This window comes from Trachurus trachurus (assembly GCF_905171665.1).
Source record: "Trachurus trachurus genome assembly, chromosome: 11".
NCBI lineage: Eukaryota > Metazoa > Chordata > Actinopteri > Carangiformes > Carangidae > Trachurus > Trachurus trachurus.
In genome coordinates this window covers 22,963,967-23,085,862 of record NC_139904.1, presented here as the reverse complement: position 1 = coordinate 23,085,862, position 121,896 = coordinate 22,963,967, and the positions used below count along the sequence as shown (strand labels likewise).

General features: G+C 40.9%; 3 protein-coding genes across 5 annotated transcripts; 2 read left to right on the top strand and 1 right to left on the bottom strand.

The window, feature by feature from the left end:
• Positions 1 to 5,412: 5,412 nt before the first annotated feature.
• On the top strand, positions 5,413 to 24,503 carry kcng2 (potassium voltage-gated channel, subfamily G, member 2; the record flags this gene model as incomplete). The annotated part of the gene is made up of 2 exons (XM_083981704.1): positions 5,413 to 6,204; positions 23,676 to 24,503. 2 exons carry the CDS (start codon positions 5,413 to 5,415, stop codon positions 24,501 to 24,503), a joined length of 1,620 nt encoding a protein of 539 aa, XP_083837830.1.
• Positions 24,504 to 29,827: 5,324 nt separating this feature from the next.
• slc66a2 (solute carrier family 66 member 2) lies at positions 29,828 to 69,969 on the bottom strand. 2 transcript variants are annotated; one of them, XM_083981780.1, is made up of 6 exons: positions 69,716 to 69,969; positions 69,138 to 69,474; positions 67,251 to 67,384; positions 63,836 to 63,886; positions 49,944 to 50,160; positions 29,828 to 33,116 (listed from the first exon to the last, which is right to left on the bottom strand). In XM_083981780.1, exons 2-6 carry the CDS (start codon positions 69,338 to 69,340, stop codon positions 32,906 to 32,908), a joined length of 816 nt encoding a protein of 271 aa, XP_083837906.1. In that variant the 5' UTR covers positions 69,341 to 69,474; positions 69,716 to 69,969; the 3' UTR covers positions 29,828 to 32,905. The 2 variants fall into 2 exon arrangements, with proteins under 2 accessions (XP_083837906.1, XP_083837907.1); XM_083981781.1 differs by lacking the exon at positions 63,836 to 63,886 and having other exon boundaries at positions 69,138 to 69,955.
• Positions 69,970 to 117,638: 47,669 nt separating this feature from the next.
• On the top strand, positions 117,639 to 119,755 carry LOC310993577 (hippocalcin-like protein 4; the record flags this gene model as incomplete). Of its 2 annotated transcripts, XM_083981966.1 has the most annotated exons (3): positions 117,639 to 117,800; positions 119,234 to 119,449; positions 119,558 to 119,755. In XM_083981966.1, the coding sequence occupies 3 exons, from the start codon at positions 117,639 to 117,641 to the stop codon at positions 119,753 to 119,755; spliced, it is 576 nt and encodes a 191-aa protein (XP_083838092.1). The 2 variants fall into 2 exon arrangements, with proteins under 2 accessions (XP_083838092.1, XP_083838093.1); XM_083981967.1 differs by lacking the exon at positions 119,234 to 119,449.
• Between the last annotated feature and the right edge of the window lie 2,141 nt (positions 119,756 to 121,896).

The following is a 121,896-nucleotide window of genomic DNA, read 5'->3' as shown; positions in this document are numbered from 1 at the left end:
CAGACGGCACCCCAGTGTGCCGCGGCACCCACTTTGAGAAAGGCTGAGCTATAACCCACCACTTTGCCTCTTTTTTTTTTTTTTTTTTTAGATAAGATTCAGTTCAAGTTAAACTCACTCACGCATAGAAGACGTGCAAACCTGATTGTCAAGTGGTCATTGACCTTTTGGCCGGGGTTCGAAACTCACCTTGGGCATGCCTGTAACAACACAACGCAGAGAGCCGTTACACTAGCTTTAGCATTAGCTACTGTAGCAGAATCTCAGTCAGAGGTGTGATTCACTCATCATTGTCTCCGTGGTTAATGCAGGAACATTTCATTAATGAACATTTAGAAGAAGCCTGAGATGAAATTAACTAATTTCTCTGTTACACCAGCACAAGACAGCTGACTGAAAGTAATGATGTGTCCACATCCACAGCAGCTGATAACCTTTATTGTCCTTATAGGCCAATAAATGAAGTTGAAGTTTTTTTTTTTTTAGATTTGTAGCTATGTAGTACTGTTAGAGAATGTATTTCAATTGGTCCAGCCTGTGACTGGCTTCACTGCTGGTCCTCAGCGTATTCTGGTAAAGCAGATGACTCAGATCAAATAACTCAGCATTACACAGCTTCAGTTCAGTTTTAAGCTTTTAATGCCTTCTCAATAAGTTAATAATGGGATGTGGGGTATAAAAAGTATTGTCAACTTTGGAACAACCCATTTAACCAGTTTATAATTTATACTGCGGAAAGTGGGTCTTGATGTTTGCCATTTCCGATTACAGACATTGTAAATAATAAATTAAAGTAATAAAGCATCTCTATGGTGACTCAAATCCTGACTTGTCAACAAATCATCAGTTTCTGTGATTCATACTCTAAAAGTTATCTCTTCATCACAGCCTCTAGGACCCTTGTTTGAATGATTTTGTTGTGAGTAGCCCTCTTTCCTTGGTTATTGCAGTTCAAGAGAGACATTTTGCATCATTCAGGATTATGAAATTCACTGATTGCTGCACTGCTTCTTCAGGCAACAAACTTAATTGTCCTATTATTTTTGAGCGCAGACTGTCACTGACAAAGAGTCGCACTGAGGAGATCAATCAGTCGATTTAGCAGCAGGTCAGGTGGTAGTTCAGTGTCAGTCAAGATCCCTGCGTCCCAAAATAGACCTCTGCTTCAGGCCTTTTACAAAGATGAAGACTGAGTGGCTGAGGAAAGGCGGGTGCATCAGTGCATGGGTTACACATTTATGCAAAGAGTCCTGTAAATTGTATTAGCATGAACAACTTGTGGTGAAGGAATAATGCAGAGTTGGCACGTAATGCATCTTTTTCAGGTGCTATTTCTGAAGGAAGAGCACAGATCTATACTCAACATATGACACATGCTACATGTGCTTTCAGTGATAATGCTAGCTTGTTGTTGTTGTTTAGCAGATATAATGAATATAGCCTACCATGTTCACCAGGGAACAGAAGCTACTACTGAGACTGATGGAAATGTCATAAGCGTTGCATGTATGGTCGATGAGGGTCTGACTCAGTGTTGGTAGACTGGATCAGTCTAGAGAAACAGGAAGAGGATCATGAAAGTCACTGAAATGAATGATGGTTCTCCCCAAGGAACCTTGAAAATCTGTTCTAAATGTGATGGTAATCCATGTAATAGTCTCTCTCATACTGAAAGCTGGAAGAAAGGTCAAGGGATAACTGAATGTAGTGCTAGGGTTCATCCTCTGGGACCTAAACGTCACTCCTATAGTGAGATATTTCCATCTGGACCAAAGGCTAATATTACCATTTAGATCCATGCTGCTAGCTGCTAGCAACTCTTTGTTAAACTTATGTGCTTTAACCAAGTTGGTGTTTCTCTTTTGTCACTCTGAACTCCTTAACTATGGGCACACAGATATTTAATTGGGGTCAATTTTAGATAAGATGATATGCACATTTAATCTAAAATCCTTGAACTATTTTACATTTGCACACTTTACACACTTTAAATCACTGCTACAGCATTGGTTTAAAAGAAAGAATCATATATACCAGTATGCAGATCCACCTAAACCTATAACACTGAATCACCTGTCCCTCCTGCATTGGTGTTTTGTTCACACCTTCATTACTCTTATTGGCAAGCTGAGTTTGGTGCCTTCATCTTCATCGCCCGATAGATGAGTTATTACACTAATGTTAAGACCCACAATGGGCTCAAATTCAATTTTCTTTCTGGTCATGGCACAGTCCACCTGGTGAAGAGGTGCAACCTAGCTGTGCCTTTAAACTGCAACTGTCATTTTTGGTCTTTGTGTGGCTTTTTATATGGAACACTGAAACTGTGAGGTGTCATCTAGTGAACTTTAGAGGTGCTGGTGGGTGTATTTAGTTACTTTTGGACTGAGCCAGGCTGTCCACTTCCCTCTTGCTCCCAGACTCTGTGCTCAGCTAAGCTAAACTGTCTTCCAGCTCGATGGTGTTCATCAGTCAGTCTTAAATCATTCCTGACTTAACGTACTGAACCAAACATTTTACTTTACAAAATGCTTTAAATGTACTGTATTTAGCTTACTCTAACAGTAGGATTTCCTCGACTCAACAAGCCTTATCAGAGATGTGACTCCTGTGTGGTTTTAGCTTCTCCTGTTAGCTTGAATTCATTCTCTGTGCTCCTGAAGCCACCCCTGGGTGCAGTGTCATGCTCAATAAACTGCTCCTGTCAGAAGCACTTTGCTGAGTCGCTGTGGAGGTGCCGCTCTCTGACCCCCTTCACCCACTTCCCTGGAGACAGCGGCCTGTTTCAAAATGATTGGCCTCACAATAGAGGAGGCAGCTCCGAGGATAGCTGGAGGGGGCCCACTCTTAATTTGTTGTGATGATGTGCCCAGTCTCCCTGCATCAGCCCCACAGCCTCTGGCCCACCACAGCCATCCTTATCTGGATTGTGTATCCAGATGCCCGTGTTGATTAAACAAAAAATGTCTCAGCTTGTTTTAACAGCAGGACTTCAGAGATGTGTAATTGGATCTAAAGAGCTTGTTGTTGAAGATGTGAAAGGATCCAAAGAGCACAGACTGACACTGTGTACTGTTTGATCAGGGAGGGATGATGCTGGTTTCATTCAGAAAACAGACAAGAAGACATCACATTCAAAAACTGCAAAACCTGTAGCGATATTTTTTTTTGCTTAGTTATCGATTGTTCCACTTTAAAGACTCAGATAGCCTATATTTTATTGCTACAGAGGCTTCCACAGCTTTTATACAAACACAACTGAAAATCATGTTGTTATACAAGATAAAGGAATACATAAATTGTTCCACCATCTGACTTCACCATTTGCGTCAAAGGGGAAAACATTTTTCATTTTTTTGGTGAAGTTTCTTGTTCCTTTTTGTACTATTATTTTCTTCTTCTCACAAATTGTTGTGGCTGAGAGATTTTTCACAACCAGCAAAGAAAAGAACTGCTCACAAAACACTTCAAACCAATCTTTTTTCATCACCAATACCAACTGTAATAACGGTGCAGATGTGAGTTGTGCTGTAGGGCTTTTATTTTGAAGTCTGGTCTTTGAAAGATAATTTCCATACAGGCAGAAATGCCTACTAGCTGCTGTCCTTTTCTTCTTCTGAATATAGGCTATTTTTCATGTGGACAAGACAATCTTGTTTTGAATAATACATTGTTTCAGTAGCTGTTTGTTCATATGAAATGAAAAATGAATAAACCATCAGCATATACATGAAACACTGAACATATGTTAACGTCACAGTGTATGTTTTTAAACAGGAGTTTTCTACACTGCTAAACCCCCTATATTCATATGGGTTTCGGTGCATTACAATGAGTCTGTTATTGACTTTGTGATTTCCCACAGTTTGTTAAACAGTGCTTTAAATCGTCTCGTTCCGCAGCTTGGTGATGCTGTAAATAGAAAAACAACATTATTAATTTCTCAGCGTGGGTTCAGACCACAACTTGACACAGGGTTATTCTCTTTGTGCTTCCATCGCAATTAAACTCGAGCAAAGTGGTTTTTGACATTTTCCTCAAAAGCGCAGACTGTGTTGACTCATGGGTCTTCTCCTACAGACCATTCATCTCTGTTTTCAGAACTGTAGTTAAAAATCATTGACTTTGGGTTTGTGTGGATCACATCAATCCAGTGGAGATCACTGGATCACAAGTTCTTTCTGTGTTCAAACAAGTTTCTTTGTAAGTGCACGTCATTGGCCAGGTGGCTGTTCACATGGACTGACCCTCTACTTCCTACGTGTTCTCATTGGATCAAAGAGGTTATGCAATATGTCCAATATAGCTGAGAGAAGATAAGGTGCTCTGAAATTGCAGATCAAGTGGAAGCAGAGAGTGTGATTCCTGTAATTACATTTCTCCCCTTTGGCATCATCATAAATTACTTTTATTAAGGGCCTCTGGACACAGTGTTCCTTTGTGAAATGTGCAGACAAAGACAAAAGAAAATGCAACTTGAACAAACCCAAACTTGAAAATAACTACAATTCAAAAATATATTTAGATAAGGTCAGACTTAAGCACAAACTCTCTAACTCACAATGTATAAAGAACACAACCAAAAACAAAATAGCTACAAATCAAACCTGCTGGTCCTGCATAGAACTGCAGATCCACGGTTCCACAAGCTTGATGGTGTGGTGACCACTTGCACTTCAAACAGGGACAGTGGTGCACCTGTTGGACAAAGTTGTGTGTTTGTACTTGTTTGTACAACAGTGGTAAAACAATTGTGTGGAGAACATCATTAAGGTGCTTGAGAAGGTTTGGTATTGAGAAAAAACCTTTTGAAGCAACATTCTCCAACAAGAATCTTCAGCACTCCTTTACTGCACGTTCACACCAAAAGCTTCCAAAGAGGCCTATTTTAGCCGCTTTCATCGCTCTTCACCTGACCGACGTCAAAGTTCAACCGCGCTGGTCATTTAAAGGACCCGAAGGACACCACTATTCTGACTGGTTGCCGCCGAACCGCGTCACAGCTAATTACCATAAAGTTAACCGAGACTCAACTTCTCATCTGGTGATGCTTTGGGAGCTTTGGAAGCTTTGGAAGCGTGGCTGACGGCAGTTGACGCTTTGGTCGCTCAGGTCGCCGGGCTCTCATTGAAAATGAATGACTTCCGGCGTTTTTGAAGCTTTGGAAGCTTTTGGTGTGAACGCACAGTTAGACTGAGGGACTATTCTGAGGTGTTTGGAGAACAAAGATTGAGCTTTGTCAAAGTGTGTACAGACATTCGAAAAAAGTAATCACTGACTTGTTGTTTCTTGTCCTACAGAGACATACTGTGTTGCTGAATGGGTGACCAGCTCCCAGTCACCTTGCAGACCCTGTGAAGCCCCCCTCCCTTCGCATCCTACAGGACAGGGTCCCCCAGCAGAGCGGCAGGGATGTACCAGGAGGTGGCTTTCCTAGCAGGCAGCACTGAGCACCAGTTCACCACCTTCCACTTCAACCCTGTGGAGAACCCACAGGAGGTCACCGCCAAGAAGGGTGTGTATTACAAGCGGGCTCAGCTCCTGCTCCACCCTCAGCCCCGCCAACAGGACGGAGATGAGATCGGCCTGGCTGATGGAGCGGCTATTATCAATGTGGGGGGCATCAAGTACCGCATCCCCTGGTCAACGCTGGAGGAGTTCCCCTTATCAAGGCTGGGAAAGCTGCGCAGCTGCAGCAACGAGGCGGAGATCATGGACCTGTGCGACGACTACGACGGCAGCAGCAATGAGTATTTCTTCGACCGGAGCCCTTCGGCTTTCCGCACCATCGTCTCTTTCTTGGCGGCAGGTAAGCTGCGTCTTCTGAGGGAGATGTGCGCCATGTCCTTCCAGGAGGAGCTGCTGTACTGGGGCGTGGAGGAGGATAACCTGGACTGGTGCTGCCTCAGGAAGCTGCGCCTCAGGCAGGAGGAGTACAAGGAGCAGCAGAGGTTGGAGGAAGAGGAGGCCGAGCTCACGTCGCCGCAGTCCTGCGAGGAGAGCCAGCAGACTGCTGCTGGGACGGGGTCGCAGGAGGAGACCCGCATGGGGGGTTGCATGCGGAGACTGAGGGACATGGTGGAGAACCCCCAATCCGGCCTACCAGGGAAGATCTTCGCCTGTCTGTCGGTGATATTTGTGGCCATCACTGCTGTGACGTTGTGTGTCAGCACCATGCCTGACCTCAGGGAGGAGGAGGAGAGGGTGAGTTCTCCTCTTCACTTCACTAATAACAGTTTTCTGAACTTTTCTTATCTGTAGATTGGATATAAATTATCAAAGTAGTCCAGACTTATTTCTATCACAGTTAATTTCTGGAACATCTTTTGAGTTATTGGATTTTTACGCAGCGGTACTGAATACTGAGCCTCACAATCATTTCATAACCACAGTTAAACAAAGAAGCATAAAAGCATGTCTGACGTTTAAAATATGAGACAGGATCAAATTTTAGAAAAACATTAAAGCAGAGAAATATAGTTTAATATCATGGATTATAGTACAAGTCAAAGGGAAATGTAAAAATGTAAAAAATTGTATTCAAGAAATCCAACATTGGATCTTATAAACAGTCTCATTTGTGTGTAACTGTAGAACAAATATTAAAACCTCCATGTGCTGAACAGCTTTTTATGAAAAACACCATAGTTACGATTTCATACAACATCATTATGAAGGGAAGAAACCCCCAGTCTCAGGATTCCTGTTTTTCTTCTTTTTTTTTGTACCACAGCCTAAGGGATGTGTGTGCTTTACAGCTGCTACAGTCAAATTCAGATTATGTTGATGCAGCAGCCCACATACCGAGTCTTCCTGAGCTTTATTGTAAATCATTGTGACACAGACACAGAGGCGACGGCTCAGGGACAACCAGGCTTCCTTTCGGTTCGCTTGAATACCAGATTATTATGTAGCTCCCCTCACTGCGGCAGGAGCACACATTCCTTCATAGCAACATGAGATCCATACTCCTCCATGTATGCGATAATTGACAGCGCATGCGGAACATGAAAAGCCCATGCAGTCACATACCTTTAAATGAATGAATAGTGTTTGGATTTCGGGCTTCGGTTCCGTATTTTCAAAATCCCACAGATGTTTCTCCCGCAAAGTTGGTTTTTACTTGACCTGCTTCCAAAAACGAATATGAAATAAGCTTAAATGAATGTGAAATAAGCTCATTATAGTTATGTAACACAATGATTATGCAAATTGTAGCCATGAAATCTTAATCCGTATAGTTAAAGGCTTGTTTACCCAAACCTTATCTAGACCTGCTGACCACTGAGCAAAAAGGGGGCTGTAAATGGAGAATGTGCTTATTTACAGTGCACCATGTCGCGTTCCCTTTTGATGCTTAATTTAAACAGACAGATTTTAACTGCTCTGCTGTGCACGGCTTTTTATGATGCACTTTTGATGTCGCAGTCCAAAGATTCTGTGCATCTCACTATGAAGAACAAAACAAAACTCATTTCTTCTGTAGGGGAAAGACTCCATAAATCTGTTCTTTATGACCTAATAAAGATTGAACATGAGCATGGTTAGCTAAGCTTAGATGACAGACTAGTTGGTGGTCAAACAGTGGGAGTATCCAGGTCAAAACAAGTGTGGTTGGATGCATATGATAAATTGCGTGAAACTGTTGCTAAAGTTAAAAACTGTTGTAGAACTGCAGTGAACACATGACATCACAGTGTCATATTTATATTCAGCTAGTGTCAGTCCTCCATCTGTTCCTTATGCTCACATTTGCAGTGTTTACTACCCAATGAAACTCTTCTCATTTACATGTTTTTTTGTCTTTCTGTTGTTGAAAAATGGAACAACTTTGAACCAGTAACTGCAAAGTGGCTCTTTTATATTACCACAATGTTACCTTACCAGCCATATCTAAGCTGTTGCTCTGCTATTAAAATCCTTATTTTATAATGGCAACTCTGACAAAATGACATGAATACAACACATAATACACATGATCAATCGATCAATTTTGAAACACAACAACAGACTGTCCTGCGATTTCACACTTGTGTATAAAATCATCACTGAGAGTGAAGGTAAGCAGCAACAGAATACAGGTATCTTTGTTATGCAGTCTCTGCCTGGTTAACAAAGTGCTGCTCTGCCTCACTGCCACTCAATTAACAGAGTAGATACAGACTCCAAGGCTTGTCTAAAAAGTTTGAGTTTGAATTGTTGCTAAAATCTCTCAGTCAGTCAGTCAGTCAGTCAGTCAGTCAGTCAGTCAGTCAGTCAGTCAGTCAGTCAGTCAGTCAGTTAGTCAGTCAGTCACTCAAAAAAATACCAGTCAGCCACTTCCAATGAACCACCAGCTGATTCATTATTTCCACATCATATGGATGGCGAATAGTGTTGAGGTAAAACAAGGAAAACAGTCAGAAATAGAGAGAATGTAAATGGAAAAATCAAGTCAATTTTGTGATTTTAACATGAGATTCATGCTATTTGAATTTTATGGTAATAGTTGTAATGAATAATGTGTGCAGCAAGTGTTGTAAACTATTTTCAATGAAAAGTAGCAAAGGCCTACTAAGAAAGTTGCCTTGAGGCTTATGAATGCATAATATCATCATGCAGTGATTTGCATAACCGTATGAGATTGTATTTTTAAAATGTGATTTAATGTGATCAACATTAATCTAATTATACCAATGAAATTCACCAACGTTTTATGTAGGATACAGTGCAGAACAATAAATTAACTTTTTTGAACTTGTAAATAAAAAAGCAGAGGATTTCCTCTGGCTAATAGAGGATTAATGATTAATGGTTGTGTGGAACATAGATTACATTCACAGCTCATTTCAGGATGTTTTTTTGCTCAGTCATGGAAGAGCTTCAAGGGCCAGTAGCTAATGTCCATCCAAGAAATTAATAAATGTGTTGGTTTCACGGTTTGCTTCCATTGTCCTGACAAGAACCAAAACCTGGACACACAGTATCTGGCAGCACACAGTGTATGTCCTGCACAGAGGTTCCGTCTATGTATGCACAGTATGTGATAAAAGTAGGTGTGTCAAGTTGATATTTGAACATCAAGGGGGGGCATATGTTTTCACTTTATAGAGCAACAGGTTCAATGTTGTTATTGTTACCAGTTTGTGATCTAATGCTATACTTATTCTGGTTTCCTAAAATGTTTTCACCACATTACAGAAATAATTTATATTTTATAATGTCATGTTCTGTCCTGTCCCAGCAACTATTATCCAGCCCGATATAAAAACATTATCATTACATCATACATCACTCATAGGCAATTGTCATTGGCTATGACACTGTTAGCTTCCTCCTTCCTTCATGAGGGACCTGTAAACAAAAAAGCTGTCTCCATGGCATGCATGTTTTCAAGAGGTATGCTGGATGGGTAGTCCTGGTTTGGGTTTTGAACATAATGGACTCTCATGTCCGTTCTTTATGCACAGAGTCCATAAAGTCTCTCATTTCCTTTTTGCAAAGCACAAGAAGTAAGCTGCTTCCCCGAAAAAGCTGAATTGTTCTTTCAACTGCATTATACCCCAAAGACTATATAATTATATGAGGTACAGTGTTCACAATTTAAACAAAACATGCACAGAGCTGCTACAAATTATGATACTCATAACTCACAGTCTCAGGTCTCTAATTAGGGCTGAAAGTGAGAGAAGAGAACATCCACTTGTTGCTGTATTTAGCTTTCATCTCACAGGAAGAGGAGTATTGCAACCTCAGGCTTTTGTTCGTACTTTTATTTTTTTGCTACGTGACAAGTAGGGAGAAAAAGCATATTAAAGCTGACAATGTCTTATCCTTGATCCTTTTCATGTCTGCATCTGCCCTGGAGACCTCACAAAACCTCGGAGATCTTGGATCCAGATTGGGATAATTCAGCTCTTGAATGACATCAGCAGACCAGAGAATGAGTGGGGGGGCCCTGAAGCTTCTCCCTCTGTCAGAGATGCTGTATGTCTTCATCAGCAGGCTGGGAGGGGGTTGTTAGTATAAAGTGAGTGAGCTTCAAAGGGGAAATCAATCAGGAAAACAAGGCGAATGAAAGCTGAACCGAGATACAGTAGGTTTTAGAAACATTAGTCTCACCTCCAATTAAGTGTCATCTGTCATTACATGCCTGTATGAATCTGCTGGTTTAATTATCATCAGGAGAGCAACAGGTATGATTAATGACGCTCCGTATTTCAAACTCTGGACAGCTGAAAACAGCCATCGTGGCACCAATTAACCACCAAGAGATGCCTGAGTGTTGCTCCTCCTCCAAGAGTGGTGGTTCAATTAGGAGTGAGAAACCCAATATGAACCAACGTTCAAACGCAAGGGTTTATGGGTATAATGAGGTGGTTGTGTCATTCTTGGGAAACCTAGAATAACAAAATGACGGGAGGCAAACCGCAGTCTGTCATTTCCTCATGTAGTGGCATGGCTGAAAAACCAAAGTCCTTTCATGTGGCTTAAACTTTGCTCAGAAAGTATTGTGGCTGCACTTTTGGCTTTGACGACAAACACAGCAAAGACAAAAGTAAACTCACACACAATGCCCTATGATTTCCTCCTGTTATGTTCCCAGAAGTGATGGTGTGCACTGAGGTGTCAGAGCTGTGGACTCTCTCCCCATCACCATGTTAGGAGAGGAGCCTGTGTGGGCATTGCTTCCTGCATTGTTGTCATTCACGCTAATGTCAAGCGAGGTATTTATGTCGCTGAGCACTTAGACGGAAACTGGCTCAACTTGGTGAATTGCTTTTGCTAATTACCACGTCACTCCCACTCCTCTATTACAAAGAATCCTAATATCCATTAACTTTGATCACTTTCATGATCATTTTATTAGATACCAATTTCCAGATGATATGATAGATAATATGATATTTTGTATATTTTTCATGGATATGTTTTGGAAACTTCAGTGTTTGAGATATGAAAGACGCAGCAAGGCACTCCATATTAGAAAATAATGCTAACCTGCCAAGCCCAGTTGTTACATGATAGCACATTTAGGCCGCATTCAGACTGCAGGCGAATCTGATTCAAATCAGATTCCTTCTCAAATCAGATTTCTAGGGCTGACTGTCCACACTGTTTTCAGCAAGTGACCAAATCGGATTTGGCTCTGTTCAGACTGGGCAACATTTTTGACTGACCTGACATGTTGCTGTAGCAACAACGTCGGAGCGTTGTGTGACATCATATAATTGCGACAGCAACAAGAACAATTGAGCCATCCATGACCCATCTCCCCCAAGATTAATGATGCATTTTGTTTCGTCCTCTGTCCAAGGATGTTTTCGACGTCTTCCATTGACTGCTCCATTCCATTGATATCGCTCCGCAACTCGAAATAGGCGGGCGATCAGAGTGCGGTCTGGCGCGGCGTAGAGTGACGTCACGGACAGTTAAAACCGATCTGAGTGTTTGGAGCTGTTCAGACTGAGACGCATCTGTCCAAACGCGATTTGTGACTGTTCAGACTTCAAAAGAGCCATCCAGTTCCAATCTGGATTGGCTAAAAATCAGATTTTGAATTCTGAATGCAGCTTCACTATACTGTGACTGGACCAGTACTGAACACTGAAATGAATTGAAGTCATTTTAATCTAAACCTGGTTTCATGTAAACAAGCTGTGGAGACATATTTCTTGTATTGTGTAGTGGATACATTTAGCAAACACTTTGCATGAATTTAACAAATCCAAAGCAAAATTCCCTTCAGTCAACTCCCAGAGATATAGTTACTTTGCAGCTAAGGAACTATCTTGACAGTTAGTTTTTACTGTTGCTGGGCTAAGGGTGTGTACTGTATCAAACAGTTAGCCATCTTGTTGCAAGTAACACATGTGGAAACATGTTACTGTATGGTTCACATGATGTGAATTCACATGTGAATCACATAAAATTGGGCCAAAACCACATGTGAAAAATCACTCCTTCAACAAACAATAACCATGACATATAGAAACAATGATTTCAGCCTATCTTTATTTACTCTATTGGGAATACTTGACAAAAATAAGATGCACAAAGCATCTCAACATTTTTATTTGCCAAGTCCTGCCATGAAGCTGCTACAAATGTTGATTCTATTATGAATCAAATTGCGCTGTGAGGAACCAGTGCAATGCAACCTAAACCCAGGGAGCGGCCTCTTAAATGCACTTGGTCACTTGAGCCGGAGGAGAGAGTTCAGGCAGAAACCAGAAGTTTTTAAGGAGCTGCCCGCGATGGAAAGCACTTAGCCTGTCTGTCTAACATAATGTGGCTCTTAGAGAAGCATACAGTGGCTGAGAGAGCTTCATTTCTCTCTCTCTCTCTCTCTCTCTCTCTCTCTCTCTCTCTCTCTCTCTCTCTCTCTCTCTCTCTCTCTCTCTCTCTTTCACTCTCTCAACCACACAAGCAAAAAAAAAAACCAAATAAATCAAAGGAAGCTATATTGCATTTCACATTTTATGGTCCCTCGTCCTCACTCTCTGGATGAATAGGGGATTAAACATCTCAAGTGTTTTGTCGATTTCTTCCCTCAGAATTGCTTACTCTGTTCACATAAGCATCTTTGGAAACTGTGTTCTTGTCCCATTTATCTCCTGCTAGAGCCCCAGCTATGGATCTAACCTTTCAGTGACTCTGCTCATGCCTCACAGCCCCAAACACTCCATTTTGATGTAAATCCCAGCCACTGTAAAGTACACCCCTACCACGGCCATATATCATCACAAGGGACTGGGGAGCCAGAGCTCAGAGGGCGTGGACTGATGCAAGAGAAATATGTGCAAATATAAGAAAATAGAGATAATTTTGTCTTAGTCTGTGCTGAAAATAGGGCGCACAGTCATCCCTCCTGACTGTGAGTTAGACAAACGGCTGCTCATGCTCAGAGAAACGTGCGATCCATCATGGCAGTGATAATTTGTTCTTCTCGTCCAGTGTTTGGTGAATAATTCTGAGTGATTTCTTATCTACAGTATAACTGTAAACCCCCAGTGGAGTAATACTGTCTCTAATGCATGAACTCTATAGAAAACTCTCAGCCTTGTCAACTTCATTAATTATGTAATGTATTAGAAATGTAAATAAACATCTAGGACTTTACAAACCCATAAACTAATGTAATGATCTGTATAGATTTGCATAGAAAATGCATGCAAAATAAAAACATGCAAATATATGTATAAAAGCCTATCACAAATTGAAACAATTACATACAATGATGTATACTATTATGTCTAGTCAAAGTACTAAGATGTTTGTTTATGCTTATATTTTAGACATATGAATATCTATCTCAAAGCCTGTATCAGTGTTTTTCAACCTTGGGGTTGGGACCCACGTGAGGTCGCCTGGAATTCAAATAGGGTCGCCTGAAATGTCTAATTGATTAAAAAAAATCCTGATAAAAGCATTTTTTCATCTAATTATTATTATTTTTTAGATTATGATTAAAAACACCACACACAATCTCAAACAACTGTATTCTATACTGTCACTTTCTCAAATATACATAAAATTCAAATAAAATGCAGCTTATAAGCTAGCGCATCTTGATTGACAGGGTCGCCAGAAATTTGTGATGTCATAATGGGGTCATGAGCCAAAAAAAGGTTGGCAACCACTGCTGTATGTTGATATTGAAGGTCCAAAAGCCTGAGAACAGCTTGTCACATTTGAAGGTATAGATATATTATATAAAGAAAAAAAAATCAATCTTCTCCATATTCCTTCACTATGGACCCCTATAATGCATTGGCCCCGGTGCGATTTCACTGTCTGTTCCGATGCCCCTGGTGATGTGTTAAAAGGTCAACGTGAGTGATAGAAAAGTTGTGTAACCCCTCCCTACCAGGTCAGATTGGTCCCTCAAGAGTCAGCAACGTGTTTCTGAGTTTCTTAGTGACAGAAAATATTTAATGCCGGAGTATGTACTTCTCCATTGATTTACTGCCATACACCAACAGTCCACGTGAAGCTTTGTCTTGGTTGTGAATACTTTAAAACCATTGCTCTGATTTCTGCACCACTGCCTTTAAATTCAAACTCTGGTTTTACCAACAGCTGTGGCTAGATCCAAGCTTTAACCACCACAGTTACTGAGCTTTCCTCCACAGTACTTACTGTAGCAGGCTGGTGCACTGCCATTTGGAACCAAGATTAATTGAGGAACTACAAAAACTGAGGGCGAAAGAGGTTAAATTATGTCTTTCCTCTGCCTTTTCGATACTTACTGCAAACAGGAAAACGCTCCAGTTGTGCCTACACTAATTGCTCCTCCCTGCGGGGCTGCAGGCACACCCAGCTGAACAGCCTCTCAACACATGAAGAGGGATTGACTTCTAGGAAATGCCTCTCTGGTTACCACTGAAACATTTGCATTAGTAAACATTTTCAGCTAAAGTAGCTCACCATTAACTGAAACAATGTCCAGTAATGCCCAGTATTTTTTAAAAATTCCCAACATAACCACAAAGGAAGCACTTTGCCGTGTGGAATAGATGAAGGATATTGACCGATGATTCTCCGGGGACATGAGGGTACAGTGGTGCCAAAATCTAATCAGAACATGAGGAGAGGAGTTCAGGCCCAAGAGACTGAGCTTGCAAACACACAGTCCAAACACTCTGCTGTGGTGGAATATTGCCTGAAATGTGTTTTTTATTATTATTATTATTACAGCCATTCCTTTTAGACAGTTCAGTTGCATTACTCTCGCTCATAAATGCTAATGCAAATAAAGTTTGTCTAATTGCAACAGTGGTAAAAGAGTCTTGCTAAATCACCCGGTGCAACCATATAAAGACATAAAGAATCAAACCTCTGTGCTGACACCAGATCACTGCTACTCATTAGATGTGCTGTCTTCATTTGCATTGCTTCCTGCTCCATCAGTCATAGCAGTGTATTTTAACATAGAGGGGGGAGCAGAGAGAGTGTGAGCGCACAGTTGTCAGACAACAGACGTCAATATCGATGGCACTTAAGATTAGGTTAGATTAGATGGAACTGTAACGACTCCCAAGGGGGATTGGGGTTGTCACAGCAGCAGACAGCAGGATATAAATAACAGTGTATGTGCATACAGTGTACAGTAGACAGTTTTTGTACTGTAGGTTGAAGCGGACGGCCGGCTATTCAGGTTTACTATTATCAGGCAAACAGATGGAACACTGCATTATGTGCATAAGTGCAAATACACAGTGCAAGCTATTCGCAAAACAATTTTGTAAAGCTCGCATGTACCTTTTAAGGCTGAATGTGTGTTATTTCACAGAGGGAAAGGCACACACTGTATATGATGGAGAAGGATTATAGGTTTAAAGAAATAAAAATATTTCTTATCCACCAAAGTGGTGAAGCCAAAGACCGTAAAGTTCTCTTGCTCTCCCCTAAGAACTGTCTGTAATAAATACTTATTGACAAGCAGCAAATCTGCCTGGGTTGACGCCAGCGCTGTGTGTGAGTTATGGCAGTTTACAGACTATTGAAAATGAATAAATTTCCTAAATGATTAAAGAGTTTCATCAGTCTCTGTGACTCCAATGTGGCTCAGACTTCTTTTTCTTCAAAGATGATGTTTATTAAATCGTTTAAGAAGTTCCAGACAAAGTTTTAATGATTACATAATTAATGAATCTGGGTTTGAGTGGAATAGTTTGTGTGTAAATCAAGATTCAGCTGATTAATACACAAAGCTTGGGCATCCTGTTTTTTTTTTTTTTTTTTACTAATAAGTTATTGTTTGTTCTTTTTGAGATATGATTAGACTGACTTCAGGTCACTACTGTACACTGTTGACTTAGAGGGGAACATTGCTTTTATTTGTGTATAATTTGTGTGAAATTGCTTCTATCTGGCCCCATTTCTTGCTTCGATGGGTTCCTCTGAATCATCCTGCCCCTCAGATTTGCTGTTTTGCTCCACTTTCTCTGGCATCTTGGTTTACTTGCAATCATCTCAAAGCCGGTGTTCAGCGTCACAGATTTGAAATTGAATGAATTACATTTTCAGGTTGTAGGTGGCCTATAAGGTCTGTCAGTGTTCAAATGTGCGGAAGAAGACGGCATGAGGCCATGTGCTGATGGGTTAAGCAAGCACTGATGGATATTGAATATGTTGTTAACTGTGGGGAGCAGGAGCATTTCCCATCATGCACTGGGTCAGTGGCAGGGTGTACTGTACCAGGGAAAGGTCGCCAGTCTGCCACAGGGCTAAAAATAGACAGTAATTCCTATGGGCTATTTTCCAATGGGCCTAAACTGCAGTGGGTCCATCAATGACCACAACTGTGTCTGTGGTCATTCAGTCATGTTGTTGTGTTGCTTCCTTAGCAACCAGATGTTCATTAAGTGTTTCTTTTAGCTGTGGAGAATCACTATCTTTCATACCATGATTATGTTGATCCGTAACCCACTGACAGAGAAATACCCGTGATCCAGAGAACAAAACTCTTTAACACGGATGGGGAAGTATGCTTAGATATTGCCATGCCAACACACTCAATTAAAATGATGACCATTGACCATATTCACGGCGTCGCCATCTTACCATACGTCATCACTTGGGGTGGGTGATTTGAATTACGTTAGCTGGCGTTAGCTGCAACTGCTAGCTAACGGTAACGTCAATGTTGATATACCCTTGCTGATGTAATGTAAGATAGGAAAACAGTAAAACTGTGGATAGTCAACGCACAACCAAGATACATTTCACGTTATTCAAACCTGGAAGACGCTAACAAGCTTGTATTTTTAGCCGATATGTTGTGGTGAACGTTAAATAGCTCGACGATTATGTGACGGCATTGAGTCTTCCCACCCCGAGTGATGAGGTTTAGCAAAGATGCTGACGCTGTGAATATAGCTAGTGATGAACATGCTAAGATTCAGTAGGCCTATTTCATTATTGTCATGGTTGTGTTTGGCCCACAGTTATGCTGTGACTGGTAGCTACATCCCACGTCTCATCCACTGTGTGGGAGACAGCCACGCACACTTCCTGAGGAAGAGCTCTGGGAAGGTGTGTGTGTGTGTGTGTGTGTGTGTGTGTGCGTGTGTGTGTGTGTGTGTGTGTGTGTGTGTGTGTGTGTGTTTCAGTTTACTGGAGGTGGGGCAGATAACCAGAGGTGCATTTGCCAAACAAGCCAGTTAGTCATCATTGAAGTCTTCTCTCTTGTAAAACTAAGACATAACACACTCATTTAAAAGGTATAAATCTCCATAATTCTCAGCTCTTTCTGTGAGTTGTTGAGTTGTTGAGTTTGTTTTTAAATGTGAATTTGCCCTTGCCCCTTGTCACTGCCTGGGGGGGGGGGGGGGGGGATAACACCCACAACAGCTGCAGTTATGATCAGGGAACAAAATTAGATAAGGACTTGGCGGACCACAAAGACGTGAACGCTCTCGACTCATAGGTCTTTATTTAAACTGTTTGGGGACACTTGCCATTGTTTATAATGATGTCAAGTAAAATACCACAATAAATAAATAATGTAAGCTGATGTAAAGTAAAGAATCAACTCAAGGGGGACCAACAAACTATTTCAGTTAATTAATGAAAGTGCTTTGTGACAGTCTCAGGTTGATGGTCCCAAAGTTGTTTTTCCAAGCTCAGTGTGCAGTCCTTGTTTAATGTGGTCCAGTTGACCAAACTAACATGGATGTAAGGTATGCTGGCCGTTTTTTAAAGAAGGGCTTTGTGAGTAATTACTGTAATATGGAAACCAACCATCAGAGAGAGAGAGATCGGACCACTGGGTTTTAGCTTGTGTACAGATCCATAATACTAATGAAAAGTTTTGTTGTTGTTTGTCCTGATTTACTCACCAAGGTATTTGGGTTAGTGTTGGCAACTTGGCACCTCTTTTAGTGGTTATGAGGAGATTATTTAAAGCCCCAGTGTGTAACTTCTCTTGTTGTCTATTCACAAAAATAAATAATTTTTTGTACAAAAGTACATGTTCATTAATTAGTCATTACCACCTAACAAACTGACGTGTTCTGGTAAGCTTGGAATTTGCCATTCATACAGGCTAATAGCTAACTATTTTTATATGCTGCATTTTATTTTAACTTGATTTATATTTGAGAAAGTGAAAGTATATAGTTGTTTAAGATCGTATGTGGTGTTTTTAATCATAATGTTAAAAACAATAATGATAAGTTTAAAAAATATCTTTATCAGAATTTTTTTAATCAATTACTAGACATTTCAGGCAACCCCATTTGAAATCCAGGTGACCCAACGTGGGGTCCCAACCTCAAGGTTGAATAACACTGCTTTAAACTGCTATTTGTGGCTGAGAAAAGCATATCTTGAGATTTGTCTGCATTTAAAGCTGAATTTTGGTTATTGGGATAAACATCTAGATCAGTAAAACAGAGCTGGAGAGATACTATGTCACACTATAAGGGATCTGCAGTGCAATATACAATAGTGTCATCTGCATAACGTTTGATATTACATCCAGTTACAGAATAAAAAAAAACAATATGGAAAGAGTAAAAAGAGCAGGTGTGAGACTGTTTGTCAGGATGTGAGAGATAAAACCTGCAGGTCCCTGCTCTGCCATTATAAATACATAGGTGAGGTGATTATCAGTGTGTTTTGGAAGGATGCAGAAGAAGTGTTTGGAACAAGGGTACACAGACTAGTGAGAGAAAACAGACTAAAATAAGTGATACAACGGTGACAGTTTTGCTTGTTCAGATGTGTTTTCAAACTTTCCTCAGGCTTCGGGATCAAGTGTGTCTATCAACTTCCACACATCTGAAATCTGGTGGTAGCACAGAGAAGACAGGAGTAAGACAAGCTATATGCCTTTACTTCAGCAGTAGCAAGCACAAGATGTTTGTAATAGAGGCCCTTTCATACCTTACCCTTCTGATTCCAGTCTGTTTAAATATTTACTGAACACAACTTGCCTCCAGCAGCTCATCGCTTCATGTGCAAGGAGAACATCCAATTACATCAGCGACAGAAAAAGGCTTTCTACTTCTTTTACTGTTTTAGTTAAACATTTATACACAGGTGCTGAGGCTGAAACCTTGACTTAGTGGTTATAGAATACTCCATCTGCCATTTAATGGTGCGATCGGTACTGTTCATGCTTGAAGAGGCTTCATACACAGTCGTGTTATTGTTCTGTAAGAGTCTTGTTGTGTGCATTAATGTGGTTTCTGAAATATGACAACAGACACCAAGTGGAGCTCAAGTGATGTGCACAAATAAGAGGGGGTAAGTAAATCAATTAAAAACCTTGGTGTTTTCCAAAACAAACCCACGTCTGCCTGTTGGTTGAATCACACCCACTCCGACTTATACGCGGGCATCAGAGGTGAGGCCGTCGCTTCCTGCATTGTTTGCTTTACACGCCTGTCTTCAGCTGTGACAGGGTCAGAGTCCCCCTGTTCGCTGAGACGGATAATTGTGTATTTTTAATTTGATTCTGCGTTGTTCTGTGCACATCAGAGGCTGGACGGGGCGGGAGGGAAGAAAGCACTCAGCTAGAAAACCTCTGACAGAACAACGCAAGTCAAATGCGGGGAAAAAAGGGACGGTGCGAGATGCAAACGTGTCTCAGGCAGACAGCATCCCCTGTGGATGCAGAGGAGCAGCATGACAGAGGATGTGTGAAACATAGTGGTTTGCATGTTAAAATAAGGGCGTTCCTTAAGGATTTGTACAGTAGCTTTTACATCTTGGTGTGGATGTGAAATGACAGCGCTCGGCTGGAGGTTGGATCTCATCTCACACTGAAACACTGGGCTGCAACAGCAGGTCGAGTTCAGGATGGCTTCATGCTGTGGTGGTCTATGGAAAATTGGTAGAAGAAAAATGACTTGTGTAGTTACCAAAAAGTTTGCCACAGAGCATAGATGGAGAAAGAACAGAAGCACCTTTGATTGGCACAGTTACAGCTGAATAATATCAGATGCAAAACAAAAAAAACAAAACAAGAAAAAAAGAGTGAGATGGATAGAGAAAGAGACAGAGAGAGAGAAAATATTATACCGATATTATACCGATGAAATGACATGTCGATTATCCAAATGTCGGAGGTGTTCTAAAAAGCTTTTGTTTCAGGTCCAAATTGGCTGAAAATCATGTAAAACTGAAGCTGGTTCTGCTCTTCACCTCACAGTTACTGTATTATTTCACACTGGAAAACGAAGAGCATGAAGGCAGACTCTCTGGTTGGCAGCAGCTGGCCAGGGTCCTATGGAGCTGCGTTGAGGCAGAGAGCTGACTCCCCGTTGTTTGCTTTAATTTAACTGGATTTCAGCCAATGCACATTTTTCTGATGTGACTGTGTCTAACAGGGAAAAACATATGTGTGCTCTGTTTCCACTGCTCAGAGAGGAGGTGTTTTATAGGGTTTATTAATTATGGATCAAGTATCGGAAATGAGAGATATTATCAATATTAGTTCACCTGTAAGTTGATTTTGTGAGAAGCTGCTGCACCTGTTGCAACATGATCCCCATGCAACATTTTTCCAATTTTATATTCATGATTTAAGGATGAGACTTTCCTGATACCCATAAAACACTGTAAGTCATATCCTTAAAGTCATATTACATTCTGTCAGCTGAATATTTTAAAGGTTAGGAAAATGACAAATATGAAGACTGCTTTTAGCGATTAAAGAGTAGTTTAATAGGATTTAGAGTTTATGCTCAGGTGGGCAGTTTGTGTGTGGATAAACAGTAAATAAGACAGATTCAGTGCAGATTCAGTGAAGAAATTATGATTTACAGAAATAACGTGACTTAAATGTCACTCAAGCTTATGCGCACTGAGAGACGGAAATAGCAGCAGACGAAAATATCAGTCATGTGTGTGGACCATTGAGGAGAATACATGAAGCCAACAGAAATGTCACATTTACATGAACACAAACACCTACTACATAATCCACCTCGCCTGTAAGATTATTGATGTTGGAGTGATAAGATGAAAGGCAGTGAGTATGTTGTGGGTGTTGAGTTATCCTATTGCTGAAGCAGACATTAAAGTGGACCAAGTTAGACGGATGAAGTTGGTAGGTTAATACAGTAAGAATTAAAGGGATAGTTCAACATTTTGGCAAATTGGGCCATTGCCATAATCCCTATAGTTTTAGGAGTAGGTTCGTTACCTTTAATTGTCGGTGCAAGCTATTTTTAGGACGGTTGAGTTGTTTTTGGGGTAAATTCATGCAAAACCGCTGATATGCGTTCCCGTCGGGGGCAGTTTGTCGGCAAGCACTCTCTGCATTTGCCTCGAAAACAACTCTGCCTCATAGCGTGGTCAATGTGCAGGTCACAACTTGTCCACGAGAGCATTCTGGAGTTGTTGGATTGTGTATTTGATGAGTTTTATGAGGGAAACTAAGAAATTGTGTAGCTTGTGTAGCTCTGAGCAGCTCGCGGCTCTGCTCCGCCGTTCTAAAAATAGCTTGCACCGACAATTAAAGGTAACGATTAATGTACCTATTCCTAAAACTATAGGAATTATGGCAATGGGCCAATTTGCCAAAATGTTGAACTATCCCTTTAAGGTCAATGCTAAGAACAGCTTTACAAAACTATCTCTGGATAAGTCTCGTGGCCTAAAAGTTCACTTTTCAATTTAGCATGCTGTTTTTTTTTCTCATTTTATTTTATTTTATTAAATTAGTAGAACATTTGGATGAGGAGTTTGAGGGTTTTCAATTAAAAGATAAGAAGTTAGTTGAGTAAGAATACATTACTGTAACATCCAGTTTGTGGAGGTGGGATAGGATTTTAGCCTGCATCAGAACCACTAGCGTTAAACACCAACACATCCACTAAAAGCTGTATGCACTTGAAAGAAAGCACCTTCATCTGTGACAGTGAGTGATTTTCAACAGTGATCAACCCAAACATCTCTGCTGTCACAGCCAATGAACACTGGTACTGGTGGCGCTGCTAAATTGATTGGCAGACTTGTCAGCTATACTCTTCAAGTCTCTGCTGTCACAAATTTCTATCATTTCATTTGTGAGCTCTCCCTTAAGCAGCTTATTGTTGCTGCTGTGTGAAGAACTGCGACCCCGGCTTTTGCCGATCAGTGATTTCACATGGTCTGTAATGGGTTTAGCAAGTTTGACGTCCCGAGGGTAAAAACTGTGCTATATGCAAAACTAAGTGTATGTGCTTAAAAATGCATGAGACTGAATCTCAGAGGACTTCTTTTTCCTGTGCGGGCAGTCAGTTGGAATGATGTCTCCATGGAGCAGAGCTGTTGACTGAGCAAATACAAAGGAAAAACAAATAGTTTGTTCATATATTCACAGTTGTGCATATTCACACCTGCAGACAATCTTTACCAGCAGGCTGCTTTGAATCCCCTGATTCACCACTGTCGTCATGTTGTTGCATTATGTATGAGACACACACAACCATTAATCTAAGTCTTTCTCTCTCACTGTAGTGCATGACATTACTGAGAAGACTTTTTAAATGCTCCATATTGTGTTATCTTATTTCATTGTTGAACAGGTATAGCGTCTATTGATAATATGAAAGTATCAAAGCATCAGTCCAGAAATGCCTTAATACCAACTGTCAGGACTTCTGTAACTTTGTGATGTCACAGAAAAGCAGCCACCTCTCTTAGCTTAGCTTAGTTGCAGGAGTTTTTTTTTTTTAACCTGATATCTGTTTTTATTTCTTTTTTCTTTTTCTTTTTTTTTTAACACAGATAACACAGACAACAGGTAACCAATCAGAAGATACACATTCAGAAGCCACCACGTTTCTGATTGGCTCATTGACCTGTTGTTACAGAGAGAAACCTGAGAGAGATAAAACACTATGATTTTTCTAGTACTTAAAATAACAAATAAATCTTCCTATGGATCAGTTAAAATAAAACACAGTAAAAGTGTATAAGGCAAGAAAGTCAAGGAGTTTTTTTATTGCTTAATTATCCCCTCCCCCTCCCATATTTTAATAAGTCCACACATAATTATCTGACATAAAGCAAAGATTATTTGTCACTCGTTAATAACACTAAGTAAATGATGTAACCTGAAAAGCATACTCACACGCTCCTTTAATAGTCTCCTCCAGGGGTGACTTTGACTTAATAACCAAGTAATCTCTTATAATTATATTTTCAAATATTTATGAATGCTATTTCAGCAGTCTTGAAAAAATAGATCATCATGAAAAGATTAAAGGAGAGAATAATTCAGCTTCTGTGGCTTTAACAAGCCGCGGCGCTGGCCTCCTTTGCCTCGGTGAAGACAGTTAATGTAAGATCATCTGCTCCTGGGCACCTCGTACAGCTGTCACCTCTTCGTCTCTCAGGTTTGATCTGTGAGTGAAGTTCAGTAGATGAGCTAATCAAAGCCTTTGTTTTTATGCCTCATCAATCTTGCAGCAACTCCTCTGTTGTGTTTTGCTCTGTGAAAGACAAGACTCACCTTATTGTTGCGTGATCAAACGCACCGACCTCTTCTGTCAATGTTCGAACCCACAAATCAAACCGGCTTTGAAACCCGTTCTTAATTAGTGACTCTGTGCTGTGTCTTCACTCCGCCTCTATCTGAGTGAATGAATCGCTTCTGGAGTTCACGCACCCCACTCTCTGAACGCCGCCGTAGCTGCTGCATTATGTAACACAACCCTTAATGTCTGTCTTTATGTGCTTTTCATTCTCCACAGGGTGAGTGCTCCCAGAGGTGCTATAACATCTTCGTGCTGGAGACGGTGTGCGTCGCCTGGTTCTCCCTGGAGTTCCTGCTACGATTCATTCAGACGCAGAGCAAGTGTATGTTCCTGCGCACGCCTCTGAACGTCATCGACGTGGTCGCCATCCTCCCCTACTACATCACCCTCATCGTGGACTCTATGTCGGTGGGGGGGAAGCAGCTGGGCTCAGGGAACAACTACCTGGAGAAGGTTGGGTTGGTCCTCCGAGTCCTACGAGCCCTGCGGATCTTTTACGTGATGAGGTTGGCCCGGCACTCCTTAGGCTTGCAGACGCTGGGCCTGACGGTGAGGAGGTGTACGCGAGAGTTTGGCCTGTTGCTGCTGTTCCTGTGCGTGGCCATGGCGCTTTTCTCCCCGCTGGTGTTCCTAGCTGAGAGCGAAATGGGCGCCAAGCAGGAATTCACCAGCATCCCCGGGAGCTACTGGTGGGCGGTCATCTCCATGACTACGGTCGGCTACGGAGACATGGTGCCCAGGAGCATCCCGGGCCAGGTGGTGGCCCTCAGCAGCATCCTGAGCGGCATCCTCCTCATGGCCTTCCCCGTCACGTCCATCTTTCACACCTTCTCTCGCTCCTACGTGGAGCTGAAGGAGGAGCAGAACCGGGCGCTGAGGCAGAAGCCGGACTCGCAGGACAGCACCAAGTCCCAGAACAGCGAGGACTCTCAGGAGACGGACAGCTACCACGGCATGACGGACGCCGCGGCCTCGGCATTGCAGCGGAGGAAGACGTTGGCTGCTCAGAGGGCTGCTGAGATTAGAGCATCCATGCAAACTTAGCTGCCCTGACTGACTGTCTATCAGTGTTATAGTTGGAGGCCATGATACCCAGTGCTGGACTTTAAAGAGGACAGCAGCAGGACTGTCAACTGGGAGATTTTTCTTCAATGGAGTTTGAGGTCTCGGATTTGATCATGTGAACAGTTTGTCTTGGTTTGGGTAAAGATAAGATATAATGATTGAACAACTCAAGTCTAATGAGATTGAAAAAGTGATAAAGACAGCACTCTCACTGACTGCGATTCAGACTTGAGGGAAGTCTGTACAAAAGGGAAATCTAATGTCGTCGTTCAGACTAAACTGGTGTTGCTCATGTAGCTGCATTTGAGAGGATTATCTTGAATAAAGGCCAGGTGTCAGACTCTCATTCTCATCTCCATTCACTCTGTATTGCATTTGGACAAACCAAATAACTCATTGTGGGTGGGACAATGTTATATAAATGTCAGTACACAATGATGTCATCATCTTTATTTGCAATAATGCAGAGCTAATTAATCACCGATATATAATAACATATATAATAACACAAAAGCGATGTATCCGTCAAAGGGCTATACAGTGTGTTGGGGAGTGTTAGAGAGGTGATACTGCTCTCATCTGTCTGCCATGTGTTGATACTTTAAAAAGAAGAGTTCGATGTTTGTTTTGCTAAGAGTTAGGTGAGAGGTTTGGAACCACTCTCGAAAATGAAGCTTAGCTTAGCATAAAGTCTCCACTGGTTGTCTGGCAACTGCACAATAAGGGCAGCACTCAAGCACATAAAAACACCAGTTGTCAATATTTGTACAGTTTAAACAAACATTGTACATTATGGGTTAAGCTAAGCTAGCTGCTATCCCTTGATTTCCCTTGAGTCTTCATTCTAAGCAAAGCTAGAGTAACATTTGAGAATGGTAACAATCTACTGGTGTAATTCTTGGTAAGAAAGTATAATTTTACTGAAAATGTCCATCCATACCATCAGAAACAAAATATACTTTATTATCCCAGCAGGGAAATTAATTTTGGACCTACTGCACATTGTAAATGATCTTATGCAACTATAACAATGTAGAGATAACCATCTCAGAGTTTTGATTGATGTTCAGTGTGATCATTGACAACTAACTCAAGGACCACTTACTGGATTTTTCCAGAGCTTGTGACCACGTTTCGCAGTAGTCAACAACTCATAGACCTTACTCAGCTGTTGGCTCAACTGTTATCACATAAATCAGGCAAAGTAAAGGTGTTGAAGACAGAGCCTATAAAAACTAGATGAAGGTGGATGTGTCGTTGTCAAGTCCATTGGAAGTCAATTTGCTGATGAAAGCCATTAGATGCAGTTGAGATATCTGGAATAAAATCAATTAAGTGGTCCTTGATTAAAGAGTTTATTGGGGTTTGCCCCCCCTCCCCCCCAACAACAACAACAACAAAAAACATACGGAGTTGGTTTGTTTGTCCATTATAACTGCAGGGTAAGAAATCTGAATTTTCTAGAAATTATGTTGTGATCACTTACCATATTTGATGACAATGAATGAGCACAGGTGGTGTTCTCAGTGTGACAAATGGAGATTGCAGTTGGCTGTAGTGATGACTGAAAAAATCTTTAATCTACATGAAACAAGCCAGTGAAACTCTCGCTGAAAGGTTTCGTCAAAGAGGCTGACTGATGATTGTGGTAAATATTATGGATTTCACCTCCAGGCTGTGAGAACAGGAGACATGAAATGCTAAAGTCTAAACACATTTCAGGTGTTGCAAATAAGTTTCACAGTCTTACGTGATTTCCTCTTATAATTGCAAATACTGAACTTCATTTTCTTTGGCTTGAGGGCCTTGTACTTTGAAGTGACACATTAAAAAACCATTTCCCCAAATTGTTGTCATGTTGGAACCAATCAATGCAGTGTAAGTGCTCAAGAGTGCAAATTAGGTTGAGATATTTTTAATATGCCACACAGACAGTAAGGATCGGTTTGGTCTGCCAACTCTGAATCGCAGTCACTGTATTAACTGAATCATTAAAAAGCATGAAAATATCACACTGAACACTTTAAAAACTATTATATCTACAATATATGAAACGATTGTTTTGAAGAGGAGCGGATGTTGCAATGGGACTTCATTTGAATAGAAACCCAATTTGAATGGATTTGTGCTTTGCCTCATCCAAATCCATAGCCTGAGGAACAGCTTCTTTTGAAAAAATGTAATAAAGATTATAATGAACACAGTCCCATGTGAAGAGGCTTTGATTTAACAATTTATTACACACAAGGATGCTCTCAAATTTGCGAGACAGTGCGTGCTGTACCTCTGCACTAAGAACACTTAGAATCGGTTGGTCTGTGGCTTGGTACCATGTTTTTTTTTTTCCCCACATACGTTATTAATAATAAATTAATTCAGTTTGCAGGAGTGATTTTGGCTCCGTGCTCTGTAAATGCTGACAGTAGCCTACTTCACTGAAGTGTTCAACTTAGATTCATTCTGTTTACAGGGTCCTGTTAACGCTGCAAGGTCGAGCTCAGGCTCAGCTTGCTGAGGGAAAAAAGAAAATCGACCCTGAACTGAATTCACCTCACAGTTGTTATGCTCAGCCATTCATTTCAGACTGCCTGACTTACAGTTTGTAAAGCCACAACTATGAATAACAAGTTTGTGATTATTGTGATGTAAGATCCTCCCAAGGTAACTGTCCAAGGATAGTTGTTAGCATTGATGTGGGCTGTTATTTATCAGTCAATTTGTTATTTAGTTGTTTTGTTAGTCATGTTTCTTGTCAACCTCTGGGTGTAAGTTCACTATCCACCACTCTTGGTCTCCATCAACCACATTATCTGGCTTTTCAACAGTTTAATACATTATTTAGCTTACTTACTTCTACACTCAAAAGTAATGTGAGGCTCCTCAATGGACAATATTTACTGCCTTTAAAAAAACAAAAACTGAAAATAAAGTTTGTTCATCTACTTAAACATCAGCTACAAAAGTTAGCATGTGCTACTTGTAAGACTGCATCAATACTGCTTTGTTTTAATATGCAATCTGCTGTAAACAGCAGACAACAACAGATTGTCGACTCTGCAGATGATTAGTTGCAGAAAATACCGGAACAGCAGGAGCAGCACACGGGGTTGAGCTGTTTAACTTCACAGCAGCTGTTAGAAAAGAAGATATAGTCCTCAACAATTTTGATTTATTGTTGCATTCACTTCACTTGAGGCTGATAAGACTCAATCAGGGAGGGACCATGGGTGTCTGTGTCATTGTTTCCAAATGTCTTAGATTTTGATGCAACAGAATTGCACTTTTTGAACATCATACTGTAGGCTACTTACTTTAACATCATACTCTCACTCTATTATGCACATACCTTTGGTAAATGGTTAATGGACTTGCACTTATATAGTGCTTTTCTATTCTCTTTACACTGTCACAATGTCACATTCACCCTTTCACACACAGATTCATTCACGCCTAATGCACGGATTGGGGAGCAAGTGTGGGTTCAGTGCCCAAGGACACTTTGACATGCCAACTAGAGGAGCCAGGAATCCAACCTCGACCTTCCGGTTAGTAAAAGACCTGCTCTACCTTCTGCCGCCCATATGCTGTAGTACACATTCACTCGCTTGCGTTCTGTTTCAATTAAACTATTTAATACAACAATTCTTACACATTCATATCTTTCTCATACAGTCACTATCATGTTACATACACATTGATCACATGTACAGTTTATTTCCCTGACATGTACAGATGAAAGTATATTTATGTAGTGAGAGTTAATTGAACTGTATCTCTCAAATTGCCACTCATAGGAAACATGCAAAAACATGTGCTACATTGAATGCATAATCCTAACTGAGGCCTATGTGTGACCCTTGATACCATGTCATTTTCACTATTTGTTCCTGTCTTTCTCACCTTTAATTATTTGACTAAATCAAATCAAGTCAAGTAAGTCAACAATAACTAGAAAACAGCAATGAATGCACTTTATTCAATGATTTTAACTTCAATAGTCAGAATTTGGTGTTGAACAAGTCCAAACCAGGTTCCTCACTTTAGTGTAACCCATGGAAACACTTCTGTTGTGTTGTGTGAATTTGAAGTGCATGTGTTGTTTTAATTTCTAGCATGGTTATGTGATTTTGTAGGTTGTTTTTGAGCCCTAAGGGTGACTGCCATTTTTAGTCTTTACCACTTTCTTGGGAAAATCTCTTAAGTTGTTCGCTAAATGCTCCAATGTGTTCATCAGCTAACTAACTGTGTCTATCTGTGTTTTATCTTATTTTATGGCTGAATATGTACCCTTTGAAAGAGTGAAACAAAACATTTAGGAGTCATTAAAAAGGACAGTTAAAAGCCCCATAAAGCTAAACTGCAAATTCAGGTGATAATTCTGGTATCACATACCCACTTTAGGTCTCCGAGCTCAAACATCTGAGCAGCTCTCAAGCGTTGGATACACCAAGTTAAATATATAACGCTCTTCAAAGTATTTTACCTCAGAGAGGTGTATCAGTAACAGTTCTATCATCACATCAGGTTTGATGCAGTGATGCATTTTGAGGAGGTTTGAGGTGACTGCACTAATACATGCTCAGTCCAGGCCCCTGCAGGATATTCACAAGTCTGTTTTTTTCTTTTACAGTATTTATCATGCAGAAGATTTCTCACACCCACTCAAACTCCTGAGGAATTGAGCACAACTTTATCTCCATGATTTCTGAGTCCAAATTAAAGACATACTTTTGACACATTTGTGTCAATGAGGGCCCATGTGGTTCTGTTTATACATAATATCTGTCTTACACTGTATGTAAGACTTCCATAGCATTTGTTTGGTAAAGACTTTCCTCATTATTTCATGATTTTATTTAGCTGATCATGACAGCAAAATAACTTACATAAATAAGCGAAACCAATGCAGAAATGTTATTCAAGCCTAATTTAAAAGAGACAGACACGTCTGAGGTTAATGGCACATTGAAAGAAATAGAAGGGAACATTATGAATCTGGATCTGCTTTTAGAAAATGCCTTTTCATATCCATCCTTTTACCCTTTTTGGCTGGTACATCTATTATTTGTGTTGCGTCTCCAGTGTGTATCAGTGGAGAGTGCTTGATACGAAAGCCCGACACATTACAATTTATGTGCTTATTATTGCTTCAAATGGCATATACCCAAAGCCCAAAGAAGGACCATGGCTGGTGGGCTCATGCTTCCTTTGACAGCTGACGTCTGCCAGAGCTGCACGGCTGAAGGGAGCAGCGGTGGATGTCTGCACAACTGACACACATCACACAAAACAAGATGCACAAGTCTGTTCCTGTCCTCTTTATTGGGTGACAATGCAAAGATTCTCAACAATACTTTTGTGTTTGAACAGTCTCAAGTGTTGATAGATGTAACTTGTCGAGCTGGGCTGCTCGCAATGTAATAGAAAAAACAAAAACACAACTAAACACATATAACATAGTAAAAATAGCATAAAAAAACATCACTGTAATGAATTTTTTGGTACATCAAGAAACTATGTGTGGGTATCACAGACAGGATAATGCAAAACTTGGCAGTTTTTATGGGAAAATAACTTCACGTGATAAAATAAATGAATCAAATGATACAAAACAAGGTAAAAAAAACATTAAATCAGGTACAATGAATGAAAAAAGTGAAAAAAGGTAAAACTCTGAGGTCATTTTGATCCTGTCGTGAACATTATCTCACATTAACCATACAAAACAGTCACCCTCACCACAGTCTGTATAAACAACAGGCATACCCGGTAACTCACACTTATATTTGGGATTATAAAAAAAAAAAAACGGTAACAAAATAAATAGGGTGGCTAAACACAAAAAGTGCACTTCCACTACTAAGATACAGAGGAATCGTCCACCTGGTCTTTTTTTAATATTTAAGAGAAGAGAAAGAAATATTCATGGCAAACTTCTGCGGCGTCCCAGTGGAACAGGAGGGAAGTTTCTATTTCGTGAGGCTTAGAGGAGGAGGACAGAATCAGGTCTGCTCTGGTACACAGTTCACTGAAGGGCTGACAGTCATACACCTCCTGGTTTGGCATTTCTTCCTCTCTCCCCGGAGAAACATTACAAAGCAACATCAATAAGAAAAGAAAGAAAAAAAGTTTGGACTGTGGGCTAAGACATGTGGCTTCTTCTTCCTTCTGAAAGAGGAAATTCATTTCTTGTGACAAAATGATGGGATGAGTACAACATGCCCAAAAGAGGCGCGCAGAGCAAGTGGAGTCATGAGCATGGATATCAGGGGATATTGGATTTGCAATATGAATAATGAACCAGCTAGTCAGTGTTAGCCACTGGCAGTATGAGGGTGGTGAAGATATGGCATAATCAGAAGTAACAGGCTGTAAAAAGGAAACCACTCTTGAACATTAACTCTTCTTTACAACTTGGGTCTTCTATTATCATTTTTATTGGCAACTCCAAAAATAATTGCCATGACTGCAGGACATCTTTTGTCCATATATCCTGGATCTCAGCCATTAATGATAATGTTATCACTACTGATACTGATTGTTATTTCTCCCTCATATTGTTCAGTTAGAAATGTTGGACAGCTCTGAATTCCCCCCTCAGTTGGTGAAAAAAGAAACTACAGACGTGGTGACAAACTGGCCACAAAGCACTGGCAGTTACTTCAGAATTAAACCCAGTATTAATTAACTCAGCTCACATTAGATTCAGCAGATACACACTTTGTTTGTATCTCAGTCTTGTGTTAATTAACCACTAGCAAAAGTGGATAATGAATCGGACGACTCCGCTTTTCCCACCGTCAACGTTACATAGTATACCCATTAGCTATAATAAACCATAGTTATCTTATAACCTTTGATTGACATGTAATGACAGTTCCTGTGGTGTGAAAATTGCTTATTCTAGTGTGAAAGTGTGTTCAGACTGAATGATAGACTCATCTTCACCAGCGCTGATTTGTGTTTTTTTTGCGCTTCCTCTTTATTCGCCCCGCCCAAGCAGACACATAGAAAACGGACATTACAGACATAAGCTGTATAGCTATAGCTAGAAGCACCTACACAGCGAGAGAGTGTGTTGTGTTTTATTGTGGCGGCTCACACTCTGATGTCAGCGGGAGCTCCGGCTCCGTTAACCACTTCCACAGCTAAAAGCACGGTTCGGCTGAAAATTGGCTTAAATGTCTCTGACTCATTATAAACCCAGCATCCTCATCCACGGCCTTCACGGGTTTCACTTACTGTGTGTATGCAACTGTGCTTTGTCTTAAGTTCACTTTGTGTTGAGTCTGAAATGTACTTTAATGATGATTGGATCCTGGAGTTTAACAGATTCCTGGGTGGGGTTTTCTCTTTTTTCTTTTTTAGAACTTGTCGCGTGAACATGATGCAAATAATCTACAAAATACCATCAACAGCTTCAGTACAAAAATGCTGGCATTTGCTTTTTGAAAACCCATCCAGGTCAAACACTGATGATGATGGTGATGATGATGATGAATGTTAACATGATGTTTTCTATGACTCAAACTTCCAGGGATACTGGCATCTGTGTGTCGGCCTGACAACGACCACTAATGTTTATGGAAAATCAATTTTGAGAAGCCAATGCAGTGCACCACCAAACCATTGGGATTGTTTTCTATTGGTCAAATTTGATTGCTCCTAAGTTCTTTGTGTGTCCCAGCATGTGGTGACCATCTGTCCAACAAGTGGTAGACTGACCAGCATTTCTCCACTGTGTTGGAGAAAACAACTAAATTTTAAATGCCTTTTATACATTCAGTCATGTTGTATATCAAGACTTTTTTTTTTGATTGATTCATACATTTATATTGCTGGTACTGCAGCAAAACATATCTGAATGTGTGTGTGTGTGTGTTTTAAGGCAGAGGGTCCATGCAACAATCATCAAAGTGCGCGGACAAAAGGAAACTGGTCCACGTTTTCAGCGCGTACATCTGCAGTTTATACGTTACGCTGTATATTCACACGTGTGCATAATTATTCTCCACATGCACAGGCTGATTGGAGGATATATTTCTTCGTGAAGTCTGCATTCCAAGACACGAGCACACCGTCGTCGCGTTGGGAAGAAGTCGAGGCGGGTAATAAATAAAACAAAAAGGTCGAGCTTGCGTGTAACAAGTGTCCTTCAGGTATCGCTGCAGACACCGCCGTCACCGAGTGTCTGTGTATGTTCGTGCCTTATTTATGGGTCTGTATGTTTTCTTTATGTATACTTAGAGGTGACAGTGAGCCGCCTGCATCGTCTCAAGTTTGCTTTGGTACTCATGTATGTTTATACATGTCCACAGCTTCCTTGACAAAAAGGGCCTTCGTCGGTGACGGCCCTTTAAGAAGAGTCAGCGGGGGGGATCTCACAGGGCTTTGGCACTGGTGGTGTGGGAGACGGTGTGCGAGATGGGTTTCTGCGGGTAGCGGCTGTAGTAGTAAACCTGGAACAGGATGGCCACGTCCACCACCACCTGCAGCAGGCCGCAGGTCCAGAACTGCACAGGAGCCTGGGTGAGCAGGAAGTAGCCCGTTTTAAAGGTGTCGCCGCTGGTCCACATCAGCACCATCTTGATACTGGAAGGAAAGAGTGAAAAAAAGAGACAATGATTAAAGGAGACTGATTATATAATTTTTATAATAAAAGCTTGCTTGAAAATGAAAGTTTTTTATATATATATATATATATATATATATATATATATATATATATATATATATTTTTTTTTTTTTTTTTTTTGCGGGTGTGTGTGTATATATATATATATATATATATATATATATATATATATATATATATATATATATATATATATATATATATATATATATATATATATATACACACACACACACACACACACACACACACACACACACACACAAAAAAAAAATTAAAAAACCTTCATTAAAGTGGTACTGCTAACGGTCACTGCCCGTGTCTACTGTGTTTAGTCCACTACATGTCACATGGCTCTCTGAATCAAGCAAGCTGAACAACTGTCACCCATTAGTGGCCCTCCTGTTAACCGGAGCAAGACGAGTCAAAGTTCTTGAAACCATCAAATTAATTAAGAGATCAAAACCACAGCAAGCCTTTTATTTAGCTTAACAAGGAGCCACGATATGCTACCTATCTATCTAGACCGCTAATTAGCTGGGCAGAGTTGAGATCATAGATTGTCTCTCAGCCTCATAGTGGAGAGCTAATGTTAGCAGCCTCAACTTGCACCTCTTAGCTCGAGTGCACACAGAGACGCGCTGTTCCTTTGTTTTATTGAAGGACATGTGGAGAATGAAAACAAAATACTGCTGTGAACACTGACTCTCCAAAAGCCTTGCTGTGGTAGATAGCAGGTTATGTATTGTAAAGCATCACATTATTGTTACTCGCTAAAAAGCACCTGAACTGCCTTTACATTTAAAGGGATAGTTCAACATTTTGGCAAATTGGACCATTGCCATAATCCCTACAGTTTTAGCAGTAGGTTCATTACCTTTAATTGTCGGTGCAAGCTATTTTTAGAACGGCGGAGCAGAGCCACGAGCTGTGTAGAGCTACGCTACAGAGGCTAATGGGATTTCTTGTTTCCCTCATAAAACTCATCAAATAGACAATCTAACAACTCCAAAACGCTCTGGTGGACAAGTTGTGACCTATAGGGATACTAAACTACGAAACTATAGGGATTATGACTAATAACATTTTATTGGTGATACCAATAAAACCCAGCATTTAATACGACTGTGGGAATATAATTTTATAGTCATGAGTTAAACTCTACTGAATTATATTGCATATTCTGAAAGATATAATTACTTATTCAATAGAACATTTTCTGTACATTTCCCCTTGGTATTAGCATCTCTCTCCAGACATTGTTTGATCTGTATCTTGGAAACATTTCCTCCTGGTTTATATATATATATATATATATATAGCTCAGCATTCAATTTGATCACTGGCAGTGGTTGTTAATAACAGAAAAGGGGGTCAGAGAAATGCAGTATCAACCCATGCAAGAGGGGAATAGCAAATTTGCCACAATAACAACCATTGCAACTTGTAATAATGAATCTTCTCAGGGTGCAGGCTTCTCATCAACTCCACATCCTGTGGCACATTTCTAACTACACAACTCATGAGCGTTTCTGGCACGCACTGAGCTGGCTGTTTATAGGATGGGCTCATGAGACAATCCAGGCTATGAGTTGTACAGTAACATAAAAGAGTTATTGTTTTGGAAGCGAGTGGAGAAAAGCGCCCATGTGATTTGTGATGGCACAGTTCCTTTAAGCATAATCTCTGTCCTCTCGTTGGCACCGAGAAACACTGTGAACTCAACTAATGAGATGGAAAAGGAAGTCTAACAAGAGACGAAGAAACATAGGAAAAGCACCAAGCCCCGAGGTCAACACACACAACTTTGTATACCATGAAGACAGACAAAGACACAGTGTCCTGCTGCACACAGGAAATACAACAACATATCCACTAAAAGTCCTCTAAACTTCTGCTGCTGGAAGTGCTGGTTATTAGCTTTCATGGCATCCACACCTCAACTTTTGCAAAACTCACTTGTGTTTGAGTCTTTTATTAATAACAATTTTGCTCCAGGCAGAGAAACATGTAGGCAATGCTGACAAAGAAAGGACTGAGCCAGCACTGTGTTTACAATGTACCTGTGTGTGCACACACACACACACACTCACATACACAGGACTCCTCAGATGTGCTTCTTAAAGCAACCTGACCACAACAAAAACCAACACATGCTGAGATATTTGAAATCATTTCACTCAGGCATGTTGGTTTGATTGGTCAGCACTTTCCTGAAGGGGAGTTGTTCCTCTCCACTGTCGCCAAGCGCTTAGTCATTATGGGAACTGTTGGGTTTCTCTAATATCATCACGCCTTGACCTCACACTGAAAAAGTTGAGATAATGTTATATTAGCACTATCCATATTAAGTTGAATTACATTGAACCATTTCATTAAGATTTGCAGGACATTTTTTTATCTGTTCTAAATTAATCTGTATTCATAGTGTTGAATATCACTTTGTTTCTTATTTGTTCAGGTTTTGAGACATTTGTTTCTGGCATTTTTGCATCCAACGCAATACCGGACACCGTCTGCCCTCTGAACTGGTAATAAATGTGATAAATGTACCTAATTAGTCAAGGTAATAAAGCTTGATAGAGCTGAAAAAAATGTTACGTTACAATGACAACCACCATTGTACACTGTTGTTCAAAACTGCTAATAATTTGTTTTGAATGCAGCGATTAATTAATTGTTATTAATAAATAATAAATTGTTAATAAAGTTAGATTTAATGTGGTTTATGTAAAAGAAATTGTTCCATTATGTGATAACATTAACACTAAACAGTTATGGCAGTCTTCTGGACTCTGCTGTGGGTGCCAATGATTTACCAATGGATAATTTAATAATAATAAATAAAACAGAACTCTACAGTGGCTTGAGAAGGTGTTCAGATCCCTTTCAACACATTTTTGTGTGCAGATTTCATTTTAAATCGATAAAACTGCGATGACCATCATTAAATGATCTTAGAAAATAGCAAATTTATGCAAAATCAAAAAGAAATCTCTTGTTTATAAAAGTAGTAAGACCCTGAGTGCATATGGCAGCTATGACTTTAAATGTAAGACCCTTTATTCTCAACAGTTGTGTGCTTGGCGTTTGATTGATATGTGTTCACAACATATTTTGTTCGTATTCAATCTAATATTCCCCTGCTGCGATCATCAGTCAAAGCTCTAATCTCATAACAGGGTTGTAAACATTAATCCACGTCAGGGTCAAGTATTATCTGTAAGTATATAACTGAATTTTCTCACGTGAGCCGACCCTTCTGATGGAACAAACTCAAATAAATGTGTCTGAAAACAAAGCTTTGCTTCCTGCGGCAGGTGCAATGTGGTGGTTCCACAATGAGGGAGGCAGGGTGAGTCTTTGTGTTAGCAGATTCACTGCCTTTCTATAAGCCTCTTAACACATGTAAAGAATGGATGAGAGGTAATCTAGCGCCCCCTCCCACTCCACCGGGCTTGTACTGTATCTCCAGCCGTCTGTTTTTTAGCCTCTTTGGGGGCAAAGCCTTTCAGCCCAGTCTCCTCCTGCATTATTCATGCCTCCACCAGCTTCACCTTTTCATTTGTAAGGCCAACTTGCTGCTTTCTCTTTTTTCACCTCCTACTTTTCTTTCGCCAGCATTTTCCCTGCAGCCTCTCTGAATGTCCCTTCTGCCTCCATTTCCACACTTTTTTTCTTTTCTTTTTGTTTTGCATAAGCGCACTCTCTGCAATACTTCTCCTCTTCTCCTCATCAATTCTTCTTTCCACCGTCTCCCCGTCTCTCTATACCTGCGTGTTTGTGTTTGCCTCCCCCTTGCCTGCCATCCTCACACTCCTCTCTCAGTAAGGAGCTTGTTAGCTCTGTGGAAAGAGACCCTCCTCTCCTCTCCCTCCTCCTCCTCCTCCTCCTCGCCGCCCCTCGGTGGCTCGCTGTCTTAGAGTTATGACGATGTGTACTGTACCTGCAGGTAATGATGAGAGAGGCAGGATTCGTGTTTGATCAATTCCTCTGCTGGTTCCCCTAATAAGAGGTATCTCAGGAAGGACCGGGCAACAGGGCATGAACATGTCTGGCTACTTATTTGTCACTTTCTCTGAGACGTATATAGAGGAGGAGGAGGAGGAGGGGGGAGAGAGAGGAGGCCCATTGTGCTCTGGGCACAAAAGACAGTGGTGGAGAAGTGGAGCTGGACTAGACAATGGGCTGCTGATGCATTCTATAGCAGCGTTGGCTTTGTATTATTGCTTTGAATGTAAAAAAGACACACTAAAGGTGGACAGGGACACATATCAAAAGGTTTTTTTCAGCTAAGATAAATGTGAGGAAAGGTAGGAGCTGAACTGAGCATATATACTGTATACTATGCTGGTTTTACAGCTATAACTAATCTGACCTAGTGACACAGAAGCTATTCAGCCTTTCGGGCGTAAAAGCTACTGAGCTAAATCCTTAAAAATCCGGTGTATTAATATTTCATTTAATAAGGAGTTATTACTTCCTAAACACGCTTAGTGAAGTCTGCAGCTATTCGTTTTCCTCAGCTTATCATCCTTCTCCAGCTGGTAAGCGGTTCAGTGTAAATGTCTCTCAGGATTCAGCCGGGGTTTCTGCTTCGCTTCCAAACTGCTCTGATGCAGCTACGGTCACCTGGTGGAGGGTCAGAGAGACTCCACCCCGGAGCCATCATGCACCTATTAGAGGTTTTGGAACAGGGGAGTATTACCAGGGCTGAGATTAGTGAGGTAAGAGGGAAATTATCTAAGAGGAATAAAAGTTATCTATTCACACAATTTTAAAGCCAACAACGTTTTTAAACTGTTCAATCTCCTTTTTATCCACAGGCTGGGCCAGTCAAGCTTTAATTATGAATTCTAATGCCAATCCCAAAGTGTCCTAATACCTAACCATAAGTAGAGGGCTTTGAAAAGACTTCCCAAAAAGATTAACTCTGACACTAGTGTCTCACATCTAAAGACAATGTGTATTAAATCACAGAACTTAAATTCTCACACTGTGAGATTCTGTTAAAACAAAAGGTCTCACAGGGTCACTGAAAAATTATTTCCAATCATACAACAGGTGGACTTTTACAGGAAGAAAAACTTGTTCCTCCAGACTTTCTTGCTCATTGGAATTCTACATGATGATGATTATGATTATGATTATGATTATTATTATTATCGTTAATGTAGTAATTCTGCACTGTCATGACCTGCCTCTCATATAAACTCAATTTTGTTTTTCCACCAAACCTTTTGGTTTTGAAATCTGATGGATGCCCGGGCCAGTATCAGATGGATGGAGAGTGTTAGTGTGAACTAATATAAATTACATGTAAAAGCAAAGTAAAAGGAAACTTAAAATGGAATTACATTGACTTTAAGTGGGAGTGTTGTTGGTCTCCCTTTTTTGCCAGTGCATCAAAGTTAGCCATCTTTGGACAATGTACCAGTAGTTGACGGGGCTGGATTAAAAAACCCAACTGGCCGCAAACGGCCCACAGGACCTTAGTTTGCTCATGGCTGCCAAACAGCCCACAGTCTTCTCTTCTCTGTCCTCATCATCAAATCAGTCTGCTTCTTCCTTTTTAGTGCTGGAGAAGTTGACAGTCATTAAATGTAAATTTCTGAACATTAAGATGAAAGAAAAAACAAAGGCTGACCTCAGACAACTTGAATGATCACTCAAGAGGATGGGAGCACGCCAGACCTGATTTTATTCTGACATAGGAAGTCTGTAAAATTGAAATTGGGATATGCACCCAATATATCCAATTAGGGTGATGTGCATCCATTAATGCAATGGTGCAGCTATGAAGAACATTGAGCTTGAACAACACCAGCTACAGTGTGCAACACAGTGTAGGTGATGGTGGTCAGATCCACAGCTCTGACATTTTTTGAGAAGGAATCCCTGTGCCTCCACTGTGGGCAGGAGAACCTATTCCAGGACTCTTTAATGTGCATGGGAGTGTGAGTATTGTTTTGAGACAGACTTGAGAAATGTGCACCTATTCTGTTGCAAGACATCTAAGTGGAGAACTGGATTTTGGATGGTAAACCTGATATTCTAGCTCAACTTTACACAGTTCTATGCAGAAAACTGTGTATCAAATACTGTATGTGCTGTCGGCCTGGTACCATCTGAGGTTTGAAACCCATTTTCTTCAAATATAAATGTTCTGGGCTGTGAGACCATTCATTATTTTGTACATGAAGCACTGTAGGGCCTACTTGCTTTGAGTTCTTCCTCAAACAAGGAACCTACTTCATCTTTTAGGTTCTATTTTTAGTGCTTGAATTGTTTTCTGAAACTCTGTGCCACTGTTTTGAAATTCGTTTTGCAGGTCTTTGTCAGTCTTTGACTGCTGTTGCTGCAAAATTTGGTTTAATTTGCTTTGTTGAGAAAAAAACACTATTCACAAAGCAACTGCATTCCCTCACAGAACTGGACTTGGTTCTTTCTCCTTAAAGGGATAATTCAACATTTTGGCAAATTGGCCCATTGCCATAATTTTCAGAGTAGATTCGTTACCTTTAATTGTCGGTGCAAGCTATTCCTAGAACGGGCGGAGCAGAGCTGCAAGCTGCTCAGAGCTACGCTACGGAGGCTAATGGGATTTCTTGGTTTCCCTCATCAAACTAATCAAATACACAATCCAGCAACTCCAAAACGCTCTGGTGGACAAGTTGTGACCTGCACATTCACCATACTATGAAATAATAACGGAACGTTTCGAGTTAAATTCATGCAAAACCGTTGATATGCGTTCCCGTTGGGGGCAGTTTTTCGGCAAGCAATCTCTGCATTTCTCTATGCGTTATTATCTCATAGCGTGGTGAATGTGCAGATCACAACTTGTCCACCAGAGCGTTTTGGAGTTGTTGGATTGTGAATATGATGAGTTTGATGAGGGAAACCAAGAAATTCCATTAGCCTCCGTAGCGTAGCTCTGAGCAGCTCACGGCTCTGCTCCGCCATTCTAAAAATAGCTTGCATCGACAATTTAAGGTAACGAACCTACTCCTAAAACTATAGGGATTATGGCAATGGGCCAATTTGCCAAAATGTTGATCTATCCCTTTAAATCTCCACGGGGGTTCCGCCCCCAAAGGAACAGAAACAAATGGATTCGGTTTCATCTACTGCAAGAGAAAGAAAAGCCGAGCGATGAGAGCAGATGGCGGCTGGAGCGGTGGGACAGATGGTCTGGAAGGTTCTCCAGCTGCGGAGGTTTGCTTCAGGGAGCTGATGCTGCTCTCCTCCACTGTCCTGCTACACGCAGCAGCGCCGTGCGCACAGCCACAGGGGTGACGGCCCAGAACCATCAGTATAGTCAATACACATCCATGCCAGCACGTGGCTCTATGAGTGTGGGTGTGTGTGTGTGTGTGTGTGTGTGTGTGACAGCGGCCTGTAGGCTAAATAAGGCTCTGGCACTCTTATCTAGCATACTGGGATGCAGCTCAACACCACCAGCCTTATAAGGCTGCGAGTTGGCCGTCTGGATTGTCACATCACCCTGTTTTGTGTTTGTCTGTGCGCGTGCATGTGTGTGTTTTCTGTCTGTGTTGTTGTAGTTTATTTGTTTTATGGCAGGCTGGTCAGTGTCGGTATGTACCTCAGGCTCAGGATCAGCTAATAATAGCAGTGGCCTGAAAACTATTAACACAAAACCTTCATCACACACACACACACAGACTAACACACACCTACTTAGTGTGTCCCTCATGCAGTATCTGTCTTCACATATTTTTTCAGTTGTTTTGGCTCAGATAGTTTCCTCTGGTTCCAAATTGAGTTTCAACTAGTTCAGGGATTCATGAAAATTTCTAAATTATGTTGAGAAAAAAATGAAAATAACAGAATTAAAATGATTAAAAAAAAAACTGGCCATAATAAAACACAGAGATTCAATTTTCTCTCACTTTAAAAAAAAGTGTTGCTATAAAAGCTTATCAAAAAATTACTGTTTGAAGGAAATTATGACTAATTAAGTCATGATTATGATTCTCCACTGAAGCTGCTGAACTGCCTTTTCATCACCAATATCTTTCTATTCTTATTAATTGTTTGATATCTCTGTTCAAGTAATTTAGACTGTCTCTCTCTTATCCTGAGTGACTTATCCTGTCACTTTCACCTCTCTTCCTTAAGGGTGGATGAGCTGTGAAATGAGCAGTGTTTGGCTAGTTGGGCTTGCCGACTACAAAGGAGTGCAGAGTGCTAAAGGGCAAGGCCCGGGGGCGTACGTGTGAGACACAAAGGTAAACATTAGATTTCAAGGCTCAGAGGTATAAGATCAGTGGGTGAGGTCAGGACAAGGCCGGGGTCTGGGAAACAGGCTGCACGTCTCCTAGGAGCTGTCCTGAGCCTTTAAATCAGCCCATCCATTCCCATCCATTAGCTAAACCACACAGCTGGAGTCAGACACAACAAAGTCAAGAGGCAGGGTACGGCCAGGACAGGTCTCCGGTCTATCACTGATATAAAGACACAAACAACACGCATTCACACGTATGGGCTCTCCAATCAGACACTCCAATAGCAGAGTGAACGTTCTCATGTGGTTTTGCAGCGATGCGTTTTGGTTCACTTGAATGTTTTTCTCTGTGTGAAGGTGCCAAGGCCGACCGAGGGGAAAAATACTTCAAGTTTCAAAACTGAACAGAACCAGAGAAAATTTACTTTAGGAGTAAAAGTGTGTTAACTTTCAATTGTGGGAGGAAGCATCAGAAGAACATGTTAACTCCACAAATGACCCGCTCACTGACAACATACAGTATATCACTGTTTAACAATGCAGATGACTGACAATGATGGAGATAGAGGTCTAAATTAGGGCTGTCAATCTTCCCTCCAAATCAAATTCGAATTTCTAACGCTTCTTATGTTAAATATTTAAATTATATTCAAATTTTCAATGGTGTTTTTTTTTAGCTCATTTATACAACTACCAGCTTATTATTATGTCCCACGTCCACTAAAGGGCATTCCAACCAAATCTGTTATGTAACATTTGCAACACACTTAAGTTTTACCAACTCATTATAAAACTTCAAGAAGGGAAATTGAAATATTATAAGTAGCGGTGAAACAGATCACAGTTGATCCGTGATCCGTTCAGATCGCTCTCCACGAATCAGCACGCAAGTGGTCCGCAGATCGATCGATAAAAGAAGAAGGTGTGTGTGTAGTGTGAGAACACGTAGGCGCATCGCCCCAGCTGAATAAACGGGCAACAAAAAAAACGTAAAACTAGTAAATTTGAAGCTGCAGCTCTACGTCGCGCACAACAGCAAAATTGCTTGTTATATCAACATGTTTGCTACCCCGAACGACGCAACACACAACGTTAATTTGCGTCATTGTTGAAGGCACATGCTCGAACGTCAGTTTCCACCTTGGAATGTTCTGATTTTTAAAATAATTTGAATTCTGTTCGAATAGCGAAGTCCATCCTGACAGCCCTCGTCTAAATTGTTCTGTAAAACTCTATCCCAGACAGTGAACAGTCTCTCCACATGCTGCAGTGTTGTGTGGAGCTGTGTTTGGGCAGGTGGGTGATTTGGGCGGCTGAGTCAGCCAGTGAGTGGATTACTAGGGGAAAAAAAGAGAAAAAGAAGTCTTCACTTCCGTTGCTGCCGGCCCGGTTGCAGTTTTGAGTGGGATTGATTGGAACTGTAGACAAGAGACCAAGCAGACACATTAAGGTGAGTGCATGGCTGGGACGTCCACCGCTGGCGTGTGTGGGGAAATGATGGTGGAAATATGCTTCGCCTGGACAGCGAGTCTGGATACAAAGCCATCAAGCTGCTTATCTGAGTCCAGGCGGTGGATATCATCCCTTTCACTGTTAGTGAGCTCGTCTGCAGTCCACACACAGAGAGACACAACTATAATGATAGCAGGTTTTCAGCCCCAGAGGAATTCATTAAATCGGCACGACTGATACAACGGAACCTAAAACAGCAAGGTAAAAAGTAAACTTATGACTGAGAGCTCAAAAGATCAGCGGAGTGGTCAAAAACAAAACACTAGTAAGACTCTTAATTAACTGAGACTGAGGGGAAATAAATCTCACTTTCTACAATTTGGGAACTTTAACAGAAGAGGGTGAATGAACATCGGATGAATGTCAACAACATCCTCCTGGGACAAAAACATCTAAACCCCTCTCTCTCTCTGAATAATGCAATATTAAAAACTGTGTTGCTGCTGCCTGTCGACAGAGTGTCACACTGCAGTTCTGGTGTGTGTGTGTGCAAAACGGAGGACGTCAAAATATGATTCACTGCACTGGCAATGCTGGTGCTGCTCCAACTCCGTCTCCGACTCCGTCCCCCGGGCGGATGAGGTGCTGAGGCTTCCTACTGAGAGCCTGAGTATACGGTACACACTGGGAAGGAGTCTGGCACTTCAAATGTTGCCCTGGTGTGAGCGGTGGCACAGAGGCCGGGACATTAATTAGGCGGAAGTCAGTGTGATGTTTTTTTCCACACTGATGTGCTGCATGAGATCTGATATATTACTTTTTTGTGTTAACCCTTTATAGTAAGTACACACTATTAAGCATTGGTTAAGCATTAATACTGAATTCTTCATTTATAACGCATGGATACTCATTAGTATGTAGTTTATAAATACAGTTAGAGCTTATCAGTGATGAGTTAAACATTTTAACTGTTTACTACATACTACATACTGTACATACTAATGGGTATTCGTGCGTTATAAATAACGAATTCAGTATTTCATGCTTAACTAATGCTTAAAGGGATAGCTCACCCAAAATTCAAATTTCTGTGTGTCGGTGTGTCTTTTTGGACGAAGAAAAGTGGGGTCCGTTCGCAACCGTCACATGGACATGCAGTGCTGCACGGAGCCCCGCTGTAACTCAGAGAAGGCACGGAGGACTCTGAAACTTCTCCCAGCCCTTAGTCGACATGAGGGTGAGTAGATAATGAGTGAAATTTTAATTTTGGGTGAACTATCCCTTTAATAGTGTGTACTTATTATAAAGTTTTACCCTTTTTGTTGTTGTTGTTGTTCCAGGCACTAACAGGAAAAGGGCACTCTGCTTTACCTCTCCCGTCCGTCTGTGTTTGTCTCTGCAAAATGAACACTGCACCCTTTTCATTCACACACACACATTCATTTATTCCCCTCAGCCTTACTGTATCTCTCACTTCTCTGTAGCTAAAAATAGCCTCAGCCAAAAAAGCCAAGCTGATCGTAACCCTGCACACAAGCTCTAACCTTAAAAAATGCACTCTGAAAGCAAAACAGCCTCATTTTACAGGATTTGGCTTCCTGTGCACACACACGCACTGTCTCATACCACAGTCTATGTCTCATACACACACACAGACACACTTTGAATGAAGTGCAGAGGTAAAGTAACCTAGCAACAGCTTGCCACACTCAACAGGTTGTGCACAGAGGGAGGACACAAACAATCAACAGAACTGGAAATGACAATGTCGTCTGCCGTCTACGGAGGCTCTCACAGTCGTCACATGATCTGCCCCGGCTGATGGAGGAATATGACAAAAGAGCTGACAAACAGGACCGACATGAAGCTTCATGTTTCATACCGGCTGGATATTATAATACCTTAGACTTGACATTACACTAAACACACATTAATATAAGGAAAATGATGTTTTTACTTCACTGTAGCTGGGCACTGAAACCTCAGATATTTTTAATAACGTGGAGGTTTGACCATCTAACACAGTAATGCAGTAAAGCTGGAAAGCACATAACATTAAACCACTATTTCACACCACTGTAATAGATCCAGTATATTGCAGCATTTTGACAGTTCTCAAAAGGAACTACATTTCTTTCTTTCTTTTTGCCCTTTTTCCTATCGACATGCCAACGTTTGAAATAAATACGAGTGATGATGACATCATTAGCAATTACACTGCAGCGCTCGTCACCAAGGTGATTTTGTTAATCTCAGCCTGCAAGCACATGTTACAGTACATAGACCGACTGAGTGCTCTTTAATAAGGAGCGGACGTGAGGCTGTATTCTCACAGCTGGCCAGTGGCCACAAGATTGAGTGTTAAGAGCATGTCTCATGTTGGCAATAGCCTGACTGTGCCAATCTGTACTGTGTGTCATTCCCCTAGGCTCTCTCCTGACTTTCCTGTCAATTAAAGGCAAAAATGACCCAAACATATCTTTAAAAAAAGGAATCCTTAGAGATTATAGGTACAACTTTTTCATCAAAACGATTAATTTTTCAAAAATAATACATCCACAGAACATCGAGAGGGATGCAGAATAAAAGTATTGATTTTACTTTTTTTTTTAATAGGATGTAAATAATTGTTTAATAAATTTTGACGGGTCCAAATTTTATAAATATTTACATCTGGTTATGTTGGCAACGTCAACATGAAATGATCTCTGCGTCAACAGCATTAGTAGCCTAGATGTCATGTGAGGCGGAGCTCAGGGGCCAGATCGTGATAGCTCTTTGGAGAGAATGGCATCGTGCTAATGCTAATGCTAACTAACGGTCACCCGGTAATGTAACGTTTCCGGTGCAGGCGTGATGCTGCGGGTTTGTCGGGTTCGTCTGCTTGTGAGTTAGTGTGAAAGGATTCAGATGTGGTTCCAGTCCGCTGTCAACACCGGAGCTGCTGCTCGTTAATACGGTTAGCGTTAGTTTAGCTTTCCACTCCCTATGGCAACCAGTACAATGGCCTTCATGCACAGCTCCACTACTTCCTGAACTTTAGCCAGCTCCTTTATTTCCTGTCTTACATTATTGGACAAACTGATTAATCCAGGTGTGTCTGACCTCACAACAATGGTCAGACACACCTGGATTAATCAGTTTGTCCAATAATGTAAGACAGGAAATAAAGGAGCTGGCTTAAGATCAGGAAGTAGTGGAGCTGTGCATAAAGCCAATGGAAGGTTGGAGCGAGAGCGGGTGAGTGTGAGTGTGACACCTATTGGACAGGAGGAATTAAACTTGTAGCTAACACCTTTAAATCGTCTAATCCAGTTTCTGACACCATTCATATCATTTTCTATTGCAATTATTAACCAATTTAGGTTCTGTTATTCTCTCTCAATACAGTAGTTATCATTGTTTGTCCACAGTTCCCGAGCTGCATTCAGGTTGTCTACCCCGGCATGAGGGATTCAAAGAAAATGATGCATAAACATTATCTCACTGATATCAACCTCACTATTTACAGTTCACTCTCTTCGTGGGCTGTATCACAGATGTGCATATGAAGTCGCTGCGAATGAAAACTGAACAATGGCCGACCCTTAGTGTTTGTTTGGCTCAACTATAAACAGAGCAGGTTTCTTCTTCTACTGTGCAAGCTGCTGAAATCAATTGCCCTCTGGTGGGATTAATAAAGTGGTTTGAGTTGAGTTGAGTTCTGTTGTATTTCTGCAAATTATCATATTAAACCGCACTCACTGTTACCACAGAAACCACGGGTGTCGCCAAATTAACCAACCATCTTTTCCAACAGAGTCACACATTAGTTTTGTCTCTTTTCATGAGGGCATGGCACACTGAGAATTTGTTGAGAGAACTGGGCCAAAGCAACTGTGAAATACTATAAAGCTTCTTTGGCGATGATCGACAAAAACACTGTTTGTGAGAAACAGTTATTAACATTGCCTTTAATTTTATCAACTGATGAGCAGTTTACTCCCTTCAAAAACCCACTACATATAAAGTTTACCATTCTGAACCAATGTCCGAATGTGAGAGTTATTATATTTTATAAAGTGACTCCTAATATCCCACAATTCTCTAGCTCTTCACCACAGTCATTTCATACACCACCCATGATGTAATGGCTCTGCTGCCGCTGAGTTTGACTACACAGAAAACTGTTGGCCTATTTCCGAAACATCAATGGCTATCATTAGCTTTTGTTCAAAATAAAAAGTGAAACTACTTCTCCTAGAGGCCTCAACAACCATATGATGAAAAAATCCATCCGCTGCAGCCAGTGTGAAAGAAAAGGTAAAGAGGCAAATCCCTTCCACGAGCACATCCAGTAGACGGCTTTGAGGTCAATGTGAGTGGTGGTAAACAAAGTGTTGGGTGGGTAGGAGGCAGCGAAAAACAAAAAAACAAAAAAATCAAAAATAAATAAGGCATGGGACAGAGAGGGTATGGAAAGGCCCAGCGTGGGAGCTGTCATGGCCGTTTAAGTGGACAGGCAGCCCTGCTGGAGCTCTGTTATCTGTCTGCTCCAGAAAGCCAACCAACAGGAGGGGGGCGGGGGGAGTGGGGGGCACACACTGCTCTGAGGCGGGACACACACTGCGAGAAAGCTTTTTTATCTGGCCTGTGTGGTCGGTGGACAATCTCAAACTCACACTTAATCTAATCACTACATCATCAGTTTAATCTCTTCAATTACTTAACAACAACTTACACATTCAACTTGATCATATTTCTTTTCTGTTGAATCTGTTTGCAATCACGTTAATGTGCTGTCAAATCTGTTTATTAGGGCTGTTAGATAACATCAGTACACTTTATTATCGCAATATTTTACAACGTTATTGTACTTTTTTTTATTTTGAAGCGCTGTATAAACACTTTATCAATAAATCACATGGTAACAGTGGTTTTGTGTTGCTGATGCAATTTTTAGTGTTGTTGAATGTTGCAGCGACCATGAACTTTAATGAAACAACACATTTCTTTTGTTTTTGTGATCAACTGTTTTTATTTGACAAATTTTATTTCCTAATAATGGTTTTCTTGCTGTTCCTGTGCGCACATTTTTACTGACTGAGGCAGATGTTAATTCCTGTGTACATACTGTATCCCCTTCAGGATATCAGTATGTATGGTATTTCCAGATTCTTGCCATTCTATTTATGTGTCCTCAGTACTTTTCGACTAAAATGTTGTATACTATTAAAAGCGGTTTATTTTACTGGCCACAGCTTGGAAAACTACCAGCATTGATTTTGAAACTGTGTATGCTTTCAAAAATCAATTTCACTTCAAAGCCTCTAATTACAGCCTGTGACTTGATGCAAATCAACATTAATGAGCCAAAATGATACATTAGCGACAGATACAGCCAGACAGAAACCTCATTACCATATTGATTCCCAGACAAACTTCAGAGGGCCAATTGTCATGTTCGCATAATAAATAAATGTCAGGAGCCCCGTCCTTACTTCCTGCTCAACAGGTGCCTTCATAATACTTAATAAACACGTGTCAGTGTTAATGATGCCGTGTGAGACAATATAATCTGGAGACATTACTTACAAGTGTGTGCCACAGTAACACACCCTCAGAGCTGCTTGTGATGGAAGTGGTACTCATAAATAAAACAGCACTCATCAGCAGAGAGACGTTGTCATTAATCACGGACACAACAAGCTTTGCTTTGATTTCCATCTGAATGAGTCCTGGTAAAATGATACTCGTGGCTCAAATATTTGAGAGAAACAGGGCCAGTAGATAACTTCTCTGCATGGTTGGAGAGAGAACACAATCCCACAGACACTGTCCATCACTTCACGCATCAAGTAACAAGTTGTAAACAGACTTTTTTGAGATTGCGATCTGACTGTGACAAGGTCGACAAAAGAGAAATGTGGTAAAATCTGTGTTCACCACACCCAGTAACGCAGGCCCTGCATCGCTCCTCCACTGACGGTTGATAGGAGCTCAGCTGACAAATCAAAGTTCTGGCAGGATCAAATGGTGATGTATTAACTACTGCTACTGTACGACTCAAACCTACATACCAACCAATCAGAAAACATAAAATGATGGCAAACACTGGCTGGTTTGATATTGGGTAAACGCTAGGGATGCACGATAATTATTGGCCCGATATCAGGAAATTATGACATCATTCCGATAGCATAACGAATAGCCCTGATGAGATATACTGTACTTTCCGGACTATAGAGCGCACCTGAATATAAGCTGCACCAGCTAAATTTTAAAAGAAAATACATATACATATAGGCTGCACTTGAATATAAGCAGCAGGTTTTCATGTTATAACATGAGATAATTACACAGAAAGACAGTAGGGAACTGTGCAAGTCCCTAACCCTAATAAATGGAGCGACTTTGTTTGTGTAGTCTTAACCATCATAAACAAAAGATTACGGGTTACGGAGCGTGTTTGTGTGCGGTGTGCAGAGAGTGTGACTGAGTCTAGTCTTCATTCTCATTTCTACATTTAAATTATCTTTCTATGCAGGTTAGTGATTTCGTTCTGTATAAGAAATGATCTCCATCCATGAAAAAAAAAGAGAAAACAATCACATGGCAGCAAAGGAAGCTGTCGAGTCATAAAATGCAGAATTTAACTGCACAGCATTTGCTGACAAAGACGACCAGGTTGCAATAATCACTGGTAGTTGTGACATGTCAAGAACCAGTCAAGGAGCAAACAGTGTTTGAGTCATCATTTCCAAAGGTCTCCATTTTTTTCCCATCCAGACTAAAATGCAACCCCAGAGTCCAGCAGCGTTTCTAAAAGTTTTTGTTTTAGCAGCTCAGTCACCAGTTGCAGACAAAGCAAAAAATTTAAACATATTAAACATTTTAAATTGAGAAATATTAGTGTGAAAGTAGACTAAGAATTTGATAGACACGCCAATATCCATTTTGAGCTAAGCTGTTAACTGTCCAAAACCTCGCCCATGGCTCTTATATTTGTTTCTATTGTGACTTCCACAGGCTAAAAGCCAAACTAGATGCAATTCTCTGAGAATATGAATAGAATAAATTGGAATATTCAGGATTAAATCCATACCTCATGCCCTCAGTGGATTTATTTTGATAGTTGCAGTAGAGCTGCGGTGTGCCCAGCATTGCCTCAGAGAAGACGGCCAGGAAGCCCAGAGTCTCCACAAACAGCGCAGAGTCCAGGAGGAGGTAGGTGATGTAGGCCGCCACCAGCGTGAAGGCCAGCACGCACTGCACGTAGTCCACGAAGCGACTCCACGACCAGAAGTAGCCCCAGTCGAAGTCTGAAGGTGCACAACATGGGGGAGACCACAAGTGAGTCCACAGAAATGAATATGACAACTGGAGGTTTTAGGGTGAGGACAGATGGTCAGTATGAGATGAGTGACAGAAACATTACAATAAAGTAGGTAAAGCAAAGTGCAATCAAGTAACTGTAAGAGACTTGTGGTTGTTCTTGGTTTGATTACTTTTTAGACACACCACAGAGCATTTGATGAAAAATCCCAATCCCAAACCATCAAAAGCTTGCATGGAAATGGTTTTGCTTTGTGTTAAACACAAAAAACACAAGGTCCACCAGTGTATCATGAGGGGTAACAGTCAGTCTGTGGCCATGATGATCACCTGAGTCATTTAAATGATACAATCTGAGAAAACTGGAGTAGGGGACTGGAGTTTGAAAGATGTGAGTGGGTGTACAGAAAGAAAAGACAGCAAAATTACCGATGCTACTGGTTGCATCATGGGAGATCCAGAGCTTTTGGCACTTGACACAAATAGTCTGTCGGGATCATAATGCTTTAATAATGTGAAATATGCAATTACAGGAAAAAAAAATTGGAAACTCAGTTCACCCCCTGGGGAGCATGAACATACCCAGTACATTTCTGATGACAGTAATTGTTTATTATTATTAAAATAGTGGCTCCTAAATTAAAAGTCTAAACAGAAAGTACTCCATCAGTGCCAGAACTTGGTATGCTGATGCTTCCGTCCTTCTTTCCAAGAGTTGAAGTTTGCTACTAAATAAAACTCCTCTACTTAGTGGTTGGAACTTCAGGTCAGTCAGTGGGCTGTGGGACACCTCTGGATACTTCTTTGTGCATGAAATTAAATTTCCTCCTTCTCCTCATGTCTCCTTCTCCATCACCCGAGGAAACAATTATCTACTAATCCCCTCTGTTCTTTTTGAAGTCTTATCTCGTTAATGAAAGGAAGCAAAAACACCATTATTGTGAACATTCTTTAACTAACTTCACACTCAGACTGTGAGTTTTCACGCAACTACCACAATGCAGTTCTTATATTCAGAAAAAAGATCTATATATGTTGCAGCTACAAATAGGCCATTCACACTGCACACGGCATGGGAAGTGGTCTCATTCAGATTCTTGCAGAACACGAGCTTGTAAATCCAGGGTCATGAGAGGGGGTGAGGGAGTGAGGGTGATGAAAAGCCCTGAGGGAGAGTGACAGTAAGTTGAGGTTATAGTATTTTCAACCCTGTGGTAATGGGCTGGATGGAAATCTGGACACTGATGAATCATTTAAACCTGCTTTTATGCCCCAGCACCTCTCATGGACTCTCTTTACGCTGAGGAAATTATGGGATAAGGATTCTGAGCACAACATCACTGACTTCCTGTAATAAGCAACAGAGCCAATACTAATCATACTACGATAATATCTCAGTGCTGCAAAGCCTTGAATGCCTCAGGTACTCATTTAAAAAGGGAATAAGCACAAAAGGCAATGCTTTAAAAGCTTTCCAAGTAATTTATATGATACTTAAACATTCAACGTATCTTTAGGGTACAAAGGCTGTGGAAACAGCACATCTGTGGCAGCTGGTTTGATGTGAGAGCAGAGGACATTGAAAGAGTTCATCATTACAATCGAATTGTGGCCGAGAATGAGATGTTGCTGCACTGATGTATCTTAAATGGGATTTCCACAAACCTCAAATGCAATAGAAACAATTCATTTAATCATGTTTAAATGATACACTCCTTATCTCCTTAATTGGCACCTAAACGCTCTGTGTGGTCAAATCTAGAGACCTCCAGAAAGTGCCCCATGCAAGCAGATAACCCAGATTAAAAGACTCATTGTTAAGATGACGTTCACCATTAAATAGGCTACTTTGCCTGAATTGAACAACCCTGCTGTTCTTCGAAAATGTTTTCATAAGCATAAATGACATTTGAGTGTATGATTGAATTAAATATTGTTTCATTAGAGAATTAACTGCCCCATTGTGACATTTAGATGACATTTCTAAATGAATATGCATGACAGGCACGTTTGTGTGCAAAGTAACCTTGTAATAGTCCTACTGGACCAATCCTTTCTGACAGACAAGTTAAACAAATCCCATGAATGAAACAGAATAAATATGAAAGAGCAGTTCAAACAAGGCCACAGCAGTCCAGCAACTCAAGTTTTACCACAGCAAACTCTAAAAACCATATCTATTTAGCTTCCAGCATGGTGAACAAAAGATAAACAAAGAGATTTTAAAAAGGTATAACAGGTAGACTTTCTGTCCCAGTATAATGAACACTGAGAATATCATTTGAATGATGTTTGTTTACTGTAAAGCAGCATTTGTTCTGTAGGAACAGTGGCTGCAGATGCCTGATGTGACTGTGGTGCCTTGCTGGCTGGCAGCAGAGCCAGAGGACCAGGTATGTGGGCCAGCTAGCATCAGGCTGGTGCCTGGTGATAACAGCCAAACACAGGGGGAAGCCATCGAGGGCAATAGAGCAGCGTTTAGCGCCAAACTGGCGGCTAAAGACCTGCAGCTTCACACTAAACACAAAACCGAGCATGATACGTGTAATGTATCACTTTGAGTGATGATACAACTGAGCATGTGCATAGGATTTAAATGCAGCAGTAGCATCTGGCAGTAGCATTAACATTTACAGTTTTACCAAAGAGGGTATTGGTTTTACCGACCTACTGGCTAGCTAGCCAGACAGCTAACAGCGTGTCTGACCAAGGTAATCTAAGAGAGACCAAGTTTTCAAATAAAAACTGTCAAGTCCTGACAACATGTAGGCTATTTATCAAGTGGCCAGCACACAGCATTGAATTGATGCTAATGTTGCTCTCTGACCTGCTGAATATTTAAATAAACTTAACTGTTAGCCAAATTCACCGTGTGTTTGTTAGCTTGTAAATGAAGCTAACTACAACAGAAAATAGCACCATTCACATTTTGTACATTAGCAAATACAATAAAAGTACCAAATTATAACAACACAATTCATTCTGAATGAATTGATAATTAGCTAACTAAAATTTTAGCTTCAGTTTGAGGTTACCATAACCTAGCACCAGTGAGGTATGAAATATAATTAGGATGCATTTGTGTGAAGAATTTGCACTGAATTTGAAAAAAAGGGGTATGTATGACGTAATGAATACTACTTCCTGCACAGTGACATCCTTTCAATTAAAAGAGGAAAATAACTTCCTTTTAATAGGCTACAATTGCATTACCTTGGTACACACAAAACCAGTTAGTGATCATGTCTGTCCTAAGCGTTTGGAGTGGAGGTGGTTTCCTCTGTATTTTGTACCTTCCTACATTTTATTTTACAACACATCACCATTAATGTCAGACATGCCTTTGGGTCATTAAGTTAACTTTCCCCCAGTCTCCAGGGCTGCAAAGGGATTTCAGTCTGAAGGAAAAATGATATGATACATGAAATTCCTGTGTTGAAGCATTTTTTTTCCCCATCTTGCAACTTAATTTGGTGGTCAGGGAATGAACATCTTTGCCTCTAACAAGAAAGGCCACATTGTGATTATGACATGTGCAGTCTCACTCTCAGCCTCATGTTTGAATAATTACACTCCTTCGTGCCAGTGCTGAACTGTCACCATCTCTTAATCTTGTATAGCTGTCTCTCCAAAACCAGGAGCGGGCAAGTCTCATTTCTGAGTTTTTTTTTGTGTGTGTGTGTATGAACAGCAGAGCAGCGTGTCACTTCAGTTCACACTGACCTCAAAAGGATGTGTATCACAGCACCGTACCTGAGCCATACCCTGCCATACACAAGCTCGCGCTGAGCCACTTGTAGACCCTGCGGCATTCTCCTCTTCCTCTTTAAGCTCTGCACTGTGTGGGGAGCAGCGGTGGCGCTGTGTGGGAACAGACTGAAGCTAGCATACAATAGACTCCCCGTGGTGGCCAAACATCTTACATGCAGCTCAGTTTGAGGACCCACAGAGTTGTGGTACATGTGTAGGAAGGCACACAGGTCAGAGTTAGAGATTTAAAATGCTTGTTTACCAACTGTTCCCAGTTAGGCTCTGGAAAAAAATAAATAAAAAATCTACAAGAGGAGTTGAAATAATGGCTTGCTGTCACTCAAAAGCAGCCGTGGGAGAAGCAGGAACATTACTATGAAAGACAGTTATAGCAGCCGGGGAATTTGAACCTCGGATTTCAACCTGCTTCATTTTCTGAAATTTGGAAGGGGAGTTTTCAGCTTTGTCGGAATGATTAATAGGTATTCCCTGCCAGGCCACATCTCTGCACTGCCACCTAGACTGAATGCTATGTCTCTTCTATACAACGGACTCAAGCTAAATTTTCAGCCTCTACCTCCCTTTAGGGATTGGATAACTGCAACCTTAGCTACATGATGAAGTGATTTATTCTGAGATGCCAAACCCAATGAAGCTACAGGTTCAGGAGCGCTGTGGGACCAGAAAGACTAATGAGTCATTACAAGACAGTAGAAATAAATGGACATCTCTTTTGTGGCCATGTAGCTCCATAAAATCGTTAGACCAGTATTTAAGTGGTATAGGACCACTCAAGCAGAGGTGTAGGGCTGCTACAGCGCAGGGGAATGACTCTCTGCTGCTCCAAGTGAGGAAAATATTCAGTTTGCATAATCCTGTTGAACTTCATATATTCATATATATATTCATTTTTGAAGCTTATTGAAGATCCAATCATCACTAAAGCATATGTCATGCAAGAGAGCCAATAGAAATAAATGGATTGGTCAAAGTTGTCATATAGGCATTTAAAATGCAGTGATGAATTCACATCAACTCATGCATTGAGTAACGTGCAAGAAGACATTCCACCTTACAAGTTACCAGTATAGCTGCTGGTGGCCTCTGAGCGACCCAGTGAACATTAAAAAAAAAAAAAGCCCATTAAACTTGGAGAGCTTAGAAGAGCTTTACCTCTGCCTGCACTGCAACTTCCTCTGAGAATGGATGTTTCAAATGCAGCATCATTTAATTTCATGGCCCAAGCGAGTTAAACCATTTTCATTTACCTAATTGCTTACTGACAAGCTCCTTACAAACCTCTACCTCCATGATGTCAGTCCAACGTTTGATCCTGTGGTCAGTTATAGTGGATGATTGTAGAAAAGACTGCTGAACATGTCGTAATGGAATACATTCATCATAGGTGCATTATCTAAACAGCGCTCCTCTTCACAAGCACCACAACACACTCAAGATTTAATGAAATTCTTGCCGATTCATCATATTGGGTGCAGGGAATGGGATAGTGTGAAAAAGGAATAAGGTGTGTTTATTTAATTTGTGGCCATGATTCTCAGGAGTTGCTTGTAAGTTTTTTGTGTTACAAGTCCATCCATCGTCTTATTAATTCATGAAGTTCACATCTAAAATGTTTCATCTTTGGGGAGAGGTTGTGATTCAGATGTGCTGGGAATTGGACAGGGGTGGAAAGTAACGAGTTACATTTACTCAAGTTACTGTAATTAAGTAGCTTTTTTGTGTACTTGTACTTTTTTGAGTAATTTTTAAAATCAGTACTTTTACTTTTACTTGAGTACATATTGTTGGAAGAAATTTACTTAGTTACATTTTAAATAGCTTAAGTTACAAAGTAAAAAATATATAACTCTGTGTGGGTTGTCAAAAGTAGCTACGCTGCTGCCGCCTCTCTCTCTCTCTCTCTCCCTTCACAGACGCACACAGCAGCAGCAGGTACACACCTCTTTCCCCCTCACCGCTACTAGTGCATAACAAGGCTCGTCGCTATGTTGTCATCTTAATATTAGCCATTAGCCGCAGCTAGCGGTTAAAAGCTGACGTTAATGATTAAAGACAACGTTATCAGGCATGTCCATCTATTCGGCTACGTTTATGGTGACCGTGCCAGACACACCGGGGCTGAAGGCCGGACCGGCGGTCCGTTGAGTTAAATGTAGGAGCCCAGTCAGATCCATGGCCATGCTCAAAGGAACAGACAAGCAGCCCACTGCTTCAGAGCAGTTACAGTAAAGAGGCCTACAGTAACCCCCCCCCCCCCTCCTCCTCCTCCTCCTTGAGAGCAGACAGGAAAGACAGTAAAAAAAAAAAACAGGTGTGTGTGAGTGAAAGAGGGAGAGAGAGATTTTTCTTTTCTTTTTTTTATCCGTATTGAAAATGGTATTGAGTATCGAATATTTTCCTTAATATCGATATTGAGTTGAAAATGTTAGTATCATGATCATGATCGTGACGACCTTAGTGCCAGTAACTGTAACTGTCCATCTGATTGGCTCTGGACAACTGCAGTGTCAGAAGGTCAGAATCAAGTTGGTGCCACAGGAGCTAAAAGATGATGGAGACCAGTGTATCGATGGAGAAGGGACAAATTTGGAACACAGAGACATGCACGGAGAATGTTAGGCCAATCTCTGGCCATTATAGCCCCCCCCCCCCCCCCCCCCCCCAAAAAAAAAGTAACTAAGTAACTTGTACTCTGAGTAAATTTTAAATGAACTACTTTTTACTTTTACTTGAGTAGATTTTTACACCAGTACTTTTACTTTTACTTGAGTAAAATTTCATCAAGGTAACTGTACTTTTACTTGAGTAGATTTTTTTGGTACTCTTTCCACCCCTGGAATTGGACATGGAGTATAATAAAAATTCAATAGCAAAAAAAACTTTACTTTTTAATGCTTTGTTCAATTCACTTCTCTGGACGCTTGGTCTTTTCTGAAACTCTCGGAAACTTTGTCCAAAAACACACGGTGCATGTTCTAATAGAAAATGTTATATTATTGAGTTAGTGTTTGTGCTTTTACACTTCCCTGTCTGTATCCCTGTAGAGCGACCAGGAGTGAGCTCAGAGTATAAATTTGTGTGTATGTTTCATTTATATTGTTTCGGGGGTTAAAAGTCCAAAAGATGCATCATGGAGGCAGATTTTGACAAAAAACTACACAACAGTAATACACAACACTATGATAAATACTGTATAGCTAACATTACCAATTCATGAGCTTATCCAATTTATGTTTCCACTCCATTGCCATCTCTGGTGACAGTTACATAGAAATACACTTGCCTAAGCAAATACCATTTTGTGTTCCTTTGCAAAACCTTTTGAGAGAACTTTGGGGGGGTTCTGTGCAAAACGTTATCACATTTATGCAAAACATCTCAAACTCAAACCTTCTCAAGGTTTCACACAAGTTTTGCAAAATAGTGAGAAAGTTTTGTACAATCCTTCTTTATTTCTCTCCAGTCCATTTTTTATTCCTCTACGTACCATCCTTAAAGGTGGTGACTAAAATAAAATGCAAAGATTTCAATTCATAGACTACATCTGTAAAAAAAAAGTTAATCAGAGGATTGAGCTGAGACAGGGCCTGAGCCTCTGGAGAACAAACAGGTCAAGGTATCCTGGAGAATAAAACCACAAAGGCTCTTAACTTAGCATAAAGAAAATTCAATCATGGAGCAAAGTCCTGTTTGACGGTTTGCTTGCTGAGACGAATTCATTTTTATGCTGCTGGAGAACTTGAAGAATCTAATCAGGGCTTCCTCTGTCAGGCCTTCAAAACAAGTAAAAAAAAAAGGAAAGTTTGACTCAAGCCCACATCAGACGAGGTGAAACTTTTCCCACTGTCACCGCCGAAACTTTTCATAGAAATATTACTTCTTACCCCGAAACCCTTTTACCTCCACCTGAGCGATCACCAGCATTTCTGATTCTGACACAGCCAAATGATCTGATCTTTTAATCTCCTTAAAGGATTGCAGCAGGCAGTCTTCCATATAAATCACACTGAGCTGCTATTACACCGGGATTCGTCCCTTGTCTTAAGCCCAAGACTACACATGCTACAACAAAAGCCATACTGTGTAGAACAGATGTGTCTGTAGGCTAATTACAGCATCACAGACGTTCTTCCAGCCTATGTGCACTTCCGTATTATCTCAGCAGCCCAAATTATAAGGTACAATGTCTCGATGTGAAATCTTCACAGCTAGTCATATCTATTATGATCCATCCGCATTTGGGCGAGCCTAAATTCTATTTAAAGTAAGCTGCAATGTGTTTTTCTTTCTGGGTACAAATGTCCAGCTGTTTGATGGAAGTGCCTGGTGAGATAATGATTCTGTGCTGCTATGAGGGAAAAAAAAGTGCTATGATTAAGCTCAGTGAACATAAAGGGAACGAACCGAACAATCACAGAAATTTTGTCCTGCCGACCAAACAACACAGCGGTGACTCACTGTAGAAAGCCACAACGTGAAGCTGGTCCACCTGACAGCTGCACACTGACACCGGTTTGATGTCATCGCAGGCTGAGGTCTGTGGAAGTTGCTATTTCTTTGTGGCATCTCTGATCTTAAAGGGATAGTTCAACATTTTGGCAAATTGGCCCATTGTCATAATGCCTATAGTCTTAGGCGTAGGTTCGTTACCTTTAATTGTCGCTGCAAGCTATTTTTAGAACGGCGGGTCAGAGCTGTGAGCTGCTCAGAGCTACAGTACGCTACGGAGGCTCATGGGATTTCTTGGTTTGCCTCATCAAACTCATCAAATACACAATCCAACAACGCCAAAATGCTCTCGTGGACAAGTTGTGACCTGCACATTCACCACGCTATGAGATAATAACAGAACGTTACGAGACAGAGTTGTTTTCAAGGCAAATTCAAGACTGCTTGCTGAAAAACTGCCCCCGGCGGGAACGTGCATCAGTGGTTTTGCATGAATTCGCCTCGAAAACAACTCTGTCTCGTAACGTTCTGTTATTATCTCATAGTTGAACTATCCCTTTAACATCCATCCACCTTGCCTGAAAAAGATCACAACTCCTCCACTGAACTAACAAATCAAGCACCTCTCTGCCTAATTTGTTTCCCTTTCTTCCTCCCTGTACCATGGTGTTTTCATGCCTCCTATCAATAATACAGAGTACAACACGCTTACACGTGATATTTCCCACAAGCGGATCAATGAGCAGGAGCACACCAGCTAAGCTGCAATCAAAGAACATGACTCTCTGTCAGTTCTAATGACACAGAGTTCACTGATCAATGACCCTGCCTTCATATAGAAGCTGCAGCCACCGGCAGCATCAACACGTGGACAAAGCGAGCTGGCAGCGCTGCAGCTGGGCACTGGAGAAAAGCAAATACCCCGCTGCCGCTCCCTCCTTCCACAAACAGGTAGAACCACAGAAAGACACAATATGAAAACTGTCAATGCTTTTCAGCCGCTGCTTACTTACTTTACTTTAAAATTATTGAAAACATACAGGTTGTAAATAAGCGCTTGAATATCAATGTGTATTAACCAGTCTTGAGTGTCTATCACAACACACTGGGCCCTTTCCATATTACGCAAACGTGGTTTCCTACCGCCCTCTAGCGCCCACACCAGGAACAACAGGACTTTTTTTTTACCTGTCAAAATATAATGAATATGTTTTATATACAAATGTGAGTGCTCCATCTCTTTTATGATTAGTCCTATGGTCTAGGAGTCAGTAGCAAACCCCAAAAAACATTCATTATGTTTTCTTTAAACATAATGACAAATGTGGTGGATGTTGTGGTGGGAATTTTGCTGGAGTCTTATTCTTTGTAGTCTGTTAGAATGATTAGTGATAAGCTATTGAACCCTGGTATTAAACCTTATGTTTGAGGTGAAGATGACAGGATGAACACATGATAACCCTGTGAGATTGTACTGTACTGTGGGAGGATAAGTGAGAAACAACTGATGTTGTATACCATGATTTCTTTATCAACTAGGTATCTTGTAGAAGTCAGTATAAGAAGGGGCTGCAACCACTGGCCAGTGGAGACAACCCTGAGATACTGGACTGCCCTGTGGTTCTGTGTTGTGTCCCTCTCTAGAGATCATTGCGCATGATATTTCATTGGGGGACCCTATTGTTTTTGCCAGTATTCTTCTATAGGAAATCCTACTTCCCATACATGAAAAATCACCAAACTTTGCACAAAGGTCCAGTCCCATGCAAAATTTACTCAGCTCCAAGCACATGTCAATACCCCTCATGGGGCGGCCACAGCAAGCGTTTAAATTTAAAAAAAGAAAGAAAAATTCCTAACATCAACCGTACATTCTACAGTTTTGCAATTTTCACCAAAATGTAGCCCTAATACTATAGAAACCTCTGTACAGTCAAATCCAGTGCAAATCATTAAGTCCATCACTCAGTTTTTTTTTTTTTTCAAAAACTGTAAAATGTATCAAACCTTTCTCCCCCCACAACTTTTGCTCAATTGTCACCAAATCATCTTCAGACTGTCCTCCACAAAAATACCACCCAGTTTTTTATGTGAAAAGTGGAGCCTATAGTGCATGAAAACGTTTGACTATAAACAGTACTGTAAACATACACCAGCAAATTCTTGCTAAATACATTTTCAATGTTCCTCAGTAAAAAATTACTTTGGAGTCATAGTAGATGAAGTTCGGCAAATATCAGAATTTTATCTCAAAAACTGAATTTTTGAATTTTGCACTCATGTGAACAATAGCACTGCATTGGTCTGTTTTTTTTAAAATCCCAACAGGCAGACCTAAACATTTCCACAAAATAATCCAAAACTGTTCCTTTACAACAAGTACAAAGTTATGAGCTGGGGCTCAGTTGTAGAGTTTCAGGTCAGATTATTTTTCCATTTCTCTACATGATCAAATTTTCCAATGAGCTGCACTTAAAGCGTATTTTTTTTACACTAGAGGCATTATTCTATGTCATATCAAGAAAAAACATACAGTAGATGTAATCAAAACAACACTGGTTCACACAGCAGCTTCAGGGACTTGGTGTTAAGCACACTGCCTGACAGGGGGACAGAACACATGCACCTCTCCTACTGTCACTACCCCTGCACTGGAAGAGGCCTGCCAGCCAGCAGCTGATGGAGACCACATGTCCAGACATCACTGACTGGGTGTGGAGGACCAACTAGGACCAACATTGACAGTCTGAAGCCATAGTGAGCAGCGCAGCAGATTCCTGTCATATGTGATTCAGCAATTTTTTTTGGCCTGATCAGCGTGTGTCACTGTGCAACTAAATGTGAAGTTTCTGTTGTATAAAAGCTTTTTTTTTACTTAGAGTAAACAAGACCAAAACATTCTTCTTTCTGTCTTACCTTCTTATCTGGTCTGCTGTGCCACTCAACCAATGCTCCACTTAAAGGGACAACGAGGAGTTTTGGAAAAGCGAAGCGTTTTCACACTACATTTATGAGCCTCCGCGCGCACCGTACATTTCTTTGACCCGGCGCAAGACGGACTCATGTTTTCATTCATCAAAAATTAAAGTCAGAGGTTCAAAGAGGTTCACATACCATCGTAGTTCCGACCATAAACGGCGATTCTGCGGCGTTATTCTCATAACTCGCCATGAAGGAAACGCTGGTCGGCTCGACCAGCATTTCCGCCACCACTAATAATAACAAAATAACGATAGAGACAGATCGATATATTTAGCGAAAATGGAGCCATTAACAAGTGTGAGTAGCGGAGATTCATCCACATTAACGTGAGACTTTTTTATAACCGAATAGAAACTCCTCGTTGTCCCTTTAACTAGACACATACTATATACTGTGCAACTTATTTTTTTTCAACCGACAGGAATAAATAGTCCACTGGATACATTGGTGTCTATTAAACACTGCGGATTACTATACATTTTGTGCTCTGAGTTCTTACAGAGGCAGGACTATGTTTGTGGACTCAAATCAAATTTAGCTACAGTTCCCCTGTTTAGTATGTAGGATAGTTAATGAAAGCACATATCAGTCTGTAACTGAGGATAACAACGCAATTCTTTCTTAATTTAGGTCCATTCATACAGTAGAATTTGTTGACAATAAAAATAATGTAGAATATTGCAAACCTTATTTGTAAAAATATTGCAAAACATATGTTCAGTATCCCCTCAGAAACATAAAAATGTTCAAGAAGAGAATAAATCTGCCTTAAAGCACACATATAGACCAATATAAGTGTGTGTAAGCTCATCGCAAACCACACATTTCTTGACATGACATTCGTAAAAAAAAAAAAAAGGGGGGGGGGGGGGTATTATGTTGAAATTAAGTGTAGTTCAAAGAACATTTACAGGGCCAGTTAGAAGTCAGCAATGATTAAAAGTCAATGTCAGGCAGTAGAAAAGATGCATAACATTCATATATCAGGTCATGATAAGACAAACATACATTAGTTTAGGGGTCATTTAACACACATGCAAAAAACACTCCTGGATTGAGAGTTTACATCAAAAACAAGTTGTGCATATCAAACCGCAAAAATATAAACATGATGTGAGAAAAATTATAACTGGATGATGTGAGTAAGCTGCTTAAAACTGAACAATCAACAAGTTAGTCGACTGAAAATCATTGATCATTATGAATAAGCCTAAATGAGTTCATAGCACATAGGTTTGTCCTTCCTTCCTGAGCTGCCATTTCACTGAAATGACACTTTAAAGTGGCTACTTGTAAGTTTCCTCTGCTGCTGCATGTGGTTTCTCTTTGAGAGGAGGAGGTGGTGGTGGTGACTGTTGCTTGACACACTTCAGCCTTTGCTGCATTTACAAGACAAGAAGTTACATTACAACCTCTGAGCAGCCTCTACATCCTCAGGGCAGATTGGAGGCTACAGTATCTGAAAGTGATGAGCCAGACCAGGGCTAGCTGGTTAGCATGCATGCTAACTTCAACAGAGGAGGAAATGTAATAGAGAAATGGTTTAAAGGGATAGTTCAACAACATTGGCAAAGTGGCCCATTGCCACAATCCCTTAGGACTAGGTTTGTTACCTTGTCGGCTATTTTTGGAACGGCGGAGCAGAGCCGTGAGCTGCTGATGGCTATTTGGGATTTCTTGGTTTCCCTCATCAAATTCATCAAATACACAATCCAACAACTCCAAAACACTCTGGTGGACAAGTTGTGACCTGTACATGCACGCTATGAGATAATAACGGAATGTTACGACTAACACCAAAGCAAGCAGACTCTGCATTTGCCTCGAAAACAACTTTGTCTCGTAATGTTCCATTATTATCTCATAGCGTGGTGAATGTGCAGGTCACAACTTGTCCACAAGAGCGTTTTGGAGTTGTTGGATTGTGTATTTGATGAGTTTGATGAGGGAAACCAAGAAAATCCATTAGCCTCCGTAGCGTAGCTCTGAGCAGCTCGCACCGACAATTAAAGGTAACGAACCTACTGCTAAAACTATTCGGAATCAAATGCGATACTTAACTTGCAACATTTCCTCTGGACTAGTAAGTAAACAGCTACACAGGTACGCAGCCATAGCAGAACTTACAAATAGCTCCTTTAAGCACAAATAACATGCAAAATCTCAGTGAAATGTTTGTGTCACTGTGTAGGGTAACATGCACTGAAAGCATCACAGCAGTGGCTACAATGGTCAGGCAGTGAATATGGATGCAACAACACAACTACATGTTTGATCTAAACATGTTGTAAACGTTGTTAGTCATTCTCGGTTAGTGCCGGCCAGGCTGTGGGGGGATGGGGGGTGAGGCAGGGGGGCAGCCCCGCCGGGTCGTCATGCATGACACACAGAGATGGAGAGGGACAGGCAGATGAACTACGACTGATGTTTCATGGCAGACACATTGAGTTCCGTACATACCGAGAAAGAGCCTCTTAGGGATTCTGACCTCCTCGTCCTTACTGTCTGTTGCTACAGACGAGAAATTAAAAAAAAAGGAAAAAAAAAAAAAACAGAGAAGAAAGGGAGGAGAAAAAAATTGCTTGGTTTTCTTCATTTTTCAGCAAAGCCAGAGCTGACCCCCTGAATGCGAGCATGACTTTGTAACACTCTGTGACATTTACCGAGACATTTCAAGTCATCAAGAGTAATTGGCGACACTGCTGAAATGCTAATTGACTGATTCCATGATTAGTTATATCAATAATGATCATGCATTTGGTATAAAAGACCGGAAAAGGGCAGCAGAGGTCCCACTGGTGAAGATTTTGCAAGCATTTGCACCATTAAAGGCCCTAGAGATGTACTTTCTCTGTTCCTTGCAATTAGTAATGTTGCCCTGCATGAACAGTGAACTTCTTTCCAAACTAGAAAAGTTTTGGTTATTTTGCTTGTGTTTGTATATCTGTTGTTATTAAATAGTTTGGGGAAAAAAACAGTTTTTTCTGGTCACGGTCACTAAGTGCTGGTTCATGGTGGGAACTGCTGAATCTCTGTAAATCACATGACCATATAAAAATGAATAAAGATAAATTGGTTAACTTGGCTGTGAATCAGCATTCCTAGGGATCAGCTGATTTTCATTAAAATATGTGACTGGCAGATTAGCAACTATGCTTCTAGTCACTGATGACCTGTGATCAGTTCTCTGGCATCTGTGGCTGAGAGACACTGTGGTCTTATGGTGCAGCTCCACCTCACACCTTGTTCATGTTCAGTGTGCATGGGACAGGTCTCATTCACAGATGAAGAACGTGATCGATGCAGTTCTGATACAGCAGAGGTGATGATGTGTTCAGTTTTTGAGTATTAAAATATATCCCACAGTGATTTTGTTTCCCAAAACTTTACCTCTGCTTATTAAATCCTGACAATTTTTCATAACTTAAAGAAAAACCTGATCTGAATCCAAATTTTCACAAATCTGGAAATATATTTATTCACTTCAGCTGTCAGTGTTTTCCTCAGATCAGTGCCCTCAGGACTGCAGCCTGCTGCCTCCCTCTCTGCTGTCAGCAGATCGCACGTGTTAAAGGAGTGGGTAATTTTTTGGCCTGGACTTCAGACGTCAGGGTCGACATCTGTCCATGTTCGGTTTTTAAAGGGATTTATAACATGTGTCGGAAAGCTTTTATTGCAATTAACATAACAAATTGTCACTTTCTCCTCTGCCGTGTGCGTGGGGCGGTGAACCAGAAAGAAGAGGACTGGAACACAGACACTGAGCTGAGATAGAGTGAGTCCCCATGAATTAGGTAAACAGCATGAATAAAATATTTCGATTTTAAAATACTTAGTGTCTGAGGAGAGGGGTGGGCTGCCTGGCAGGGGAAACACCGGCTGGCAGCATGACAGTTACTTTAAGAAGTTACTGCTCTCAGCCAAGAAGTAGGCCTACTCCTGCTTCCCATAAAACTAAAACTTATCATTTTACACCTCTGTGTTTTTTTTTGGGGAGGAGGGATTAAAGAAACAAGATTATAACTTGCTAGTGAGTGAGCTTCAGACGTTCTGGTGGTTGGATCCTGTCACCTGCAGAGAGCTGTGAGCTGTGTGCCGCTGTGTTCAATCAAGTGTGGCTATTTCCAGACAGATAAGAGACTCAGCAAGAACACAAACATGCACTTCTCTTAATATTGAACTTTTGCTATTTTTCAAGTTCTGAGTATCAACTAGTTAGTGAAATTAGCTCTCTGTAGTTGGAAGAGTTGGAAAACAAATGTATTAAAGCTGCATGGCTTATTGTGGCTAAATGACCTGCACGGTTTCCTCTTTAAACTTTTCTGTCCTTGTTTAGTTCCTCTGTGATTCCATGTGCCCTTCCCTGTCTCCAGAGTAGACCTCTGCTCATCCAGTCCTGCAGTAGCTACACAGTGTGTGCAGATGCAGCTCTAATTAAAACATGTGACGCAGACCTCAAACACATGACTCGCAAAACAACTATGAGCTGTTCCTTATCCATTTGTGTGCATAAGCGTGTAAGAACATCCGTGAACAAACAGCGTCTGGTGTTTCAGCATACAAGTTACTGAATAACTGGATAGCTCCAGGTTTTACAGTAGTTTTTGAACTGTGGCTCATTTTGGATTATTTTCTTAAGGGCGCGTAACAGTCAGGCAGATTTGATACTTTTATAGCACAGGTATCAGTATTGAGTGAATGATAAAATAGTTTATATCTAAAGGGGGGGGGGGGGGGGGGGGGGGGGTCAGCGCAGCAGTATTTGTCCATATAATGGTTGTGAACGGAGCTCACTTTTCTCCATTCAAAAAGACACACCAAAAAACATCCAAATACCTCCATGCTGCTCGTCTGTAATGTCCCTCTTGTATTAAAGCCCAGACATGAGAAACTGTTCCGAAAATTTTTTTTAATAAGTCTATATTTTAAGCTTGTTTGTAGCGGAAGCTCCCAGTGTCTCAGTTCACTGCTCTTCCTGCGTGAGATTTGCACTGACCGGCGGAACAATTTCTCATGTCGGGCTTCAATACAAGAGGGACATTACAGACGAGCAGCATGGAGGTATTTGGATGTTTTTTGGTGTGTCTTTTTGAATGAAGAAAAGTGAGCACCATTCACAACCATTATATGGACAAATACTGCTGCGCGGACCCCCCCGTAACTCCGAGAAGGCACGGAGGACTCTGAAAATTCTCCCAGCCCTTAGTCGACATGAGGGTGAGTAGATAATGAGTGAAATTTGAATTTTGGGTGAGGTATCCCTTTAATTTTTTTTAAAATTTTTATCTAAATGTAGAAAAAAATATTTAATAATCAATGACTTAGGCATCTATCGTGTTTTCAGACAGACACTTAAAATGGCCCAAAATGTTGGTGAAATTAAAATAAGATCATTTTAAATAGCTGAATTGTTGATATAAGGTTAGATATATTAAAAAGGTTGAAAACAACCGTTTGTACCGGTCAGGTGGTGGATTATGAAACCATGTTTTACTGGTTTACCGTATAAACAATCTTCAGTGTAGTAAAATGGGATGGCAGTTGCGGCACTTGAAACTGGTCTGAAGTCAGATTTGACCGTGTTAAAGAAGAGGTAAGGTGATCCATTAACAACATGCTGACATTCATTCACACACTCCTACATCTCTTTGAACAATCACACATGCACCTGCCTACACACACTCACCCTCGCATGCCCTCTGGTATTATTAGACACAATCATATCTCTAACCGCACACTCTTTCTGTCATACACACACCCACACACACCTACACTTGACACGCTAGGTTACACTGACCCATTCACTCGCACAGCGCTGATGTAACTGAGCTTTATCTACACAGTAAACGGGCCCCGCCGAGGATTTCATTCTGACCTATGAAGGAGCGCCTCTTGGTGTTGAGTTCGGTGGCCATGCGGACGCTGGTGCACAGGTTCAGCATGATGAGCATGGTGGCGATCATGATGATGCTCTGCCACAGCAGCAGCGTCTCGAAGTAGCGGCCGAATCTGAAGGAGAGCAAAAACAAAAAGGGGTGTGTGTGTAAAATAACGATATTCAACATGACAAAGCTCTGCCAGCGCCGCGGGAATGCTGCTAGTGCAGGTTTTTCCTGTTCTCTTACAATATCATCTGACAGGAAGTTGAACTGATTAAAATCAGAGGAAGAGAGTGTACGTTTCTCACTTTAGATGGTAAAGTAAAGATCTCTTTGTCTACTCATTCTAGGATTACCTCTTTGAGTTACCGTGGCCAACATGACCTCCACAGTGTTTTACTCACCAGCTGTGTGAGCAGTTATATTATATACAACCAGCAGTAGAATAGCTGCAATAGGCTGCAGTTTGTTCTTGGGGGAATTTACATGCCATTGTAGTCAGGAACACCAGCCCAGGGCCATGCACTGATACACAGCTCACCAGCACTCAGATCAGTGTTTCTACTGTACTAGGAGTGGCAGCGAGAATCAAACACTCTAATTTAAAAAACATACCGGCAACAGCGACCACTGATCTGTACTGAGACATTTATTTGTTTTTTTATGGGCTCTTTGCACAGCTCCACTACTTCCTGAACTTAATGCTGCTCCTTTGTTTCCTGTCTTACATTATTGGACAAACTGATTAATCCAGGTGTGTCTGAGTACAGTCACAATGGTCAGACACAACTGGATTAATCAGTTTGTCCAATAATGTAAGACAGGAAACAAAGGAGCAGCATTAAGTTCAGGAAGTAGTGGAGCTGTATGTGCAAAGAGCCCATTGACTCATCGACTGCTGTGTGGAAAACAACGCTGTGGTCCGTAATCGTCGAGGTGCAGACGAGTGAGTTTGGAGCTGACGAGAGGAGAGAAAAAAGAGAGCGAGACGATGCGGCCGTAGCCACCGTGATATGACGACCCCACCGACGCTGAGGAGGAACTATGAAGAACTCAGCTGTGATGGAAAAGGACCTGAACCGAGTCGAGCCGAGTAGAGCTGTAACTGTGAAGTGGGAAAGGTTGAAAAGTAATAGTAACTGGTAGATTGTTATTGTGCTTCTGCCCCAATACTGAAGCAGCGGCTGCAATAATTTAGTGGTGGCGGGCCACCATGAAAAAATGCATGTAGCTGTATATGTTTCACATGTTTTTAAATGTTCTGTAGCTGTACAGCACTTTGATGGAAAGTGCTCTATAAACAAATTAGTATTATTATTATTATTATTATTATTATACAAGCAGATAAAAAATGTACTTGCACCGTCTCAAATTTTAGGGGCAGTCTGGAGCCCTGCACTTTAAGATACTTTAATGAGCATTTACACAATAATAACCAAGTGCAATCAAAATGCCACACAGGGCTATATAGATACTTTACATGCTGAATTTCAGGATTTATTTCACTTTAATTTTTAACCCTGAGGGACCTCTGTATATAACCCTAACCCTAACCCTATTTTAATCCTTTAATATAAATCCTAAATTTATTCTACCAAATTTGTATTAGCTATATCACTACCTTTTACTATTTTTTTGTACCTTTGTGTCTGCAACTGCAAGTCAAGTTCCTTGTCTTGTAAACTGATCTGTACTGCTCTCTGCAATGAAAACATTTCTGATTCTGATTGTGAATACCTTTAGGGAATACATTTTTGGCCTGAGGGGTCCCCGAGGGTTAAAAATCACAAAATATAGGCCTGTACCAGATCTGACATACAGGAGAACATTTAAGAGGTAAATATATGAATGGTGTGGAGGCTGGAGCTACGTCGACTCGTTACCTGAACAGTATTCTCAGGATGTTGGCTACCAGCAGCACCAGGCACACGTAGGTGGAGAAGCCCTCGGCGTTCTGGGTCCGGCGGATGTCTCTGTACTGGGGGATGTAGGGGACCACTCCACCGAAGACCATGGCCCCGGCAGCGACCCATGCCACCAGCTGGTTGAACACGGACAGGATCTGGTTGAACAGCTCATCTTCCATGTTCCGAGTCGGTGCTTCACCGCCGGCGGTCCCAACAGCAGGCAGTGTGGGGGGCAAGAAGTTACGAGGCGGTGTCAGCTGGCTGTCCCTGGCCCTGCGGAGACGGCTGCACGGCGGCTGTCCTCCTCTGGTTCCTGGTGGCGAGTTTGAGAGGGCGAAGAGAGGAACATCCGTGTTTGCCGAGCATTACTCCTCTGACGGCTCACGCAGACAAAGCGGAGGCTACTGCCACGCCATCACAAGCAGAGCAGGGCATCAGAAAGCAATGAGCCGGGGGTCGGTGTGACAGTAATAGCTGAGAAAAGCTGAGCGAACAGAAGTAACATTAATGTTTAGCTACTGAACCACACAGACAGAACAACAACGCTCACCGACGGTGGTTGTTGTTGTATTCACTCTGCGTCTGTGGCTGATGAACTGATTCAACACTTTCTGCTGATGCTAGCTAGCGCTGTTTGACAGACTGCGCTTAACTAAGAGGAAAAGCACTCAATATTCCGGAAACTGCGTTAAAAGCTCTTGAAACCGACAGGAGATTTGATCTAAACTATGTAAATTAGCTCAGTGTCCCTGCATTACAACTGTTTCCTCGCAGACTGACCCACAGTCAGTGTATTTTCATCCTGAGGTTTAGCCAGCCTACACTTCCTGATACGTCACACGTTACGTCACGCGAAGATCTTCTTCTTCTCATAATGCATGGGCATGGGACACCCCCAGTCTGCCTGTAAACTTTTAATTATTGCATTTAGGAACAAAACCAAACAATACATTAAAAAATAGCTAGTATTACCAAAAACAAACAAACAAAGAAGAAAGAAATGTGTTTCTTGTATGTCATTGTTTCTGAGGGGTTTGTCCTAAAAACAAGTGTTAAAATGTAGGCTTGCTGGAACTGCATTCCTCAGATTTTCTTTCTTATAATATTTAATACAAGCTATGTTCCTCTTATTTTAACATGTTTATATGTATGTAGCTAATATGTCTCTTAGAAGAGGATCATTTGAGCCATCTGTAAAATGCAGTGTCATAATATGTTATTCTTATCCCTACATCTGAAATATTCTTGATTTACTGCAGATTTATCTTGTGGTCATCAGTCGTGTCCTGCGGAGCTACAGTGGGCTATCTCTCCTGGTGCTGTTTGCCCCTCGCTAAATCCTCAGAGCACAACATTCAAGTCTGGCAGCACAGATTTGGCTACTGAGTTATACACACATAACCATGATCTAGTCTGGCCCAGATTACGACAACGCTAATATTTCACTATAATCCCAATGATGAAATGCAGCTACCCAGTCAGACCTGCCACTGCCAGTAACCGCATGACTTTATCTTTTGTCACCTCTTACAGTACATGCTGGCTCCATGTTTGTCTAAATTCAAAATGAATTCCCCAAAGACCAAAAGCATACTCTATAGATTATTTACATGGGTTGAACCAGCCTTCCAGGAGACAATAAATATTGTATAGACTGTAGAGCTATTTCAGATGACCTGGTTTATAGTAGGCTATAACTATACACACACCAATAGGTCTATACTTTTGAAGTTCATTTTATGGGTCTCTCCAATGACACACACACACTGTGAATTCAACATATTCAGTGGGAGTGAATGCAGATTGTCACTGGCACAAAATCCAGATTATAAAGATTATAAAGGCTTAATGAAAGTTATATAAATTGCATGGCAGACGACCTCTCATCTGTCATCAGTCACTATGATCCAGGATTATCTGTTACATAAAAGCTGAGGCTTCAGAGAGGGGAGAGGGAATTGTCCCTTCATCTTCATTAGACAGCACACAGTTAAACCAGGTTTCAAAGAGTTAACAATAATGCTCTCCCCATGCATACAATTCACAAAGGATATCAAAGTCAAGCGAGTCAAAATAGGATAGTATGAGACCGGAAATGTCGCAAAAGTAACCTTCATAATAAAACGGTGCAATAGTTCCCTGGTGGCAACATGTGCTGCAGTGATAAATCAAATACTACGTAGCCTAGGCCTACTGTATGAAATAGCCTGTTTAGGAAACTGCACATCTTATACTAAAAGCAAGCTTAGACTGTAATTTACAAACCAGTAGCCTATAGGCCTAAAAACTCAGGTAAATTTGATGGATCGAATTCATTTCAAAATCAAAATTATTGGCCTTTGTTAAATATTGTAACATACATTTTCTGTGATATTTCATTGCATTTATTTTTGAAGCATTATCAAGAAATCCACATTTCATGTCAGAATACTTTCACCTTGATTTATGTGTGAGGGGCAAATTGGCCCAATAGGCTATTGAATCAATTATAAATCGATGACTATTTAATTAGCAGTTTGATTCAGCATTTTATCACTTAAGTAGATTTACTACAGTAGAAAAAGTAACAACGTCGTCGTCAATTGACCTTTATTTTGAAATGACGCGCACTACAACCGGAAGTTATGTTGTTTTTAGTCACTAGACTCAACTTACGGCAAAGTTATGGAGTCACTGCCGGAGACTAGCTGAGTTTTGATTATCGTCGTTGTCGTAGTCAAGTTTAAACACACAGTCACCGTCAGACTGTGCGGCGGCGACGACACAGAGAAGAAAACATGTCACAAACAGACTCCAAGGCTGCTAAAGACATGACAGACGCGGTAAGTTTTATAATGTGAGCTAGTTGTGTGTCTTGAAAACAAGCAGAACATTTATTAACACACACACACACATACACTTCCTGACGTGTTTGTTTTCCTGTAGATGGACGAAACGATGCGACGACTTCAAGGGAGATTCCAGGAGATGTCTCAACAGCTGGAGTCCAAAAATATCCTTTAAACAGCTGTTTCCACGTCACGTGTTTCTATCCAGGATATCTCTAATATAAGTTTATCTGAGACGATACAGCCAGCTGGTCTGGTTCAGGTCTAGTTAGCCAGCAGCACCCACCTGAGACATCTGTCCAACTACACATCTGGGAAGATCATGCCACATGTGCAGGAAGCTAAAAGCTCTCAGAGTAGGCCTTTCTACAGCAGCAGACACGTAGGCCTACCTCATTAAAGAAAAAAACAGATGAACAAGGTGCTTAACTCCATCCTATTGGAGTTATATGGTTGAATATGATTCCAGCACAGTAGACGATGTTAAAGTTGATTTTAGTTATCAAAAGTATTTCTCTTTCACAGAATCTAATGACTGACTGCAAAAAAAGAAGTAGGAAACAAAGTTTAAAGAGATCTCAATAAAAACACAATTGAATCAACTACAAGCCAATTTGAATTCATATTTCTTTTTTAGGCAGTGATGAAGTTTATATATGGTAAACAACACAGAAAATTTGAAAATTATGTTAATCTTTCTTTGTATATAATTTAAATCAAGTAGAGTAGGCTACAGATTCTCTGATAAAAATAAAAAGAATCACAGCACTCAAGTTAATGTATTTCATCACTGTCTGCCCCTGAAAAACACAGGTGTTACTAACCTACATTAATGGTGACCTGATCCATCGTCACCAGCTGTATTAATTGCACCTGTGACATGCTAAGAGCTCCCCCATTAAAAAGGGGTTAATATAGTGTCATTTAGTTTTTTGGGGTCATCCCTATGTTCCCACAGCCCTATGTTCCCTCAGCCCTATGTTCCCTCATTTCTAACTTTTGTTGTCACTGAAAATTAGGCCCTATTCCCACAGCCCTTTGGTCCCACCATTGGTTGGGTTTAGGCAATGAAGAAAGGAGTTGGTTAAGTTTAGTAAAAAGACCAGGTAGAGGCTAGACAGGCCAGATAGATAGAGTCCAGATAGGTAGAGAGAGTCCAGAGGGAACATAGGGCTGAGGGAACATAGGCACGCTCCCTAGTTTTTAATGCGGTAGCTTAGTCCTACTACTCTTTTATTTGCACTTCCTGGTAGGACTCTTTATTTTAATAATGCAATATGATGCACATGGCAGGAAGTAATTAATGTAGCTAATGTGAACCTTATAGATTTGAAAAGACATCTGTATTGTGTTGTTGCTGTCTGGCTATAACTTGACACGTAAATGTGTTTCCTTCACTTTCACACTTAATGAAATGGGAACCCGCATTGATGGCCTGGAGAAAAACGTGTCTGATCTGATGACACAGGCTGGTATGGAGGAGCAGGCCATTTCTAAGTGACAGCAGGCCCACACTTTAACTTTCCATGTAACCTGGGTAATATCCTGAAGAAGTTGATGATCAGTTTACCTCCACAGTTCACAGTTTTATCCAAATGTCTCTAAAGGTGCTATAATACTCTTAACAAATGTGTGTGTGTGTGTGTGTGTCTCAGTACTAACACTAATCACAGGCCAAAGAGCCTTTGAACACGATGTTAACTGATCATTTGTTTCTCAGTAACACTTGTAATTGTTACTGCACAAAATGAAAGCTTTTTTTGTTTGTTTTTAAAGGGATAGTTCAACATTTTGGCCCATTGCCATAATCCCTATAGTTTTAGGAGTAGGTTTGTTACCTTTAATTGTCGGTGCAAGCTATTTTTAGACCGGCAGAGCAGAGCCGTGAGCTGCTCAGAGCTAAGCTATGGAGGCTAATGAAATTTCTTGGTTTCCCTCATCAAACTCATCCAATACACAATCCAACAACTCAAAAATTGTGTATTGTGGACATGTTGTGACCTGCACATTCACCACGCTATGACATAATAACGGAACGTTGCGAGACAGTAGTTTTCGAGGTAAATTCATCCAAACCGCTGATGTGCGTTCCAGTTGGGGGTAGTTTTTCGGCAAGCAGTCTCTGCATTTGCTTAAAAAATAACTCGTTCCGTTATTATCTCATAGTGTGGTGAATGTGCAGGTCACAACTTGTCCACAAGAGCGTTTTGTAGTTGTTGGATTGTGTATTTGATGAGTTTGATGAGAGAAACCAGGAAATCCCATTAGCCTCCGTATTGTAGCTCTGAGCAGCTCGCGGCTCTGCTCCGCCATTCTAAAAATAGCTTGCACCGACAATTAAAGGTAACGAACCTACTCCTAAAACTATAGGGATTATGGCAATAGGGAAGTTTGCCAAAATGTTGAACTATCCCTTTAAGCTTGATGACACAGTCAGACAGAAATCTACCCGAGTACTAAGTTTACTAACTTGTGTGGTGTGTGGCCAAAAGTGAAGAGAGGAATGAAAGGCCAGTTCCGCCCCCTCTTTCAAACAGGATGGACAATGGGCGGTCAAATTCTTGTTTGAAATGTGCGCGGTATGAATGAGGCAGGAAGTCCAATCACAAGTGTGTATGTCATGCCCTGTTAAACACAGACGTGAATGGGAAGTCAATTTCAGTCTGACTGTGCCATAAGGGAACTCAACTGGAGATCAACACATATGTTTTCCTTACTGTCAATAATTTCTTACCAAAAAAACTCTTGTTGATATCCTTTGGGCACAACACATTGAATGCATTTACTACCTCATATATAATATCTTCTAAGCCTTTATTTTATTTTATTTTTTTTTATCTTTAAGCCTGTATTGTTTACATGTTGTGTTCTCCTCCACTGTTATTGGCACTTCTACTCTTTACTGCCACAATGTGTTTGTCTATATCTATTATGTGCACATGGTGCGGTGCAGGGACCTGACTATCAACAGGCTGCCTACTGAAATGAGGGAAGGAGACAGTAAAAACTCACCGCCAAAGAAAAAGATTTGTGTGTCAGTCAAACAGTTGAGCTACTTTAACCGTTCTTCTCCTACACTGTAAAGTCCACATCACAGTGTCTACAAGTCTGAATCCAAAACAGCACTTTTTGTAACTATGCACAGCACTGGCATCTGAAATTAGATATTACTGTAGGGAAAAACTGCAGTTTTTAGACGTGTGCACAGCACAACCACCAAAGGTCTTATTTAAAACTGCTGCATTCATGTCAAATACTGCATTTTTTGAATAGAGGTACAGTTTTGGATCATTTTCACTACAGGAATTGATGATTGGTGAATCTGATTCATTGTGACTAGTTGAAAATGCAATACAAATGAGTTCTTCAGTGGCCTTAAAACTCTGTGGTGGAAGTGGTGACTATTGCCCACACGTTGACATACTGCTATAAAGATATACTATGTTATTCTGTTGTTTTATTGAAAACTTTGATTTATATTGATTTCTGACAAAATACACAGTTTATCACATCTATGCAGTTTATTCCTGACTGTAATACTATTTCATAATATGTGTCTTCCTATATCATCCTCCCTGTGTAACCACTGCACATGGTGCTGCACTCAGATTAGCCATCAGATGAACCTAAAGGTAAATTTATACTGTGGTCCCATGACTGTTGTCCACTGTGCACCAAAGTTAACATTGCAATATCTGAATAAAGACAATTTATGAATGTTCTCTTTGGAAATTATTTTTTTCCCAGTGCACCAATAATGAAGTAATTGTTGTTATTCTTAATAGACTGTTAAGGGAAAAAATGGCTACACCAATAGTATGGGTAACTGTTCTGTTACCAATTAACATACGGTTAATATTTTCTGAGCCATTAAATTCCACCTTCATGACATGATAAATTTAGTTTTATTACATTAACATGAACACATCTGTGTCGTCAGGACTGGGGTTTGGTCTTGTAGGGCTGCCCCTAAGCTAACTGCTAAAGTATGCTGCTGGTTTCACCACTGAATTATCACACTTTATGGCATTTGTTGCCCTACATGTCAGGGGAGGAAAGGGTTGTTATAGAACTAGAAAAATCAAAGTTTTCCCTCCATTAATAGTATCATTTTAGCATGAGAAGGGATGTTTAAAGCAACTTCTTCAACTGTGTTTTTTTGTTTGTTTGTTTGTTTTTTCACTACGTTTGAATAGCCTCTACCATCAAAAAAAAAAAAAAAAAATTAGATTAGGGTTAAAACTTTTTACACCAAGGACCCCTAAACTTACACAAATTAGACCACTAACCCCCATTGGACAAAATCTTGAAACAAACACCAGAAATCCACAAATATTTGTTCTGAGACTGAAGAATGCTACTTTTTTTAGTCAATGTACATTCAAAGTACTGCCATTGGTGTTAATCTTTGGAAAAACTTAAAGACATTTCTGGAAAAAATTTAATAATTCTCAAAAAAAAGAAAAATTGAGAAAAAGTTACGGACCCCTTTGAACCCTCTCAAGGACCCCTAGGGGTCCCCGGACCCCACTTTGAGAACCACTGGATTAGGGTGAGATAATTAATATACCATATAATTGTGTTTACAAATGGTGGGATCTTACTGTAAAATAGGTAGGATGAAGAAGTAAGTTATCTCTAAGTGAGTCATTTTCTGTTTCACCTCCAAGAGAGGTCAAAGGTCACAGTTCTCACACCTGGATGAGCTGGGATTCAGAGTGTTTGATAAAGGACACCGCTACAGGACTGACAATTACACTTGAGACACAATGTAACGGAAGTCACATAACCAACACCAAAAACCCTCAGTGATGGTAAATATTAATATACAGCTGTATCCCCCTCTAGTGGCCACCTGTGCTCACTACAGTAAGTTTGCGTGTCGCTGACTGTGGTCCTGAAATTCTCTTTGCCCAGTTCAAACTCCTGTACACTTAATAACATGATAACCTTTCAGCTTTTGTCGACACTGTCAAAGAGGTGATGATTTAATTCTATGTTGGCATAAACGTGATCGCATGTGTACAGTGGTGTGTTTCCAATATTATGCTCCCTTATGTACAGTATGTCAGTTAGAAGGATGAATACTTAAACATCTCACAATACACAGAAAAAACACCTGAACTTCACATGTGATTCACAATTTTGCTCATCATGGGAATAATGTTATTTGCACATGGGAAACATGTGGTTTTAGCACAATTTTATGTGAAAATTGGGCCAAAAAACTGGGTCAAAACCACATGTTTCCCATGTGCAAATAACATTTCCATGCGCAAAATCTTTCACATGTGATTTTTCACATGTGAAGGTTTTTCTGTAAGGGCCGGCCGGGTTCACCAGCTTTTAACAAACACTGAATTGGTCCATCGCAGACAGGGTCAACATCAGCTGAACATCCTAAACTTTGTAAAGGTAAAATTAAAGGTAAGGAGCTGGTATGATAACTTGTATTAGATTCGTCATACACACACTAGTCTCGCTCGCCAGACCCTCCTCCAGAGTAGAAGGAGACACACACTAAAGTGGCCGACAAGTGTATTGTAATTATGAATCAGTTCAACTATATTTCTCTAGTGCTCATGTGTCTGAATGACAGGAAATCTCTGCAGCCAATTCCCTCTGGTGCAGAGCCTGAAACCAGTAAAGTGAAGGCTTGTTGTAGCAGCATATTAATGGCCGTTGTTTACGGATGAGATGTTCAGCAATACTGTAACGTTCCTAATATGAGGTGATCATGGCTCTTGATCCATTTGCAGTGTTTGTGCTGTAGATGGCAGTATAAATCAATATAATGTTTTGCCCTTTCAGTGATTTAATTTGAACAGCCACCAAATCACTTCTGAGATCATCAGAACCATTAGGCTACCTATAAATAAATCAGAGTAGCCCCATCTCACGTCTCCTCTGTGCCAGAGAATACAGTTTCTATATGTATGGACTGTATTGAGAAGGGACAAGTGGAGTGAATATGAATGTAGGTGCATGTGAGCGGGGGGGGGGGGGGGGGGGGGGCCTTGATATGTGAATGTGCACGAGTCTACTTAAAATATTGACTAGCCTCGCTGTCATGCTCAACAGAGCCAAAGAGCAAGAACGTTGCTGACCGTGTTGCCATGGCAACCTGTGCTGGAGCAGACACTTGTCAGCTTGTGTAAGTGTAATTATTGTGTGCGTGTGTGTGTGTGTTTGTTCACCCATGTGTGTGGCTATGTGTACTTGGAAGACAGCCAAGACAGGGGAGAGAGAGAGGAGGGATGGGTGGGGTGGGGGGGTGGGGGGGTGGGGGGTAAAAGTGTGTTAGGCCGCCGTACTCTGTGAGTGAGTGAGCGACAGTGACACTTTTTTTTAGGATTGTGCGATACTACTTTAGCAGTTGGGGCCGTGTTTGAGTTAACACATCAACCCCCCCCCCCCCCCCCCCCCCCCACTCCCACCCCCCCTGTGGTGGAGTGGTGAGTGGGTGAGTGGAGAGCTGTGGCCGGCTGTGACGGAGGGCTAAGAGGTTCAGCCCTGTGGCCCACGCCAGGTGCTCTCCACTGGGAGGGAAGCGAGGAGGGACGGGCTCTAATGGCTGTCTGCATGCTTAGCACTGTGCACTGGGCAGGGGAAAGCACTTCAGAGTGTGTGTGTGTGTGTGTGTGTGTGTGTGATTGCATGTGGGTGTGTACTCTTGTTCTCCCTATTTCTCCCTCTCCCTGATGCTACTTTTGCACACTTCACTTACGAGGTGAAACACAAAGTAAATGTCAATAGTCTAGAGTGGCTTCCTCTCTTCTGTCATTATGCACACCTATCTATCTATCTATCTATCTATCTATCTATCTATCTATCTATCTATCTATCTATCTATCTATCTATCTATCTATCTATCTATCTATCTATCTATCTATCTATCTATCTATCTATCTATCTATCTATCTATCTATCTATCTATCTATCTATCTTCTCTTGTAGGTGTCAGCTGAAATGTGAGTTGTTCAAGGACACCTCCACACCTCCGCCTTCATGTTTTCACAGTTCTCACTTTTTCCCCACCTGTATTTATCCTCCACTTTTCATATTTTCTGGGTCTCCACACCTCTTTTGTTCCTGTGTGTTTCCATTAAATCCATTTGCTGGGTATTACTGACCTGGCCTGATGGAGAAAAGTGCTCTGATAGAGGGGAATGTGAATCTGAGATGAAATTGTGAAAAAAGAGAAAAATCACTTTGCATCGTTTTATATGAGACTAGTAGGCTACATTCTGCAAAGTCTGGAGCATTTTTATCTATGGAAAGAGAATATGTACCAAAGAGACAATGAGGAAATGGACTCTACAGTATATTCACCACAAAATCAAAACTGAGTGAATTAACAAATTAAATTCATGGACTTTTCCTTATTTTGAATTCACGGGTCAATTAGGTCTACATTGCCTTCAAGGATAGTCCAGGCAAAATAGCATTTTCCGACAGACTAATTGTAACAGAATGTTTTTCACCATAAATCATTTCTATGAGGTGTCCAGAACAACATACTAAAAGTCATAAGAAATCCTATTTTGGGAAATATGTTTAATTCTCATCAATCCAAGATTGATTTACTCTATATAAAGTCTATGGTGCCAATAAGGCCAGAAAACAATACACCCCAATGGGGCTATTTTTTTCCTTTATCACAATGAAACTTTACACAATGAAAGTATCTATGAAATGTAACATTTTTTGTATTACAAGTTTCTTTGAAAACGGATATGAATATGCAAATGAGCAATACACTAATAGAATATGCCCAAAATACACCAGAATAGGCTTATTTTTTTCCTTTACTCCTACCACAATGGAACTTTACACAATGAAAGTATACATGAAAAGTAACATTTCTGTATTTCAAGTTAAAATTAATTTTAAATATGCAAACAAGCTCAACACTAATTGACTTGTGGTCAAGAAGCCATGAATCTGCAAGCAGCAAAAACAGGGTCCATATAACTAACATCCATTCAGTAAGTTAACCTATGTATACAATCTGAAGTCACTTGCCACACTTGACCTATGCATACACACAATTTGATGTCACTTGCCACACTTACCTGGGCCACTAGTTGCCACAAACAGACTTATATTGACCTTAAGAATTGATTGCACAGTCTTGTCTCCAGTTGCTTTCTAAATCCATTTTTTTTATTAGAAAACAAGCCTTACCTAACGACTTTCCCCCCAGTTTGCAGAGAACATCAGAAGAAAGTCAGAATACATTAGTAAAGTCATTTCAACGACTGTGTGTGATGTTATGTTAAATATGCTGTTATGTTCAACAACATATGAGCGGACTAAGAACTTAATTATTTGGCCCCTGTTTTTGCTCCTTGCGGCTTTATGGCTTCTTGACCATAACTCAATTAGTCATTTACATATTCAAATTCATTTTCCAAGAAACTTGTAATACAAAAAATGTTACTTTTCATGTATACTTTCATTGTGTGAAGTGTCATTGTGGTAGGAGTAAAGGAAAAAAAAAACAAGCCCATTCGGTTGTATTTTGGGCATATTCCATTAGTGTATTGCTCATTTGCATATTCAAATTCATTTTAAAAGAAACTTGTAATACAATTTTTTTTTATTTTCATGTATACTTTCATTGTGTAAAGTTTCATTATGGTAGGAGTAAAGGAAAAAAATAAGCCTATTCGGGTGAATCTTGGGCATATTTGATTAGTATAAGGCTCATTTGCATATTCAAATTCGTTTTCAAAGAAACTTGTAATACAAAAAATGTTACATTTCATAGATACTTTCATTGTGTAAAGTTTTATTGTGATAAAGGAAAAAAATAGCCCCATTGGGGTCGGTGTATTGTTTTCTGGCCTTATTGGCACCATAGACTTTATAGTAAATCAATCTTGGATTGATGAGAATTAAACATATTTCCCCAACTAGGATTTCTTAGGACTTTAAGTATGTTGTTCTGGACACCTCATAGAAATGATTGATGGTGAAAAACATTCTGTTACAATTAGTTCTATTTTGGGGTCCAAAACGAGCTAGATTGCCTGGACTAGGAGTAGAAAGTAGCATGAACAAATGCCTTTTACCAAAATTAATTTCAAAATTGTGTCTTTTGCACACATTCTTGATATACAGTTAAGGGCTAAAATAGTACCTTTAGCGACTTGATGAATCTAAGTCCAATATTCAGTTTTTGCATTGAGGGTGGGGTACACTGTGAACCACAGGACCACAAATTCATTATATACTGTGTATCTTTATTAACTTTTATATGAACTCTTATATATAAAAATTTGGCAACACCATGATTCTTACTTTGTAAAGGCAATAACAACCACACATTATATCACAGCTCTCATACCTTGTACTTATGGCATAAACAGTAATTAAAGGGTTTAATAGTAAGCATTTACGATAAGCCATGGTATGTAGATCCATCTAGCTGTATGTTACATCATTGTTTTACCATAATACTGTATGTTGTACTTCCTGTATCACAATGGAGAGAATAGCTGTGCCTTTAAGGAAGGCCCTATTGTTTCCTATTAAGACATATCCATTACTGCTGCAGTGGTGGGTGAACCAGCCTGCTGGAGCAAATATTCAAAAAGTAGGCTATAGCCCCGTTTCTCCACTTTGTTCCAAATGAAATAGAAAACATAAATGTGACATGAATAAATCCTGAAAGCATGTGTAGCTGTCTGTCTCCACTTGAAAATCGACGCACCTTTTTTAATACTTTGCCCAAACTTCAAGACCTCGTACACGGTATGCAGTGTTTTTGTTTTGTTTTTTAAGTAGTTTAAGTAGCTTGTACTTTTTTCCTCCTTTTTTTCTGAAATTCAAAATTGCTGCTTTCTTCTCTGATGGAAAAATAAATCCAGCCAACATGTATAATTCCGTCAGGCTGAGAACACAGGCTCATATTGTTATCTTATTTTTTCTCCATAGTCTTGTTTTCTTCTTCTATAATCTCTACACAGCATCAATGGGCTTCTTCATTCTTACTGATTATTTGTATATCATTGTACTGTATTAGTTCTTTTGTAGAGGTCTGAATACATCTCCACTGATACAGCACTAATGGTACATGTCCTTGCACCAGCAACATCAGTGGCACTGGCGCTTTCTGTGCAACGCGGGGGGGCTGCACGCTGCAAAGTGCTCCTCGCATGTTGAACTGTCTGTGCACATCTACAAGGTCGAGTTGAACACACGGAGCAGCTGTGGTCCGTGGGAGAGATTTCCCTTAATCTTGAACAACACTTCCTGAAAGTCCTGAATTGCACAGACAAGGACCAAGGGAGGTGCTGGGAGAGATAAGAGGTAAAAATAGATGGGCTTTCTCTTGAGCAACACAAACATGCACATGCACACACGCACACACACCGTATGTGCACACAAACACACACGTACACATGGGGGACACCTGTGTGTTCCCTACCACCTGAGGCTCTTTGATTCCTGGTGTGCTTTAATCTGTGCTGTGCTCTCTCCTGCCTTTGAAGTGAAAATCCCTGTCACCTTCGCCTCTCTCGCCCTTATTCACTCTCTCTCTCTCTCTCTTTCTCTGCACACAAACACACACATAAACAAAACACAAATGACCACTACTTGTTATCAGTGTCATAGTAAATGCAGACTCACAGCTCATCTGTGAGCCCAGCTCTCATTCATGTATGTAGTATGCAGTTACTGTACTGGCGGTGGGCTGGGTCTAAATTTACCCCAGCGGTTATTTTGGGGCCTTTGTAACATACATCATCGTCTGTCTGCTGGGATACATTTATATCCACAGGAATAGAAACTGGTTTTCAACTTTCAGCTGTTCCATGGATGGAAGAAAGAGAAAGATGCTTGGGTGAAGACCAGTAGAGAAGAGGTCGGTAGGATACCAGTGAAGAAAATGTGTACTTTTATTTACATGTTTTAAAGGGATAGTTCACCAACAATTCAAATTGCACTCATTATCTACTCACCCTCATGTCGACTAAGGGCTGGGATAAGTTTCAGAGTCCTCCGTGGCTTCTCTGAGTTACAGGGGGTCTCGGCGTAGCAGTGCATGTCCATATAGCGGTTGCAAATGGATACCACTTTTCTTCGTAACAAAAAGACACACCAAAAAACATCCAAATACCTCCATGCTGCTCGTATGTAATATCCGTCTTGTATTGAAGCCCACTTGTTTGTAGCGGAAGCTCCAAACAAGTGGGCTTCAAAAGTCCAAATTGGACGAACCAGGAAGAGGAGCTTCCGCTACAAACAAGCTTGAAATATAGACTTATTTAATTTTTTTTCCGGAACAAATTTGCATTTCGGGGCTTCAATACAAGACGGACATTACATACGAGCAGCATGGAGGTATTTGGATGTTTTTTGGTGTGCCTTTTTGTTACGAAGAAAAGTGGTATCCATTTGCAACCATTATATGGACATGCACTGCTATGCCGAGGCCCCCTGTAACTCAGAGAATCCACGGATAACTCTGAAACTTCTCCCAGCCCTTAGTCGACATGAGGGTGAGTGAGTGCAATTTGAATTTTTGGTGAACTATCCCTTTAATGCTTTACAAAATCTCATAGTGTACCTACATGAGCCCTCAGACCTGAGTGACAGTATGTTAAGTGAACGCAACACGGGTTACATGCTGTCATTCCGACATCCCACCATTAGGCATACCGCTCTTCCAACATGCCATCGTCCCACCATTCCAACAAGGCTTTCATTATAAGGAAGTGTGCGTTACTCAACAGGTGACTTATCTGGGCTCTCTCTATCTATCTGGCCTGTCTAGCCTCTACCTGGTCTTTTTACTAAACTTAACCAACTCCTTTCATCATCGCCTAAGCCCAACCAGTGCAAAATCTTTTGGGAGAAAATAAAAACGCTATTAAAGGAATTGTCAGAAAGGTAGGATGTTTAAAAAAAGAAAAAAAATACCGTCATTCCGACCATAGGAGGGAAGAAATGTCAGAATGATGTGACATTTGATAGAAAATTAAGTGTTGCCATTTAGACAATTAGAGGCCTATGTCGCACTGGTGGGATGTCAGAATGGCGGTTGCCCCCCACGCATCACTGAGCATGCACCGTCCCTTTGTCTCTGCCACCAGATTCACGAGTGATTTAGTGATTCCACTGCTGGCCTGCAAGCTCACTGCTGAGCTCAACCGAACTGAGAAAAGAAAGAAAGAGAAAGAAGAATCAGGTCAGGAAGTGATTCTGATCAGTTCGTTCACTCAAACAATTCATTTTGTTGAATGAAACGTTCGTGAATGACACAACACTAATGACTTCACTGACACTTTTTTGAAGTAACATTGGGCCTCATTCACCAATATCTTCTTAAGAATCTTCTTAGATTCTTTCTTAAGTTGTTCTTAAGAAGTTCCTTAAGAAAACCCTACGTCAGATTCATCAACGCGTTCGTAAGCCTCAGATTGTTCGCAGCTGTGTTCTTATGCCATCTCCTCGTAAGTTGAGGGCGTGTGCCAGGTGAGTCTAATTAACATAGGATTAGCATAGGTAACAGCCCCATCAATGCCCGTAAAAGGGCATGAGACTGCAGGGCCGTGTGCACACAGAACCCACAGGCACTGAGCAGAGGAGGTGAAGTGAGAAACAAAGTTGAAATGCTCAAATGAAAATCTGGGAGGGAGCACCAGACTCCAAACGTAAAAAGAACTTAGGTAGTGAAGTGGCGCTACTGCGGCAGGAATGAAACAAAGAAACAAACAAAAGGCTTATATTTAGTTTATATTTTTATATTTATATTTAGGCTATATTTAGTAGCGTCAGCAGTGGATGCAGCTCTTCGGTTGTTAACAGAGAGACCACACTCTCACATGTGCCACCATAAATATCATCAATTATTATTATTAATATATATGATTATTAAAAACATCATAAAAGATAAGAAAATAATTCTTATTCAAATCATATAATATCATACAACTGCAGAACAAAAGAAAACGCTAAAATCGGTTATTTTTGCAGAAGTCTCAGCACCTAAAAGTGCGTAAGTATACTCCTGACTGTTCGTAGATTTTGTTCTTAGTTAAGAACAAATTCTGGATAAGAAAACATTCATGAATGCCACAATCTTCGTAAAAACTTCGTAAGTAGGACTTAAGAACAAATTTGTTCTTAAGAACGGTTCGTGAATGAGGCCCATTGAGAACTGCTGGCTGAGAACTGGCTCACTCTCTTGTTCAGTACTCCATCAATTCTACAGATGTTTATTGTGTTTCTCACCTCTCCACTTTCATCACACCCATCGGGCTCTGTCCCTTTTTAAAACTGCCTTCCTGTTCCCCCCTCATCCATGTCTTGTTCTTGATCGCTCATCAGTCATTATGGTTCCATCTGCCTCCCTTCAACTCTGTCATCATCACACTCTCCCCCTGTCTTCCTCTTTCTATCTCCCTATCCCTCCCTTTCTTGCTCTGTGTTAGTGAAAAATGGGTGTGTCCTAGGGATTGGGAGCCAGCAACCAGTCCCCGTCCATGTCGCCATGGAAACTGGGTCAGCTTCACAGTGCCATAGCAGTGAAAAATATGCGTTCTCTTGCCACAGGTATGAGTCTATCTAGGCGTGCGATGTGTGTTTGAATCAGTAAAATATGGGTTTTGGAAATAGACAGGTCACAGAGATCTTTATCTCTGTGTCTGAGACAGTAGCCTACTGTATGTGTGTGTTGGTTGGCTAATTGTGAAAAGTAGGTTCCTATAACCCTAATGTCATCACTTCTGAGGATATTAAACTCTTTAATGGATTTGGGGAAGTGAATCAAGATTACGTTTGCCAAACACAGAGGTTAGTTAATTCATTTACTCATTGGCCATACTGGTGCTGGAGCCATTTCCAGCAGACATTGGGTAAAAGGCATTGGACTCCCTGGACTGGGCTCTGTTCTCTCACAGGACTGACGTGGAAAGGAAAACAACTGGCACAGCACAGTTTCTGTGGTGTAGTGGTTATCACGTCGCCTTACACGCGAAAGATCCCCAGTTCGAAACTGGGCGGAAACAAGTTTCTCCTTCTGTGGATTTTCAAAACAAGGTGAAGCCAGGAACTCAGTAAAGTGTACAGTCATCTTGATGTGTTAGTTTACAAAAAGCATCATTGGCTGGATGAGGACAACTTCAAATCTGTAGATGTCAGTCACAGTGAGTGTGGACTGGTGTGAAATGTGAAAGATGTAAAAGCTCTCAAATTGAAATTTGACAATTAAACCCTTTAGTCAGTGGTACTTTTGAAAGGGATAGTTCAACATTTTGGCAAATTGGCCCATTGCCATAATCCCTCATGGAATTTCTTGGTTTCCCTCATCAAACTCATCAAATACACAATTCAACAACTCCAAAATGCTCTCGGGAACAAGTTGTGACCTGCATATTCACCATGCTATGAAATAATAATGTAATGTTAGGTTACAGAGTTGTTTTCGAGGCAAATGCATATATAACGTTCTGTTATTATCTCATAGCGTGGTGAATGTGCAGGTCACAACTTGTCCACGAGATCATTTTGGAGTGTATTTTGATGAGTTTGATGAGGGAAACCAAGAAATTCCTTGAGCCCCTGTAGCGTAGCTCTGAGCAGCTCGCGGCTCTGCTCCGTCGTTCTAAAAATAGCTTGCACCGACAATTAAAGGTAACGAACCTACTCCTAAAACTATAGGGATTATGGCAATGGGCCAATTTGCCAAAGATGTTGAACTATCTCTTTAACATCCATCCACCTTGCTTGAAAAAGATCACAACTCCTCCACTGACCCAGAATCCAGAACTTGCCCTTCAAAGTGGAGACTGAGAAGTGGTAAAATTTGAGGACGGACCAGCACAAGTTGTGAGGCCCCTTAAACAGGCAACGTGCACCAGGAGATACACCCACTTTAACATCCTGTAGGGGGTGTGCTGGGAGGTTTTCACTAATGAAGTTAGCTTTTATCAAAAGTCTTGTCTGTTATTAGCATCTAGATGATATGATTTGGTTCAGGCTATCTTTTATCGTTTTGTCAGCCTGATCTGAAAACATCATGGCTGCCAGTGGTGGAGAACCTGCTTCCTTCCGGGGAACTAATCATGTATTAGTCATACTTATTTTCAATAAAACAACAATATAAATTCCTAAAATTAATTAGAACAGTTGGGGCCAGATTAGGGGTAGAAATTTGGTCAATGTTCATTATTCAAAATGTTGTTTCAAACTGGAAGGCATGCTAATAATTACTGCAGTATCAGATATTACCATGCACAGCTTTGCCCATTACAGTATAACTGTATTCTACTTAAATAAATATTTTTATTTTCAAGCAGGGCATCTCAGCTAGGTAATTTTATGGGAAAAGAAAGGATGTGGTCAACTGCTGTCACAGAACCAGTCACACACAACACAACAATAAACACAGACTATAAATAGCTATAAATAATAACGGTATGTATGTAGTAAGGGGTGTAACAAAATAGTCAATTCACGATACGATACGAAATACGACATAGGGCTCACGATACAAAATAGTCACAATATGATGTAATAAAAAGCGGGGGAAAGAAAATACCCAATGAAGATCTGTGTAACAATTTTTTGTTGATGAAAAACAATTTGACTGCAAAAGTTGGAGAGAGTGTTTTCATTCTTTCTTTGTGAAGCAAAACACTCCTGCATAGATTTATTAATCTCACTAGTTCGTTTTTATTATTTCCTATACATATAAGTTTTGAAATCTTTTGACTTAGGGCCTTTATACTTTTGGCTCAACATGCACAACCCAAAATCATATCTCTTAGCTTATAACAATTATAACAATTCTGTTTTTAACAAGTAGATCCCTACCTTGCTGAGGCTGAAACTACGGCGAAAAAGACATTATCTAAGAAACAACATAAAACACCTGAATCAGGCAGCTCACAAAACCTGGTCTTTTTGTTTTTCAGTCTTTTCCTAACTATGTGCACAAAACAAGCAAGTATTTTGCCATCTTCTGCCATTCCCATGTGCAAAATGTTAGAATAAAATGTTATGAGTTAATTTAAGATTAGTGCGAAATACAAACATAAAATTCTGTCTCTCTGGAGGTAAATGCAAAAATATTATTTTTTAATTTCTCCCTTATGCAGACTTAAAAACATACAAAAGTTTGTTGCCTGTCTTCACTACAAACAGTGTTTCCATAGGATTTTTTTAAGGAGTAGCAGCAGTGGCGTGTCACTTCTTTATGAGATCGCTTTCTTATGAGATTACAAAATTGGATTGGAAAAATGAATAAAATCAACTTTAAAAGGTCTATGTGTAATGTAAATGACCAAGGAATACAACAATGTATAACATTTCTTCATCAAAATGAACATTAATATGTTTATCAATTGGGCTCTTTTTATACCTTAATAGGGCAATGTATCCTGGGAGATACAACTCATAAAATCCAAAATATTGAATATATATATATTTTGAATGTGGAAATATTTTTCTTAGGGCCTAAAGAGATGAGTGATAACATTAAATTATTTTTTGCAACTTATTTTCTACTCCTGCCTGTTTAAGGGGGGATTGGGCAATGAAGACAACTCCAAATATGTTGATGTTGGTCACAGTGAGTGTGGACTTGTGCAGATGTGAAAGCTCTCAAATCGCAACAAGTGTGACTATTAAACGCTTCGTCAGAGGGTAGTTTCCATAATGTAGTGGTTATCACATTCGCAAAAGGATCCGCTTCAAAACCAAGCGGGAAAAAGGCTCTACTTGCACATATTTATAAAGAAGCCAAAACCAGGCAGTCCGTGTCAGTCTTGACCTCTACATCTCCACTTGACAGGCTGCATAGAGATAACTCTCAAAATCGGTCAATGTCGGCTACAGAGAGAGACGGGGAGGATGGCAAGCACTCACATCTTAAGTTTAACAATGTATCACTTTAGTCGGTGCTCCCTCCATTTCTGCTCTTTTATCTGACTGATTTTTTACTTTTGTTCATAGACTGTGGATTCCTTGCTACCCTTGTATGGATTGATTTATCTTCTTCATCCCCCCACCACCCTTCCCCACACATTCCTCATTATCACAGCTAATTAAGACTGTGTCAGACCACCTCTTCTCCTCTTCCCCCTCTTTTTTTTATTATCCCCTTTTTCTTCTTCTATCTCGATGTGAAACCACTGGAATGAATTCTAGGTGATCGACCATGAGGTGATCGTCATGGTTGCCTTAGCCCCCCCCCCCCCCCCCCCCCAGCTTTTCCCCTCACTTCATCTCCCCCTTGTCTGTCCCTTTTTTTGTCCCCACATGATTAAGTGGTTCAGTGCCCAAGGTGGTACATCCATTGCTCTGCTTAAAGACAGGGTCATTAACACCAGTAGACTCCATCTACAGAGAGGTGAGTCGTTAGTGGCAAGAAAGAAAAGTTCATACCGTAATATGCGTGACCATTGAAAGAGGCCTAACGTAATATTGGATTTTTAAGGCTGTGCTTATGTAATATTCTGGCTCTTATGTGACACATTTTAAAGAAACACTTCAAGGAGGTGTTGTAGTTGAAACACGACAGGGGGTTCTCGCACAAAAATGAAACACGTATTCACCTGGTAAAGTGTGAAGATGCCATAAGTAAACAAATGTAAGCAACTAGAGCAAAACTGACCAATGTTGCTCATTTAGATTTGTCCAGTGACATTACCACTCAAGAGGATGACGATGAAAATGATGCTAATTATTAGACATGTGTTTCTAGAGACCCTGTAATATTCACTTAATAATAAACAATATGAGTAGGCAAGGTAAGGCAGTTTTATTTATAGCCCATTTTTACAAACAGTTTGTCTCAAAGGGTTTTGCATCACAACAACATCCTCTGCCCTTAGACCACAGCATTTTTCTGCAGAGGCTAGACCATGAAATTGGGATTAGTATCAGGTATACTCACAGTCACAACAGCAGGGTTCTCAGCATTTCCTATTAAACAGGAAACATACAACAAAAATAATTCAATTTAATATCTTAATGGACTATCTGCAATGCATCATTATCCCTTTGCAAAACACCTCAAATTGCTTTATGTCTGAATAGTGCTATATAAATAAACCTGCGTTGCCTGTTATAATCTTTATACAGTTTCATTTATTTAGATTGCAGATTTACTGGCCTAAAGTTATTTTTATCCATCAAATTTTTGATATTACACCGCTCTGCCTGCTTTCCTCTCTGTGGCTCAGATGCTCTACTGCTAACAGGGCAGCTGGTTCCAACAGCAAGGATGGCAGTGATCCCAAAGGCCTGGGCTGTTCTGGCCTGAGCCGTGAATACTCAACTTCACCAGTGATATTATAGCAAGCAGGAAGGGATTAACTGACCTCACTTGTGATTCTCATGTCTGGGTCACACCCCACCTGTTTGTGTGTGTCCACACACACTCAGCTTATCTCCTGCAATGCTGTTACTGCCCGCCAGATCTTACACTTTGTTTTGCCCATCTACATAGAACACCTGATTAATTAAAGCAACATGTAGTTTCCGAACACGGATAGCCTAAATATTGGACAGGTGTTGTAGAATTTTCCAACTCTCCACCAGAATCTCACTCCGCTAGTCGGGAAGTCGGATTTTGTTCCAGTCCGCCCAGGAAAGTTGCAGACTGCAACTGCAGCATGTGCAACCCTGCTCAGGCTCCTATCAACTGTTTTTCGACCACTTGAATGAGTTTAGAAACAGATTATTTTAAGGCCAAAAAACTTCTTTATGTTGCTTTAATTATTCAAAAAGTAAAGAGTTGTAACCCGAAAGCAGAGAAAGAGAGAAGACACAAAAACCCCCCTTTAGGGCTTTTATGCTTGCTCAGAGTTGGCATTTACATCTCTAATAAGTCTGGATGTTGTGTTGAGTTTGAGCTCTGGACCCAAATGCAGACGACCAGACGTGGGTGTGAAAATAGAAAAAACAAGAGTACTCACAACTCTGCGGGACTCAGCGTATCAATTTATTGTAGTGACGTACGTTTCGAGCAGTGAAGGTGTGCTCTTCGTCAGACAGTAGGATAGCTACTGGGTGTGTGAGTCAAACAACCAGTTTATTGCAGTAGAGGGCAAAACAGAGGTAAGACAGAGTGGCAGGAGGCAGGCGGGCCGAGGTGATGTGGATGATCCAGGTGAAGCAGCGGCGTGGGAGCAGGATCCTGGAGGCAGAATGGGAAACACAGGTAAGAATGTACACTCAAAATCACTGGTAAAGTTCCAATAGCACAGGCCGATCTAACAGGCCCCGCTGAGCACACAGTGGGACAATCAGCCTCCACCTGAGGAGCAGGAGCAGAACGCATGGAGTCGCCTTTGACTCGCCGCAACAGACAATTTTTGATTAAGGGCTGAAGTTGCGGATGCAGCTTTATAAATTGGATCGACATTGGCGAGATGTATGTGTGCTGTCTGGGTAGTGTGCTTTATTAGATGTTCTTCCCCTTGGTACAGGTTTTTCAAATGTAACCTTTTTCAGAACATAGTCTTTCACATTGCTTAGTAATTGAGACCGGTTTCATGCCATACCACATGGATTACGACTGTAATCAAGGGTGCATTAGAGAGTGCTTTGTACTGAAATTGTGAAAATAACTGTTAAAGCAGGTTTAACAGATTTTGAGACAGTCCAACTCTATCTACAACATCAGAGAAAATGGCAGATGTAGACCTGCGATAGAGAGGTCATCATAAGACATTTCCTCTAATCGTATTACATCATAACAGAGGAGGACAAGCAAAAAGGAGAGAGGGCGGATGAGAGAAAAAAAAATTAAAAGGAGAGATGAGAGGAATCTCAGTCTTTTCTGAAAGGTCACTGGAGTCCAGTTCAGACACTGTGTCAGGTTTGAATCCTTAAAAGCTGATGGCAAAAGTTGTACGCTACAGGCCTCCTGTGTAGTGTAGACTGAGGCAGGTGGATCGATCAACAAAACTGAAACACACACACACTTGTGTTTAATCATCAGTGCAGGCAATTAGCTACAAGGACACATTCCTGTCTCCTAGACACTCAGTCACCATCTCTCTCTCACAGAATGTGTCACCCCTGACAGCCAGTAATTAGACTCTGGACCAAATATGGACAGACTAAAAGAAACTGATGTGTAGCAAAACAGTTTGCTATCTGCTTAAAATGTTGTTGTGCACTCTCGTCCAAAGAACAACTGCTCTGCCATCTCTTTGGTTTATATATGGCCACTAAAGGTGGAACACTTGAATCCCATTTACATGCACATTTAAATTAGCCATTGTTTCCTCTTGAGACGGACAGCAAAGCAGTTCTAGAAATTTAAATTCATGGGCTCATATATAACAGGTCACAATCTCAGAAAAACTGTGTGTATGTGAACGCTATTCTGCATGGGTGAGGTAGACTATACAAGTTGCCTGTCTGGAGACAGACCCTCTTCCAGTCTATAAATCCGGGAAAGCATTATTTGCATGTTTAAATCAAAACTGACTGTGATCAGACACACAATGCAGCTTGTGAGGACACGTCTATGTGGTTAAGCGTACTGAGTGGCATTGTTTTTTTAACTGCATATAGGCTTTTGAAATAAAAAAGTGTAGGCTGTGCCTTATTGAAATGTTGTGGTCATAGCAGGATCAGATGCTTTGTTGGGAATTTAGAAGACTCGTGATTTGCTTAGCACTGTAGTTCTTGTGGCAGAAGCCAGATGCACACAATAAGATCAGCAGATTCTATTCAGAGATTTAAAGGTCCAGTGTGTAATATTTGTCAAGGTTTATTGGCAAAATCTTAATGCAGTACTACCAATGAATATACGTGTATAATCGCTATAAAATAAAATCTGGTTTTCATAGCCTTATAATTCTTCTTTTATACATATAGCAAGGGTCCTGCTTAGAGAGTGTTGCCATCTTGCGCCGCCATGTTTGTATGGAATGGAAAATCCAGCCAACCAGAGAGCGTGTTTCAAGAGTTTCACGTTCATATAAACAATAGAATTATTTAATAGATAAATAATAGAATCAGAATGCTAGATGTCACTGTTTTCCCCTAATTGTACACACTGGACCTTTAATCAAATAGTGGAACATACAGTACTGGCTTAGTGGATAGTGAAAACACTGACTGGCGCCACAAAACAGGTAAACCAAGGGTCGCAAAGAACCCATACCTGGATACCAGCAAAGGACAGGAACAGGAACATGACAAACCGGATAGAACCACAAAGAAATACCAGATGAATGAAATCAGACTGGTAAGGAGTGACATAATGGGACCAAGAGATGAAGTGAAACAAGTCATAACAAACAGCAACTTTCGAAGAAGAAGTCAGTCAAAGATGATGTATGTAAAGTTTGCTTCCCTTATTTACAGTATATGACAACATATGAGTGCTGTGATACTTTTCAACAAATTCAGTGTGTTATCAGAATAATTTTAAATAAAGTGTCTTTTAAAATGCTAAAATACATGTGAACTGAACATCTGAACATGATCAATGTGGAGTGATATTACTCCATTTCAGAACAGATCAGTGGTATCAGGCATTTTGCATATTATGCCAGAAGAATTCATGAATAAAGAGGGGCAAAAATGGCAAGGGGAAACTAGAGGACAGGAGGAACGGAAGTGTCAGGGGGGAATCGAAAGGGATGATGGAGGAAAGAAGAGAAGGAGGCGGCTGGAGGAGCTGTCCTTTGTGGAGTGTGGAAAGGTCAATTAGACAGTTTACAGGCCGCAATGGGGCAGAATTACACACTGCATACACATGCAACCTCAGATACACACTTAGACATGAATGGTTTGAATTTCATTAACGGGCAGCCAACTCGCCCATCAATTAGCATGAATAAGATTGTATCACCTCTTGCTGAGCGAATAGGCCTGCAGTCTACGTGGTGTGATGTAGTCACGTATCTGCCCTGTCTTCCCTTATCATAACAAAAGTGGAAAAAAATCTGTACAGACAAGTCTTCCTTTTTTTCCCCCACAAATGCAAAACTATTTCTGTGAAGTCATAATTCCACTTATTTCCCAAGGACCAGCTCCTTTTTTTATGCTGGGAATATTCTTAATTCTGGTGGTATAAAATAAATGCACAAAAATTAGCAGTGTTGATAAGTAGGTAAGAGAGGACTTGAGAAAAGTACAACACTGAGCAGTGTCAAAAAGAGATGAATGGCCTGATGGTGACACAGGACAGCGGAGATGAAAGAGAGAAGAGGGATGAGAGGACGAGGACAGGCTCGATGGGTTGTCTCCCGTGGCAACCCTGTGTTGCCTATGGACACACACACCCATGAATATTCATAGAAGTAAAAAGGAGAGAGGCTCATACTATATTCATGCCATTTTCAATAAAGCATATTTCAATTAGAGGCCGAGAGATTCATTTTATATCAATTAATGTGGTTTCAATAATACATTTTTAAATTAGAGGGAAAGAGAGAGGGAAGATGAGACGGGAAGAAAAATTGGGAGACGGATATTTTGCTATAACACTTAGGAGGAGTAGACGGACATTTTGTGTGAGTGTGTGTTCATTTTCATTTGAGAGTGAAATGAGAAGATTAATCTCACTCTTCAGAGAAATATTGAGCAAATTGTCATGCCAGCCGTCAGTTAGTTTAGAGCAGGTAGCTAGCATTGGCTCCGCGCAAAACCGGGAAAGACGGGGAACCAGCTAGCTTTTTTTTGTTTGTTTGTTTTTACTTATGAACAGTGGCATGCACAGACTGTTTGAAGGGCAGGGGCAAAAAGAAAAAAAAAGGGCACTAACAGTGTGTCCTCGCCACTGAAGACGCGTTTTTCAACACTTGAGCCTCCATTCTCACTCATAACAAGTCACAAGTCATATAGTTAGTCACAATTAGTCCGGAGCTTTTTAATTAAGGTAAAAATGTAGCATAGCCACGGGAGAAATCCTGCTCAGTGTATCCTCTATGATTGCAGCGGCAGCCCATACCTCCCATATTGCTGTGTAATTCTATACTTCCACGCTGAAACTGGCTGTTTTATCTGGTTATCTGACGCTCTTTCAGAGTGACTGGTGCTTACCTTGGATTGAAGGACACACACCCACACACATCTTAGAATACATTAAGTGTGTGTTGCAATGGTCCTACAGGGTGATGGATGATTAGCTTGTGCAAAGGCCATGCCACGCCCATCGAGAGACCCCAGCTGACCTTGACTATACACATTGTATCACATCACCTTTCTGTCATTCCTAAATCCCCCCCTGTTTGGGGGTGTTTTCCTAATAGCCTATTTCTTAACTCCTACAACACTTTATAGGCCATAATGTGAGGTAAATACACCTACTAACACATTTACCTGAGTTTGAGGACTGTGTGTTTTTAAATTTGTGACTTTTTTCACAAACTGTGAAATGAGTAGAATTACAAATTATTATTATTACAAGTTTTATTTAAGAGCACAAAAGACTGATAAACAGTAGGCTACATAAATGGCATCAAAATACAAAAATAACAAACTCATAGAAACTAAGATATAAGTGAATGGTTGAATGACAGCAACAACAATAGTGTAGCATAAAGTAAATCAATACACACTCAGCTAAAACCATTATATAACCATGCTGGATCTTATCACTGAAAATTTTTCATGCATTATCAAGGTAATCTAGGTACCCTCAAGGTTCCCCAAGGCTCAGACATGTTTCAAACAAGCATAGATTTAACATTACACCTTATCATACTCCTTAATGTTCATTCTGCGCTGAAAGGATCAGGGCGCTAACGGCGCCCAGCAGCTCATTATTTACCCACTGAGCAGGTTAATTCAGAGCCCCTGTCTAAAACGATTTTTCAGTGTCACTGTGAGCCCGTCCACATGGATACGGGTTTAAGTGAATCTGTATATTTTTTTCGTTTTGGCGTTTCATCCAGACAGAAACAGCGTTTTTTTTGTCTTGGTCTGGGGGGTTATTTTTTAGAAATGGGTCCCAGAGTGGAAAAATCTCAAAATGCTGCCCCAGCGTTTTCATGTAGACACCCAAAAGGAACCTTTTGTGACACAATGATGTCATACCTTCAACTGCTCTCACCTGTAACCTGAGCCACACCGCTAGATGTATACAGTCTATGGACATAATAATAACAACAGACTACTGTCAGTCCCCCCGTTAATTCATCACCGGTCATCAAATTTTCATCAACGTACAGTATAATGTTTGGAGTTTGAATACAGCAGGCAAGCTCCACACAGGCCCGGCATATGTACTACAACGTTTCAAGTCGTTTTCAGTGGGTCCGTGTGTACACAGATATTTCTGGAAACCATGGAGATTTTTTTCAAAACGAGCATGAAAAGGTCGTTTTGGGTGAAGCTTCGTTTCCAGGTGGACAAAGGTCTGTCTTTGCTAAACAGATGTTTGTTTGTCTCCCTGTCAGCCTACATAAAGCCCACTTCCTGGCAATATCTGTCATGTAAATGGCGGGTACATCAAAGCACTTGAGTCAAAGACTGAACTCAGGTCTCAGGTAAACTGTGAGTCCTTCAGGCTGAAGAAGAAGCTGGGAATGGGAGAAGTTCTTTTACAGTTATCATTATATTCTTGTGTTTTGACTGGTCCTGTTTGACTTTCTCTTTAGCTTTAGTGCCTCTCTCTCTCTCTCTCTCTCCCTCGCGAGGGCGCGCGCACGGTCTGAGCTCGCGTCTCAGTCTTTTTTTTTTTTTTTTCCCATTATTGACAAGCCGCTCTGTCGAATCAGATGAAAAGGATCCACCTTTAAACGTCACCCTGGCTAATCGGCGCGCGAGGGAGGCGACCTTCATGCAAATGTGTTGGCAAGGGAGACGCAGCGGTTCATTCATCTTCTCCCAGAGAGAGAGGTGAGTTAACACGAAGGTTATTTTACATGAGGGAGGAACTGTTGTGGAGCAAAAACATTACCCTGTGAATAACCGGGGGAGCAGAAGCAAAGAAGAGCTTTTTGATTTACAGCTGAAAAGGAACATTTTTTCCATCTAAACATTACAAGGTAAGTGGAGGACATTTTTTTTTTTTTTTTTTTTTGTAAACGGTCTCTCATCGTCATGTTAATGTGTGCAGGCGTTGGTAAAAATGTGTCCGATGTGCTCTTTACTTGCTAACTTGCAAAAGCAATAAGTGATGAGAGAGGAAGTCATGGCCATTATTTAGCTGGGCTAATTATCCAAGTTGCTGCACCAGGACGGAGGGGGAACTGAACCCTTAACCCTGTCAGTGTTTGCACTGTGCAATAGAAACCAGTTAAATCAAGGTCTTCAATTACACTGAACCGTCTTAGTGAGCAGTTACACTGGCTCCAGTCCCTTGCTCAAGGACACTCAGGCTTGTAGAGGCAATTGAACCATTGTTCCCCATTGAAAAGACAAGAGACACTTTGCTGTGGCGGAAAACATTACCATGCTGATTAATGTGCATGTGTGTGTTAAATTGAATGGGTCGTTCTTATGCAGACTGTTTCATATAAAGCCTGTGCTGGTGGGATGATTCCACTGTTAGGAGTCTGATGTGAAAATGCAGCCTGGAAAAGTCAGAGGATGTCCTTCATGCTCTGGCAGCAATTAATGGTTGAACAAAATAAGGCGACCCGTGTGTCGCACCGCTGAAACTGGACTCTGGCTGTGTCTTGCACATGCAGGGCATAAATAAGCATGGCGTAATCACTGAAACTAAACCATTTACTCGCAACTATAAGGTTTGATTGACCTGATTTGCTTTGTGCTGCAACTCCATAATCCACATCCTGAGTTTCTTCACATGTTTGCAAAAGAAACCTATAGCTCTGTTCTGCCTGCAGAGTCTTTTTGTGAGTGAAGAGAAAGCTGATGGCCGGACAAGCGGTTTAGTTTTATCGGTAATAATCCAGTCCTCTGTGGATGACACCAGGACCTGCATGATCAATAAGCAGCAGCTTCCAATGTGTGCCGTGTGTGAGCTCGTTCACATTACCGGTGGCCTTCATGCGCCTGTGCATCAAAGGGTCATATCAGATGAATTATTGCAACTGGCTCTGTGTGTTATGCGTATTTGCATGATTTGTACGGGTCTGCGTGTGATCAGTTCATATGTTGTCTTCAAATATAAGACAGAGTCATAAAAACACTGTTCAATGAAAATGGTAAGACACACAACACATGCAAACACACACATGTGATGTGCACATCCATGACAGACAGCTGGTGGCAGTGACAGCTCAGTTTGGCTCTGTAGCCCTTTGGCAGCTGGCCTTTAACTGAAGAGGAGCGGGTCTTTAGTGCATGATGGGCATCAGGACCGAAGGGCACGCATTTTATACCCCGTCACATTTTTTAAGCAAAGTGTATATTGACTTCAAGTGATGGGCAAAACATACCATAATAAGGTGCTGCAGTCAGCAGTGTGATTGGCTGTTGCAGCAAAGAAAAAATATACAAAAATGTTTTTGCTTTACTTCCGCTGCACCCCCACTGTGCCACTCTCCACAGGCTGTATACAGATCTCAAGAGTCAGGCTGTCTCAAGTGGTTTTTGAGCATCCCATAAGAGAGCTATTACAGAGGCACAAATCAAATCCATTTCCCCACTTTTCCTCTATAGAGATTCTCTGGAGCATCGCATTAATATAAATGCTTTACCTGCAAATCCCCACTCAAATCCCCAATCATTGTTTTTAGCATACACACTGCAGATTTATTCACATGCTGTATAAATAGTTGAGATTGCCTTTTATATTAGATTAAATAAATGCATCATGTGTTTCTCAGCATTAAAAACATGAATACTTTTGATTTTGTTGTTGTTTAGCTGCAGCATATAGGACTGTCAGGCCTTTTAAATCTGTTTTGATTTTTCTAGTAAAGGTTTGGAGTGGGGGATCTGTGGAAAATCTCTTTTGGGTTAGGGTCAGAATTGCATTAGTCATCCATAATGTCTTTCTAAAAGTCTGCTCTGATGTTTCGTCTTTCTTTGCCCACTGGCTGCGACTCCACTGTCTCGGATCTCAGCAGGTGACCATAGCGCTTGCTCTGCTCAGGCGGAGAACTGGGGCTAGTCTCTTGACATTGGCTGCAGTGGTGTGGCTATACAGTAGCTAATAAACAGTTAACAATGAGCAGCTGCAGCAGTGAATGCTCTGTAGTATCGAAGCATTTAATACCGCCTTTTAATTACGTAATCTGTATGATTCATCTAAAAAGTAGATCATACTGACGTAAGATCGATAGGCTATATAAGACCACCTGATTCCCCTCCTATATTAAAGCTATTGTTGATTTATATTTGGAAAATTGATTTTGCCACAAAATTTCTCTCTCTCACTTATATGTGAGAGTGTTTTCTTATTGACCTACACAGTTAAAGGGATGGTTCAACATTTTTGCAAACTGGCCTATTGCCATAATCCCTATAGTTTTAGGAGTAGGTTCGTTACCTTTATTTGTTGTTGCAAGCTATTTTTAGAATGGCAGAGCAGAGCCGCCAGCTGCTCAGAGCTACGCTACGGAGGCTCATGGAATTTCTTTCCCTCATCAAACTCATCAAATACACAATCCAACAACTCCTAAATGCTCTCATGGACAAGTTGTGACCTGCACATTCACCACGCTATGAGATAATAACAAAACGTTACAAGACAGAGATCTTGAGGTAAATTCATGCAAAACGGCTGATGTGCGTGTCCGTCGGGAGCAGTTCTTCAGCAAGCAGTCTCTGCTTTTGCCTCGAAAACAACTCTGTCTCGTAACATTATGTATTTGCAAAAATGTTTAACTATACCTTTAACACAGGCTCACCATTGCTCCTTTCTCCTTATATCATTTTAAACCAATACACGGTCACTGCATATTCTCCATAAACTCTTCTGGGGTTTGAAAACCTGCTACTCTTTATATTGTTAAACTTTAGAGCTTCTACAGCACACTGTATACTTGGTCTTTGTGGTGATCATGGCCAACAACATAGTATACAAACGCCCTCTTATTTACAATAAGAGGGGGAGAGAAGCTACAATTACACATAATAGCTGACTGACAGATCACTGGATGGTTAAACACATGATTATAACCACTTCCTCTATCTACTCTGGAAAGACCTATTGATCCACAATCTGTGGAGTACAATAATATCAGCTTGGAGCAACATGTTGCACTACAATTTCCTGTCTGTCTGTGTGTGTCTGTCTGTGTTTTTCCGGTCTCTTCTTTTTTTTCACCCTGACAGCAGTAGATGAATGACACCCCACTCTTTCGTGCATCTCTTTCGCTCTCTACCTTTATATCACTTACATTTTGTTGTAAGCCTGTCACCAGGTGAACTGTGCATCTGTCTCACGCATCATCGCATCATTGTGCGCGTGTGCTTACATGTGTGTGTATTTCTGGTACTGTGTGTGCGTCTCTTGATGTGTCTCTTTTGACTGATCGATTCATCCATTACTGTCTCATGCTTTATTACCCAAGGATGTTTATGATGGAATGTAAAAATGTGTGTGTGTGTGTGTGTGTGTGTGTGGCTGAGAAACGCTACCAGCCCCTCTGAGTTCACGGACAGCCTGCTGGTGGCTGAGCAGCAACAAAGGCACGTTGAGTGAGGGAGTTTGGCATACTTGACGGATAACTAATGAACACCAACATTTTTCAATGGACATTATTGACAGAGTTTTTTTTTTCCACTGGCTTGACAGGTAGAATACAGTACAATGGCCAAGTAACTCACACTAGAAACTGTGGTGTGTAAGTAAGAATGAGAAATTTGGTATCCGGTAGATCATGTAGAAAAAAAGATCTGCGGGGCTTATCTAGATGAACATTTTTTGATCTGCTTCTGGTCTGGAATCACCGTTTCCTCCCACAGTTCAAAAATATACAGCCCGGTGAGCCTGGATTTAAAATGGATCAGAGGTGTGAATATGAGTGTGAACGTGTTTTTTCTTTCTATATCGTTAAGTGTCAACCTGGTGAGGCGATAGAATAACAATCTGTTATGATACACCCTGCTTCTGGCCCAGTGCATGCTGGGTCGTACCTCAGCCTTTGTTATTTTTGTCTCCGTGGGTTTTTCTGTGGCCTTAAAGAGGGAGTGAGTAACTCTACTCTTGTACTATTTGAGAAATTCTGTGAATGTCAGTGCAGCTCTGGTTTTGTAAATGCGAAATTAACTAAAGCTAAAGTATTCTTGCTTCAGATTGGTGGGGGGGGGGGGGGGGGTATTGAGAGTGACAGACGAGTATATGCAGCAATTTTATCAGAGGAAGAAGAAGGAGCCAGACTGTGTGGAGTCCTGGGGACTGCGGATGAGAGATCAACTGTGAATTCAGGCAAGTGCATTGAAAGACGATCCACCACCGGCGATGTGACAGCTTATATTCCACAAAATAATTACACTGTCATGAAGGAGGGATGGCTGAAGAGCTGAAGAGGTCAGAAGAACACACATTGAAAAAGAAATGCCATCGTGAGACAAGGACAAGGAGCTTCTGGAACACAAAGTGGGTCTCAGTGGAACAGGTGGTAAGACCTCTGAGTGTTGAAAGACATTTTAGATGGATGTGGAGAAGGAATTATGATTCCTGCACTTTTTTGTTTTTGATGAGTCATTTTAACTGCAGTGAGAAACAGCTCATGCTGCAGGAACGGTATGATGTAAAATATTAGTGGTTTTGAACCCCTTGACTTTTTCAAGTCATGGTGTGTGTGTGTAGCTTGAAACCAGAAACCAGCCCGTTATTGATGGAGGATGCTCTGTTTCTGCTGTGCATCACTGGGCCAGTAGATTATTGTTGGTTTGTCCCATTTGCGAATGGAATTGCTCATGATAGCAAAGCCTGATTGGTTCGTTAGTAGGCCTGTCACAATTATTACATAATTGCCTGATTGCAATTACTTGAGCTGACCGCAGTTATTTTGCCTAGTCGTTAAAATGGTTTCCATTCATCTGTATGAAAACAGCTGGATGAAACTTAACAGAAGTGTCAGTTTTATCACTATTTCCTTGTCGTTTTCCACCAATTGTGGTTTGCTATTTTAGGGTGTTTTCACAGATACACTGGTTAGGTCGACCCAACTGAAGTTTGGGCCTGAGGGAGGTCTGCTTGGGTCAGTGTGAACACAGCAATCACCCTCAAGTGCTCACCAAATGGGCCGTACCGAGACCCACCTGAGGAGGTGGTCTCTGTACGGCAAACTCCGAACTCTGGTGCAGACTGCTGCTGGTGTGAAAGCGTCGGGACCTCGGGCCAACCTACCTACCTGGTGTACTTCACAAGTTTGCACCACACAGGCTCCCGTAGTCAGCTGCGCTGAGCACAAACTGCATCGTTTGATGACGGTGATACAAGCAAACGACATAGAAAACAGTTATCAGTGCCAGCAACAACCCGCGTAGATGTTGTCTCTCCATTTTTACACATTTTTCTGTTTACTTTTCCATTTCAACTCGTCTCTCCCGGGAGGTAACCATGGAAACATGACGCTCTTGAACGGGTCCCCCAGAAAAGATATTGACCAATGACAGCACTGTTTCTGACAAGTGGTTTTTAGTGTGGCATTTGGTCCAAAGTGAAGAAATGATGTGTCAACGCAAAGGGACCAAGCTGAAAAATGAAGCAATGTATCACATTTCACATCTGGTGCGCACTTGAGTGTGCACCAGATGTGAAAAGGCCTTAATGACATCATCAAGTTGAGCCCCCTTCTTCTGCTATGGTTTAATGGCACATGAGTGGAGCGCCACAAACTGTTTATCTTGAGATGGTTAATTACTAATATTTGACGACTGCATTTCGATGAGCATCTATTGACATTAGCATCATTGATTTAGTTGCAAAGGTAATAAATGGCTCTTCTTCTTCATAAGGTGTCTGTGTATAATCAAACTATGTTTAGGCTTATACTACAATAGTGGCATAAAATGATTAGGAAAAGACACTCACAATTATTTAAATGTCATGATTGTGACGGCCCTATTCGTCAGTAGCAAGGTACCAGTGTCAGCATTGTTAAGTTTCTTTAGACATGCTTACTTTCTCATTTGCCAAGACTTACTGTTGCAGATCATGTTTCTATCATACACACACACACATTCAAAAATATCAGGGTCAGTTTTGGGTTCAGTATCTTTCCCAAGGACACTTACACATGTGGTCCGGAGAAGCCTGAGATCGAACCAGCTGACCTTCTGATTAGCGGACATCTCGCTCCGCCTCCTGAGCCACAGCCGCCAACACTGGCAATCTACTGAGTGTCATGACAGTTGCTAGTTAATCCATGCCCACTTGGCACATTGTTGGCTGCACATGTAGGCTCATTTGAATGGAAACTAGGTTGTAGCTTGTTATCTGCCTTACTACAGTAGAAATTAGGTGATGTTTGATGATGTCATAAGGATGTTATGAGTTATGGAAGCAGAAAGGTCGACTCTGTGAATATATTTTAATGTCTTGTCTCAACACGAACATAATGAAGTTAATTGAATCCTTATGTCAACCATATAATTTACGATGTTATACTGCAAACAATATGAATAGTATATTTATATTGAAACAATTGATATGATATGACTTTGCCCATAGGTGTGAATGTGAGTGTTTGAGTGCTTGTGTGTGTTGTTTGTCTCTATATGTCAGCCCTGTGATAGAAGTGGGATCTGTCCAGGTTGTACCCCGCCCTCAACCTATGTCAGCTGATTGGCTTTGAATATTAAAGGAGGCCTTCCTCCAGATTCCCTCCCTACCTCCCTTTTACTCACCCTGCGTTTGACATGGATACTATTGATCGTGACCTCATCCGTCACAACAGAATCAATTGTGCATAATGAGATAATAGATGACTGTGTTGTTGGCATGAGTTACGTAAGACAAGTCTTGCTCAGCTGTAGCTGTTTTAAAGAGGAACTATGCAAGCCTGGTCGCTTTTCCACTGTTTTGCTAACCCTCCTCCTGGCCATGTGCATTTGTTTATTTGTTTTATTTTGTTTTATTTGTTTGCACAGTTAAAAAATTACACAAGTAAAAGTAACAATTATAACAATTTGAAGTGCAGGAAGAGGCGAAAACTCAAAGAGCTTATCACATGCCTCCACCTAACAATAAAATATTATATCATACTTAAGGAAACAAAATATACAAATGAGCAATCAGAAAAATATTTAGATGATAGAAATAAAAGAAAATATTACACAAAAAGAATAATAATCAAAATATATCAATAACAATAAGGAATAACAATTAAGAAACCAACAAACGAACAAAAAACAACGACTAAAGGACAATACAAATAAAACAAACAAGAAATAACTTCAACTTGGCAATTGCACAAAAGGATAAAATAAGTGTCATATCAGTACATCCATTACTTATGCCAGTTTCATTTACAAAACAAAATTTAAATGGTGTTTCAGACATCCTTTATAACCTTGTACAGATGAGCATTTTTTTGCTAAGTGGGAATATGTATTCCATAGTTTGACACCCCTGTACCGTATTGTATATTGAGCCCTGGTTGTAACACATTTTGGAGGATGCAGATCTAACGCTCGACGAGTTGCATGAGTATGAACCTGAGAATTTGTAGTGAAATAGTCTTTGAGGTGAGCAGGAATGCAACAACAAAGCCTGCTAGAAATCAATCAATAAAGTGGTAAATAACATACAATGTTACGACTTGATATTTGTATAGTTTAATCTGTCATAAACAAGAGATTCGGGGTACGGTGGGCGTTTGTGTTGCAGTGCGCAGAGACGAGAGCTGGGACACGGGGCGGTGGCACTGATTGGTGAGATGCAATAAGTGACACGCATGTGGAAGGCAGAGAGCCTCCATTCTCCCTCATAAAAAACAAAGACATTTATTAAACCATCACAATTACTCCAAGGCTGTTTAATTAAGGTAAAAATGTAGCATAGTTAAGATACAAATCCTGCATAGTTCCTCTTTAACATGAGAAATTTGGTCACAATCTGAATTTACCGGGAATTACCCGGTAATTCTCCCGAGAGTGTGAGCAGAAGTACAGTAATTCAGTCCAGTTTTGTCCATGTCAGTGCCAAAACAAATAGAGATGCTGCCAACCTCAAAGTTGTAGACACTCAATACACAGACTTTGAGATGTAAAATAAATGAGAAATTACATACATTTATTACACACTGTTTTGTATACACCTGTATATTGCAGTGCTGTATCTTACTAACAAACTCTCATTCAACTACAATGCCCTTTCCATGTGCCATCATTTCCATTTACACAGACATGCTACACAGATGGCACCACCTGAATAAGAGGTGTTATTTTATCTTTAATAAAAACAGAGCAACACATAACAGTGTTGGTTGTGTGTTGGTGAACTGCTGCCCTCCACCAGGTCTTTGTTTCAGAACACATTAAATGTTCATGTTAACAAAGGACAGTGATGAGAGGATACCTTTCAGTACAGGAGCAAGTGCTGCAGGCATTTGTCTCATGCTCCGTTTCCCCTGTTCTCTTACACTACTGTCAACACACTACACACACTACTATGTGTGTGTGTGTGTGTTTACTGGAAATGGGCATATTTGTTCCGGAGACTGTTTTTGTCTGATGCTGAAACACCTGAGCCTAACAACCAAACAGCTCTCCACCAGGGCTTATGTAATGTAGGGAAGTGTGTTTTTGTGTGGCGTGTTTGTGTTTGTGTATTTGTGTGTGTGCATGTGCATGCTTCTGTCTGATTTAGTAGGTGCTGCCAGAATAGTACTAGCCACATTTAAAAGGCTGTGCTGGTTTGATACATATAGATATAGAAACAATAGTCAAGAATTAGTGCAGCACTCAGACATGAGTCAGTCAGACTTCCGTGTGCATGTAACAATTATGGCATTAAACAAAAGCGTGAGGTGAATAAATGGTGTTTTGGAGATAACAAAGGTTAGCAGGGAGACTGACTCATAAAGGCACACGCACGTAGCCGTTTTGTCCCCCGTGTTTCTCCCCAGGCTCGACATGCTGCCTGGTCTTAAATTAGAGTTTGAACTGCACTGAGGTGAGCCGCGTTTCTATAGTGATGCATCCTTCCTGCTCCAGTCACCACAGGGATGTATGTAGATGATAAAATCATATGTACATCACACCGTTGGAAGGTAACACAGCTCCATAATATTTGTTCGTAAGTCCCTAAGTACTATCATATAAATATTATATTATTGACTTTATATTCTGGAGAATCTCATGGGTTTTGTGACATTTTTAAATTATATTTTGGTCTAAAAAATCTATTCTAACTTCTATAGCAACCACAAAATTTGATCTACTCCTGCTTCTTCATCCCATTACTACTACTAATGGCTGGACCATATGGTTGAAATCAATATATTCTATACTACATTATGGAAAATATGAGTGCACAATAAGGGAAAAAGCTTTAGTGATATCAGGATGTATTGTAATGTTGTGCATTTTCTGAAAATTCAATGATTCATTGTCATTATATAAAAAGTAGATAGGGAGAGAATTAAACAGTGGGAGTCTACCTGATAATGCTGATGCAAACAAAACTGTAAATTCATAGCTCTTTGTGGTTTGGGGGTGACTGGGTCATATGAGCCTCAATTAAGTTACAACTCTCTGTGTAGATTACAGGTACAGTGCAGGTTTTCAAGTCACTGATCATAAAAGATCAATTCTGATTCATTTCTATTTCAAACTTCATGATTCTTCAAGACCAGTGCAACACTGTCTTCAGTTCAATGTAAGACTGTGATATATATCTATACAGTGTTATTGTTGCACTTGAGAGCAAACACAGCTTTATTGCTCCAGACTGGACTCAAAATTGGCAAATACTGTGGAAGTGAAATGATGGAGGCTGCAGATTGTAAAAACATCTTTTTAAACAGCTAAATCATAGCTGCTGTTAGCGTCACATGTTATAGAATTTAAAGATATGTGATTGGATGTTGGAAATTCACTCTTTATGAAAGAACCAGATCTTTTTATAAAAGGTCAGAATATTACCTAAAGTGCAATATCAGCTGATAAAGGTAAAATGTATCAAGTACGTGTTGTGGTGCTACAGGAACACCCACGATCCTCCCCAGATGTAAACAAATCCAACAAAAACCACAGAATGACATCATCAAATATTATGTTAAATTACAAAATGTTCAAAACAATTATCATTCCAATGGCAGCCCTGTGTTGGCCAATGAAATCTGTAAAGAAACAAACAAAAAACGTAGCCATATGTACAATGATGAATAGGACTGCAGGTTTCTAATAGGCAACCATTGACCACTCATCAGATTATATCAAGTCAAACACAGAGCATCATGTGGGATGAAGAGCACACTGCCCGGTTTTTAGATTTTCAATTAAGCCCGTTTGTCAAACCCATGTATCAGCAAGTCGATTGGTCAGGTCCAGTTGGCAGAGGGACTGTTATGATTGGCCCTGACCGTAATCCTCTGCCGGATGGCTGTTTGGCAGTGAGCCGGGCAACTGTTGTCAAGACGACGTATTGTTCTATTTAGCTTTTGATGGTCCGGCAGGCTGCCACAAAGACCATTCACAGTGTGGTTTATCAGCCACATGTCAATACGCAGGCTGTCCACTTCTCATCAGATTTCTCCATCTTCCTATATTCCTATTTCTTTTGTTCTGTTACACACACACACACTCACAGACACACACTTCAGAGTGTTGTTCGCGTTGAGGGCTGGTATTGGACTGGTCTCCTATTGATTGTTCCCCTATTGCTGTGACAGTCCATTGTACATTTCCACTCTCACAAAGGTTATTGCCACTGCATACACACAACACACACGCACACACATCCACACACACAGGAAATTACTACTGTATGGGAGGCCCAGATTCCTATTTTTGCTCTCTTTCCAACTCAATTACAGCTTTTGCCAGCTAATCATTTTCAGTCACGGGGACACCAACACATTTCCCCCTCTGGGCTACGTTCAGCTACAGCCTGAGTGCCTGAGTCTCATAATAACGCTGGTGTAAGCCCGCTGCTTTCTAACCTTGTTTTCTTCCCCTTGTGACCTTGTGCCGTGACTGACCAGACAGAATAAATGTTTTTAAGGTCGATAAGTGGTAAAGCATAATTGTGGTGTGAATAAATCCTGTTTCTCTCACTGTTTGCAATTATTTAACAAGTTTTAATCACATTAGTCATGTGACTTGTACTCGTGTTTACCTTCTACTGAAATTACTGTTGATGGAAGAGCAGAGCTCGGGGGGTGAAGATGTTTCGTGCATCTGTTGTTGGGGTTTGCTCATCCAAGCCAATCAGTGTTGTGCATGTTTCTTAAATAGTGAATCTGACAGATTTGTCTTACTTTGGGGGATCGTCTCAGTTGTTGGGGTTTGAAATGTAGCATTAAAGGAGACATATTATGGAAATATGCTCTTTGTGCAGGCTGGTTTTACGAGCTGTTCCCTCAGTTGTCTTCCAGTGATCTAACTCGGATTCGAATTTGCATGATACCACCCCTACCTGGGACAGGTAGAAGGAGTGGGGCGGGGCAAGCAATGGTTCATTTGCATTTAAAGGAGCAGGCACTGAAACCAGCCGTTCTGAACAGGGCTGTTTTGAGAGGATAAAAAGAGCTGTGATGTTTGATCCTTGGGGTATTTTAACCAAAGAACGTCACAGACATGTCTTTAAGACACCTGGGAACTATTTTAATGTGTGGAAAGGGGGGCATAATATGTTTCCTTTAATGTAAACCATATTAGTACGGGTAAAACGATAACTCCTGAATGAGCGCATTAAGGAAAATATGAACCAAATTAATCCCTACCTAATGTCCTACTGTCATCATCTTTTATCCTTTTAACAACACAAAAGTATTCATTCCTATATCAAAAATAGGGCTGCAGCTAATGCATGTTTTATTTTATTTTTTACCACTGATTAATTTGGATGTTTCAATGATGCCATTGATGTTTTTATTGATCAAATGTCAGAAAAAAAGTGAAAACCACTATCACAAATTACATTTTCTTGAAGGCCAAGATGATGTCATTAGAGATGCATCAGTACACTGGTTTCATGGTAAACTGTGGTCTGAAAATTAATTAATTGTCACACCATATGCAGTACGCTTATTACTGGAACAAAAAAACAAACAAATGCCTGTAAGATTTAGAAAAGAAAAATGGCATATTTTATATATCATATATCATTAAAATCAGCTGTGTGGTAGTACTTCAGTACAGTTCAGTAACCTCTGAATTACAAACAGACACACATTGACCCCAGTTTGCCCCCATAGAGCAACACACACACAAATGCTCCTGACTCCAGGGGGGCTGACAGTGAGTGAGTTTGAGTTAAATGTACAGACAGGATCAGTCTGGCTGTGTTATCGCAAACTGATATTGAAGTGGAATTTTGTCATTTTTCTGCAAAGCAAGTGATCGAGAAAATAAAAGCTATTCAGACAAAAATATTTCAAAACAGACGTTTCAATCGAGCGACACGTCGTTCTGAGAGATAGAAATCTTTGAACATGGAAAAGACTGTTGATAGTGACAACAGTGGCCTTTAGACAGATTGTATCAGCCTTTGGCTCAAAAAAAAAAAGTGGGGGCGAGCAGGTGAAGGACTGATAGTACACAAGGCTCCAGGCACCCAGGTGGAGGTGTTGAAGGCTCCCCTCCAGAAAGCAGAGCAACATGTTGCCTGTCAGGAAGAGAAGGTCACCGAGCGCTCTACCAGGCAGGAGACCGAAACCAAACAGATCAAGGCTGTGAAAACACGCGGAGGGTTTTATCACAGAGGTCCAGAGGAAGCTGGCTGAGCAGTTAAAGCCACATGAAGACAAAAACATGAGGTGGAGACACAAGTCACATACTGAAAAGGTGAGAGAGGATCAGGAGTTGATCCGTGGGCTTTCTCCGTCAGGATTTGCTGGGGCCTGGAGGCAGAAGTAGGAGGACTGACCGTAAGTGACCTTTACTTGGTCACCAAGCTCACAGCTGAGGAAGAGGTCAGGCAGGCCCTCCAGACAGAAAATGGCCAGCTTATGGAAGAGCTGAAGGAGCAGGGGGAGAGGTTCCACACAGTTCTACAGGGATGAGAACTCCAGTCTGGAAAATAGTCTGCCAGTTCCTTGGTTTGAGGAATAACATGCCAAGAACCCATATAACATCATTGTCAGATGCTTCTTCCATCCTTGACCAGAAGTCTGAGATCATAAGATGATTTAAAGGAGACATATTATGCCCCCTTTCCACAAATTACAATAGTTCCCAGGTGTCTTAAACACATATCTGTGACATGCTTTGGTCTAAATACCCCAAGGATCAAACATCACAGCTCTTTTCATCCTCTCAAAACAGCCCTGTTCAGAACGGCTGGTTCCAGTGCCTGTCCCTTTAAATGCAAATGAACTACTGCTTGCCCCGTCCCACCCCTACATACCAGGGTAGGGGTGGTGTTATGCAAACTCAAAACCTAATTACATCACTGGAAAACAACAGCTCGTAAAACCATATGGATTTCAACCTAGGGAGCCTGCACGTTACAGATTTTTTTTTGTCAATTCTCACAGTGACAACAACAACAGTTTACTGTTTGTCTCTTCTTTGTACACTGTGAAAATCTGTGATAAAAAGACCTTCGGTTTTCCTAGAATAACACCAACTCCAACACAAATCTTGGTTCAGTGGGTGGGACATTGTTACACAGCCAAGAGTTGTAACTTCAGGCAGAGGAAAGGCTGCATCAGAGGCAAAGAAAGGAGTGCGTTTTAAAATACATTTATTTGATCAGTTATCTGTGAAAAAAATGGCTGATACAAATTATCGAAAAATGTTGAATATCGGCCAATATTATCGACCATGCTGATAATAATACTCAACAGCATTGACCAATGTCAGCAACATGCAGAAGTAGCATCTAAACAAACCAAACTGGCCACAGCAAAATTACCTGTTACATCACCCAGAGTTTATGCAAGAATTTGACAAATCAATCAATCAAAATATGACATTAACTTTACATTATGGCTGTGAGCAATAACGCAACTATATCAGGTCAATATAATATCATTAGTGTTTCAACATACAGATGGAGGATTTCCTACAGAGGGGGCATCCAGAAGGTCCAGACTTTGATCTGTCATTGTTCATTACTCACTGTTTTACTGCAGTTTTATGTTCTGCTGGCAGAACTGCAGAACGCATGTGGTTTATTCTTGTTTTAAGTTGACACCTGAAACGGGACACGGCGGGGCGGCGGTTTGGTTCGATGCCCGACTCCTCCAGCCCTCAAGTGTTGTATCATCGGTGTGTGTGTATGGCAGCAGAGTGCTACTTTACGTGCTGCATTTGCAATGTGTGTGTGAATGGGTGAATGTGACTAGCAGTGTTAAGTGCATGAAGTGGTTGTTCAAGAGGACCTGCAAGTCTGGTCGCTTTTCCTCTGTTTTGCTAACCCTCGTCCTGGCCACGTGCATTTGTTTACAATGGAGCCGCTGAAAAATCAATCCATGGAGCAGTGGAAAACATTATATACGATGCTACGACGTGTATATTTGTGTAGTCTTAGCTGTCATGAACAAGAGAGATTACGGGTTATAGTGCATTCATGTCGCGGTGCCGCAGAGACAAGAGCTAAGACACCTGGGTGGCAGCCAGGTAATAGCCTACACTGATGCTGCAAGGTTGGTTTTCAGCCATGAGACGCAAGGTGAAAGGCAGAGAGCCTCCATTCTCACTCGTAACAAGTCATGTAGTTAACTATCACAATTACTCCAGAGCTTTTTAATAAAAGTAAAAATGTAGCATATAGCCACAGGAGAAATCCTGCTTAGTTCCTCTTTAAGACAAGGAAAGTGCTTTTCCATTTACGGCTAACTGCCACCGATTCAGCTTCACCCACTAGACATCAGTCATCATCAGTCTTTACTACAACGGAAGACTCTGTCACACAAACCTGCCGCCTGTATAGTAACCAGCTTATCCAGCTGGATCACCGCACACACATGCAGTGGCACAAACACAAACACACATACAGAGCCTCCCACACATTCACAACCCAGATTAGACCTTGTGTTTACTATCAGTCTGACAGCTGGAATGAACATGCATTAAGGCCCCTTCAGACTCAATAAGATACATGTCTCTCTGTATTGAACGCCTGTTGAGACAATTTTCTACAATTTTCTCTGCTTATCTTCCTGTGCCCCCCCATCTTTCTCTGTCTCTCCATCTTCATCACTTTTTCACTGCCCTCCTCTCTCTCTGTTTGTCCTCTCCCACAGAGGTGTGAATCCAGATTGAGTCATCCTCTCTCGCTCATGTTTTTTTTTTCTACATACGGCCTATTTATCTTCCCATGCTGAGTCTTTCCCCCCTCCTTTATAATTTCCATGTCACCGTTTGACTGTCTGCAATGTATAAGAATGTCAGAGACAGGTCTGTCTGTGATGGGGCTAATACATCGTGTTAGTCCCCCGGTTGAAGCCGGCGTGTTTGTGTGTGCGATTGTGTACTGTGCCGCGCGTTGACGTGAAGGGATTGTCAAAGACGTCATTGGGCACAGCAACAGCATGTTGCCAGGCCAATTGATCCCTTTGGCGGGATGTGCAGAGCAGGCGTTGAGTGCTGTATATTTGAGGGAAATTGCAGTATATAGGGAATAAAGCTATTCATGTTATCTCCAGAGGGAATGACTTCGAATGCACTGTCATTAGAGAGCATGAATGGGTGTCCTCTGTCAGGTTGTTTAGAGCTTTTGATGCCAATACTAAAATCAAAGTGTTTGAACATTTAGCTGAAAATGAATGCAAAGTTCATGCTGATATCCACCATAGAAAAGATAGGAATTCAGACACTTAATGATCCAACACCACATTGGTGTTCTTTCTCTTCTTTAACATCCCTGTTTTTGACTGAGATCCATGGAAAAACAGCTTGATAACCAGTGTAATTTTTGCTTCATGTTATTATTCAGACACTTTGCACAGTCCTATGCACATAGTTATATTTTCCCCGATCAGTCAGTCCAGAGTTACATAACAGAGAGTGGCTGCGTGGCAGTCTTGTTCACAATCAAAATTGAACAAATGCTGTAAGTTAAAGCTGCATCAATTGATTATCTGCCCACTTGGGGCAAGTGGAACAATCTATAAATACAGCACTATATCACCATGAAAAAAAAAGTTGTTATGACTAACATGTTAGCAGTGTCACCTATTAAAGCTCCAGCAGACACAGGGTAACATGTTTGTGTCCCTCTGACAAATATCCACTCAACTTTTTGCTCTGTTTTTGGTCGCCACCATCTTATGAGAAAACACATCCAACAGAAAATATCAATAAAAAACATCAGGGGCTTCAATATCACTAGATTTCTGTTAGCTGTGTGACGAGTGACTCCTTTGACCAAGTGCGTGATTTATGGGGGGGGGGGGGGGGGGGGGGGGGGTGAGGCAGTTACAGTATAACCCCTTAAAAAATCAAATCCAATCCAATCAATATTACCAGTCATAATTGATCAAGCCCTCTGAAAATATAATGAAATGAGCGACAAGGCCAACAAACAATTTTAAATAGTTGGTTCATCATATGAAAGGAGAAAAAGCACTGTCCAGAGGAGGTAATAGTCATATCATTCTTTATAATTTGTTCTATTCTTTAACTGATTGCTAATTTGGAAGTGGCTAGAGGGAAAGCTAGGGGAGGACGCCACAGAAATGCTGACTGATTTTGCTGATCTGAGAACTGATAGGCTTAGAAGTTGAGAGAAGTTCAACTTTATGCAAATGAGGAGCGTCGGCGGCGGCGGCAGCCAGTTGCAGACCGGTAGTCTCACAGCGGGAGAAATTGAGAGCGCCTGAGTGGACACATCTTCCACGCTGAAAGCGTTGAAAGCGTCTGCTGCCCATGCTGCTGACACTCCTAACGCTTTTGGTGTGAACGCACCATTATATTAACACAAACATTCTGCTTACTTCTGCTTTAAAAATAGTGGTAGTAAATGACTGAAATATTGGAATACCAAAATAAAGAGTTGAATTAGCCTTGTCCTTTTATAAAGTTAATTATTTTGCACTCTTCCCCTGCACAAGGACTGACTTTTTTTTTGCTTTAAAAAAATACTTACAGGGGCAGAGATCGTAACCCCCCCAACCCAAAGTAATCCAAAATTAGGCCCTTGCCTTTGACATTGCGCATTAGAATTTCACCCACTCTACGAAATTAAAACAATATATTAATTTCTATTTCTGTTGTATCTTAAATACACCCGTACAGCTGTGTCTAAGAAATCCAAGCCTGTCACTGTCTTTGTGGCAATTTTTCTATTTCTGTTTATGAATGCAGACATTTCTTCGTGACTAGTATCAGGAAACATCCATCAGTGAGTGCAGTGTAAGAACCTTTTAAATCACTGCTAAAGCTGTTGTGTCTGCACAGGTTCAGAGGTCTGCTGTTGGACTAGGTACATCAAGAGTCTTATACATCCACCATTAACACAAGCACATCTTCAAAAGCACTACAAATACACACTTCCCCTATACAATCATCCGTGTGCAAGCACACAGATAGGCATCACCTTTTCTAAGGCAGCCAAAAAGAGAAAATGGGAGAACAGCCAGTTAATCTGTATTCCTCACTGGATCTCATTGGCTCCACAGAGATGTGATTTATTTGCTAATCCAAGAAAAAGAAACAGCCGGGGTCAACTCCAGATAACCTCCACCAACTGAATATCTACTCCCCCACATCACCGTTTCTGCCTCAGTGAGATGAGCTGGCAGAGACCTGAGCGCCTCGCTGGAAGACAGCATCCAACCTGTGGAACCCGTGGGTCGCCTCTCTTGCCGGTGTGAGCGGTGTTTATTTTGATTCTTTCAGATGGGATAAGTTTCTGATGTGTTTGCTCGCCTGGCTCGTCACGGCCCCTCGCTATCCTCCACAGGAAACTCTATTATCTGCTACATTTGGTTCTCTCATAGAGGGATACAATCTCATCTGCTTCAGTCCTCAGTCAGAAAAAAGAAACAATGCTATAGCTTTGTGCAGTGTGTGTGTGTGTGTGTGTGTGTGTAAACGGGTACAAGCCAAAAATAAACCCCACTGCCTGTGGCACAGGTTGGTGTTCTTCCGGTGGTGTTTTCTCTGATGCAGTCAGTGATTTACTGAGCTACCTGGACGCTGTCAATCATTTCGAGAGTTAAACTTTCATTTCACACGTCTGCGGCTTGAGGGAGGTCGTTGTGGATCCGACTCTTGTGTTAACTTGAGGTGTCTCACAAAACTGACCTTCTCTGACAGAGGGGGAAATAGCGCTACAGGTGTCTGTGCCACAACATCAGCCTCCTCCTTCGCACGGCCGCCCTCAGCATCTGTCTCCATCCATCCTCCAGCAGTTAACCTTGTGAAGCTGTGTATGTGTGTGTGTGTGTGTGTGTGTTGCTGTACTTGTGTCTTAATTACATTAGTTAAGCTTTTAAACTGATGTAGAAAAATCGTGAGATGCAACACAAAGGAAGAGGAGTATGGTGGCCCAGATGGGTCAATGCAATGCAAAAGACAGTTGTTTTTATGTTTGTATCGTGGCTTCACATTCATCTGTTCTTTTTTTGCATTTGTATTGTGACTTGTCTTGACCCGTCTGAGCCACCGTAGAGTCGCCTTCTTAAAATTCTCCTCAAGAGTTTTCATTGGTGTCACTGCACAATTTAAATACAAACTCCTCTTTGGAAACAGACGACTTAAAGAGGAACTATGCATTTTACCTTAATTAGACAGCTTTGGAGTAATTGTGATGGTTAAATAAATGACTTGTAACTTGTTAGAGGGAGAATGGAGGCTCTCTGCCTTCCACCTAGTGTATCTTGGCCAAAAACCAACCTTGTAAGACCAGAGCCTCCAACCCGGTGTCCCAGCTCTCGTCTCTGTGGCACCGTGACACAAATGTGTCCCATAGACGTTATTCCTGGTTATGATGGATAAGACTACACAAATATACACACTATAACACATATATGATATATAACATTATCCCCCGCTCCATGGATTGATTTCTGGCTGGCTTTGTTGAAAACAAATGCACATGGCTGGGAGGAGGGTTAGCAAAACAGCGGAAAAGCGACTGGATTATAGTTTCCCTTTAACATGCTTGGTTTTATTATGAAGCTGATAAAAGTTGAAGCTACTTTCCATCAGCTACAGAGAAAACAGGACTTCCATGAACAGATGAACACCCCTTAGAAAAGAGAAACATTCATTCTTTTGTGTTTCAGCTTGATTATGTCACATGTGACCTTTTCAAATCAAGTTAATGAGAGAATGACCTCTCTCCTATTGATATCCTTTATTGTTCTTCCTCTGAGCCCTTTACTCTCTTACATTGCCTTGCACTTCCAAATATCGCAAATCCAAAATATTTGTGCAGTTTGCAGTGACTTGGGGTTTCGTCGCCTCTTTCTCTATGACTCACTCGCCATAAAAACCATGACAGGATGATATTTCAGCCAGCAAGCTGACCCCACACTCTTCCTCGCAATTTAGAGGAGGATTTGTGGTCGCTTGGCTCGGCTGCGTCCCGGTGTCAAAGTGCGAGCGCTGTCAGGCGGGGCTATGAGTCAGCCATGGCGTCATGAAGGCGCTGCAGTGGTCCTCAGCTGTGTGGATAGGTGTGTGGTTTCGGAGCCAGGGTAATAGGCCAGATTTTATGGACAAAATACCGGCGATGCTTCCAGGGGCTTTAGTCACAGGAGGTGATTATGGAGGTGGATTAATATGAGTCATATTCACAATGGAAAGACCTTTTCTAGCAGCATCAATCATATACACAAATGACTCCACTTAGGCCAATACAGATTTACTTGCCTTTTAAATAATGATCAATTTCCTATAGACACACACACACATGTACATGTCTCGGTAATAACAAGATAGGATTTGGAAATTATTTTTAAAGCTAATTTGTGTTGCAGGAGACACATTAGGAGACATATTATGCCCCCTTTCCACAAATTAAAATAGTTCCCAGGTGTCTTAAAGACATGTCTGTGACATGCTTTGGTTAAAATACCTCAAGGATCAAACGTCACAGCTCTTTTCATCCTCTCAAAACAGCCCTGTTCAGAATGCCTGCTTTCAGTGCCTGTCCCTTTAAATGCAAATGAACCACTGCTTGTCCCGTCCCAACCCTTCTACCGGTTCCAGGTAGGGGTGGTATTATGCAAATTCAAAACCTAGTTACATCACTGGAAGACAACTGAGGGAACAGGTCGTAAAACCACGTGGATTTCAACCTAGGGAGCCTGAAAATTACAGATTTTTATGTCAATTCTCACAATTTGGGGGCCAGAAGGCAAGACAAACACCCAAATATATTAAAGTGATATTTCCATTATGTCCCCTTTAAATGAATGCAGGGATAAATCATTCGCTAATATGGATATCATGTGTTATTTTGTCACACAATGCCACTCATAGATAAAGCGGCTCTCCTCTGCAGGTGCATCCATGCAGGTAATTCCTTGTTTGTAATCATCCTCAGAGACAAGTGATGCTGCTGCTGCCGCCGCCGCCACATCACAGGGGCATTGCCGCTGTTGCTGTTGTTTGTCTAGCACCTCTTCACCTGTGCTCACCCTCTCTTTCTCTCTCTTTCTGTCCCCTCCTCCCTTCCTCCCTTCCTCCCTCCCTCCCTCTCTCCCTCCCACCCACAGCGAGGTGAAGCATCATGGGGAAACACAACAGCAAGCTGGCTCCGGAGGTGCTGGATGACCTGACCAAGAACACCGAATTCAATGAGGCGGAGCTCAAGCAGTGGTACAAAGGCTTCCTCAAAGACTGCCCATCTGGCATTCTGAACCTGGAGGAGTTTCAGCAGCTCTATGTTAAGGTGAGGGTGGGGGGCAGCAGATGATTATAGAACAATACAAAGTTCCTGTACAGCTGAGTTATTAAGTTTTTAATAGCCCGCGGCGCAAATTGTGTTTTTTCCATAGTTATATAAGAATATAGGAACCTTTTAAACCTTTCAAATGACTCATACCATTGTTAGGCTGCTGCATAGAAAGTTTATGTTACTGTTGCCACTGTGACTAATCATCCTGTGTTTGGGGCACACAGAGAGATAGTCTGTACTGTAATACTGCCACTGACTCTGTCGGCGCCTCAGAATATTCTGGAGCCTCTGTGATGCGTCACAGAGAGGCTGGCTGATTTTTCATGGACGCACAAAGAGTTAAAGATATTTTTAAATCGGTTTTGCATAACCTCTCAGGCTCATTGACTGTCATTCAATTCTAAAGTGACTCAGAAAAAAAACTGTATGTGTGGTAATCTGCACAGGACAATAACAACAAGAACTTTTTATAGCGAATCTAAAAAGATAGCATCAAAATAGAAATAATTTCTTGGGAATTTCTGTTTATTATGAATCATTTTTGACAATCTGTCTGTTTGTTGTGCTATTGTCTCTTTTTAGACTGTACATCTGTATATTTTCTGCAATTGTAAGATATTAACATCTGGGTTCTATGTTTCTGTTGTTTTGCTGTTGACCGTACATATACGGTATGGAAAAGCCCAACAGGGAACAGGAGCCATGAACTCACACATTCACTGTTGTGAAACTAAACTGCATTGTCCCCAATCACTACCATCAGTCAGCCTTGTGATAAAAATATGCTTCATGGAGGGATTCAAAAGAAGATACAGATTTAGATACAGTTTTTCAAGGCTGGCATTTACATAAAATTGCAGTAGTTTTTTTCATTGTAAAATAAACAAAATTCTTCCCGTATATGAAGAGTCACTGTGTAAACAACTTGACTTTGACTGTGACTGGGAATGAAAAAAGGACGGAACCCTGCATCCTGTCCATCATCACATCTATTTTAATTCTAATGTTGGTATGAATAGTAATTGAATTTACAAGTTGAATTCTAATCACAGAAAATATTTATTTTAGTTAATAAGATGTTTTTATTCAAATTAAATGAGAAAGAATAATGATATGCTCAAAACATGGTCAGTACGTTGGTCATTGTGGTTACACATGCAAATCAAATGAAAACCAACCAGAGCAGTGTCCATGCAGATACATTAGCTGATATACTGTATGAATATATTACTTATTGAACGAGAGAAATGCAATATTAAAAATGTCAGTTTTTTTTTAAATTGCCCCCTTCAAGTGCAGTTTAAGAAAAATCTCATTACTTCAAATATTGAGATTAATACATTACATATTAACCAAGACCAAGTACTGCATAAATTGACTGACTCATGATTTATGTCGCCGTGTCTTTGTCTTTTTTCATCCCTCAGTTCTTCCCATACGGTGACGCCTCCAAGTTCGCCCAGCATGCGTTCCGGACATTTGACAAGAACGGTGACGGGACCATCGACTTCAGGGAGTTCATTTGTGCCCTGTCCATCACCTCCCGGGGCAGCTTCGAGCAGAAACTCAACTGGGCCTTCAACATGTACGATCTGGACGGGGACGGAAAGATCACACGCATGGAGATGCTGGAGATCATAGAGGTGTGTTTGTTTTGAGGAGCGTTTGATGTGGCAGGAAGTCCACTCTGGTAATTGTAAGACAACATCCAACATTTTATTTTTTTTTCTTCCCCCTTTGCTCCTCTGCAGGCCATCTACAAGATGGTGGGCACGGTGATCATGATGCGTATGAACGAGGACGGCCTGACCCCTCAGCAGCGTGTGGACAAAATCTTCTCCAAGATGGACAAGGACCACAACGATGAGATCTCCCTGGAAGAGTTCAAAGAGGCGGCCAAGTCTGACCCCTCCATCGTCCTACTGCTGCAGTGTGACATGCAGAAGTAGAGAGGGATGGCTAGAGATACGGAGGGAGGGAGGGGAAGGGAGGGGAGGGAGGGGGATCAGTTGAATTGAAACTAGAGAAGGATATGAGGATATAACTATATGAGAACAGAGAGGCAGGAGGGGAGGGGAGGGGGGAGTTGAGGGAGGAGGAGGAGAGCGGTAGGGAGGATTTTTCCTTCAGGTAGTGATGACTAGAAATGAGCCATGTTTGGAACACAATGGACACCTGATTGATGCCATTCTTTTCTTCCAGCGTTGCGGCACTTTGCTTCAGTCTTTATAAATTCACTCTGATGATCAGTGAGAAGCAGAACTCCAGCCAGCTCATTTTGGCATACACCACAAAAAAAAATCTAGTGGGGATTTTACAGAGGAAATACTGTAGGAGTGTCACTCACACTTTCACACCACCAGACTCTCTGCCTCGCATGTGAGACTACAATGCTGCAGGGTGAAGCTGAGCGTAAATGTCAGCTGTCTTGCAGCTTCTCCTTGCTACCACCCAACTTTTTTATTTGTAAATTTGCACAATTTGCTTAACCTTCCACTAGCTTAATTTTAAAAGGCAACTAAAAAGCGGGTTGTTTTTATTTGATGTAAATTATCCAGGTGATGCATTACTTCCGTACCATTTGATTTTACTACTTCATTATTGTTACACTCGTTGTTTAAAGGAATAGTTTGGGTATATTTATATCCTTGCAGGGACTTTGATGAGAATATTAATATAATTAATAGAATATCTGCATTCAATGTGAAGCTGCAGCTAGGTTACACTTAGTACAAAGAGTGGAACAGGTGGAAACAGCTTGGTGTTGTCCAAGAGTTAAAAAAAAAAATCAATCCTAGCAGGACTTCTGAAATTTACCAATGAACCTATTGTGTTCCCTCTGTTTGATATGTGCACCAAATTGCAGCTGTTTATGCAGATTTTAGGCAGTTGCCCAGCAACATCACAGTGATAATGATGAAATTCAAGAAAGTCAGAGCTCTGGGGCAAAAACAAAACTTGTTACTTAAACACATTTGCCCTTGCTTCCATTTTATGAGCCAATCTCAGCGCTCAAGGTTCGTACCATACAGACGTTAACGTGGTGACATAATGGTATTAGTGACCAAGAAAACACTCCCCAAAATGTCAGACTGTTCCTTTAAATGTATTATTGTGTGCCAATTGAGTTCTGGCACCCACAGAGCCAGTGTCGAAACACACAGACTTTTTGGATGCTGTGCACCATGGGAAAGGCTGAAAAAAAGGAATGGCATCAAACCAACTGAGAGCCCTGTTGTTTTTGTCCATATGGTTCATGTAGAGATACAAGAGAGAAGCAAATGTTATTTTGACAGCCAGAGAATTATACAAATGAACATAGCCATTAGCTGTGTGTGAGTATGAGTGTGTGTGTATGTGAGAGAGAATGTACTGTAACATGCTACGAGCAAAATACATTTGTTCCCAGATGAAACCCAGTTTAAACTTCGCCCTCGGCGTGTGTGTTTGTATGTGTGCAGTTGCATTAATTATTTCCTCAACAATCCACAATCAGTCAAATGGCACTTGAAGAGACCATCTCCGATAGATTACAGCATGGTGTCCAGATGCTTTACACTCTAAGTATGAGGCGGGCAGGTGATGAATGTCTCAGACGGCTGCCTCCTATGGTGTGGTGGAGCATACTGATGTGCTAATCAGTGACTTCAGGCTGCACATAAAGCTCACACACACATGCTAGCAAAATCAATATCTTATGATTGCATGCATTTCATTTAAGACATGTAATTAGGTTAGAATAAAGCCTAGCCTATATAGAATAATGTCCTCCCTGCATGGCCCTCCTGATTTATTTTAGGTAACATTTGCATACCAGCTTGCAGTGGCCTGCGGTAACACATACAGTAATGTAACAAATGTATATTATATTTTTAATTTGAATGATTACATTATTAAGTTATTAAGAGAGGAGCAAGAATGACATTGAATTATTACACCAGCTGATTATAATTAAAGGGCCCATGTGTAGATTTTATGAGACTATAGTTTCCTTCACAGTCTTCTGATGGTCAGAAATCGGAAAGAAATGTTTAAAGGAGGAAACCAAAACTTGGTTGGAGACCTTAAGAATTTCTTCATAACATCTAAT

Excerpts from the sequence above, each read along its gene's own strand:
- slc66a2 (XM_083981780.1), bottom strand. The coding sequence starts at position 69,340 with ATGGAAGATGAGCTGTTCAACCAGATCCTGTCCGTGTTCAACCAGCTG. Across the intron at positions 67,385-69,137 it reads ATCCTGAGAATACTGTTCAG|ATTCGGCCGCTACTTCGAGA; the intron begins GTAACGAGTCGA and ends GCTCTCCTTCAG. Across the intron at positions 63,887-67,250 it reads CAAGAGGCGCTCCTTCATAG|CAACAGACAGTAAGGACGAG; the intron begins GTCAGAATGAAA and ends TCTCGTCTGTAG.